The sequence below is a fragment of the Oreochromis aureus genome, linkage group 4, assembly GCF_013358895.1.
Source record: "Oreochromis aureus strain Israel breed Guangdong linkage group 4, ZZ_aureus, whole genome shotgun sequence".
Lineage (NCBI taxonomy): Eukaryota > Metazoa > Chordata > Actinopteri > Cichliformes > Cichlidae > Oreochromis > Oreochromis aureus.
This window is the reverse complement of record NC_052945.1, coordinates 28220046-28340660: the sequence shown is the minus strand read 5'-3', so window position 1 is coordinate 28340660 and position 120615 is coordinate 28220046. Positions and strand designations below refer to the sequence as shown.

Below are 120615 nucleotides of genomic sequence, written 5' to 3'. Positions count from 1 at the left end.
GATTAGCAAGTACTAGGGTCTTTGCGCTGCCTTCAGTGGTTTCAGCTCAAAAAGCAATCTGAGGTGATGACTTATCAGTCCACCTTGTAGCCCAAATACTTCCAAAAAACTGCCAACGTTCTAGGCTTAACCTTCTATGGCATGAATTTTAGTATTTCAGAGAAAAAAAATATGTCACTCTACTTTATGGGAGCTTGGGACTCCTTGTTTATAAATAAATCAATAAATTAGACCCCAGCCAGTCAGGCCACTTTTCTGAGGGCAATAATAGTGAAGGAGTGGTTCTAGATTCTGGTCCTTTGGACTGCTTGTTTTAAGTGTTTAGTAAATGGTAAATGGACTGATTCTTATATAGCGCTTTTCTACTCTCTCGGAGTACTCAAAGCGCTCTATACAACATGCCACATTCACCCAATCACACCCATTCTCACAAGCACTTTATCTATACTTAGTGCAATCTAACGACATTCACACACATTCATACTCCGATGGATGCATCGGAGAGCAACTTGGGGTTAGTATCTTGCCCAAGGATACTTGACATGCAGACTGGAGGCGCCAAGGATCGAACCACCAACCTTCCGATCAGTAGGTGAGTAAGGAAACACCTAAACCTGATAGTTTACGTGTTTCCTTACTCCAAAACACCTGATTCAAATTCAGTCGGTGCAGCACATAATACCCAGCTGGTCATTTGAATCAGGTGTGTTCAGGAAATTATAACAAGAACATTTTATGGGAGGAAAGAATTTTATTGAGCAGTTAGTTAGTTAAGATAACTCGTGTGTCGAGTATAGACACAGACACACAAAAACACACAGTTATTGGTAATTTGTTACTTTGGGGTGGTTTTGGCTCACATCCTAGGCCACGACCACCCCCAAGTAATTCATAAAATTCATACAAATCAATTACAGATTGGAAGGTTGGTGGTTCGATCCCTGGTTGCTCCAGTCTGTAGCCCAAAGTATCCTTGGGCAAGGTACTGAACCGAAGATGCTCCCAATGTGTTCGTCAGAGTGTGAATGTCAGATAGAAGCACTTTGCTCAAGTGCTCAAGTAGAGTAGAAAAGCACTATATAAATGGCAGTCCATTTATTTATCTGTTGCATTAAACACTTACATGAAAATCACTTTGATGTTTGTTAAATAAAAATAAAAAAATTTAAGCAATTAGTCGTTTTCTCATAAATTTGCTAAATGAGTATATACAAAAAAATGACATTTTGGCACAGTTACTGGCACCTGTTTTAGTAAATAAGTTAAATTAGAATCTGGCTATAAACAAATACAAATACTTCTTCAGATGTTCTTGAACGTGCACGTATTTTTTCAAATATGCATATTTAAATTTAAACATGCATAAAAATGATACTATTCTTAGCAGGAACTAGCACTCTGTCACATGCAGATTTGGCACCTCAAAGAATTGCTCCACCCCCAAGTCAAAGGTCAAACCCTGTGCTACTTATCATCCTACTGAACACTGTTTTGTGCAGATATAAGACAGTGTTTAAAGCAAATAAATGAAAACTGGACAGTGCAATCACTGAAAGTTTGGTTTGTTGCACGAGGACAACATCATGTCACAGAAGGTTAAGTCCTTAGAATATAAATGACTTTTATCTACTAGCTGCTCTCTTACTCACGAAGGGGTCACCACAGCAGGTAACTGCACATATTCATTTTCGGCAGATTGTTTTAAACACAAAATACTCTACCTGATGCAATTCCAGAGGGATTTGTGTCTCCCCCGGAGATGAAACTGGGGAGCTTTCACTTGTTAGGCTAAGCTGTAAATCCCTACACTAGGAGACTTTAAAAACTATGGGTGGTCTCATCATTTTTGCAAGCAGTTTATTTTGTGCGCTAGCTTTACTTTATATCATAAATGTTTAAAAACTAGAAGAAATGTTCCGTTTTTAATTCTCTGTTTCTTTCCTTGGTGGTAGTGTCATGTTGTACACAAGAAACACACGATGAAGAGCCCACAGTGTTGTTATTAGCTCTGTAGCTGCAGAGCTGGGTCTTTTTTAGTTTTTCACATACTTGGTTTTGAACCAAAGTATTGGACACATTTAAACTTTCACCTGATGGGACTTGATGTTAAACTTCACAAAACCCCAAAAAGGTAATAAAGTGATGATGATTCAAACCAACCAGTGTTATTGTAGCTATAGTTTTTTGGTCAGCCACTGACATTACAAGCATGATTAAAAAGTAGCGTTTTGATATTGTGGGGCTTTAGATCATCCATCCTTCCCATCAATCACCCCCTTTTTCTTCTAAGAATACTATTTTTCTCTTTTACCTGCTGAATTAATAAACAAGTCAGGATAACTGAATTTAAAAATTCCTGGGGGATAAATGGCATAACCTTTTCTTTTACTTTGAAGCCTGAACTGGACACCAAACAAGGGAAAATGTGTCTAAGGGTAGAAGCCACATGAGATTCAGCTCTGCTGAACCTTCACATATAATGGAGGTGAAACAAACAGAAATTGTGGACCTGGAGATGACATCACCAGCCTAGGATCTTTTGCCAGAGGCTGAATGTAGGGAAGATCTTTTTTCCAACACTTGGCAAGGGAGACTTGTACACTCCAATCCCCTTTTATTGCTGTTTACCCCTTTGCCAAGCTTTGTCGAAATCGCATAGTTTCACAAGATGAATGTGGAAGAGAAAAAAAGACCCTACAGTGTGGCTTTCTACAGTCACCACCCAGCTCTCCCTCAGGTTTCAGCTCTGCACTGTATCTGTGTGCGTCTAGTTGTCCTGAACCTAAATCTTTTAGTGTTGATTCTTCCCACCTATAAAAGGCTCTCGCATGGATGTGTGTTACGCTTTTAGTGCTGTTATCTTATTAAGCAGCCGGAGAGGTGAGGCAGCATCCTAACAGAAAGGATCAGGCGCTCTGACCCACAACCGAGCAACACTCAGCCACCCCACACTTTTTCTAAATATGTACACAAGTGCACAAGAGAGCGGCAGCGAGCCCAGAGGAGACTGCGCTGGCGCTCGCTGCTACACCCGCGAATCATAAATCCACCGTCGGACAGGCAGGCTGAGCTGAACGTTTCGACACTGTGGGTCAGGTGATTTATGGATCGATGTAACCTCTGGAGTTTAAAAATAACAAGAACAAACCTCGCCTGGGATGGAATACCTCTGCGCTGAACTGATACTGCTAAACCACTTTAAAGACATTTCATCCACTCACCAGGAAAGTGTGAGGTGGAAAATTGGATGAGTTATGTGATATATTATAAAAGACACCCAGCTCTTATATTTTAATAAAATGCTGAAATGGTGTCGGCAGGGAGCTTATGGACTGCTAACAGGGGAAAACAGAAGGTGTTTAATGAGAAGTCGTTAATGGAAACATTATTAAAGCATACCGTTAACAGCCTCATTCATCGCTCAGACTAAAACCATTTCCTCCTGACTTCTCTGTACATGCCGTTTAGATCGAGCGTCACTTACTCCCTAAAGGAACCTTCTCTAGCGACCTCCGCCAACTCCCACAAGCTCCTCACTATAAAAACCAGCACCTGCAGGACAGAGGAGAGCGCCAGTAACTCACACTGTGGCAGATCCCAGCTCGAGTCTTTCTGGGTGAAGGCCTTCCTGCGCGTCAAGGGTTTGCTCTGATGATAGAACCCGCCACTTCCTCACCGGGCCTCACGTTTAATGGAGTGCAAAGTTCCCTTTAATATTTCTACAGGTGTCAGGCACGAGAGGCGCAGAGGTCTTCTTTTAATGCAAAGCCTCGTAAAACTTTCCATAAAAGCTCCTTTTAGGAGGACAGAGCATATAAAATATAAGGCAAAGTAAGACTATAAGAGTTGACTTTTTGAAAATGCTTTAAAATCAAGGGTAAACTATTTGCCTTGATTTATAGAGTTTCTGCAGGAATTTGTACTCGGATGTTTATCATTTCATTTAAACCTTATTCTGGTGTTTTGAACACGCGCACGATCCTATGTGCGTTGCAAAAAGCGGATCCAGTATTGGAGTGAAGCTCTAACTTGTCATTCCACAATGCAACACAGTTTATCTTCATTCGTCGCCTAAAAATCAGCTGTCCTTTGATACCGCAGATCACAAACTCGGCGTAACAATGAGGTAATGCAGACAGATTGCCGTCCTTCTTCTAACACTAATTTGTGAGGCTCACACAAGAAGCTTTCACTGTGGTAGGTGTTGTTGGGCACTGCAGAACAATCTAACGCTGTTTCCCCAGCCACATACAGCTGTCATCATCGCCATTCATAGGGCCTAGATGAGCAGGAAAACACTAATCATGTCATCACTGTTCTGCACTGGAGCAAGAGCCCTATTTAGCGCGATAGCAGCGTGTAATTACACCGTCCTCTGGGGCTGTGGCATTGTGGTGGGCCTGGCCAATGCCAAGAAAAGCAGCGGAGGAGCTGATTAACTTGGACTTACATCTTGCATTCTTTTGCAGTGCCTTGCTGCACCGAGCTGCGTGCGCGCCACAAACAATCGCCACTAATGACGTTCATTTATGGCAAGTTTATATTCCCAAAATACCTCAAAGACCTCTGCACACACACAGCGTAAACACATAAATGGAAACATGGTGCCACGCATAAATTCTTATGTCTGCAATTTGCTAGTACATATTCCAAGACACAAACAAAGCACAGGCATGCTGTTATTGGCATATACACATTCACACATGCTGTAGCGCTTAAGGCCCAAAAACTTTGAACTTCTTTCAGCTGCTGCCGGATGCCAAAATAACTAATTCACACAAATATGTCAACAGTGCTAGGAACCTACAGCACTGCTTTAAGCATTTAGCTAACATTAGCATACTAACATGGTCAAAATGGCTCTCTTGGACAATACTCAAGTGTTGTGTTTATGCCAGTCACCATTATCACCAGTCAAATAACACTCATCACAAAATATATCTGAGGTTGAAGGTTATGCTATTCATTTTGCACTGTCTCCATTTGCTTACCACAAGCTGTCTTACAATGCTTGAATTTTGAGGATAGTGTTGTCTCAAATCAAGCATGGCCAGTTGTGCAGTTCCTGGAAATTATTACAGAATTCATCTGGGATTGCTGCATTTAAAGATGAAGATTCAACAAACATTTTCAAAACAATTCCACATCATGTGTGTCATCCAGGTAATCACGGTGCACTTTAACCATGCTATAAGAGACAATGTTGCATTTTTTTCCACTAGAGGGCATTATGCAACTTCCCCAATTAGCATCACTTATTTGGAAGATCAGCACAGAGCTGAGCAGAGAGTAAACAATTAAACAAATAACTACACATAGTAGATTTTAGGGAGATGTGTTTATGCTTTGTATGTCTGAAAGGAAAATAATATCAGGCAATATATCAGAAAATCACTTTTTCAAATCAACAGATATCGGTACCGGTATCTGTCTTAAAATTCCTCTATCAGTAGGGCTCTAGCAAAAGTACTTATCCACTGAAAATAGCAAGCATAGATATTAAAGTAGGGTAGCTGAGGTAGAATTTAAGGGTGAAAAAGTCATTATTAGTTATTAGTTACAATTCACCCTGAAAGCAACCTGAATCTGGATCAAATTTTATGTAATTCTTACGATAGAAGAGCAGAGGGATTTTAGGGATTTCCTCCTCAGGGTGGTGCTTTGTCTGGGCTTCATCAATGTCATCTTCTGAAAAAGATGAAAGTGCATAGAAAACATAACGTTTATTAAGATACTTCAGTCTAAACTGAGGCGGTTGAATCTGTACTTCCTTACTCTGTCTCTGTTACTCCTCTTTAGCGTCTCCACACACAGTTTAGGAGGAGGTGGCAGAGCTTTTGAAGACAGATTTTTATCACCATTTATTAGACTGCACCTCACACATTAAACCTAATGCTTAAAATATTGCTAGCCTAATATTAACAAGTGCATACCAGACGACCTCAGCACTGGTTCTGGTAATGCACGTCGACTTTTTATTACTTGCTTTGGTGTCAGTCCTCAGCAGGACTCTATCTCTGTAACACAGTCTGGGCAACAATTAGACTTGGTGACATTTACTTGGCCTTCAGCACTGACACACATATTCATTCACAAGGACACTTCCTTCGTATGGGTGACACTGGATAGGAACCACCACCCTTTGATGGTGGAAATACCTCTCAAGGATATCCTGGTACAAGCTGTTAGCATGGCATTTTGGAGCAGGCACACTACCACCTTTTCTATTTATTCAATATTTATTTATACACAGCGTTTCTAAACTGCATGCATACTGCAAATAGTGTAAGAACCGGAAAAACATAAATATACATTTTATAATAAAAGTAGGCACACGAGAAGAAGAATAAAACTATCTCTGAGCACACGCTCTGCACTCAATCACAGTTATGGATCGCAGTGTTTTACATGCATGGATTTGACTCCATAAACATCTGGGTTTTTTCACCGACAGCCGACGAATGTTTATCTCAGAACAGAGTCAAACCAGTGAGGTGATATGAGAAGTAGTTTATTTTGTGGTTTTGCAAAAACATAGCTGCGCGCTGCTACTACATCATGTGGAATTCTTTGTAAACAGAAGTAATCCAAGCGCATACCTGACTTTTCAACACATACAGTATCTGCTTAATGTCCCGCCACAAAAACATCAAATGCCTCGGCCCAATAGAGGCAACAAGCCAGCATACAAAAGGAAAAAGAATCCTCCCCAAAGAAAAAAAAAGAACTGATCAAATGATTTGACAATTTTCCAAAAATATTAACACTACAAATGCACGCACAAGCTGTTGGTTACAAAAGAAGTGTGTCCAAAAACATGAGCTGAGGACTTTTATGATGGATGTATCCCTGCACTCAACAAGCCATTCCACCTCTATCCTTCACCCTGAATCCAGCAGTGTGAGCAGCAAGGGCGTGAAGATTAAAAGCTTATCCAATTAGCCTTGTGCCTAGACCAGCTAAACCAATCAGACACATTTAAAGCTGAAAGCGCCGCCACACATCTGCAGAGCACAAAGAAAAGTAGGAATTTTAAACATAAAGAAAATTTTTTTCCTAAATGACATTAGAGAGGGGAAAGCTTTGAGACTTGAAGCGTGAACAATATTGTGAAAAGACCACACAGTGTGTCCTTAAGGCCCATCCATGCAGATATTGCTTGATAAAATTTCTAAGAAAAAATGTTTTTAAAAAATCCAACAAACTTGATTACCAAAGAAAGTGAACAATCCTTTCCACTGTGATTGTAAAGTTTGCACTCAAATAGCACCATAATGATGCAGAGGACTCAAAGTGGTCAATAAAACACCCTGCAATTGAAGAGAAACCACCACGTTGGACTGACTCTGACTAGCAGCACATATTACAATCATTTGACTGAAGTCATTCATAATTAAAGGATGTGCTCTGCCAAAATCTATGACATAATTATTCTGGGCCACCTCTGTGGTTTTCGCTCATGGGCTCTCCAACGTGCTTCAGAAAAACAGAAGTACCCCTTGGCCACATTCTCTGCTGAATACTGCCCTCTGCAGGACTGAAGCAACATGGCTCAAGAAGTGGGAACAAGTCCACTTTTGAAACGATGTTGGCATAAAGGAAGGCTGTTTTTTTGGTCATGCTACCCACTCGGATTAATGTCACATACAGAGAGCTCTAAAGGCATTCATGCGCCTTTCATGTTTGCCATAATTCACCCTGCACAGATGCCACCGCGGAGGTCAGCCGCAGAGGACAACTGAAGCCGCTTTGATTTAAGGTGTCATGGGTCATTATGTCTAAGAGAGAATTATGACACTTTTTTTCCTCATTTGTCATCGCGGCAAAGCTCAGGGTACGTAGACGTGAATGCGTCTCCACCCACACATCTGGGTGGTCTGCCCAGCTGAGTGTGACCCTAATAAAGAGTTCTGTGCCTCTAAACGGCGCCTGTTCTCCCGCGAACCTCGCTTTTGTTGAAGTGTCTGGGGGCAGTGATTCACGACACATTATGCAAAACAAAGAAACAAATAAAACCCTGTTTGCTCTTAAAAATGCACTGAAAAGATATCATCTGCCTTTTATGGCATGATATAAAATGAGTTTTACTGCCATCCCTAATGGAACGGGCCATGGTCATTTTCAAGGGCTCACCGCTCGTCTTGATAGTTGCAGCTGGAGGGAAATCCCATTTGATTATGCAAAAAAACCCCGCAAAATACATCTCTTAAGTTGTGTTCATATACTTGACTTACTTTGAAAGTGTGAAAAAACAATACATTGTAAATATAGTAAAGTGTTGCACTAGAGATACAAACATATCTACTACTTTACATTATGAGTACGTTTTTTAATACCACGTGTGCATATTTCTAAAACTAGTTTATTCAGATGTTGCGTCAAAAACAAACTTCACAATAACCACCTTACCTGTTTTATTTGCTGCATTTCCAGATCTGGAGTATTGTGCTACAGCATGGCATGAATATCCTTCTTTATTGTTATCTCATGCTGGTAATTTAATCTATCTTAATGTATTCATCCATTTTGACATTATTATTTATTAGCAGCGACTTGTAACTTTTTCTTCTTCTGCATTTAATGAAAATGAGTTTGAGGTATGCATCAATGGTGCTTTTGAGTGTAAAATTAGTCATAATAACATAAATAATGTTTTTGTTATCGTTATTGCTGTGGGATTGTGCAAACTCGTCACATCAAATCACCACTGCAGAAGCTTACTGTCAAATAAAGTTGTATAGATTAGTTTGGTAATGTAAGTCTTGATATAGTGTATCTGTATCATCAGAGAATGAATGATGACTATATGACTACATCAATTTACTACGCTAGGACAGCTACAGCTCCTCTCTGAGAATTGAATAAACGAGTGAAAGCTGAAATGTCTTCCTCAGAATTATTTATTTTGAATTTTTCTCTTTTAAAATATCACTTTCTTGTGATAAAATGGTTTCACTATGTCATTTTGTCATCTTTTGTGAATTCATGGATCTCCAGTTTCTCCTGTCCTCTCTCTTTACCAGTGTCTGCAGCCACCAAATTTGAAGAAGCAGAAGAAGAGACAATGGCACAGGATGCAGGGGTATGCAGGCTGTTGTAACAGAATGGTAATATATTTTATGTCACCCTCTTTTAAAGACAAGGGCATAGATAGCATAGCTAGCATTAGCCTTTGGGTTAACTACATTACCAAACTGCTAACCATGTGTGGCTAGTGTTACATAAACCTTGTTCTATCTTTCCTCGAAAGCTCAAACATTGACATGAACAGGTCCATAGATTTTTTACATATGAAACTCTGACTGTCTGACGGTCTTTTTGACACTATTGTACCTGAACTAGAAATTTTCATTCATGACTATAAGAAGCAATTCAATGAATGATAGAAAATTCCATGTGGCTTCCAAGTATTTTGTTCACAGGTTCCCTGTAACATTGTATCAGTGGAATCTCAAAGTTTTGTTGTTGAGTGTCAGTTCAGGACTCATTCAGTATATGAATGAGTCCTGGACAAGAAGAATGCACACATCAAACACTTTTCATCAGTGTTTGTAATGTGTCTCCACAGAGGCCCAGGCTGGTGCTTCATACTGATCATTTTTGTGCAGGTGTATAATATTACTTTTATTCACTAGCACTAGATTATCGAGGGCTTGACATAAAGTTAGCAAGGTTAGCCAATGATTCATGCTTTCATATCTTACTAAGACACATTGAAATTTACTGCCAGTAAGCAGCAGCATGTTTACTTATTTATCAGGAAATTAGTCTCATCAAGGTAATTTACAGCATTGAAAAGGTAAAACAAGATCCCATGACTGTAATACTGAATACATAAGCAAACTGAAAACTGTGCAGACTGTGATGCAACTGTGATGCTGTGTTAAGTTGATTTGTTCTATTTAAGCTAAAACTGACACAGTAAATGATCAGACTTCTGCAGTTGCACAGTTGAAGTTTAATGACTACAGTAGTTTGCCCAGACATTTAAATTAATATCTTTTTGGACATAACTGAATGTTATAATCTTCATGAAGGGCGGATCCATTGGTACACCTTGGTCCAGGTCTTCAAGGCTAACTCAGTGATATATTGGTTGAAAACTGGCTGGGCAGCCAGCTGTGACCGGTTGGGGTCGAGGGGAAGGAGACAGGACAGAAAACTCACTATGGAAGAGAGCAACAGATTAATTAATAACTACTGATTAAATGCAGAATGGTGTATACATGCAGTGAGTAAAAAAGGCGAATGAAAAAGAAACAGTTAGGGCAAAGGTCAAATAAGGTCAAGCTTTTATAAAAATGTCTTTTATCTTTTTAAACTTTGCTCAAAATTCTGCTGCCTTTGTTTGCACTGGTAACATTTAGGAAATGATACTGGTGTATGGGGATTCTATATATGATGAGTGAGCTAAATGCAGTTATGTTCTCTTAAAAGTAAATCCTGCCCAGAGAGCGAGTTTGCACTCTTGCTTTTTCTTCTTCTTCTCTTCTTCTTCCTGTTCTGAGTGCCTCTTGTTGTGGAGCGGATCCCCTGCTGCTCTCGTGAGGTCAAACATGACATCACCTTTCTGGTGATATCAGTGGTAGGACACGGCTTACGTAGAATGTAGCAGATTGCATTTTTGTGGCTGCAGGTGCACCATCAGAGTACCAGGTGGCTGTGTGTAGATATGCTGACTCAGCACAAATGGCCTCTTTCGCCCTCACAGACTTCAGAGCTCACCGTGCAAACGATATGGGCAGCCCTTTGTAACAGATGCTCATGCACTGTGGCAGTCCTACTGCTGTGAGCGCTGGCCTGTTGTCACCGTCATCAGTAACAGCATCATCTGTTAAATATTCATTTGTTATTATGTGTCTGTTTTGCTCTCTGCTTTGAAATGGAAATTGTTGCAAGACAAATTCAAAAAACCATCAGTAGAGGGCGCTACAGCACAAGCCCTGTGTGAGTCCTCTGGATAGATGGACTGGAAGGCTGTCTTTTTGTTTTGTTTTGTTTATTATTTCTGAAGAAATTGAATTTCTGAATTATTAAAAGAGATGATAGAAATTACAAAAATTATGTTTGTTTTGCTTTTGTGGTTTCTTCTGGGGCACTACAGGCAATTATAAACCCTTTACTGCAGCAAAGCATACGGTTGCCTGCTGTTCTACAGTTCCTGACAGATAGAAGCATCATTAACCAGCAGATTTCATTTAACCAAATCTAAGTGTTTTTTGCTGTTCATCTCTCGCTTATCTATTCAGTTTGCAGATACTTCCTGTCATATATGCCCCTCTTTCTTCTAGATGTCAACAATTATAACAGCTTCAAAACAAAACAAACGTTCTCCATCTATCCATACACATATATAAAAATATATATATAAATATTTTTCTTATTCTCAACAGGAATGGCGAGAAAAGTGTTTACTTTTAGGAGAGGACAGAGGATGGTGTCTGTTCTCACAGCAAACAGCTTGGGATTGACAGCTGATGCCACCACCTGAACTAGCAAGAGAATAATGAGGATCGGGAGGAAAGATAAAAACACACCAGGGGACTTTAATAAAAATACAGCTTTAATATTCATGATCTGAGCACAGTGCTGAGCGAAAGGAATAAAAGGCATTCCTGCCACAGTGCTAAATGTGAGCCAGTTTGGTTCTTTGCTGAATTCTTGCTGTTACTGATAACAGTCCTGATACAGTGAAAATAGGACTGGTGGTGGATGAAATAGGGCATGAATAGAAATAGCTCAGTAGCCTGGGCACCAGTCTCTGGAGGGAGTGCTGTGTTAGTTGCCTCATGTGTGCTGTTAAGCTGATGGCTGTCTATTCTCCATCCAGGTGCGTGTGTGGGAGATCCTGCCCAGGACTCACAGGCTCCTGGAGTCCATGAGAAAGCATAAGGCCTCTGCCAAATGCATTAAGATTAAAGGCATTGACAAGGAATGTGTTATTGCCAGCTCAGATGGGGCCTGCATAATCTGGGACCCGGTTGAAGCCAGAACTCGCCCACTCAACCCCTTCTGCTTTCTTTTTGCTGAAACACATTCATGTAAAGAAATTATTGAAATGATTTTAGTTCCTAATATTTGCCATTACCTTATTAAACTTTTTAGAAACTTTTGCAAAGCATCCTGTAAAAATACTTTTTTCCTCAGGGTGTGCTGTTTCCTCTCCGTGTCTGTCAGCTGGTCACAAATAATGGTGATCGGCACTGCCCCACTGTACCTCCCATTATTACTGAAAGAACCACAGAGGGGCTTCCACACCATAAGTCAAATGAAACAAAACTTTCACCGTGCTCCATTACGTTTGATGAAGTTCAGAAATGCTCAGAAACTACAAACTGGTGTGCTCGTGGCTCTGGTTGTATTTTATGGTGTCAGGGCAGCCCTAACAGGGCAGCGTGACATTGATAGGGCATTGTTCTATCAGTTAAGGCAGTGTTTGTTCCCACAGCATACAGCATATGTGACTCAGGCAACCAGATGGGCTCTGCTGCCTACTTCATCTTTAGGGATGACATTTTCTTCTTTGCAGTGAAAAGTGTCACGGAGGAAAACTGGCGCTTCGTTTAGAGGCATAACATTAGTTAACTACTGGGCCAAGACGCTGCAGAACTGATTATATATGCTGCAGCACTCTGAAAGAAAAACACTCTGCTGTGTATTTTATCCTTATAATCAGAACTTTGAGTTGGTACTACATTAATGTTTTAAAGGCTTGCGGCTTTATGTGAGAGCCTCCTCACATCAAAGACAATAAAGCATGGGCCGTGCATGCAGGAACATATCTATCTGCTTTATAGCATTTTTAATTCAATTCAATTTCAATGCAATGCTATTTATAAAGCACCAAATCGCAACAATAGTCACCTCGAGGCAGTTTATATTTTAAGGTAGAGACCCTACAATAATCCAAAGAAAACCCCAATGATTGGATGACCCCCTATGAGCAAGCACTTGGTGACAGTGGGAAGGAAAAACTCCATTTTAACTGGAAGAAACTTCCAGCAGAACCAGGCTCAGGGAGGGACGGCCATCTGCGACACCTGGTTGGGGGCGATGGAGATGAAGACAAAACAAAAGAGTAGACGAGAGCCAGAGATTAATGATAACTGATGCAAATGCAAAGTGGTATATAAATCAATTCAATTCAATAAAACTTTATTGTTCCTGAAGGTTGACCCTGAAGGAAACTGGGTGATTTCCCACTATGTGAATACATAGTGAGTGAGAAAAGATGAGTGAAGAAGAAATACATCTTGGGAAGTCCTCAGCAGCCTGCAATAAGGCTAGGCTGCTGGGGGCTGATATGACTCAGAATCATCTAGATATAAAGAAAAGTCGCCCCTCTTCACCCGTGTGTAGTCTTTTCAGGTCCTCTGTGAGAGGCCTGGATGCTTGAGGGTCCTGCCTGGTATCATTGCCCCTCCTAGGACTGCACTTCTAGGCAAGAATCTTGGATGCCATTCCTGGGATCTGCTAGAGCCACTCACCCTGAACAGACACCAGCAGCAAGAATGTCCTGGGTTTGAATCCACCATGAGGCGGGGTGTTTGTGTGGCTTTTGTATGTTCTCCCCGTGTCTGTTGATTCTAAATTTCTCGTAGGTGTGAATGTTTGTCTGTCTATGTTAGCGCTGCGACAGACTGGCGACCTGTCCAGGGGAGACGGGGGTTTGAGAATCTCTCTAAAAATAACATCAAATAACTGAAAGAGGAGGCTGAAACAGGAAGGAGGCAACTGCCAAACAGAGGTGATTACAGCTTTGCCACAGACAGCTCAGCATTATAATGATAGATGGTAGCCACTCAAAGGTGCCCAAGGCTCATTATTTCAGAAGTTAAAAAGTTGGATAGTGAATGAAGCAAATATTTTGGACCAAGACTTTTGGCAGACTTCCTTGTAGCTTCATTGGACTTAAAAAAAAAAATCCTGAGCAGATCTGTCTGTCTCAGATTTGCTGTGACTAAGAAAATATTAAAAAAAACAGTCTGTGCAGAAGCACGACTTCAATTTAAAGATGATTTAATTTCACGGAAGTTAGATTTGCTTGACTATATTTTGCATTGCCTCTGTGGCTTCACGTGAAAAGGTGGTGTTTTGGGGAAGTGATGCATGAGACACAGAGAGAGATTTCCTCTTTGAGTCAGATGCTGCTTGGAAAGTAGGCCTCCGGCTTTGCTTGGTTGGGTACAGGCCTTCAGACTCAGCGTGTAGTATTCAGACTGCAAGCCCTTCTGCTGTATGCGCTGACAGCTCTTTCAGGCTCTCAGCTTAGAGCACTTCATGATTTTTCTCTCTCTCTCTCTTCAAATTGAGCCTCCTGGTGGGATTGTTGTTTCCTACCGACAACAACAGCAGGTATTTCATATCATCATCAACGCCACTCTGAAGGGAAGAAGAGTAGGAGGCTCTTGGAGAAAACTTGGCTCAGTCTCACTCATCAGGTTGCATTAGGAGGCAGGAGGAGCTTTGGTCGTAACGCTTTTGCTCGCTGCTGCAATAAATCTGGAGTTTTTAGTGTTATTATAAATGACAGCCCAGTGTGATTAAACATATCTATGTGGTGAGCAAACGAGATAAGCTCTCCCATGCTTCACAGCCCAGTAATGATAGTAATAATCCAGAACACCGTAACCTGTGATAAAAGCTTCCAAGGCTTAGCTAATGAATTTCTGCTGGAGGCTGCTGGGGTCACTCGCGCACACATGCACGCACACACACGTTCATTCAAGATATGCACCCCTTCTTTTTTATTCAGAACTGGTAGAATTCAGGACATTAGACTAGCAGTTTCATTAGCAGTCATATCTCTGTGAAAGGCCAATAAACAAGAGTTTAATTTACTGCTCATTGGCCTCGGGGGAGAGAGCTGACTGCAGGGAGCTTTGACAGCGTTACCCACGTAAGTAATATCATCTTCGCAAAAAACGATTCATTGTATAACAGAAGCTGAGGTATGTTGGCAGTAAAACGTGGAATAATAAAGGAGATTCCATATAAAAGTTGCACTGATACAAATTTATCTTCAGCCAAAGGATCTGTGGAATGTGGAAATGTGAAATGGAAGATCTTACACTTGTGATGACTTTAGAATAGCATTATTGATTTCTTCATAAAACAGCCTCACGCTGCATCGGATTTTGTGCTGACGTCTAAATGGTTTTCTACTTCATTCCAGTATTTCCCTTTAGTAGGGTATTTAAAAGTAGAATGGGAGGCACTTCAGCAGAGCCAGTTCCCAGTTTGGATTCAGCAGACAAACACCCTCTCTACTTTTAAGATTAGACTTAAAACTTTCCTTATCGATAAAGCTTACAGTTACGGATGGATCGGTTGATCCTGAAGCCTTACTTAGCTATGCTGCAATAGGTCTGGGCTGCTGTCAGCTTTCCATGATGTTTATATGCCACTCCAGATTTAATTATTAGTTATTATTACTCTCTGGTTCTCTTCCACACTGTCATTTGTCTTGTCTTCCTCCCCTCACCCCCAACCAGTCACAGCAGATGGCCGCCCCTTCCTGAGCCTGGGCCTGTTGGAGGTTTCTTCCTGCTTAAAGGGAGTTTTTCCTTCCCACCGTCTTTACAATATAAAGTGACTTGAAGTGACTGTTTTTTGACTCGGTGGTACATAATTAAAAGCATTAAAATGAATTGTTCAGTTCAAAACTCTATCTGTCAGATATAAACTAAGATTTTATCATTAACACTCATATGATGCAAAATGTTTATGTAATTGTTAAACACATGGAAAAGTTCTTGAACATAAGCGCAAGGATAAAAAAGCCTTTTCAATTCAACCAAATTATCAAGTATAAAAAAATTATTCTCTGCGGGGTGGGCGGGTCATAGCAAGAGAAACTAGCGATGCTAAACTAGAAATCCTTTCTTTCATAACTGTTCAACATTCTTCCAACTCTTTCATACCAAATTCATCCACATCTTTATTTTTAATACACATGCTGACTATTTCGAATCTCCCCTAATTTCAACAGGAATCAAATAGGCTACTCCATGACCCTCCCTTTTGAGCCATTCCTTGTTGCAAAGATCCACTCATGGTTCAACTTATACTTTCAGGCAGATGGTCCCTCATTATCTTCAAGCATCCTGAGACAGGATGCATAACTCACTTGACTACAAGCTTCCCAGCGCTCAAGATAACCCCAGACCATAAAATTTCCACCCTCATGTTTCACAGCTGGTATGAGGTTGTTCCACCGAAAAGCTGTCTTCATTTTGTACCAAACATGTCTGTCTTTTATCTTTGACTTGTCTGTCCAGGCCACATTACTCCAAATGCTCTGCTGTGTACTCTTTAGAGCACCTCCCACTCTGTCTTAAGAGTAGAAGTGGGTGAGTTCATTAAGAATTGATAGTATCGATATCAATGTTGGTATTGATATTGGATCAATACTAGTGTGACAGGATCCATACTTTGTTTATATATACTGAACACCAAATTGTTTTTTCTTTGGAAATGAAAAAACGTACCTCAAACCACTGTGGACTATGAGAAATGTCTGAACCTTTTTGTGTTGACTGTCACATCATGTTATATGTTATTTATAGCCTGTAGCACATTTAAAGAACAGAAACTGACTGGAAGTGCCTTAGAGACGGACATATTTACATTCCAGGTCTGTTTTTCCAAAAAAATGTTTCAGGATCCATGAAAAGCTGAGAGCTGCGTTTTGTTGTATTAGCTATTGTGGACCACTCAACCACACGGTGATTGAGTGGTCATTGAAATGTGTTCATAATTTGCAAAATTGATAATGATTCATCTCAGAAATCATGACACACTGCTCTCCCCTGATTGAGCTGCTTTTATAGATTGAAAGTATCGGTGTTGGCAATACTGGCACTGAATTTACTTGGTATCAGATTGATACCAAAATTTGCAGTATCACACAGCACTACTTAAGATTGTGCTGGGGTTTCACTCTGACATTAAAAGTTTGGGCTTCTTGGAGACTTATATTTGGATCTAAATGCTTTTGGCCAACACATATATATATAAAAAAATACTTCATAAGGTAGTAGGTCCAACTCCAGCAACTCCAGTGCAACTGTATTAATCTTATAACGTCATTGGGGTGATTTTCTGTTTCAATTTGTTTTGACTTTAGAAGTGCATCACGTTCATAATATTTTATTTGTATATAGAATTTTAAATGGCCACAAATCAAGCTGTATACAGGGCTCTCTTAGGTCATCCATGTGTGGGGAAAGTGGGAGGGGGCAGCTACACAATCATAAGCCTTCTTATGAAGGCGAAGTTGGGTGCAGTGGGAGGGGAGCGCGCAGTGCTGCAACTGGACGGCGCAGCGGCTCGCATTGTCCCGGCCATGACGAGATGCTGCTTGTGACAGCGGTGTCGGGGTGATAATGAACGTCTTCAGTAAGTGTTGGGATGGACGAGGGAGGTTTTCAGTCAGAGCGCGGTGGAATAACAGTGTGCTGTTGTGTTTCTTGGCTCCTCCGCGATGGTGGCACCCCCGTGCGCTTTCCCCTCTGCTATCCGGACAAGGGACGCTGGCAGAGGAGTGACAGACCGGCATCGGAATTCCTACAATTATCAGTCTCAGAATAGCTCGGCACGGGAGTAGAGGTACTGTCATGGAGAAACAAAGCAGAGCCAACAAGGAGGAAATGCTGACATCGAAGGAGGAGAAGCGCAAAGAGAAGAAGCCGAAATCTGGGAAGCTTTTCCGCAAGAAATCGTTAAAGTCTGTGGGGAGTTTTATGAACAGAATTATCAAAACTTTGGGCACTTTCACCCACTTTGGAGACGCTGACGCGCAGGACGCGGAGGATGATGATGGAGGGTTTCGGAATGGCGCACCTTGCACCCTCAGCGCCAGCTCAGGAATAATCAGAGAGGATGTACAAGTAGTTCGGGATCGGGTGGTGAAAAACACTTCGAGCACGTCGTCTTCTCTGTGCACCGGCAGAGAGAAACTACTTTACCAATACGGAGACAAAATCCCAGGTGTGCTGGGGCTGAAAAACCACGGCAACACCTGTTTCATGAACGCCGTGGTCCAGTGTTTGAGCAACACCGATCTGCTCGCCGAGTACCTGGGACTGGAGAGATACAAGATGGACATGAGCCAAACCAGAATGAACGGGGTAGTGAAAAGCGACGAGACGAGGCTGGTCAGGGGAGAAGTCACGGAGCACTTGGCGTCACTTGTCAGAGCCCTGTGGACTCTGGAGTACACCCCTCAGCTGTCTGTGGATTTCAAGGTACCCCCCACCTCCCGTGTACCCCGAATTTAGTCTGCAGGTGCTTGTGAGTTCTCTAACGTGAAAGGCACACATAGGCACAAAATGACAGGTACTGGAAACAGTATTAAAAAGTGCACTGTAGCACCAGTTAGTTACTGCATTATTAGCTCCTTGGTAAGTACGGGTGTTCTGTTTAGACACACATAATCACATGTTATTCAGACAGTATGCCTTTAACACCACTATGATTATTCTCAGTGTCCTGTTCAGATGATTATCATTTTATATAATAGCACAGCACTGATTCCTCTGCCACGGTCAACAACAAGGGTGCAGTGCTTTGCCCTGACACTCCAGGGTTTCCCTGACAGGTGATAATGACACTGGTGCTCAGAGTTACAGCAGTCTGGGGGCACAAGGTGAGCAGGTGGCTGGCTCTCATGCTGTTGCTGGGTTTGCACATGAAGACTTGATGGATACTACCAACTAAAGCTTTAAAAAGGTTCACTCTGCTCGCATCATTTTATGAGCACTGGGTTAGAAGGGGTTAGGGGGAAATCATTTAGTTTTACCTGACTTGGTCACCTCTATATTACAGTATTTATTTATAGTAGGTGAAAAAGTTGTGATGCAAAGCTAGCACCAGAAAGACTCACACTTAAGAGACTTTCTTCCTTGAGGATCAGGGACAGTGAGCACTATCAGGAGACCCTCAGGCTTTTCCTACTCTACCCACGCTGAAGATAGGAGGGGAAATGCAACTGTACTTTATCTGCCTGAAGCTCTTCTTTGCTCTGGATTTTTCTGAGCCTTAGCTCAATGCAAGAAGTAGATAATATTGGAGCGGCGAACAAAGAGACTCACAGTGGATCTATTCTTGGAAATGCTAATTACTCTGTGAGGATGACTGCTGGAAGATCTTGACCCCTGCAGCACAGACACGTGCATGATTTTTTGTCACACTTCATTGTGGTTACAGAGAAGCTGAAGGTTTACCTGAAAGCCAGATAGCCAGATTATTGCAGCGTATAAGTGGAGTGTTGATCATCACGGAGGCTATTTTTTTTGTCTTGACTCTTCTGCTGTCCCATCTGTGCTCTCCGAAAAAGTCTCCCATCAAACATAATTCATGCTGCCAATAATTTTTCGGTCCCACACTTTCATTTCCTTCTGATCTCGGGAGACCCTGATATCACATTTTATTACTAAAACAATAAGAGGAGAGCAGGGAAACATCTTGCCAAGATTAAAAGAAAAAAAACCGCTAAACCCTCTTCTTTATATGTGATGAGATGTTTCCTGCTATAAACACACACACACACACACACACACACACTGGATTTCTTGGCTGTGGTTTGTGACCATAGGAGGTCCAGAGTTCGTGCTGTCTGGGCTTTCTGAAATTGCCTGTTGAGTAATACCACAGCTGCCTGAAGGGAGGCATTATAAAATGATCAGATAGCTCTGAGGCCTGTTTCTAAGAGGCTAAATTAGCTCCCAGTTGCAGGAACTCCAGACAGCACAAACCAATAATAAACAATTCTCCACAAAGGACTACGCTTTGCTTTAATAGCTCTATTAATCAGTTGGTTTTTTTAAAGTTGATTTTTTAAAGTTGCTGGTCTCTGAAAGTTGTGTCCTTTGTCAGAGGACGACTAACCATACTACCCATCTTCATATCAAATGGACTTTTATAAGAAAAGAAAAGGCTTGGAAAGGGTTCTCATTTTGAAAATGACCCTAGGTAGAATTTACAGTGCTGCACTTTATATTTTAAGTAATGATGCTGTTCGTGTTGTAAATGTCGAATCATCCTGGTTTGATCAGCAGATCTTTATGGTTAATGACTCAGCAGAGGTCTGTTCCAGTCCTGCTGTGGAGGAAAAACAAGCTCTGTGCTACATTCCAGTACCACCTGGCTTATAGGACAATACAGGTGTAGAAGGCAGGAGGCAGCTTTTATAAGCAATTGCAAAAAAAAAAAAAAAAAAAGATTAAGTACCTCTGGGTTGCTTTGTGATAACGCCAGCACTGCCAGTGTGTCCAGAGCTTCGGCTCTCACTGACGTGTCTCTCACATTGCGGCTGAGGTGCCGAGTTTCTTCAACCTGTGAGCAGATGTGTTGTTTTGATCTGTTCATCGTCGCCCCCCCAACGGGGTGGTGTGTTTGCACAGAGGGGCCTAGATAGGAACGGAGCCTGAAACTCAAACAATTACTCAACAGCCAGTTTACTGGTTTCCATAACATGAGAGCCCTGAGAAAGAAGGGAGTTTGGGAGTTAGGGTGAGCAGGCGCTGGACGGGAATCCTCCTCGCGGCGTGTATTGATAGGCTGGTTTGGGAAGCATATGCTGTGGTGAAAGTGGCTCTTTGTCACAGGTATGTGTGAGTAATTACCAGCTCCATGTTAAGGTTTGCACAATTATCTACGCTGCAGGGTGCAGAACATGACTCACAAAGAGATCTACATTAGACTGCAGTGATAGTGATAATGGTCATAGTGTTGTGAGGTTGTTGTTATTTTAACTGAATCAAAAATACACAAAAAATATTTTAATAAGTCATTTGATTACATTTAAGTTTTCCATGTAACTTTGTTACATAAGTACAAAATGTTTCTCTCTCTCTCTCTCTCTCTCTCTCTCTCTCTCTCTATCAATCTATCTATATCTATCTATCTATATATATATATATATATATATATATATATATATATATATATATATATATATATATATATATATATATATATATATATATATATATATATATATATATATATATATATATATATATATATATATATATATAGTTTATACCAAGCATATTTTTAATTGGTTAATGATTAATTATATGAATAAATACACCTTTGATTTTATATATTTCTGTTGCATATTATTGAAAATTATTGCTTCATAAATATTTGGAGGGCAAAAAACTATGGTTGAAACATTGGTTGAATGTTTAAATAGCTAAGTGTAAATGGATGAAATATAAAGCTGAACCAAAAAAAAAGTAAATAGTTAAGTGATGATGGATGAACTGCATAAATATTTAACATTGTCTAAATACAGTGGCTAGTTGTCATTATATCAGAGACACCAAAACAACAAAAAACAAAAACATGGCCTTTTCCACAGCCTTAATTATATCACTGACACAATTGCCACCTTCAGAGGGCTGATGGTAATTACTGTTATTACTTTGCCGTAATGACTAGCTGCACAAAAGCTTTAGGTTAGCGCAGGTCATGGTTCACAGTTAATGTCAAAGCATTTCTTCAAAACGAGCCTGAATGCCTCAGGCTTGTTCCCCAGCTGTAAACGACTGCTGTACTAGACTGACTTTCCCCTGATTGGTCTCATTCAGAAATATCTGTAATGTAAGGTATGATACTGCGATCCTAGGCTGGGCTGTTGGACAGAATGTAAAGTGTGTTTAGATCTTACAAGACACGTGTTTGAGACTGCAGAGGGTTTATTTTAAACACTGCTACATGCCTAAGACTTTTCATAGTAAGAGGTACACCATCTATACTGGTAAAAATAAGCCATCACTGCCAGCGTCACTTTACCCATTACCCAGTGTTCATGGTCTGACTCTGCAAATAGCTCTGATTAGAAGTCCTACCATAATAAAATATGTAGCTTCTGCACAATCTCATATTATGTTGATAGATCGTGCAGCAGCATCATAAATGCTACTTCAGGACCAACAAATCACATTTTTTTAGGCTATAGCTTTGTAGCTCTGATAAAAAAAAAGACCACACTTGGAAGAAATTTGCCTTCAGGACTTCCTGTTTTGCACAATTAACAGTGTGAAAGGTCTAATTAAAAAAAAAGTCACGATCGTTCCCTAAACCAAAATAAACCCCAACTGGCAATTGGTTTTGGGGTTCCTTTTTGTAGAATAAGACCACTAAGTCCAAAAATTATAATGTACTTAATGACAGTCCTGGAAGGGAATTAGTGTGATCCTCCAGTGGCAACATGAACATGGTGATATCACATACACAGTAGCTTCCAGGTCTTCAATTCAATTCAATTCAATTCAATTCAATTCAATTCACTTCACTTCACTTCACTTCACTTCACTTCACTTCAATTCAATTCAATTCAATTCAATTCAATTCAATTCAGCTTTATTTACATAGCATCAATTCACAACAGCAGTCGCCTCAAGGCTCCTTGTATTGTAGGGTAGAGACCCTACAACCACACAGAGAAATCCCCCTGTGAGCAAGCACTTGGTGACAGTGGGAAGGAAAAACTCCCTTTTCTTCCAGGAAGGAATGTCCGAAAGAACCAGGCTCAGGGGGCGGCAGCCATCTGTCGTGACCGGTTGGGGGTGAGATGAGGAAGACAAGACAAGCGACATAGTGTGGAAGAGAGCCAGAGATTAATAACAAGTAATAATTTCAGTGTGGTGTATGAACACATAGTGAGTGAGGCCTGCAATATTTCCAAAAACATACATAATTTCATATATATTTTCCTTAGATTATTAAAGTATTCTGAGTCTGTTCAGATGCTTCAGTTTTACTGTTTTATGACCTCACAAAACACTTGGCTCATGATTTGGGAGATTAATTTTAAAAGCTAAAAACTCTCAATAACGTTCTGACAGCATAGGCTTTGAAGCGAGTTGACACTGTTGTGTCAGCTGACGAGGACGCCTCCTAAATGAGGAGAGATTTAATGTCTCTGCTGACCTTGAGAACGCCTCGGTGTCCCCCCAGAAGAGGCTGAGGAGGTGGCCTGAGATGGGTCTTGGCTACTCTACTTCAGACTGCTGGTCCTGTGATCCAGACTCGGATGTGGGATAGCAAATGGAATAACAGTGGATGGATTGATATTATATATTTTTAGATTATATATAATCTATAAAGCTAATGTTATCTGAGCATTTTCACAGAAGGAGCTCAGGTGAACCAAAAACTGTTGAAAGTGTCAGTGTCCTCAAAGGGTTAACATAATGGAAATGTTGGTCAACAGAGGCATGGATTTCCAGTTGTTTCAGCTAAAAATAGCAGCTCTGTATTCATTAACTGTGATGTCTCTTCTGACTGCTGTATCTTGTAGCTATTGCGGTGACAAAACTCGTCACTTTTTGGCTTCCTCGAGATGCACGAGGCAAGGGAAACTTCACTTTCATGACAAGATCAGAAGACAAGATTAGAGAACCTTATTGCTCAGCCGAGTCTATGCCAGCATTTTTTATGTTTATGAATTTTTATGTTCACTTTTTGCTCCTGTCCACATTTCAGTAATTACTTTGAAGAAGCAGTCCCAGCTCCACATCTTTCCCTCTATCCTCCTATCAAACAGCTGCACACAGTCAGGCTGGACAGCTGCCCAGCACAACTGCACCTTTTATATTGCGAGCTGAAGCAAAATTCATTTATTTGCTTTTGCACAAGGACACTTCAGTGCTGGTTTAGCTGTTTTTTGTTTTGTTTTTTTAAATTCAGTATATCTACCCATTTATTAAAGAACTGAAATGGTAGCTCTCGACTCCCAATCCTCCAGCTTAGGCAGACACCCTACATCACGTTGGGGTGTAATAGCTTTAAGAGGCATATCACATATTAGTGTCAGTCTTTTGTTCCCTCTGCAATAATCTCTCATCACAGCCTCTGCTTCTCCGGGCTGCCAGCTGCAGTTCACGAAGCAAATTCTTCCCCTAACTGAGTTGTGTGCAATTCACACGTGAAGTGACATTAAACTGTACTTGAGTCGATGCAGTCTTCAACCTGCTTTTAAGCTAAATGTTATTCGCACCTCTTGTTTGATATGAAAATCTTGAAATTTTAGTTAAATTAGACAACAAGGTGGGTAGAGGATACATGCAGATTGGCTAAACTTTTACTAGAAAGCATGTTTTTTTTTAAGTATTACACAAAAGGCAGATTTTGCACATTCTTAAGTCAAAGCGTGGGCTGGGCAGAGACGAGGGAAGCGTGAAGTGTGTTAGTGCAAATTTGCAATTCTGGGATTCCTCTGATCAGCGTTCTGTGGAGAAGCCCAGGGTACATCTGCCCATTCAGGAGGCTCAGCTATACCAGCGAACACACTGGGGCTGTTAAAACCAGTAAACAAGCAGTCCAAGAGATTCGCATATTGTGGGAGTAACTTGTGTAGAAAGGATATCTTAACAAGGCACTTTTTTGGGTTCTCCTGACACTGCTTTAAATCTAACAGGCTGTCAAATTATAAAACTCAAATAACAACCAAAACAGAATGGGGGAGTATGTGAATGGAATAGATATTATTTTAATGAAGGTTTCTCGCTGAAGTCGATCCATCCGTAGAAAAAAATAAATAAAATAAGGGACTTAAATTGTGTCTGCTTTCTTTTCTCCAGGCTACAGTGTCCAAGTATGGATCACAGTTTCGTGGTAATTCCCAGCACGATGCCCTGGAATTTCTCTTATGGCTTCTGGATCGCGTCCACGAAGACGTCATTCTGGCCTCCCACAATAACAACAACAAGACCAAAGCTCCTGGAAAGGTAGGACTCAAGCAGTTAGCATGTATGCAGTTTACATAGATACTCTAATACATATGTACTCTTGGAAATGATCTTCATAAAGTCATAAAAGAGTATAATGAGCCATGTGAAATACGTCACATCTGGATCACATTCTCAGCTCTACAGACACATCAGTAATAATTTAATATAAATGATCTACTTGCTTAACTAATGCAGAAGTAATACATGACTAAACATGTGATTTAATGAATAATCTGTTCCTCCTCCTTTGGCTTGATATATGATACGAGTATTGTTATTTCATGAGCTTAAATAATATTTAAGGAGTCATGATTTTGTGTTAATCAAACTTAACGCACAGTTATATAATTAGCGTTATGAATCAGTGTGTATGTAGTGTAAGTTGCCTAAACGCTCCACTGTACATTTGGTCTTTGTTTATGCATCTATAGTATTCATGGCCTGCAGCAGTGTAGCTAATGAGAGAGCTAGCATCCATCATTCAGATCTCATGTGCTTCTCTTCCCCCCAGTGGCTCATATCTCCAAGTTTGTGTTGTTTATTATCAAGCCAGTGAGTCTAGCCTCACTGATAACGTCCTGATTGGCTTTGATAATTCCACAGATAACATCGCCATAGTCACATCTTCAGAGGTTAGCTTCAAAATTTGTCTTGCAAAGCAGCTTTTCATATCACCAGATGTAATGTGGCAGTCTGCACTTTGCAATATTGCCCTGCGTCTAATGCATTGCCTGTGGACAAAGGGAATACAAGTATGGCAATTTGGTGTTTGATTTGTTCTCAGCATGTCTTCTCCTGAAGGCACGCCTGCAGGCACGATGCATCCAGATACCCCTTGAAGAGAACTTTGAACTGCTCTGCCGTGAGACATTAAAGCAGAATTTTCATGCATTATTAAAAATATGTTTTTACTTCTGAAATAGACATACCTCTTTATTTGAAGTGTTATTGGGCTGATAACCAATTTATGAGAAGTGCTGTTGGTGAGTCATTGCAAATAAATCCACTCAATTCACTTCATCATCATGTGATTGTGAGATAGGGATAAAGAAGCCTGACACTCCCAAGGTTATATGTTAATTAGCTTTAGATATGAAATATACCTTTTTCTATGAGTTTCGTATAATTGAGTTATAATACATAAATGAACGGTAGTTATATAGTTTCTTTCTACTCAATTTGAGCACTCAAAGCACTTTGTATTGCAAGTCTCATTCACCCAGTCACACAGAGACACATTCAAATAGCACTTTTATCTGGGCTTAAGTGCTTTTTTATCTTTGATCACTCACACGTCAAAGATACTTTGACTGTAGATTTGAAATTGGTCATCTACTAATTTCCGATTCATAGATGACCCACACTGCCACCTGAGTCACAGCTGGCCCGTGTTGGGGAGTAAGTCACTATTTGTAACACAGCGAAACAGCCCAAAATATGTAATCATAATCAAAGTTTTTCTGGAAAAAAAGTGGTTTAAGTTAGTTACAAATGCAAATGTTAGAGATTATAGTCCAAATGTATTCTCTGTAAAAAGATTTTGAAGAATATGACTTTTGGTCTTTGCTTTTTTTTTGGTATGAACACGTCATCTGGACAAATTTCACCATTAGTACTACATTTGCTAACGAGTAGCTGTCTCTACCTCTAGTCAACTTTCACTTATTTTGGATCATCAGGTTAAATTTTGAGTGTTGTTTTTGAATGGTTTTCTTGTTTGAGTTTAACCTCCTAGGACCTGGTGTCCACATATGGGGACATCACATTTTGGGTTGTCTAGACCACAATAATAAATTTTGCTCTTTCAGTTGCTTTCAAATGAGCCATATTGCTCTAAGGGGCACAACTGTTGTTTCTCATTTTGTTTTTGTACTCAGGAAAAATGCTGTTGTGTTCAGACACCAAATAAAGAGTTTTGCACATCATTACTCAGTTGTAACTTTATAGTGTTCTATCGAACACTATAAAGCCCAAATAGCAAAGAGAAATTAAAAATGCATGCCATGAAAAAGTTCGGGCCTTAGGAGGTTAAACAGCCTTTTAACAACAAACAGCTGTCCAAGCAGTGGCAAAGAACATGTTTCAGTACAGGAAATGCATCAATATTGAAAGCTGAAAATGGCTCGTGTGTACAATTTAAAAGACTTTTACATAAAAGTGCAGTCAAGATCAGAATCCAGTTTAAAACCAAGTAGCAACCTTCGAATTCAAATGCCCTCTTTAGACTGGCTTCAAATTTTACAGCAGTAATAATCACAGTTACAGTTTGGTCTCTTTATGTCTAATCTCTTTGCAACTAGATTTGTCTTTTGTATGTTTTCTAGACAAATAATCAAAGAATATTCAAAGGTAACAACTTACAGTGCTTTGATGAAGTAATCACCAAAGTCATATCATTGATTTTTAACAGGGTAACTAGCATCTGTAGCCTATTATATTTCAAAGTGGCCTTCCAAGTACTTATTGGGATGTCTTTTGTTCTCAGAAAGGAGAAAAGTCCTTGTTTTCAGAAGGTGCACTGTCAGCATGTCATTAAAAGGCTAAAGCCACACTGTAAAGTATAGCATTTCTCCTGTCTTCTCTCTAGTGTAGCTGTGAGAATTTGGAGCACTGTTCACTTTGCCCTTTTGTGTGACCAGCTCGATGTATCACTTAAATTATTTTTTCTTCTATTTGTTTACATCACACAAAGACCCATCTGATGTCTCTTAACTGAAGCTTACCTCCTGCTGTAATCTCAGCTGGTTCCTCAGCTCAGGGTTATAGTGAAAGATGGGGTGAGGCTTTAGGCCAAAGGAGGGGGGGTCTGGACTGTATTTTTGAGTAAACTTGGGTGTGCAAGGGACATGAGAGGATCTTAGGACTGGAGAGCTGCTGATAAGGTATGTCACGCGCCTGCAGCACCCCCCGGGAACATTTTGTCACACGTTGCTGAGCACTGCTGGTGTGGTGTGTAGGATATAAAGGTTTAAAAAAGCATGTTGACTTTTTCCTTGATCCTGATATATGATGGTGTCAGCATCAGGATTCATTTGATCACAGGAGCTGGATGTTTACAGGGGTGTTCCTGCTCAACATGTACCTTTACATCCAGTTAGAGAAAAATTGCAACAGCATGTGAAGCTCATTTGTTTTTTCTTCATCCTTAAGTTCCTTTAATACTGTAACCAAAATGTTTTACCTTGTTGAATACAACAAATATCTGACTCTAAAATACCCTAATCAACTTTTTTTGATCAAGTGTCAACAAATCTTTTCTTAACATTTTGTCTGTTAAAATGACAAAGAAATAAGCAAATCATTAACAGTTGATATTATTACTTCTAGCAGCTTTGGCGATCCTGTAACTTTTAATATAATTATAAGTCATTTGGTGCTTCCAAAACTAATTTTCATCAACACTTGTGTTGCCTCTGTTTGGCCTCTGTACACCATTACAGTGGATTTTATATCAAACAATGCAGATGTGATTGAACTGCAGACTTTAAGCTTTAATTCTAGGGGATTAACAACAGGTTAGGAATTAGTGCCATTTTTAAACAGTCTCCCATTTCCAGAGCCTCAAAATTAATTGGAAAACTGACTAACAACCCATTTCATGGCCAGGTGGTGGTGATGCTTATTCCCTCATTATTTCATGGCAAAAGAACCTGAAGTTTGTTCAAAGTGTTGAATATGTGTTTTATAGATTTTCAGTGTCATTTTAAACCTGAGACCCAAAGAGATAAAGAGTTAAAAAGAATGAATGCATCGATCAGCTCAACAACACCAAAGTGCCTGAAAGACCACTGAGGACAACTAAATTGCATAATGCCAGAATTATCTCCATGGTTCAGAAAAACAACTTTATAACATTGAACTAAGTCAGGAAAACTTTAAAAGATGTGGGTCTATCATTAATAGGGGCTACAGTCTATAAGAGACAGAGGGTTTACGACAAGGTGCAAACTGCTGGTTGCACTCGAGAACAGAAAGGTCAGATTACACACAAAAGAGCCTGCATTGTTTTGTAAAACAAACAAAACTATTTGAACAGATGAAACCAAGATTAACTTATTAACTTATACCAGAATGGGAAGAGAAAAGTGCGGACAATGGAGAAACAACACATGGTGGGTAAAACACCACATCAACTGTGAAACATGGGGGAGGCAGTGTTATGGCACGAGCATGTGTGGCTGCCAGTGGAACCTGGTCTTAGTCTTTATTGATGATGTAACGGCTGAATGAATTGTGACGTGTACGGGGCTGTACTCTCGGCTCAGATGAGCCAAATGCTGCAAAGCTGATCAGACAGCTCTTCACGGTGCAAAGCGATGATGACCCAAAGCAAACTTCAGAAGCAACTCAAGAGCTTTTCAGTTACTGAAGACAAAACAGAAGTCATAGAGACCCACAAATAAACAGCAAATGAAGGTGGCTGCATCTCAGGGGAGGAGACATAGCAGCTAATGATGTCCATGGTGTCATGAGCTGACTGTGCGCAGCAGGCAGGATAGGACAGCTTAGGATAGGACACAGCTTTATTGCTGGTGTGCATGTGATACAAAATTAAACTAAACTAAACTGCTAATCCGGAACCTAAACATACGGAGAAACACACGAGGAAATACACAGCCATGAATGAGGGAGAACACGACACTGGCCTGAGGGAAATAGAAGCTTAAATACCGAGGGAATGACGAGAGAACAGAAAACACATGGGAGACACAGCTGAGACGAATTAGACACAGCGAGGCCAGGGAAGCAAAACTAAACACACTGAACAAGGGACGCAAGACTTTCACAATAAAACAGGAAACAAGGGAACACAAGACTGTCAAACGAGTTTGACACAGGAGTGGAGGAAAGGCAGACCGGGCGGGGAGCGAGGGAACATGAGAGACAGAGTGAGAGAGAGAGAGGAGACGAGAGAGAGACATGACAGGCTGGGAATCCATGGAATGACACACAAGGAAGGGAACATGGGCATAGAAGAGGGAAACAAGACACAGGGACTGGGTCAAAAGGACCCAGAACCATGACACATGGGTTCTAGAAATCAGGAAGTTATTGACTGCAAAGGATTTTTTTAATCCAAGTATTAAAAGCAATATGCATTTAAAATTATGTTAGTTTTTCCCAGTTAACTATAGATATCTCTGTTGCTTTCAAAAGCAAAATTAAAAAATAAAACATCTCTGCTAAGAGACGTCAGACTCTGGAACAAGCTCTTCTGACATGTTTTTATCAGTAATTATTTGAGAGCTGTATAGTGCTGTAGTAGTATATGCAGCATATGAATTTATATGTTTGGAGGTGAAGGAGAAAAATAGAGAGGCAGTAATCAGCACTATGGCCTCTGCGCTGAGGTGAAAACCTCTTGAGAGTTGTTTGTTCAGGCCTTCCGCTATCAGGCTTTTTGCAGAAATCAAGGTTGTCATGGATTTCAGTTTTACTGGTAAGAAAACATGTGGTCAGAAGCTTAGTATCACATAACGAAAGGGATATTCTAGTTATTCTATTTCCCATGAATCAGTCTACTCGTTGCCTTATCTTGTCTTTTGTCCTTTCATACCTCTTACATATTGTATCTCTGTAGGAGGTACAATATGTAGCAAAGCTGTGGTATGCAGTTTGATATCACTGTCCCTCCCACAGAGGAGCTTTGTGAGGGGCAGAAAGGGCCTCGCTGACTCTGAGAAGTGCAGCTGCAAGAAAGAGTGTAAATCACATTCCTTTAAAACTTTAAAGAGTCACTCAGGATCATGATTCTGTCTATGATTTTTGTGGGGGAGGTTTGCCTCACCTCACTGTTTAATGTTCTTCCCAGTCAGCTTTCTGTGGCTCTGGTGGCTGGCTGCGAGTCATCCAGGGTCACAGTCAGTTTACCAGTCCACGCACGTTCCTTCTCACAGCCAAGGAGTCTGCAAGCGCCGTCCTCTTCTGCTGCAAATCAAGGAGCCCGTGGGCTTTTTTTCTAATTGTTTTTAAGCATCTGTTCTTAGCTACCATTTAGCGAAGGAGAGCCAGAGCCAAAAGAAAAGAGAGGACGAGGGAACCCCCGCTATCCCTCTCTGACCCGCTTGTGCTGGTTTTGCTTTGTAGTCGGAGCGTTTCTGTATTTGTAATCAAAGGTGACATCCTCCCCACACACACAATCAGAGTTGAACTATGCACATACTAACATTCACCGTTGACTTTCCATGGCTTTGACTCAGGCACACACTTTCGCTCTTAGTTTGTTGATCATTTATCTCTTAGGAAACACAGTGCAAGTGTGAACTTCCCTCCCTCCCTACCTCTCTCTCTCTCTCTCTCTCTCTCTCTCTCTCTCTCTCTCTCTCGCTCTCTCTCCATGAATGTGTCTCTTTGTAAGTAGAAGGAAGAAAGAAACGCTTGTTGTGCAGCCTGTGAGGTGAGGCTGAGTTCTTTGCAACAGTGTGGCAAAGAAGTGACAGCCAGTGGATATGAAGTGAGAAATTGCTTCAATTCTACAAGACAAAAAAAATGTCTGCATAAACAGTTAAACGAGGCCTGACCGAACTGAACAATAATAAATAGTGAATGTGCAAACCTATCTACCCATTCATTTTCCTCAGCTTATCAAGTTCAGGGTCATGGGCCAGGCTGCCTTGTGCCTGTCATAGGTGAGAGGCAGGGCAATTTATACCTGCAGCCAGTTTAGGGTCACCCACCAATTAAAATGCATGTATTTGGACTGTAAGTGGAAACCAGAGTACCTGAAGAGAACCCACACAGAAAAGACCCAATGTTGTATTTAAACCCAGTACCCTCCTATGAGGTAACAATGCTATCCATCACATCACTGTTCCACCAATGTACACCGATCAGGCGTTTCATTATGACCACCAGCCTAATATTGTGTTGCTCCCTCTTTTGGTGCCAAAATAGCCGTGACCTGTCGAGTCATGGACTCCACTCGACCCGTGAACCTGTGCTGTGGTATCTGGCACTAAGAAGTTAGCAACAGATCCTTTAAGTCCTGTAAGATGTGAGGTGGAGCCTCCATGGATTGGACTTGTTTGTCCAGCACATCCCACAGATGCTCGATTGGATCGAGATCTGGGGAATTTTGAGGCCAAGTCAACTCCTCAAACTCATTGTTGTGTTCCTCAAACCATTTTTGTTTTGTGGCAGAGTGCATTATCCTGCTGAAAGTGGCAACAGCCATCAGGGAGCACTGTTTCCATGATGTATATGATCCGTAACAATGCTTAGGTAGGTGGCACGTGTCAAAGTAACATCCACATGGATGACAGGACCCAAGGTTTGCATGTAGAACATCGCCCAACCTATCACACTGCTTTCACCAGCTTGCCTTATTCCCATAATGCATCCTGGTGCCAGGTGTTCTCCAGGTAAATGAAACACAGCCCTGTGACATTAAATTAAAACTGTTATTCATCAAACCAGCCCAACCTTCATTGTTGATGCTTTCAGTCGTGGATAGTCCTGCAGCTATGCACCCCATGTACATCAAACTGTGATACACTTTGTATTCTGACACCTTTCTATCAGAAACAGAATGAACTTTTTCAGCAATTTGAGCTACAGTAGCTCGTCTGTTTGATCATAATGCAGGTGCCAGCCTTCGCTCGCCACGTGCATTAGTGAGCCTTGACCGCCCATTGTCCTGTTGCTGGTTCATCACTGACCACTCCACAGTTTAGCCCTTGTCAGACTCATTTAACTCTCCTTAAGCTTGCCCAATTTTCTTTCTCTTAACACGCCAACATTCAGGACACAATGTTCACTTGCTACCTCATATTTCCCACCTAGTAACAGGTGCCATGATGAAGAGAAAATTTGCATTATTCACATCACCTGTCAGTGGTCAGAATGTGATGCCTGATCAGTGTACAAACATTCCTTTTTCTGAAAAAGTGAGTTATGTACAACAACATGCATAACAGTTCAGGTTCTAAAGTAGCTGGCTGCAGTGCAAAACTATCAAATACCTATAATTTGATGTATTATGAAACAACTGAAATCCAATAATGAGCAAGAACTGAGTAAACATTTGCGTTTCAAAACGACAGCAACTGGTTCCCTCAGTTTTTAAAAGAAGAGGTGATGCAATGCAGTGGTAAACCTTCTCCTGTAGCAACTTTGTCGAATCGTGAGGCTGCCATCAAATTCATATTTCTCATTTGCAACATTTTACATGTTACCGACACCATTTTCTAATATTCTCTAACTAATATAGAGAGTGTGGCACCAAATCTCTGGAAATAATCTTAAATGATTATTGAACATGTTACAAATTTATTAAAACAATATATTTAATACACCTAAGTGTTAATCAGTAATGGCAGTGTTATAGAAGCAAACAGTAAATAGACGCACAAAGTCATGGCGTCACCTAAAACTGCAATGCTCCAGCTCCCTTGTGTTACAGTACATTTCAGCCAGTGGTCGGACATATTCAGCAGCTTCCAATTTGCGTGACTCATTTGTGTCTATAGACCCACAAAATCTTAGAAGTGACTGTGTTTCTTCCCTTTCTTCATAGATCAGGAAGCTTATGTCTGAATCAACATAAACTGGAACAGATCTGCTCTTCAATTCCAAACCAGCAGCTGCGCTTTTCTTTATTTTTATTTACTCACTAGAGCCGCATCTGCTGTCGCTAACTCTAAAATGCGTTTGTCCAGTTCTGAATCAAACCCTCCTGTGTTTTTTGTTCCTTGCTATACTGGTCAACTATAATGATAGCTCCTAGGAAAAGGCATTACCCTGATCTAAAAGGGGTGTGTGGCCAGTGGCAGCCAGGTGAATTTAAAGCTGCAAACACAAAAACAGGAGATTCTAAAGAGAGCTTAAAAAAACAGGCTCATCTAGTCATGACAGAATAAATGATCTGTACGGTGTTTTAAGCAAATTCTAGAACAGCGTTTTCTGGGCCATAATCAGTCAACAAGCCTGATACTCGGCTGATTTTTCAGTGCATTCCTAGTACTTCAGCTATTCATCCTCAGTGCTCATGAACTGAAATTAGACACATCCAGCCAGGAGCCGGGAAGTGGTCCCAAGTTTCAAACTTGGGTTGTTTTCAATTATTATAGCAGTACACGGTTAAACCCACAGCTAAGTAGTTGCCTGTGTGTGGTCAGTGCCGCTCTCCACTCTGGTAAAGTTAGGATGTGAATGGGTTTGTTGCGAATCCCGAGTGTTTTGTGCTGTGGGTGCGTGTGTGTATGCATTTCCTCTGTGCTCAGCCTTTGATACTGTCTGCCCTGCCAAGCAGAAATGCTTTCCTGTGGTTCAGAGCTACCCAGCTGGAAGAGCAGCTTGGAGGTTAGGGTGCAAATATGACCACTAAGTGTCTGAGCTCCTCACTCATCTTTGACCCACATCAGTGTTGATTGGCTTATGGTGCATTCCATGTCCAAGATCCAAGTCAGAACTCCCCCTTAAATCAGACTTCCAACTTGGAACCCCACCAACCCCATACCCAACTAATGTGCATGTAAACATTAGTAAAGGTTTAAATGTTGCAGTCTGTACTAAAGCTGTTGTGCATTTATGACTCGCTAAAGAAGCCATACACTTAGAACTGACTAGGCTCTATGCATAAGCGTGCTGCGGCACTGCAGCGTAACGCCAGTGATACATGAATGGCTCTAAACTGCTAAGTAGCAAAATAAATACATTTTTCCTTGCTACTCCAACTCACAGAACTCCAGTTCTGAGCATGTCATAGGAAGGAATAGCACGATCAGGGATTGATATCTGAAGAAGCACAGGAGCTGATCTAGCTGTAGTCGGTCTGTCAGTCTTAGAGGCTGGATTCTTGCAAAAAGAGTCACTTTTGTAGGCATGAGCTTGCTCACTGCAGCAGACACACAGCTAAACTCTAACTGTCTGACATCTCCAGACCAAACAATGTATCACTGGTGCTTTGAATAACAGTTTAAGGGCATTGCTATAAAAGCTGCTCTCATGCTATGCAGCCCAACCCAGAAAGACATTTTCTCATTAAGTTGTGGAGGGCTTTGAAATGAAAGGAAACATGGTTAGCATTTGCTTTTGTGTCATTGTGAGTTCTCGGAGAGGTTAGATGGGTTTAATTACGTTCAAACTAAAATATTTAAAGCTTTAAAAGTCATTGTTTGAACTCTAACAGATTGGTCTACAAACACGAGCCACGAGTGAAGCGCCTCATCTTACTTGAAGAGAAATCTCGCTAAATGAACACACTGATTCTTTATTTAATATAAAGAGATTGACTTGCACACAAATTATTCACAACCCTGCTGGGTCTGATTGGCGTACAGCACCCACCCCAACAATTTAAATGATTCAGATTTGCTGAGTGGAGGTTTTCCAGCGAGTGTGTCAATTCAATTGCCTGAAAGAGGCTGAGTGAAATGATTTAAACAGTTGTTGATAGAAATAATTTAAGGAGGGAGGTGTGCCTGTCACGCCAGGTCCACTTTTAATGTGTTATCTTGATTTAAATTGAAGCTGCCTGTAAAGATGAATGGAAAGCAGTAATTATCAATCCAGCCTCACCAAGATCTGCCACGTTGGAGAAAGAATGTCGATCCAGAAATAAAAATGTGATTGAGTTAAGCTCCATTACTTGTTTTATAACACAGTATATGCTGTTTTTGAAGGCCATGAAACGGGTACCAGAGTCTCCTGTGTAGCTCTGTTGATGCGCATGTCATTTTATCCTCATCTGTGTCACCGCAATCAGCAGCAGCAGCAGCAGCCGCCGAAGCAGGAGGGTAATAATAAACCTCATCAGCTCAGGAGGTCGACCTTCCTTCATTAGAACTAATTTATCCCTCAGCTTCTCCGGCTTAAAGTTGGAAGAAATCATCTTAAGAACCCTTTTCACCCAGAGGGTTTGTTCGTATGTTTTAAGATTTAACATCTGTCTGTTTTATGCTCATTTCCTGTTTTAGAGAGGAACGAAGCTGTGAGGCAGAGTGAGTGATGATTGGCTCCATTGGGTTCATGCTATAGACTGTAAACAAAAGATGGATGCAGAGACTGTGACGTCATCTGTTGGTTAGTGAGGCCAATCCTTAACTCTGGAGAAACTGACTTAAACTGCATGCTCGTATGATAGAGACTCATCAGTCGCACCATATCCTTGACCCATTTGGCCTTTTGGACTCTAACCGGGACAGTAATTTACAGCTGTGAGAGGAGGTGAAGCAAAAGGATGGATGAACATCACGTTGTCGTCAATGAGACTTGAAACTGGTGATTGACACCATAAACTCATTAGAAAAGACTTGACGTACCTATCTTCACCACTTAAACAAAAGTAACAGTGACATGTTTGTTGCTCATATTCAGATGAATAATATTATATTTTCTGGGATTTTTTAATATCTTGTAAAATTATTGACATTATCAAGTAAACCCTGTTCACCAAATGTGGATAAGCCTTTTCCTGTAACTCGCTCCACATGCACAAGATTGAGATCTGTTTAAGCTAGCATGCAGCTTTAACTGCAGGTTTATTCTTAAACAGAAGTGGGGGCCTTATCAGTGGACCGACTTTATCTGTATTTTCAATTGTTACATTTGCTTTAAGCGTCCTGTTAAAGGGTGTAACCACTTTTGCTTCCTGAGATATTCTCTTAGTCGGGTTTTAAACCTAATCAAATATATCACAACCACGCCAGCTTCTTCAGGCTAAACGGTGGCAACATGATTGTGTTTTGTCAGAGAGGGTAGAGTACAGGGAGGGAACTTCTGGAAACATTACACGTTTCATGTTTCCAAATCACTTCATTGCAAATGTCCATTAACAATCAACTTTAATCTCTCTTAAGTACACCGTGAATTATCAAGCACAACTTCACTGATATAGTGCTTTATGAGGTTTTTAGAAGACCACACTTTGACAAAAATATGAAGCCACCACTAGTAGACAGGGAGCAGGTTTCATTCCATTAAAAGGGAGTTTTTCCTTCCCACTCTTGCTCATAGGCAGTCACCAGGTTGCTGTGGTTTTCTCTGAGGTGTCTGTTTTTGTGATTTGGTGATTTATAAATAAAATGGTGAAACTGGACCCCAGGAAGATGCAGTGCATCAGCAAGAACATACTGGCACCTAACCTCCTTTAAAACCACAATGTAGATATTGCACCTTAGTGTTGTAAAATAAATAAATAAATAAATAAATAAATAGTATATTAATACGTTTTTGAAATACCTTCAAAGAGACATGAATCCATTTTTTTCCAATGACATAAACGTACATTACATTACATCCACTGGTGTACAGTAACATTTACCTTCATTGTATTGAACATAGTATTCATCAGTTTTCTTTCTCTCTGCAATAAACTAACTAAATAATTTCAAAGTGTGTGTTGGATCAGCGTTAGCTCCTGTGCACTGTATCTGTGTCTTTCCACATCTTAATGCAGACAGTCACTCAAAGACACATTATGCCCGTGAGTGTCTTAAGGCACTGGCACGCACATCTTTCAGGTCGTTACCTGGTTAAAAACAAGAAGTATAATTCCAGCAGGGCCTTTAAAGTCAGACAGAGAAATGCAGCAGCAGATACTAAAGTGTGGGATATTCCTTTTACAGGTGACCAACTGCTGAGAAGAAAAAGTGCTCAGCTCCTAAATACAAAGCTAAAAAAAAGGAAATAAAAAAAATGGAGAGAAACCAGGACTCATCATTTATCACTTTTTATTTAATCAAGCTCTACTTTTTGCAGCCCTTAGTCAATGCCCTTCGTTTTTGTGACTCACGCTGAGGTCAAATTATTGGGGCGAGGGCTGTTTTGTCAAAACTGATGTCCTATTCAGTGTTACGCATAACAGTCAGCTCATGACCTGCTTTAAAAATGACTCATTCGTATGACACTGAATGGTTAAAAACACAAACAAAGCAAAACAAACAGAAAGATAGAAACACTACCTAGTCTTTCACAGCGTGGTTAGTGGATATGCTGCACCACACTGTCACTCAGACACCGTGTTTACACCACACCAAGACTTTTTAGGCCACATGATTATAGCCTGCTTTCTGACCAGCTTTGCATCTTGGCTTCTTCTCGTGTCACCGTGTCTGTCTGATGCATCATTTTTTCCTTCTGTCGCTTTCATTTCTTTTGCTGAAAGCCCGTTCTCTACCATCTGGTGATGATGATAATCATGATGATGATGATGATGATGATGAAATCCATTTATAGCTCTGTGTTCTGTTGTCATGATGTTCTTAGACTAGCAGAGCAAGTACACAAAGCTCCCTCACAGTGGCTTTGCATTACTCACTTTCACGTGATGGTTGCAAAGATCAGACTTTGTGGCTACGGTAAAGAGTCAAAACCATCATATTTGATTTTACATGAAGTCTTTCAAAATCAGAAAGAATATCATGTATTTGCTGGTTTTATTCACACGTAGTTCATAGTTTTGTTTTTTTGGGAGAATTTCAGGAGCGCGACCACGTTCCCCCAGTTCTACAAGCTGTTCATTCTCATTTACGTGCCCCACCCTCCCTCCTCTTTTCAATTCTTTAACTTCTTCACTTCTCAAGATTCAAGATTCAAGAGCTTTATTGTCAATACAACAGTATACACAGCATACAGCTTACCGCAAGGCTGTTTCACCCCAAGCCCCCCATGGTGTATATAAAAGATATATCTCCAAGAGATATAAAACTAGGAATTACAAATAAATAACATGCTAAATTTCGGTAAAATTAAGGGATATAAAAGTTCTAATTACTAACTATACAATACTATACTATACAGTACTATACTACGAAACCGTCTGCCAGATGGGAGGAGGGAGAACAATGCATGTGAGGGGTGGAAAGTGTCCTTCACTATGCTGTTTGCACGTCGGATGATGTGCCTATTTAGTACATGAGGATCTGCCTGGGAGCAGTCGCCAGCCCCCTTCGAAGCCTTCTCCAAACTGCAGCTCAATTCATGTCCAAGCCATTTACCTTTAACTGCTAAAACACTGTTAAATCTAAAATGAAGACGTGGACCCAGCTAGTGAATTGCCTTTAAAGTAAATTCAAAACTTAACTTTGAACTGTGAGGTATCCAATGAGCAGCAGTTCTCTGGGTGAAAATACCTTTTTGATGAGGCCAGAGAATGGCCAGAGTGCTTTGAGCTGATTAAAAGGCAACAGTAGCTCAAATAATCAGAGATTGGACGAATCTCTGAACACACAACAAGCCAAATCCTGAACCATCAGACATGCTGCCTACAGCAGCGGAAGACCATGACGGGTGTTATTCCAGTCAACTAGCTACAAGAAACTGTTCACACACTCTTGATTTCTGTTGCAACATTCAGATGGTAGGGTCAGAATTTGGATTAAAGATAATGATAATAATGATAATGTCACAAAGTAATCATCTCAAACTCGCTTCCTGAACATGACGATGAGTTCGAACTCAAATGGCCTTCACAGTCACCTGATCCCACTCCAATAGAGCACCTTTGGGAAATTCTCAGCCAACAAGTCTGCAGTAGCTGTGTGATGCTGTCAGGTCAATATGAACCAAAATCTCTGAGGAATGTTTCCATCACCGTGTTGAATCTATGCCATGAAGAATTAGGGCAGCTCTGAAGGCGTCAGGGAGCTCAACCAAGTGCTAGCAAGGTGTACGTAATGAAGCATCTGGAGAGTGTGTCACATGTCCATATCTCACACAGGTTCATTCTCCCAACTCTGCACTGTTTGTGTGGCGAGTGGCAGCAGTGGATCTGTTATTGGTGATAGCTCAGGAAAATGATAGGATGATCTGACTGTGAAGAAAATTGCAAAATCCATTGACAGCACAACAGAAGAAGAAACATTAGAATCCATATCATCTGTCTATTCTGCCTTGGTCCAGAACTTTGAATCAGTACATACTGCTCTGTTAAGTAATTCATGTGGCATTGTGAGAGGAAACAGCGCTTTCTCTGCTGAAAAGTAATCAGTCCAGTGAATGCTGGGGGAATGCTATTGATTAGCAGTGCAGCACCGTGGCTGTAAAGCAGGGGGACGTTGATGTTCAGTGACTGGTTAGTGGAAACTGAAACCCCTCCCCCTCGGTGCAAAGAGTCGACAACTTGCTCTTATGTCGGGCGAATGCCTATTGTTGTGGCTCCAGCTCAAGTAGTAGAGAGGTTTGTCCTCCTGATGCACGATGATGCAAGCCCACCTTAGCTGGGAAAAAAGAAATGATCATCTATAAATCTGTCTGTATCTCTCAGGCTCACAGACCAGAGCAGCCATCAAATGCTTTATTTTATCTACTGATCAATTCATCCATCCGTAAAGAGATGTCATTGCCATGACAACATAAAAAGATGCAAACCATAGCTAATTAATTACTTGATTATAGAAGCATAGGAACAAATCTCTAACTAACAGCACTGAGTGGATGATTGAAGAAGTGGTGAAGATGGTGTGGTAGTAACTGAAATCCAAAAGGGTGTTTCAAGGAGGAGCATCTTATTGCAACTGAGCTCCAAGGTTTTCATGATCTGGTGCACTGGGTCCAGGTGTTGCTGTTTGCCACAAACCCTGCCTCTTCTCCATTACCTGCAAGACTAAGCTGCTACACAAACAGATGGCAGATGGGAGGACAGGTTGGTGATGGTCATTGACATGATAGATGAGAGAGAGTGGGAGAAAGAGAAAGATGCAGACAGGTGTCATTAGGTATCGGGATAACATCCTTAGACCCATTGTTAGACTGGACTAGCCTGCTCCATTATTTTTTGCACTTTGATTTTCGAGTTGCCTTTGAATTCAGCCTTCTGAAGTTGATAATTTTCATTTCCATCAAACAATGTGGCATCCTTTTGTTCCTTACACCTTATCCAGTCCTTATAGATATCCAGCATGATTTTTCCCCCATTGAGATCTGATGTTTTCAAAGTTTTTCTCTAACTTTTTTTAAGCAGTGTACATGTTTCTGTGGCTGTTGCCTAGCAGCACAGGCTGTCTTGATCATTTCTGATTTGTAGAAACTGTGGAAGATCAAAGTCAGTCAAAACTAGAGCAGACTGAAGCCATTATACTGTTAAGATGTGCAGCACATAGCCGTCATTCAGTTACAGCCATGAGGTCACTTAGAGTCCAAGCCCTCATGTCTGGACACTGAGCAAATAAATATGAGTGCACCCCACAACGAGCGATCGCCTGGGGAGGATGTAATGGGCCAAAAGGGTCAGAGAGAAAAGCTTCCAGAATCAGTTATTGAGACTATTTATAGAGAGATAACCGTGCAACAGCAGGTGGTGTTGAAAGAGACTGTCCATTATTTATCAACAGTCTTTTTGTCAGCTGAGTACACCACTGACTCACTACTTATATCAATAAATGCATGCATATGTGTGCCTTTACAGCTGCCCTATATCGCTGTCTATCCTTTTCTGACCCTCTCTGTTACGATCGCCATGGGGATGTAGGTGCTGTTGTGGCTTGTTCTCAATCACTTCCTCATAGTGCTTTCTCCAGCACATGTCCGTTCCTGTGCATTTCCAAAGTTTGTTTAAATTATTCACATCAGGGCCATTACTAAGAACACTCACCCCCTCCTATACGATCATCTCCCCCCATCAGGTTGAGATGGGTGGTCTGTTAGGATGGGAGGGGTGGCACATTTCCTGGGTTTTCACCACAGTGGAGTAAAAGCGCCTGAGTTCTTCAGTGGATCCACTCGCAGATGAATCACTCCCAGCAATGCTTTTTTGGGGGGTGAATTATTGAAAGCCTCTCCGATGGGACAGAGTGCACTGTTAATCTGTGTGATTTCAGGCTTTCGTGCTGAAGTACAGATGTCCAGCAGTCAACAGTCTTTAACAGAGATGTGGTAGTGTGCTAGTCATCGGCGTCTACATCCGCACTGCTGAAATGTATAGTGAGTAAATGTAGTGCTTTTGCCAAGGGTGCCTAAAACACTATAGGCAAACTGAAAGCAACTTCCAAAAGCAGCTTCTACAAGTGGTGTCACATTACATAAAGTTCTTCTTTCGGTATGACCCTTTGTATCACAGGTACATTATTATAGCACAGAAAACAATAAGAATGCAGAGCTTAGGTATTTCTGCTGAATATGAGCTCTGCATGACTGCCACTGTGAAGCTGCAAATTCAGACCATGAGCATAGCATAAACTCAGTATGTAGCGTGAGTTAACACATTATACACATTTCTTAAAATTGGCAGGGTGTCTGCTCAGCTTTTGGCGCGCTGGATGTAGAGTGGCTGCTGCTGCAGCTTTTTAAAGCTTTGCAGTATTTACTTCATTTATCATTAACTGACATGAAACATGACTTTTATATCATCACTTAGACATAGTGGACGTCACTTCAGATCTGCCTTAGGCCAGCGCTGTTAGCATGTTGTAAATGTTTGGCTTAAAGGGCATAGCAAATTGAGAAGATGTTTTTTTATTTTCCAAACCAACCATTTAATACACCATCACAATCCTAATGTACTTACATTAAGGCAATGACATATTTTTGTTTTCAGCATGAATAACTACCCAGAAACCTGACCTCTGCTTTTAAATCAGCTAGTGTTCTCTGATTTTTCTAGAAATTGACCCTTTCCAGGCGGCCGTCTGATGCCGAGCAGCCAACCGCACAACAATTTGCTTATCACGACTCGCTCTCAATCATTGTGGCCTCACTCTCTGTTCTTCTTTCAGCCGACTTAAAAAGTCACACTTTGTGAACTCTGGCCTCCTGCTGACAGTGCTGAGCTAGCGGCCAGCCTCCAGCCCACCACTCAGTTGCGTGCCGTATCTTTGTCATTTATCTAAATCCCAGAAATCAATTACAGCACTCCAAGGTGCCAGGGTGAGGGATTTGAGTTTTAATTTTCTCCTTGCTCCTCAGGCACTGGCACATGCCCCTCTCCTGGCATTGAGGCTTATTGAATTAAGCAGAGGTAGACAATTCTCAGGCTTTACATATCTCGGATATTGGCAGCTGCACATTTTTGTGTTTACATTTCCCAATGTTGCTTTTGTAGATGTGACTGGCCTTGGTTTTTATTTCAATTTCATTTTGGGGTCTTTTCTCTGCTTAGCAACTTACTTTGTTCTTGACAGGCTTCTTCTTCTGACTGACTCTATAAGTCAGAGGGGCCAGTTCTTTGGAGTTCCCCTTACCAGATCAATTTAATACTGGATTAGCATGCCAAAATAAAAAAAAATACTTTAAAGTATCCATAACAGAGTCCATATGCACTCTGAGACTCTCCTTTTCCTTTTGGTCCAGCTAAATTAACAGTCTTCACAATCAAAATGCATCAGAATTCACCAATTCAAACAGATCTGGATTGAAAACACTGAGCCAAACTGAAAAAACAAAACAACTATCACTGACCTCAAGTTTGATGCGGGACACAAACTCCATCCTTCTGGGTGAAAGTCTCATGTGTGGCCCACTTATCCACCGTGACCCTGTGTTTGTTTCATCCTACTTCTTCTTAGGGACAAACCATGTTATTGTATTTGTCCACACAGTTACAAGGCTACAATATCACAGACATGTGACTGGTCAGTTGCAACAAGAAGGGTGGGGTGATACCACCCTTCTTGTGTTACCAGGTAAATCTATGTAGACCCAGTGTGTAACAGCAGCCTGACAGCCACAGGGATGCAGTAACGTTAGAAGCACTGTTAGGTCAGCACTAGCCCCACGAGGGAACCTGCTGTTAAAAGGTAGCCCAGATTGAAATGACTTCAATCTGACTTCAATTCTTAATAATGTTGTTTCAAATAAAAAGAAACTATAGCTACACATATTTTCTCTATTGAAGACCACAGTTTAATACTAACAGTAATGTTAATGGTGGAACATTAATGCCTGACATGTCACGGTCCGGGGTCTGGTGACCCAGTGCTCTGTGAGTTAGTGGTTTCTCGTGGTTTAGTGTGTTGTATTTCTGGCTCCTTTAGTTATTCCTTAGTATTTATGGTGATTTCTAGTTTTTGGGTGTCTGTCTCCCCTGTGTTGCTTGTGTCACAATTTTGTCAAGTTATGTTTTCATGTCTGTGCTTCTCATTGTTTTTGTGCCTGTCTCATGTTTCCTGTTTTACTTTGACGGTCTCATGTGCTATGTTAGTGTTTTCAGTTTTGCTTCCTCCCGGTCTTGTTGTACGTGATTACTCCCAGCTGTGCTCTTCTGCTGTCTCATTCCCTCATTGTTCCTCTGTGTATTTAAGCCCTTTGTCTTCCTCTGTTTTTTGGTGGATTGTCTGCTTATCATCCATCACTAACATCCCATGTCTCAGGTATTTGTGTGTTTCCTAGTGTTCCTGGTTTTCATGTATTTAGTTTTCCCAGTTTCGGTTTTTGTGATTAGTTTCTCATTTGTCAGTTTTTTTATGTTTGGTTCATCTTCTGATTTTCGGCATCAATAAAAGGCACGCCTTTTGTTATAATCCAGTTACATTTCCACATTTCGTTCATCTGTTTTTGGGTCCACTACTTTCCACTCCGCACGGTCTGACATGACATGACATTAACATAGCTGTTGCTGTTAGCTGGCTAGCTAGCAGGGGTACCTTCTGTGCTGATGATGTGCCCTCCTCCTGCAGGGCGAAGATTAGCCAGCTGTCCTCAGTTCACAACCAAGTTGAGCATTAAATGCGTGAATTGTTCCACACTTTACTTTCCAGCGAGGTTAGACCCAGTCTTGGGGTCATTACTCTAAAAAGTAATGCATTACACATTATGCATAACATGTCATAAAAAAGCAGTGCAGTTTTTATCATACTTACTCACCGGAGAAAGTAATTTGTTATGCTATTCATTACTTTAATTTTACATTACACTGTAAATTGATAGCTATATAAACCTTAGGCTACAGTTCTACACACCAACATAAATCTCTGTCCCAGTGAGAACACACATGTGGTCGTTCTTATATTTCTTTAGGTATAAACACAAAACCAACCCAAAAGAGACTTTAAAGTAGTAATTCTACTGTACATGTACAAATGAAAGCCATACTGCTGCTAGCCTGACTCCTTATCACTGCTGCAGTCTTCTTCCTGTTAAAAGGGAGTTTTTCCTTCCCACTGTCATCAAGTGCTCGGGTCATCAGATTGTTGGGTTTTTCTCTGTATTATTGTAGAGTCTTTAAATTACAATATAAAGCGGCTGTGTAAATAAAATAAAATTAAACTGGACTGGTAAAACAGTTTTCCCCTGGATGAGCGTTTGCTTGTCACAAATGTCGTAATAAGACACAAGCCAAATAAAAATATTTGTAAAGAGTAGGGAACATTTGTGTTTTTGCTTCAAATACTGAAAGGTAAGTGTCAGAAAAGTAGTGATATTTTATATCTTGTTCTCTTTTTTTCTCTCTTTTCCTTCGTGGCTCTATAAATAGCTGGGTGGAGTTTTTCTCTCTCTGTTGCCTGTCTGTTTAGTTACAGTTTTATCAGGTTGAAAGATGGCACATTTTTCTGACAACCAATTTCAAAGATAGCATCTCAATTTCAGACTTGTGCATGCCATCCCTTGAGATGGCCCCCCTGTTCTGCTGGGGTCATTTCCCAACCTGTAAAACAATTTCTTAAACCAGCAGCAGTTGCAGCTTCCTCTGTGGGAACTGATATCTGACCACGATCATTTAGATAACTCGTCAGAACCCCATATCAGCAGGCATATAAGCTGCCCCCACTTTCTCACTGTGTTTAAATGTCCACGCCGTCAACAGCTACTGTTAGCACACATCTAACACCTTGCAGTCTACTGACACGGCAGAGCGGGGCATGGGTTTCCAGAGAGGTGATAAGACCAACTGTGTCTGAACTCTGTGGCCTCGGTGTTGCTTTTTATCTCTACATAAAGATAGCAGTGGAATCCATTAGCAAGCATGTGGAAGAAAAAGAGGGAGTAAAGTGCTGCGCTTGATGTCAGCTCATCTGACTCGGAATGCAAATGCACGACAGGCTGCACTCTCGAGCTCTCACTGCATGTTGTACATAAAGCGGTAACTGGAAGATCAGCCGTGGTGAACCTCCGCTTTTGGTTAATCCTCCCGTGACAGGAAGATATGAAAGCTCCTCGACTCCATGAAAAGTGAGGAGGTAGAGGTTTGTCATTGTGCTCCTCTTAAAGCACAGTGCAGCAGGGCGGTCAGGTTTCAGGCTGGGGCTTGGTCTCTGTGAGCTCAAATGCTTTCAGAAGAATAGAGTCAGCATTTGGAAATGGTGGCAAACTGCAAAAGAATCTTCCGTTACTCTGCGTGCACCTCACGGACAAACAAACGCACACACCCTCCACCTCCCTCTCCCCTTTAGAAATTCAAAACCCCCTTTTTTAACTTTGTTTGTGAGGGACGTCATGGTCGAGCTGCCAGCCTGGGGACAGCGGCAGCCAGTACGGGACCAGTAGCTAGAAACCTGAGGAATAGTAAACAGAGCGAGAGTGTGGGTCAACAGAGAAGGCTCAGAGAGTGCATTTCCATTTGGCTCTGCCAGCCCAGCGTAAAAAGCACCGAGATGATATGATGACTTAATGCAGTCTCAAGTACCTGACTTTTTACACCAGGCTATTGTGGGACTGATAGCGTGCGAGCAGAGGAATGCTAGCAGCAGGTCTGTATGCCACATTGTGGCCTTTTAAAGCAGAACCACTTAAAGAATGTTTTCCAGCTTTTATTTTCCCCTGCCTGAAAAAGTGTGAATGAGTCAATACAGCACAGAAATATCACTGTGTGACTACGTGGTCATAACGTTCAGCACTTTTAAATTTTAGTTAAAGTGTGTCATTATTAACCCTTTAACGCCTGAACCATCAAATAATTGCCAGAAAATTTCATCTTCTGAGTTTTTATTGAACCTGCTGACAAATTAAAAAAAATGATTTGCATATTTTCTTTTTTTTAATGTATTGTGTCATTTATTGAGGTTTTTCATGGAGGGATTACACTGATGATGCAGAAGTCTCTTTCTGTGTATCGAATATGATGCACTAGGCATTAAAGCACAACAAACAGTACTACTGTGTTCTTCTCAGCCCGCTGCATAACTTTGGTTTATGCACACAGCCAAACAGATCTATACATTTTAGCAGGATTATGAAGTGAAAGGCACATTATTCAAATGTTTATTGCTTATGGTTTGTAATTAGGAAAACATGAATTCATCTGCAAACTGATGCAGAAGGTTGTTCACATAGTTGTGTCGTCAGCATTGCTTGTGATCCTCCCAGCGTGTTTCATCCCACACATTTAGTGTGACCTTGCAATTCTTTGGCTGTTCACTCCTCTTTTTTTAACTTTTCTACTTTTATCTACATCCAAGGCCAGCTTCCTCCCATTTGTAAGAATTTGATAAAATAAAAACAAAGGCTTCTTGAAGGGTTATATTTAGGACGGAGCGCTCTTTTAAAGGTTTTTTAAAATGCGAAGTAAAAACGTGCAAATGCCTTTGTTCAGTGACCGAGATGGACATCGATTAACACCTAATCGTCTGTTTAACATTTGTACATGTACAGTATATTTTCTTTCTTATTATGTCTTTTCTTTCTCTTCCTCTAACGCTGCTCTGTTTCCTCCTTCATTTCCACCTCATCCACTTCCTCCTTACCTCAAGCCTCGTCTCCTAAACTGAAGTCAGGGCTCTAGCACACAAAAACGTGCGTAAACATGCTGATTTATTCCTGGTATTTTTACAGTTACTCAGGAAATTAGACATGCAACCATCCTGTCTTCGGGCATCTGACACAAAGCTAGCTAAAAAAAACAGCTGGTTATTAGCTAACAAAAAAAAATCACACTTTCCTTCAAAAAAGTTGATTACACTCTCACATCGTATGAGAGTTTATTTGTTAAGCGTCCAGATCCAACAATGTTGGATCCACTTCAAAGAAAGTTTCAATAGCTGGTAAGCTTCACTAGCTCTTTGACTGTTATCAGACTACTTTCACAAGGTTTTACAGCTTCTTCCAGAGTAGATAGATATGGACACATAACAGCCGGCGTCCAATATGGATGGATGGCAACTGAGGTTGTTTGTCCTACATCATCCCCCATAGGTAGGATTATATACTTGAATTAGGAAGGGGTAAAAAAAACAGAATTCAGTGGGTGGTTGTCTGCAATCTACTGACATCTACTGGTAATATTTTACTCAATTTACCTTTAAAGTACACATTTGCTGTCTCATTAACAATGCCTAACAACCTTTGCAGTATATATATATAATAAATGTGAGAATGGGATAGACTTCCTGTGTTTATGTGTGGCCTCCTTTGTGCCGCAGGGCCCTGTTGGAGCTGAGGAAGTGCCGTCTCCTGATCCATCCCAGTCACAGCAGCCCAGAGTCCAGCACAGCTTTGTCCAGGAACATTTCCAGGCACAATACAAGTGAGTTTCTAAGGATAAAATTTGATTCAAATTAAGTCTACATTAAGAACAAATCATCAGTTTGTCACATCTTGCTGGCTTACTATCATTACGTGAAGAGTTAATGGTACAAGTGACTGCTGAAACCTTCCCTGAGTCATTAATGGACTGTATTTTAAAGATGCGGGTAAGTTCCTTGAAGTGGCATCTTAATGTGTGTCACACAGGGAGACCAAGAACAAAGCAGTGGGGGCACACAAGAACACAATATAGAAAATTAGTGGAGAAAAAAACCTGTGTTTATGTCTCCAAAAGTTGATTCTGTTCATCTGGACGTAGTGTTTTGTGGGAGAAACGTTTCGTCAATCATCCAAGTGACTTCTTCAGTCTCAGCTGACTGCAGGTTTCCCCAAACCTTATAAACAGTACATTTGCATAATGACTGAAACCAGCCCACTGAAGGAACAATGGGCTGTGAGGTCAGTTCCTTAATCTTAATTATGGAAATTCTCATGACCATTGATCACCAACCACTGATCAAAGCCCACTGATCAATGGCCATGAGTACCATTCACAGAGAGTTGGGGAATGGCTGCAATCACAGCATTGTAAGATGGTGACAGATGTACCCTTAGGCCCCCTCCTTGATTCAGAGATGGTCTTTCCCTTTTAACGTAAATGGCCTCCTTGACTCCGCGCTCAAACCAGCGTTCCTCCTTGTCCAGGATGTGTACATCCTCATCATTGAAAGAGTGTCCACTGGCCTGTAGGTGTAAATAGACTGCAGAGTCCTGGCCTGACGAGGTGGCTCTTCTGTGTTGTGCCATCCGCTTCACCAGAGGTTGTTTGGTTTCCCCGATGTATAAATCCTGGCAATCCTCCTGGCACTTAACAGCGTACACTATGTTACTCTGTGTGTGTCGGGGGACCCGATCCTTGGGGTGGACCAATTTTTGGCGCAGCGTGTTTTGGGGTTTAAAAGCCACAGAGACCCGGTGTTTAGAAAAAATGCGTCTCAACTGCTTCGATACTCCTGACACATATGGGATCACTACAGGTTTTCGCTTCGTTTATATAGATTAACACTACAGGTGTTTATATAGATGTATTACATAAAAGCAACAATTTAAACATCATTTTGCATTAAAAACCTGTTTTTCACCTTTCAGACTTAGTAAAGCATATAGACTATTTAAGTGAAAATCACAATACTACCTACAGTAAGTTACAGAACAGGAATCAACTCATCCCTAAGTACTAAAAAAAGGTTCCCTTGTGCATTAAAAGGAGTCTACCCCAGTAGAAAGAATTGGGGTTTAAAGGATTTTTGCAGAAGTTCAGCAGCTGCATCCATCTTTTATATGCAGACTATGGTTGTAACTTGGTCTAACAGTTACCAGACACAGAAGGCCTGTCAAACTGTGTTTCTCCCATTGAATGACTGTAGCAAGACAAAAGTGACTTTGTAAAAAAAATTCTTCTGAACCAAAAACTATTTGCCAGCAGACATTTCTTTCTGTTTGGCTGAAATCAGCACATACCATATCAAGCATCTTGTGAGTTTTGTTTGCACAAAGGTCTACTGCCATGTTGTCAAGTGGTCTAAATGTCAGGTTGCTCTGCAAGAGAAAGGTCACGACTTAAATAGCTCCTGCGGACACGTCTGTCTCATGGCACTCCTGTGTTTCGTCCAGACTCACACTGTGTAGATAAATGACATAAATATTACTGTATAATACCAGTGAAGAGAGGGGGTCAAATCACACAATCCACTTACAGGCTTACAGTACACGGTGTTCAGGGTTCACCGGTCAGATTGCAGAGTAATTGCTAAATACGGTCGATTTAATGGAGATGTCATTATAGCCCTCAGAGACACACATGCCAGGTTAGAAGGACTTTAAATCTTCACCCACACAAACACACACGCACAGCACTAATTACCAGGCAGACAGAGGTAGTTATTCTGAAAAGGCCCAATGAAAAGCTGGCCTGCTTCTCTAACCTCTGAGCCTCTTAGAAAAACAGAATCTTTTAAGTACAAGTACTTATTTGGAGTGCTTTCCTTTTTGTGCTGAAACAATTAGGGATGTCACAATGGTCGAGTATTTTCTCTGTTGTAATGCTTTGTGAATATTTTTCAATCAAAGACTTTTCTTCCTGTTTTTTTGGAAGGTGGGTTTTAAGGGGAAAAAATGGGGAAAGCACTTAGCACACTGTCTTATTAACATTTCGGTGCAGCTGGATGTCCTCATGTCTCCCACAGATCAGTCATCCTGGAGATAAAGAGGCGGTTAGCTCGCGATGTAAATGTCTGTCAGCTGTAGCCTCCTGAGAGTGGAGCAGGTCGACTTTATCTCAATAGAATTTTTAATCTTATCCTCTAGAAACTACGTTTATGCCGCAGTTTAGCTTTCAAGGCTTTACCTCGTTGGTTAGTTGAGTCAGGTTACAGTTTACTTCTATTAGAACTAACATCTAAGCAGTTGTGCAGCAGCTGCTGATGATTTCAAATCTCATCTTTTTATAAACAAAACTTTTTCATAAAAGTGCAGGCTTTCCAGGCTGAACTGCCTCTGATGCGTACTCTCGGTCGCCTGTACCTTCTTCCATCTGCTAATTCTTTGGAAAATTGGCAGCTCTGTGTGACTGCCAGTATTACATCTGTCAGAGCGCATCGCCTAATTGCCACCCTCACTCTCAAATGTTTCAGCTGTGACACACTGGGTGGGTCTACATAGGAAGCAGCAGCCGTAGCAGCCCGGCAGGCAAGATTTGTTCTTCTCTCCCACTCAAATAGTGTCCTAGCCAGCGAGAGTGGGTGAGACGGTACAGCGAGAGTACGCAGTATACAACAGGAGTGAGTGCATCGCTCTGCGGTAGCACTTAGATGTCAAAAGATTGAAAATGTTATCACCTCAAAATAATTGCACCAATTTGAAAAGCGGGGTAATTGCTCTTATTGAAAATTAGAACCACCGTTTGAGGTTTACTGCAGTAAAAAGATGCGGCCCACAGAAGGAGCTCAGATCTGAAGCTGGTTTTTTTTTCAGCACTTCTTATGTCCACCTTTATTTTTGATGCTGCTGTTGCGCAAATTTCTGAAGAAATGTTCTGCCCTTCTTCTGAGTCTCTTTTTTTCCTCCTGCTCGTCTTTGATGGAGAGGATGTGCTGCCTCACCTTTCCTTTTTCTGAAACACCCCAAAGGTTTTTATTGGATTAAAGGCAGGTGAAATGCTTGGTCAAGTGATAGTTTTTTGGGTTTTATTTTTTTACATTTTCCTTCTTTAGAAACTCTTGTGTGATTCTGGCAGGGCTCTGTGGATCCTTTTTATGCTGGAATATTCATCTTCTGCCAAGCTTTAGGAGACCGGGAGTCATCTTGTCAGCCAGCATTCAGGCATTCTCAGTGCCACCTATAAATGTTGTCTCCCTTTTGCACTCGTCCAGGTCCATATCATCACGCTCCAACCTCTGCGCTATGTATTGGCCAGGCCCACAAAAAACATACTGGACCCCTTCTGAGCTGAAGCATTTAGCCTGCTCCCGGTGTTCCTTCGGCTTCTGTTCGAGCTCTTCAAGTTGTGGAAACCAAGGTTATGTTATGCAGTTTTCTGGTATAACTGAGCGAGCTGTCACAAAACTCTGATTCCTACAGACAAGCCCACCGCCGGGTCTGAATCGTCTGTTTTTAAGAGGTAGATGATGAAAGCAGTGCACTGTCAGTGGCATCACGGCAGACAGACAGCCATTGTGGTTGTATTTAGTGCTGCTTTACCTGCTTTTGTACATCCTTAATACTGCTGCAGCTGCGCTTTTAGTTTTACCAAGGACTTTCTTGGATCTTGGTGTAGATCAGAGGTGTCACACATAAGGCCCGAGGGCCAGAATAAGCTCAATAAAGACTCCAATCTGGCCCTGGGGACGACTTTGAAAAATGTGAAGGAGTCCAAAAATTGATGCACTGCTCTACTTTTACCATATTAAGATGTATCAGAGATTAAATGTGTAGGTAAACGTCTTTACACTGCAGGAAAACAGAGTTTACTGGTCCGGCCCACTTGATATCAAACTGGGCTGTAAAGGTAAAGCAAATATTTGATCATGTAAGACTTTCTTATTTATGGGGACAGACTGGAGTGGTAAATGGCAGCTACATAAAAGCAGCACTTGACTTAAGCATATCTGATACCCTGAGGCAAAATTGGAAATCTGGCATGTTTTAAAAGTGGTATGAGTGTATCCATGTATCTGTATACATTCTGGATTATTTAAGCGACAGTTCCAGCTGGAAAATTACTTGCGTAGTTTAGGTTTGGTGTTATTTGGCGAGGTGTAGGTGGGGCAGATTTTATTATGTTGCATATGTTAATCACATACTCTGTAGCTTGGGAAAGCTTGGATATGAGTATCATTATTTCATTATTTATTTATCATCATTAAATATATCTGCTGTATATTTTAGACTGAGACCAAATGCATATAAGATAACGACGTTGTTTAACTCTAAATACGTTTTTATTCCACGTAAATTTGTAAAGAGATTGTATCTGTGTTTGGACATGGGTAATTTGGTGATAGATGTATTTATTGATGACCCTCTGCTTTGTTTGTGTATTTTTTTTAACCTCAGCAGGGGGTCTAATGAGAACGAATAAGGTATAATATATACCGGTGTACTCTGACTTCAGGTCCTTTATTTATAATATAATCTTTACTTGTTTTTGATTGCTTAAAAGTGCTACTGCACATGCATGTATTCATTTCCACTGTATACTGTGTATACTACAGGCTGAGTTTTCCTTAGCAAAACCTTTACACAGATACTCCAGCATATACATTACACTGTCAGTCTATTTTACCAATGCAAGAGTTGCAGACAAGCGTCCAAACACTGAGTTTTTAATTGCTTATGAATCTATTGCACTGCTGGAATTTGACTTGGAACAAAAATGTCCCGACTCCTGTCTCTCTCTCTTTTCCCTTCCAAGGAACTGAGTCCTGGGGCTCCATCACTGCCCGTGTAGCACTTTGCAATGCAGTGTCCAATGCAATACAACATCTAGAGTTGACAGACCGGAGAATTATCCTTGTAATAGCCCAGTTTGTCACTATGCAATCATCACGGCCATTATACATGTTCAAACAAGTTAAATCACCGTCCAAGCGAGCAGCGCCAACAATTATTAGATCTTTATTTATGTTATGTGTCATCACATTCTGGAGCTGATCAAAAGGCTCGTTTTGTGATGACTTTAGTTTCATTTCTACTTCTGTTCACTCACTGATGCATAAAATTTTAGGCCCTCTAAAATGAACCCAGCTCAGTATTTTATATTATCGCATCTTTACATGAAGTTTAATATAATCCTTACTAATCTTATACTGGGCCTTTGTACAGTGCCTAAAGGAAGCCATTTAACTCTCTTCCTTCTTGGTTTATTGGCTGTGCCAAAAAAGCAGAAGGTGGATGAGGCTGCTGCACTCACAGCCAGAGCTGCGCGCTTGACATGACAATATCAGGGAAATCTGCTCGCAGTGACGTCCCACTAAGCCAGAAGTAGAAAAAACTATAAGGCTCCAAGTGTTTAGCCGTAGCTAAACCATAGCTACAGGCATAGCATTATGAGCACTGACATGTGAAGTGAATAACACTGATTATCTCTTCATCATAGCTCCTGTTAGTAGGTGGGAGATATTAGGGAGCAAGTGAACATTTTGTCCTCAAAGTTGATGCAGGAAAAATGGGCACGTGTAAGGATTTGAGCGAGTTTGACATGGACCAAACCATGAGGGTTAGACGACTGGGTCAGAGCATCTTATGGGGTGTTCCCAGTCTGCAGTGGTCAGTAGCTATAAAAAATTGTCCAAGGAAGGAACAGTGGTGAACCAGCAACAGGGTTGTGGGCAAAGTGAAGGCTGGCTGGTGTGGTCTGATCCTACAGATGAGCTACTGTAGCTGAAATTGCAGTAAAGTTAATGCTGGTTCTGATAGAAAGGTGTCAGAGCAAAACAGTTTGTTGTGTATGGGGCTGCAGAGCTGCAGACCAGTCAAGGTCTTCACCAACACAATATTATGCAGCTGGTCATAATGGTATGTCTGATCGGTGTACACTGTAAACTTTGGCCATGTTGCTTATGAGCATCTGACATTATAACAGCATGTATATGACAGAAAATGTAAATAATAGGTCCACGTAAAGTAAAGCCTAAATTAGATCAAAGATTGTAATCTTTTACTATATGTGGGTGAGTTACTGTAGCTGTAGTTAGTAAAAAATGACTTTCCAGCAGTGCGCACCGCATGAAGGCTGAATGACAGTCAGTCAAGTGTTTCAAATTACAGATATGGTGCAGTTTCAGTGGAAGTGTGGAGCTCGTCTTACTGTGGCGCCAGTTTTTCCGAGGGATCTCGCTTACTCTCTCATTCTGGTATTATTATGTCTCAATTGTACTTTTAATTAGAGAATTATGAGACACAAATTAAGGTTCATGCCTTTTCAATTTCAGAACATTAACGTGGTCAATAAACTGCTCTCCAGCTCCCAGCAGAGGATAGCGGCGAGGCTCAGTGAGAAGAATGAGGTGCCAACGCGTTTCATTTCAACCCAAGTTGTTTTCTTTCTAATTGCTTAGTGAAGAAAATGAAGTGGAAGCAGATAAGTAAATTAAGTGTTATTCAGGAAGGTTCAAAGCTCTGTGCTGTAGGAAAGCATCAAGCCAAGAGTCTCTTCAGCATGGCTGCATCCCAGACGCAGGGATACATACCTCTCAACCTTTCCACGCTTCCTCCATTAGAGCATCAACAGAATATCACCTCTTCCTTTGCTGCTTTTCTCTTTCTAAGTGTTTCAGAGCAGCGCCGGGCGCATCTATGTTTTAGCTAAGGCTGAGTGTGATTTGTATGCATGCAGTGCGGTTGCCCTCACTGTTTCCTGGCGAGAATAAGACATCCGTAGGGCAGCCATTCGACTCTGCCAAAATGGAGAGATCCACTAAGAGCCCATGTCAGCTGGGCTTGTTTGAAAAGAGCTTTGTTCACCAGCCCCCCACACCTCCCTTTACTCCCTCACTGGGTCTGTCAGGTGCCTTTCTGTAAGGAAAACACATTTGATCAGTTTATCTATGTCTTTCTCATGGAGTGTGCCAAGGTCGGAAAAGGTTCACAGGTCGTTAGCGTGACCTCAGTTCAGTCAAGACATGATGTGAACTTCAGATCTCAAAGCTTACATATTGCTGTGCGTGAGCTGTAATTCCCACAAATCTCTTAGTTAATGTTCTGCCTGGTGCTTTCCACACTATTTCAACAGATTTATTTCTGTTGTTTTGATATTAAAGCAATAAAAATGAAAAGATAAATTAGAGTAATGACTGATCAACGCTATAGTTCCACTGAAACATGCTGTGCACGCTACCGGTGTGGTGTGAGGTTCCTGTGCCGGCGGGAAAGGAAGACCCTCGGGAATATGTTTACAGCTGAACAGATGTTCCCAGCAGAGCCATCCGTCACACTTAAGCAGTTACACAGTCATACCAAACACCTGCAAAGTACAACCACACGTTTTTATGTTAACACAGTCAAACGGTGCTCTAGAGAAACTTTTTAGTAATTTTTACACCAAATAATTTTTCTAGCTAGTCTGGAAATTAAACTTTTGAGCTAACAGCAGTTAGCCAAAGGGGAAGCTCAACTGTAACTGTTGCTTTTATTTAGCTATTGAATTGAGCACAGGAGTGCAGTTTATGGAAGTTACAAATTCTGATGGTCATTATCATTTATATTTATAAATATATATTTTTATACATACAGTATGTTTGATTTATCTTATAAGGAGCAAATAATATGATGTGATGATGTATTATTGCTTAATCAGCCAATCACATGGCAGCAGCTCAGTGCATTTAGGCATGCAGACGTGGACAAGAAGACCTGCTGAAGTTTAAACTTGGCATCAGCATGGGGAAGAAAGATGATTTGAGTGGTTTTGAACATGGTTGTTGTATTTCAGAGAAAAGTCAGAGAAAAGTCTGACTGCTTCAAGCTGATAGGAATGCAACAGAAACTCAAATAATTAATTATGACTAAGTTATGCAAAAGAGCATCTCTGAATGTGCAGGACACTGAACCTCAAAGTGCTGAACCTGATGCCTACAGCAGTAGAGGACTACTTCTGTTAGCTAAGAACAGGAAACCCGGGGCTACAGCTCGCATGGGCTCACCAATATTAGACAATATAGGATTGGAAAAATCCTGGTCCGAGTCTTGATTTCTGTTGCAGGATTTGGATAACAGGGTAGGATTTGATGTAAGTATATTGTAAACAATATGAAAGAATGGATCCACCCTCTCTTATATCAACAGCTCAGGCTGTTGCTGGTCGTGTAATGGTGTTGGAAATTTTTGGCACACTTTAGGCCACTTAGTACCAACTGAATATTCTTTAAATAGCTCAGCTTACCTGAGTATTGGTGCACACTATGTCCATCCCTTTATGACCACAGTGTACTGTTCGTCTGTTAGTTGTTTCCCATCGGATAAAACAGTTTGTCACAAACTTCAAATCAAAATGGTTTTAATTGTGTGATGGTATCAAGTCAATATCATGGCTCAAAATCTCTGAGGAATGTTTCCAGCATCTGGTGGAATTTTAACACAGTTCTGAAGGAATCTGGTGTACATACTGACCAAAACCACAGCCTGAATTTCAGCACACAGATCAAATGCTCCAGGTGGTACAGATGCGTCATTGTGTGAATATATTGTTTTATTCATTTCATCTGTGAACCATATAAACAGGCTCAGTCTTCTATTGGTAACTTTAGAAGTGTGTGTATGAGTACGCCTGTTTTTGAATCTGTACTGCTTTTTTTCAAATTTATTGAACATTCACATAATTAGGTCTGTTTACAGAGAGTTGAGGTTTACAAAATCACTTCCAGCAATCCTGCTTTTAAATTCTGTGGGCTCCCTGACTCATTGTTGAGACAATTAGCTCACCGGAATAAGCTATTTCTTCCAATGACATTAAGAGGGATTAACTGAAAGAAGTGAAGCCATCCACAAAAGAGACTGAATCAGAAATCGCTATTGCAGTCACTCCCTCCTTTCTGTGCATCCAGACGTAAAGGAAGAAAGACCATCACTTAGGAAATTCACCTACCTCCTTTGCTCGGGCCTCCTTTAATGGCATCACATGAGCAGCGAAAGTGACGCAACAGCGTGGAAACCGCTTTTGCTGTTTTGCGTTTATAGCGCCAATCACCCCAGGGGGGCTGCTTCGACTACCTCTAACCCCCACCCCCATCCCTCGACTCCCTCTCTCCTTCCCACCAGTTACATCACTCATCTTTTCCTTTCTCACAATCAGATCAAGGCGTCTGAATGGAGCACTGTGAACACTTTTACTGTGGTGTTCACTTGTGTAACAAGATTAAGCCATCTCCTTTCCTGCCAGACTTAATCAGGAGGACTTTGAGATTAATTGGAAGCCCGTGTCGAGTCAGTGCAGCTGTTTTTTCAAGACTAATGTGACTGTGTTCTTTCGTCCCCGCAGATCTTCACTGACATGCCCACACTGCCTGAAACAGAGCAACACCTTTGACCCTTTCCTCTGCATCTCATTACCGATTCCTCTTCGCCAGACGAGGTGAGCAGTGCTGTTATTTTCAAAAAAGACTTCTGTCTATTTTCTGTTTTTTCTTGTCAGAACGACGAGTAGAAACTCATTCACAATAGTGATGTGGACCTCTGATCATTACACTGTTCAATTTGACAAATAGGTATCTTACAATACGTGATATATATTAATATTCATATGTTTTCAAGTATTCAATTTGATTGATTCAAATTGTTATGTTCATTCTTCATCTCCATATTTTTCTTTTTAGGGCTCTGCCAGAGTAGCTTTGCATGATTTGCAATTTTGTGGAGCTCTGTAATTCTTCCTGTGTCTGAAACAAGCTAGCTTATCTCCATTCAAGCTAACTTTCTTCAGATTGGCTACACCTCACAGAAGCTTTGAACATCATATGTGCAGGGCTTCTATCCTCACAGGTGGATGATTGTTCCTGAGATGGTCATTTAAAGGATATTCACTCTAGAAAAGTTCTCATAATGGTCTTATTAATAAATTACATTGTAAATAATTGTGCACTTGTGCATTGGACTAGGGTCACTACTGTTGTCACTTCTGGACCCTACAGAGGTTTCAAAGGCGGTCCAACTCCTCCAGGTTGGCACATCAATAAGTGCCGTTGCCAGAAAGTTTGCTATATTTCCCTGCACAGTCTCAAGAGCAGCTACTCTGGGAGAGCTGGACAGGGCCATAGAAGGCCCGTAACCCAGCAGCTGAATCGATATCTGCTCTTTGTGCAAGGAGGAATAGAATGAACACTGCCAGAGCCACAGAATGACCTCTAGCAGGACACTGATGTTGATGTCTCTGACCAAACAATCAGAGAACTAACTGAATAAGGCACAGGATCCAATAGGAACCAACATCCCCAAGGGGGCCTCGTGCTCACTGCCCAGAACCGTTTTGCCGAGCCAGATTTGCATTTGCCATAGAATACCAGATTTGGCGGATGCACTACTGGCACCCTGTGCTTTTCATAGATGAGAGCAGGTTCACCCTGAGCACATGTGATGCACATGAAAGGGTCTGGAGAAGCCATGGAGAATGTTATGCTGTCTATAACACTGTTCAGCATGACCAGTTAGGTGGTGGGTCAGTGATGGTATATCCATGGAAGGACTCACAGACCAGCTAAGCAACAGCACCCTGACTGCCATTAGTTATCAGGATGAAATTCTTGACACTACCCTGGTGCAGTGGGTCCAGGATTCCTCCTGGTGCACGAAAATCCCCAGCCTCATTCATCCAAGCAGTTCCTGGAGGATGAAGGAATTGATACCATTGACTGGCCCCACGCTCAACTGACCTAAATCCAATAGAAGACCTCTGGGACATTATGTTTTGGTCCATCCGACGCCACCAGGTTGCACCTCAGACTGTTCAGGAAGTCAGTGACATCCTAATCCGAATCTTGGACCACACCATCCGTCGTCTCATTAGGAACACTCCTTGATGTTGTCAGGCATGCCTACAAGCATGTGGGAGCCAAAAAAACTAGTGAGCGCCGTTATGAGTTGTTGCAATTAAATTTCACCAAAATGAACGAGTCTGCTGCATCGTCACTTTGATTTTCAAGGTATCTTTGAATTCAGCCCACTGTAAGACTGTAGGTTGATCATTTTCATCTCTATCAAACGATGTGGCATCCTGTAGTTCTTAGCACACTACCCAGTCCATATCAGCGTGATTATTTTTCCTGTTGAGATCTAATGATTTTTGAACGTGTTCCTCTTTTTTTTGAGCTGTGAATATTTTGTTATAAAGTCACAGAAGACTTTGACTAATAGCAATATTGGTAATTTTATATAGATATTGCAAAAAACTGCTATTTTTGTGACCACATCGAGAACCTGATATTGTGACAGCCCTCATCCAGTCTCGTTCATATCAAAATGCTCCAACAGTAGGAAAACTGTCTGATAATGAGCATTTAGAGCAGTCTAAATGCTGAGCTTTTGGCTCACAGGGATTATTTTTGCATACATAGAGCTCATTATTTGAAACTTTGTCCATGTTTAATATGTGAATCCACTACTGTAACAGTACATACTGTATGTGACAGAAAATAAGGAAAAGCATGATAGGTGCTCTTGAAACTTCAGGCAATAAAACACAAAACAAATAGGGATACAATTAGAAAATAGGATGTACAACACCCAGCTTTGTTCATGCATTACATACAGTAGGAACACAGGTCATTGTGGAGCTGAAGGGCCTGGTATCAGAAAGGAAAAGCTAGTGGGAAACCTTCTCCGCATTAAAACAATGTGTTATTCAAATTTACATGAAAACAACCACTTCTCCTCCACGTTAGATTAACGAGGCCCTGAGCCTGTTCAGGAAATCCTGACATTTTCAGGGAGGGGTAACCCATTCCTCCTTTTTTCAGCCAGTGCCTCTCTATTTATGCTTCAGGCTTTTTTCCCCTTCTTATCAAAAACGCAGATATGCACATGTACATATCTACAGATATGCACATGTACATATCTACAGATAGGTGACCAAGACTTTCAAGTTAAGAGACTTTCACAAAGTTTTTGCTGACATGGATTAAGATGGGTTGCTGCAAAAACAGAGCTGTGGGAGGGGTCTCTTACAGGATGAAATGATATGAATCATATACTTTGGCCATAATCACTCAGGTCAACCCAGGTGAACACTTGCAGATGTCTGAACCAGCGTGTTAGACAGTACTCTCTACCATCGTCATCAATAAACCAGTGAGGGAATATCTTTTGGAAGAATGGTGTCTATCCCTCCAGTAAAGACTTTGGAGAACCAGTGCCAGGGAACACTAAAGCTGTTTTGGCAAAACACAGTGATCCAGCACTTAACCTTTTATTTTATTTTATCACCTGTCTTTAGCAATTTGACAAAAATCTGGCTCTTAGGCACTTACAACACACTCCAAATGCTTGCTTTTGATCTTTACTGTAATGTTGATAGTTTTCTAAAAACGACATGGAATATTTTGTCTCCCACAACTTGCCTGTTCTCATGTCCTGTCCTGTGGAGGTGGACTGTTAGTAGTTTAGATAGTGAAGCTCTTGCTTAGACAGCTGGTGTGAGTTGTAATAAGGTAGGTGATCTACGCAGCCTGGAGTGTTTCCCAGTATCCACAGGAAACAGCACGAAGTGTTTCTAAACCCGAGAGCACAGTTAAGAATTTGGGGAAATAGGCTTACTGCTGGTAAAACTATGTGTGTGTTTGCGTGGGTGGGTGTGTGTGTTCGGTACAAAACGAGAGCTAGGAGCCAGTTAGCTTAGCTTAGCATGAAGACTTGGGTACAAGAAACGGCATTTTAAAATGTAAAATTAGCAATTCAGAGTTTTACAGGGAGGAGTTGGAAGGGTGTTACGTGGCAGACTTTTTCTTAGGCCATGTCCACACTAATATGTTTTCGTTTGTGTCATGTGACCAATTATACTAAGATGGCGCAGGGCAGCAGTTGTTTTGTTTGCTTTCAATTGATTGAAATTTTGACAGCCCTATTAAAGATTATTATCAGTTTGTACATGCTCCAGATAGCTTTTCTTCAAATTCTTTTATTCTCACTCACTTTTGCAACTTTGTTGTTTTGTGTTACTCGCAGCAACAACTCCACCTCATTGTTAGTCCATTTATAAAACTCGGTGCTTTTCCTCAACATTTTGATCGACGTTTCAAAGAGCTGGAAAGTAAATAAATGGCAGACAGAAATGACGCAGGTCGAATCGTCTTACGTTTCATGCATGCGCCATACAGTAACCTAAGTGTTGAACAACTGTTTGTAAATGACTGAAAACGATAGTGTGGACGCAGAGTGTTTTTAGACGAAAAAGCCATTTTCAAATTTATCCGGATTAGTGTAAACTTTGCCTAATAGTGGCTTAAAACAAACAAGCTATAAGGCGCTAATTTAATTTAAGCTTTAATGATGTGTGAAAGTTGGATTTTGTTAAAGAGCCGGGCTAGTTGTGTTCTTTCATGCTAGCTAAAACCTAGAGGTGGGTGGATTGATCCAAATATCCAAACAGTATCAATTACAGCGCTGGTATTGGTATCAGATCAATACTAGGTTGATAGGATCAACTTTGTTTCTTTCCTTCAGTTTGTAGCCCACTGAATTCTGTTAAATAAATTATTTTGGGGGAAATAAAACATATACCTGAAATATGCACAATGAATAATGTCCAAGCCTTTTGTCTGTTTTATTTATAGCCTTAAACATCAGAAGTCGACCCAGGTCTCCAAAAATCCCACTTTCAAAATACACGAAAAGCTTAAAACTGTGTTTTGTTGTTACTAATTATATGGAAAGTAAAAATCACAGTGATTTAGCGGTCATTAAAATGTGTTCAGAATGTGCAGATTGATGATGATTCATCTCGTAAATCGTGACACACTGCTCTCCCCTACACAAGCTGCCTTTATAGGTTAAAAGTATCAGGATCTGTATTTGGTATCAGATTGATACCAAGCTTCAAAAGCCAAGCATTAACCTGGCTACATAATGAAAGGACAGAAATGGGAGTTTTATCAATCTTTCCATTTCACCTTCAGCAAGAAAATAAATATATATGCATATATGTGCATTTCCCAAACTGCAGAATAAACTGGTTTAACATGAAGACGTGTGTCTGATTGACAGCGTTTGTTGAGACCTGAAAATAAACATCACATCCTGTGAGTGTAGAGGTGTGCTGATTCATCACTAAACATTTGCCTTTTATTATCCATTCTTTTAAATAGTTCCTAGAAGTTCAGCCTACCTCCCGTCTAATTTAGGAAAATGTTTTTTAAGAGCTGATTTCTCATGGTGCGCCAGGTTGACAGTGCTGCGTTTCCAACCTTTCTTTTTGGTGTGCAGTAAATAGGTTGAGAGAAAAAATACATCAGAAGGAATAAACAGGGGAGAAAACAGATGGATTGTCTTTTAAAGAATTCATTATATATTTCCCTGTGTGAAGAAGTTCAGCACAATCACACCCAGATCATGTCTGTAACCATAAACACATACTGTTTGTCACCAAACCAACATTTCCTCGGCTTGACGATCCAAACTCATCCATTGGCAGTCTTGTCCTCGTTTGCTATTGTTTACACTATATTTAAGAGTAGATCTCATGGATTTTTTTCTTTAATATATCTAAACTTAAACTCATCTGGTAAAAAATTATAAAATATAATTTTAATGAAAAACTTGGAAAACTCAAAAGCACGGATTTCAGAATGGTGCCAGTGACTAGAACATCTTTGGGGAGTGACCTCTAAGGCCTGCAGGCAGAGCGTCACACATGAATCTGGTAAATTATTATCCAAAGAGCTAAAACAGATCATTCTACTATAATAAAAATCATCTACATATAGCAAAGTTTTATATTAATGTCTGTTTGTCCAGGACTGGCTGCCCATTGTCAGATTTTAACAAACAGAATCAAAAAATTTGACCACAGGTAACTTTTAGAGCTGCATCTACAATCAGAAAGAGATTGCACAAATCTGACATACTTGAAGGCGTGCTGGGGGGAAAAATCCTTTGATATCCGAAAAGGGCATCAGTTTAAAAACTAAAGCATACTAACACCACAGAAGTCCACCAAGGAATTGCTTTGAAAGAAGAAATGTAGTTATGAAACTAGACTTGAATCCCCAGGAAATATTGAAAGGCCTTTGAAACATTCAAGAAAACCTAGAAACTAAATGAACTTAACATGTAAAAGTGGTGAAGATTTTCAGTCAGCTGATTTCAGAGGAGGCAGACAGTTATGCAACAGTTAGTAGTTATTTCTGCTAAAGAGGACGATACCATGCCAGCTGGTGTCTTGGAAGCCAGAACCTTCTTACTGTGGGGCAGCAGTGCTAACCGCTGTGCCACCACGCTGTGCTCAGTTCAATTCAGTCTTATTCATATAGTGCCAAATCACAACAGTGCCCCGAGGCACTTTATATTGTAAGGTAAAGACCCGACGACGGTGGAGAGAAAACCCCAACAAACAGAGCAAGCAGAACAAAAGAAGAAACCTCCATCATGATGAGTATTAATGATGAAATTAAAACTGTTAGTGAAGAGCACATTTCAATCCCCAGTACAGCGGTCATTAATAGCAATTAGGTTGTTTTGTTCATAATGGCATGAAATGTCTTTAGCATAAATTACTTCCTTTGACTGTGGTTTGTTTGAATTCTCCAATTTCCTGTCCAAATCAGCAGAGCAGGAGTAAAAGCACCAGCTCACTAGTTTCAAATAGATAAAACAACACTGTTTTTACCTTACAAGAGCCAGAAAAGTCCGGTTGTTGAAACTTTAACTTGATGCTAGCATCAAGTTAGTTATTGAGCCAGCTTCAAAGTGCTGCTAGTTTATGCATCACTTGATTGCTTATTGCCACAATATATTTGATATGCTTGGGAAACAAAAGGCCAGCAGGACCCTTAGAGCTCTCAAAAACATAAAGTCAGTGAACCCAGAACATAATGAAGTCCAGTTCAAAATGAATAATTCAAATAACTTGAGCGTGTTGTGACAGATAAACTGTATCAGAACAATTCTGGAGGCGGACAAACTTTTAAAGGTGGAAATTACTTGTGACCGTATACAGTTAGGTCCATAGGTTTTTGGACTATGAGACATTTTTGAAATTTTGCCTCTGTACAAAACTACACTGGCTGTTAAGTCAAACAACTGAAATGTCACTGGAGTGTAGACTTTTAGCTTTAATTCAAGTTGTTTAATAAAAGTATTGTATCAACGGTTTAGGAATTACAGATTTTTTTTATACATAATGGTCTGATTTCAGAGGCTCAAAGTATCTGGGCAGAGGACTGACAGGCAGATTGGTGAAGCTGTTATCTCACTGTGCACTAAGCAAATTGGAGATCTGCAGTACTGAACTTGTATTTGGTATCAAAGCTATTGCACACATGGGCATCCTCAGGGTCTCCCCAGAATGCACAACATCCATTCTTTCAAATTATAATTTCCATGATGTTTTTTTTATTTCACTGCTTATTCATAGGTACACAGCTTTTAATTAGATTCCGTTTTTAAAATGTATTAATTTTTTAATTAATTCAAGTTAAAATCTTAGCATCTTCAGCTCAGCCTTCTGTCATTTTGTCCGTGCCACCGTCTCCAGACCGTACGTCACAGCAGCTCTCACTACCATCTTGTAAACCTCTCCTTTCACTCTTGCTGCTATCCATCTGTCACAGATCACCACTTGTCTCTGACGTCCATCCATCCATGCGTTCTCTTTTCATGGTTAAAATATAATGACTTAAATGTTATTTTATAGATTAGATGTGCATCTAAAAAATGCTGATAGCAGAAGTGGAGTATAAACCTCAGTAGAAAGCTATTGGACATATTAAAAAATCCACCTAGAGTCTAGAAACTTTCTAGTATTAGACCAACTTGTGTTCAATTTAATTGTTTTAACAGTTTTTTTCTTTCTTACAATTTCTTTAAATCTCCAGGATCATTTTTCTTATCTGTATCGTGAATATTTTGCTGTATTTCTTTTGCTTTAATCTTTTTTTCTGATTAAAGAAAAATCTGTCATCAGCCTTTCATTCTTAGACATAATTTCTCTTGCCCACAGACTTCAGGCCATAGACTCAAACAGGTCCCTTACTGAGTTTTTGTACCTCCTCAGTGAGCTGTTATTCAGAGAAGCCATTATGTCCCAGCACCGTATGTCAAAGCTGCCTCTGTAGAGGTCAGAGCCGAGCGCTCCCCGTTTTTAAAAATGCAATAGAGATTCCATTATTTCGCACACATAAAACTGAGTCCTAATGATCTATTATTAATGTTAAAATGTATTGATTTATTCATGAAAGTCTTCTTTTGTCCCTTCTTGGCCGTAGAGGAGGCTGCAGTAGAAATGGCACAGAAATCAAAATAGAAGCCGCCCCGTTGCCCGCCGTCGCTGATTGTGTGTCTTTGTCTGCGGCAGGCCCTTGTGTGTGGTTCTGGTGTTCAGCACCAAAGGACAGCGCTATCTGCGAGTCGGGCTGGCTGTGCCGCTGTTTGGCTCTGTGGCCTTCCTGAGGAGGTTGGTGGCTGACGAGGGGAAAATTTCTCCCGACCAGGTAGAGTAAAGCAGGGTGTGATTGTAGTTTTCTTACTCCGCCTTTGGCTTGAATTTCCTCTTGGCTACAACACATGAAGTAAATAATAGTAAAGTCACTTCCTTCACCACGTTAAAGGATCTACATCAAGGAACCAACTGGTGTTTGCGTGCATATCTGTTGGTCTCCAGGTGATCCTGACAGAGGTTTACTCCACTGGTTTCCAACGCTCCTTCTTTGATGAAGACGACCTGACTAGCATAGCTGAAAACGATGTCATCTATGCCTTTCAGGCTCCCCCACTCTACATCAGAGGCGGCTCTGCACGGATCTCAGGTATGACTGAAGCAAGTCCGTTTTTAATCTAGATTTAAACATATAGCATGCTATTTTCAGTCACAACAAAGCACTCACACTGTCTTTGAGTATTAGAACTAATTTGTGGTACAGCATGGATATATTTATACACATTAATGTGCAAGTACACACAAGTCTGTAAGCAAACAAGCTCATTTTATGAATTTACTTTGCTTAATGAAACCGTTAGGGAATGCACCTTCCTGTAGGGGGTCCTCAGGGAGCACATTAACAGCTATATAACTTTACAAAGAGTGCAGTGAATTACATCCCCCGTGCAGGCCTCCCTTGTGCTATCAGATTTATGTCTTCATTTCATCTATTTCTCAGCTAGCAATGTAAAATGTGTTCTCAGAAGTCCTTTAGTGCACAGTATCCCCTTGTTTCTTTGATTTGTGTTGGAAACAAATAGGTTCTGCACGGTCGTCCACTCTCACAGGGCTGTAAGTTCCAGTCGTGTCAACACTGAAGGACTCCTTGAAAAAAATGTGACTTTTAGTGCTTTAATTTATGTCGGTCAGTGACCGTACAGAGCAGTGCTGCCTAAAACGAGGTCCATGTGACAGTCTGTCTGGTCTCCAGACTAAATCTCTTGGTTCTCACTGGCTGAGTCAACATCGACGTTCAGCACTTTTCCGCCCACACGAGACTGTCCCATCATTCACTGAGAAATGTTTGCCCCGTGAAAATAGATGTAAGATATTATTATGTTTTAAGGAAATTGCAAGATATGTGTTTGTTTGCTGCCAGACTTACACAATGTCTGCACAGGCTGTGAAGAGTACTGTGTTAGCAGAGCAGCTTAGGCCCTCCGTCTGTGCTTGCACAGGATGTAGTCAGGCACCTGTAGTGCCAGTAAACACACAGTCTCAGTAGAAGTCACGTTGATTAAAATAGGTTTTTTCCATTTGCACGGGCTGCTGGAATATGAAAGAAAATTGATATTTTGCTTATTTTTCTAAAATGCTAATATTTTTTTTCAATTATGGTGTCACTCTGTCACAGTAAAATCTGTTTTTAAATGATGCATCCATCTGATAATGGCCCTTTGGTATAATAAAGTTATTTGAGTAAAGCTCCTCTGCTAAACATTGTCTCGCATTATATTATGTAATGTCTCGGCCTCTGTTTAGCCAGCTTTTCTAAGAGGGAAAAAAACTGGCAAAACCCAGTGTAATGGGCTACCAGATGAGAAGCTTTTATTTGCTCTGTTACTCAAAGCTGAAATATAAAAATACTTTACTCTAAAAGGGGTCAATGATACGAAACAGCAAGCAGCGGGCAGATAGAGGATGTTGTACGCAGTGTGCAGGAAAATTAAGTGTTAGGCTAAAATCAAACTCTAGCTCTCCCATCTTACCTGCTCTTCAGTGGTTGCCTACTAACTCAGTGATGATGAAGGACTGCCTTCATCCATCTTTGCATTCAGAGTTTCACACAATGACTGCCTATCATTCAACCTGATTGGTGCAAACGGATATTATACAAGGCTACTATCACTAGCTTGTTAGCATGTTAGCTTTAGTAGACAACACAATACATAGACACTTTGCTAGTTCTTGCTAGTATAAAAGGCGGGATGAATCTGTGCTTTTATGCTGTTTATGCCAAATTCTGACCCTGCAGCAAAAATCAAGACTTGGCTAATTTTTCCAATCTTCTGTTGTCTAATTTTGGTGAGCCTTTAAGAATCGTAGCCTCAGATTCCTGCTCTTAGCTGACAGGAGGAACACTCAGTGTGGTCTTCTGCTGCTGCAGCTGACCTGCTGCATGCTGTTCTGCACACTTTCTTCTTCTTCTCCTTGCTGTTACCAAATAGGTATTTTCCCCCAGATAAATGATGCTCGCTGGATATATTTGTATTAACAAGCAGTTGAACAAGTGTATCTAATAAAGTGGCTGGTGAGTGTGAAGGTCTTTAGCATAACCTCGTGTTATGAGTTGTTTGAAGTGTTTAATCTACAGATTTTCATTAAATATCCTACATATATAGGTACACTCCTCTATGTTTAAATTACTTATGTGCACAATTCATAAGTAAAGATACTTTGCTCAATTAAATTTTTATCTGATTTCATTTTAGTCCAGGAAGACAAATGTTTTCGGTCTTATTATTAATGCAATAAAAATGAAATTAAATCATGAGCAAAGTATGAGCTATTTTTATTTTTGTGCTATTTTAGTGCTATAGTGTTATATTCAAATAAACAATACTTTATTGCTTTTATCTTTTTAATGATTTCAGTGATTTCTAATACTTTTACACAATCTGGCACAGTCTGCAATCATTAACAGGTCTGATCCATGAGCGACGTTTATTTAACTATTCATAAATGGTAAAAGGAAAACAAAACTAATTTTGTTGTTTAACTATATGATATGATAACCAACACTCACCAGGGGTCTGATTGAAGACTCAGCCCAAACATTTTTCCGCTCAGTGGTCATGAACGTTGCATGGACCAGTGTGGATTTTACCCTGACGCGTTTACTTTAAGTAGCTGAACAGATCTAATACAGCTGGTGTGCAGTTAAACCCCCCAAAAAATGTAACCCTGTTTTATAATCCTCAGTTGCACTGATGCAGTTGCACTGATGTGTGGTCCCTGTTACTCCTGTTTTTTGATTGACTAATATTTACTTTTTCATGTAGTCAATATCATGGTAACAGCTACTCAAAGTCATAAGTTAGCGTTATATCCAGCAGATGTGAAGTGCTGTTAGAGACAGCATGAGGTGCTCACTAAAGAGCTGTGATGAATGAAAAAATTGTGTGCTGTGGATTAAACCAAAGTCAAACCCATGATGATGTGACCTTTCCACTCAGCACTCCCACCATCGCTGCTGCAGTCTTAAAATTAATCTCTTGCATCATATTCCCGCACGATGCTTATCACCTGCCCTGTATACTAAATTCGTCATTGCATCCTATGATTCACATCTTCATGCTGGACGACAGAATTATGACCATCTTTTATTAATTAGGATTTATTTATTGGAATACTTTGTTTAATTCATTTCAGTCTCACTTAAATTGATGTCTTAATGTTGAGATTCTTTAATGTTACTGGTAAACAACTAGGTTGGATTTACATTAAAAATGTAATCTTGACACATTTAAGTGAAGAGGAGTCTTTCCTGTTTGGGATCTGATGGTGCTCTGACAAGAAATAATGAGCACAATATCATTGTCAGGAAGATTATTGCCAGGGGTTAGACTTGAATAAAGGAGCGCCTGCCAGAGAATACTTGGAAACAGATATTTGGCTTCCGCGGTTATATATCCATCTCACACGTTTTTCTTTTTGTTACAAACATAGAACAGTTTCTGCCTTTTTTCATTTATTGCCAAGTTTCAGTAAGATGACATCATCTCCCATACTGTAGTCTGTTTGAACATTTTCTTTACCGTTTACTGTCTCATTATTTTACAGCAAAGACTGATTTAACATCATCATGTGAGCTTTCTTAATCTGCACATCCTAAAAACTTAGAGGATCTAGTATGAAATCTGCCAAGGTATCAGTTTTTTAACAATTCCTGCTTTCAAAACATGTAGACTTTCAGATCTAGTCATGACAGCAGCATGTAGTGTTTTACAGAGGAGCTGATGAACACACCACCCCCCACCGTATTTTCTTGGTCCACAGTGTACCTTATTTTGATTTTCTGATGCTTGTCTTGTATTCCTTTATATTAGCCAACATCCTTGTGCATCTTGCTGCACTCTACATGGACATCTTCACCTTTCTGCACTCTTTCTGAATAATTGGCAAAAAGTATTACTTCTGTAGTTATAAACAGAATGTTTTATGTTAGCTGACAATGACGAGTGCTGGAGAATTAGAATTGGAATTTTTCCTTTAAAAAACGTACCAATACCACACTCTCAAAACACCTTATTAGACATAAAAATGTATATTTGGAACATTGTACATGAAGTACCCAAAGTAAAGTAATTATTTTCTAGAACAAGTGTTATATGGATTGATTTTAATGATGCAGATGTTAAAGGCTGAGCTTATTTTAAGTACTTTATATTCTGTTAACTCTACATTAATGCATGCAGAGCTACCCACTGTGACAATCACTTTGATTGAATCAGCAACCAAATGTAGCTTCTTATTCTATTATACATTTGTAGTCCTGTGAGGAGTGTGTATCTCTAAATAAGCTGCTTTTAATGAGCTCAGAAAAAAAGAAAGTTATTTTAAAATATCTTATTAGTAAAAAAGCACTTGAGCACTGTGACATGGTTAGCTGTAAATTTCTACAGGTGGATGAAGGATGTTAATGAAAAATAAAGGTGGTTTATTGGCAAAACAGCAACTTTACATTTTGTCAAGTGATTTCTTAGAGATGCAAATATAGAAGAACTTTTGTGCTCTGAACCTGTTCGACTTACCTGTTCTATTAAAACTTACAAGGCAGGATTGACATTTTCTGTCCAACTAGCCAACCGTAGCCACAATATGGCAGCAGTTCACAGGATTTTGCAAACAGGTAATAAAAAAAAGTTGACATTACAGAAGACTACCGGTTTAAGATGAGATTGCTTTTACTTTGGTTTTAATTCATGTCTGTTTTAAATATTATTGGACAAGCACTGCCTGCCTTGCTTGCCCAGTCAGAATGCCAACGAACCATGCAGGCTATAAATAGGAGGTAGGTTTGCAAAGCTAAGTGTGTCCAGTGTTGGATGGTTTTGGGGGGGTTGAGTCAGTTCAATATAAGGCTAACGCAAGGTTAATTTTATCTCAGGATGTTAGCGCTTGAGCCAACTTGTTCACAGCATTCCCAGAGTATGATTTATTTGGTGTCCCTATATCAGTAGGGCATTACCATCCAAAACGTCACAATACTATGCTGCATTGATTTCTTTTCCTCAACCACTCGACAGTTGTACCACATGTTTGTTGGTATTAGTGGTTTTGACTAAAATTCAATTTAATATTCAGTTTTATTGATCAGCGCCAAATCAAAATAGTTGCCTCAAGGTGCAAAGGTAAAGATCCTACAATTAACAGTGACAGAAATCTTTGATCAGTTTAATGAACAGTAAAAAACTTTGTAGATCCCTTTTCTGTCAATAGCTACTCCAATAATATACTTGAAATTAAGCTAAACTAAATACATTAGTAAGCTTTACTACTAATGTATTTAGTTTAAACTTTGCTTGAATGTCACACTTAAACTTATCCCCTGTTTACTGTGGAGAGCGAGCAGGAATAACAAAGCAGTCAATCGTAATTATTTGCCTTATGGTGGTTATGACTAACAACAGTCACCCAGAAGCACTAACCTAACTGTGGACCTACAGTCTTGTTGAACAAACAGTTTAGGTCAAATCAAATATTTGGCGGTATTATTAGCTTTCCCAATAATGAATGGAGCATTCGTTATGAGTAACATCTGTTCAGCCAAGCCACTGCCTTTCACTGCTTTGTTTATATGATTGAATCTGTTAAATGTGACAATAAATCACTGTGGAAGATAAGGTTACGCCTAAATGACATCAGTTCACTGAGACACACAACAGCACCAAGCAGGTCTGAAATCAAGCTTTGACAGCTTTCACAGACAGTCTTCCTCCTTATGCATCATATTTCCAGTGCTTAAATTTTTTGTCATTAATACATACTTCTTATGTAATATTTTACTACAACTTCAAAGCTGTAAATGTGCATCTGTTACCTGACTGAAGCTCACGTCTGACTGCCTTTCTTGTTCAAAGATATGACTGTGCAGACTGCTAATGGAAGGGAGGGATAGCTGTTGCTGTGGGTAGAGTATATCCCATTAGGCGTAGAGGTGTTTAATTATGGGTTCTCACATAGTCTGGCTGTGTTTAGTGAGGCTCAACCTCTTCATCTGTTTGACAGTGAAAGAAGCCTGAGAGTGCAGAGGAAGGAAGAGTTTGCCGGCCTCCTGCGGTTTCTTAGAATTAGTTAGAGGCTTTTTGAGGATAAAAGGTCAGGATCAACAGGTTTGTGGTTTAGTGTGGTGCACATTTGTGTGTTATAAATGTCTCATGGTTGCACTGTAATTGCCTTTTTATAGTATGCCTGTGGCAATAGACATGTTCAGGTTACATGAATGAAAACACAGTAAAATAGATACACACTGAACCGTTATTCATCCTGGAAACAAGGTTTAAAAAATGATGAGAGCAGCAACAGAAGCTTTAAAAAATGCCTAGAAACAGTTCAGTTTTTGACAGCTTAAAATAAAAAAACAGATTTAATAACAAATGACAGGTAGGTCTCCTCCCAAGCACCCCTGTATAAATCTTAGTGGGACGGGCCAGAATATGGCTTATGAATTTCACTGCTGTTTCACTGACATGTTTCATGGGGGATCTAAAAGGAGATTTTTACCCATAAATCATTCCCCTGAGGTCGCCCCTCATGTAAATGGAAAGCTCCTAGTGAGCAAGTTTTATCGCCTGCTTGCTTGATTAGGGCAACATTAGGAAATCAAAAGCTGTGCATATTTATTGCGCTCAATCGCAAGGTCAAGACACTGCAATCAAAAGTTTAATGTTTCAGTTGTGGTGGTTCATAATGTAGACCGACTCATTTTGAAGAGACCTGCTGTCTCTCCTTCGTACAGTGCACAGCTTAATGCCCTCACCATCCAACTGTATGTGTGTGTGCTGTCCAGTCTTCTTCCCCTCCCCTCCAACCAGTCAATGGCGGTGGCTTCCCCTGCCTGTGCCTGGTTCTCCTGGAGGTTTCTTCCTGTCAAAAGGGAGTTTTTCCTTCCCATTGACACCAAGTGTTTGCTCATAGTGGGTCATCTGATAGTCGAGGTATTCTCTGCATTAATGTAGGCTTTTTACCTTACAAAATAAAGTGCCTTCAGGTGACTGCTGTTGAGATTTGGCCTTATGTGAATAAAACTGAATCAAACTGAAATGACTTGAATGTGTAAGAGGAGGCACGTTTCAGTACAGGCTTGCTGCCTTACAACAGTCTCAGTAACATGACATTTGCTTTGTCATTGAGGAATCATGTGTTAGGTGTAAACAGCATTGTTTAATGAAACATTGTTGTATGGGAACACAGCCGCTGTGGTCAATCAATACCGTCTGCAAGTCATTTCACATGTGATTTATTGCCGTGAACTTCTGAATCACCTACTTATGTGCCAAGCCTGAAGGTTGTCAGCTGTGTGATGGGAAAGCAGCTCCACTGACGTCACATTAAGCAGGAATCTTATAATCTCCGCTTTTCCCTCATTCGGTCACACTCCTCTGTGTGTTGGTACAGACACGAGGGGACCGAGCGAGAAGTGGCGCTTCTTGGCACCCCACCAGGACAGGATGTGGAACAGAAGCTGTATCAGATAATACCTCCTGCTGAGAGTGCAGGCAGCCATTGGTCCATCTGTTCTCCCCTCTGAATCACTGTTCCCCAAATAGAAAGTTGCTGTCTCACTACTTTATATATCTCAATTCTCCTCCTTACTCCCCGGTAGAGGTGTTAAGTTTCATGAACACATTCTCGGCACATGAAATCAGTTCGGCTTCCTTTCAAGAGCAACATGTGAAATATTTGGTGCTGTAAATGCAAAGTTGTTAAAAGCTGACTCATTTTAGTGCCTCTTTCCTCTTTTGAGCACGCTCTGCTTCTCAGACTTGTGTTCTCCATCCTCTTCCAGGGTACCATCACAGCCTACCATCATCCCCATACGCCACAGGTCCTGAGGGTCAGAGGTTACCCCCATCTGGGACATTATCATCAGAGTTCCTCAACCAAGGTGCTCCCATCAAGATTCTGCTGCTGGTGTGCAACGCTGCAGGAGCCGGCCAGCAGGCGGTTAGGTAATTACATCAATAGGCTGCTCACTGTAACTTCCTCTCTCACAGCAATTGTTCTGTAATAGCTTAGACATCATACCTAAGCACAGCAGACCTGTCAAACGCTCGCTGTGTGGGAGTGTGCCTGGGGTCCCAGTAAGAGTGATACTCTCCATGGGAAGAGTTTGGAAGATGACTTCCTTAAGTATCACAGTTCATCTACTTCATCTCTCAACTTTAACTTTATTCGCTCCACAACATTTCCTCCTTGCCAGGTCATACATAGCTTAGTCATGGCCACTGTAGTCTAAAAACGCTGATATTTCCATCTCCAGTCATTTAGGACGATCACATGAAATCAAGAAGGTCCTGAGGTCGAACCCACTAGTGAGACTGGGCCTTTATGTGTGGCGTTTGCACCCTCTCCTTATGTCTATGTGGGTTCTCCAGCTTCCTCCCAGTGACGTGCATGTTAGGGTACCAGGCCTAAATCAGTTGTAGGTGTGAATATGAATGTAAGTGGTTGTGTATGGATGTATAGACGGATGGATGGCAGAAGTAAGACCCCAGGAAAAAACAGAGGAAGAAATGAGATGGTGGTGGGTTGCAAAGCAGCTTGCAGATGCAGGAGCAGTCTAAGCAGCTTTAATTTCATACATTGTCATAGTTTTAACAAGTGAATACATATAAGAGCATTAGTCCATTGGTGTCCTGCCATCAAGTAGTGGACAACTTAATGTTGTGAGGTTACACTTTAAGCTGAACATTCATCCGTCCTGTTTTATCCGAGGTACTAGAAAAATGGAATTCTAAGCTCATGGAAGTGTCTTGTGTTGGATGTTACATTTGCCAGTGTCGTCAGTAGGGATGGGTATCGTTTAGGTTTTATCCGATACCGGTGCCAAACCGGTACTTTTGAAACGGTGCCGGTGCTTAAACGGTGCTCAAACCGGTGCTTAAAGAATGGAGAACACAAAATTGGTCCAAAAACCTCTCATGTTCAGCTGGTTTTTTGTAAAAAGATAACAATGTTAGCCTTTTTTGCAGCTATAGGGCATATATGGTATCACTCTTGGCTGGAAGCAGTGCTTAAACAATGGAAAAAACACAAACTTTGTCCAAAAACCTCTCATGTTTAACTGTTTTCCACTTTTTCTTTGGTCATTTTAGCCTTTTTGGCCAGGGTGAAGGGAGTATCTGCCATCAAACAAGAAGACAGCCGCATGTAACTACTACGGTGTTCGCTAGTTCACCTTACACGCATTAATGTAATAACGTGGTTAGCCTACTCAACGTAAATTACACACGAACAACATGAAGCTACTCACGCAGAGGAGAACGGCTGCTGCTGCCATCATCATCCGTCATCATTTCTGCTACGCTGACAGGGCTAGGGGCCAGGACTCTCCTCTTCGGGTTTTTGGGGGATGTTGCTAACTCTGGTCCGATAACAGGCACCACACCCGCAGTAGATGTGCACGGTGTGAGGTCTCGCAGCAAGCTTTCAAACACGGCGCATTTCTCGGCTTTAAAAAAAACCCGCTATGCGTCGCCAGGTGTTTCATCAGATTTGAGGTGTTACGTCCTTTGACAGTATCACAGTATCAGCTTAAAGCACTTGTTGCAGGCTGCTGAGTTTGCATTTTTTGCTGTGAAGTACAGCCAGACTTTTGACCGCTTCGCCTTGGGCATTTTTAACCTGTAGCTCTGCTCTAAAAGAACGTATGTACCTGGCCCCGCCTACTATCCTCGGAAACGTAAAATGATTGGCTAGAATTGACTCAGGAAAAAAAAAGCACCGAAATAAAGCACCGAAATGTGCGCTGCTTTTCGGTCTGGTTACTACCGTTTATGTCAGAACCGGTGCCATCATGGCACCGGACACCGGTACCCATCCCTAGTCGTCAGTTTGTCCATACTATAAAATGCAGGCCTATACTTTAGAATTTAAAATGTTTCCTTTCTTTATTTTACTTATAGTTTTTATATATTTAGAAATAATGAATCCAGGAAGTAGCCACTTTTGTCCTTTAAACCTAATCAACTTCAACGAACTCGTGTTTTATACATAGCCTTCCTCGAGGGAACCACTTCAAGGTCAGATTATCTCCCTGTCACAGAAAAGGCTCACATTTCACTCTGTGACTCAGTGAGATGAGTTTCAAATCAAACGACTGAGGACTCTGACATCTGGCGCTATACACAGAGATCCATCAGACACTGTGACAGAGTCCAGAGAGATCAATATAGGTGAGCTCGCCAACGCGGCTGAGAGAAAGTCCGCTCAAATCTATAAGGGTCGGCCTCTTCGTTTCTCCTTCAAACGCCTCTCTGCCATTGCTCAACCCACCCACCTATCTCGTTCTCATCAGATGACAGCAGGAGGACTGTGCAGCGCCAAGAAAATGACATTGGAGTCACATAGTTGTTTCACTCTTTTTAGTCGAGCATCACAGACACATTTCTGAGCACCAGTGTGAAAACTTGGAACTGTGATGGGATATTTTTATGTGTGGAAACCCAAATGTGTTACTTCTATTAGCAATTTGGTTCTTTTGCATTTTGCTTGTAGATGCCAATTCTCACACCTGTCGACACAAGTATAAAATATAGACCTAAAGTATGACCCCAACTCTCACATTTCTTTCATGAAACTTCCAACATATTGTGTGAAAGAAATAATACACAGGGACCTCTGAAGGTAAGGCTATCTGTCACAAAGCATAGAGCAAGACATTTACATTTCATACTGCTGGCAAAAACAGAAAAGCAGCTTTCAGTGAAAGAGTCCACATCATAAAGGCCTGCAGACAGCACGTCAGGAGAGGGGCATGCTTGTTGTAGATGATGGCATATAGTGTGCTGGCATAATCTTAACCCACTGACCAATGCCTACTTGTCTGATCTGCCTCCTTGTGACTTTCCTTTCTCACCCAAAATAAAATTCAAACTAAAGTGTGACTGTTTCGAAAAAGTGAAGGTAATTCAGCACACATGGCTCAGGCACAAGTTCAATGGTAGTCCTGCAAAGCCATCTAAAATTAGCTGGTGTTTTGGAAGCAGTGCAAGTAAATTTGGACACATTTGAACGAGGCACTGTTTTTGATTTTTTTAGGTGTGGAGTCGAGTGGAGAACTTTGCAGATTATTTTAAGAAATCCATTCATCTATTTTCCTAACTGCTTATCCAATTCAGGGGTTGCAGGAGGCTACAGCCTCACCCAGCTTTCACTGGACACAATATGTTAAAATCTTTAGCATCGATGTCTTTAGCATCAATGTCTACTGTTTTGCATCAGTGTCTGCAAAAATGTGTAAACGAAAAAAAAACAGTGTCTTTAAACATGCAGCAGAGCTTTTCTTTCATTCATTACAATTCTGATGTGTATCTGCTTCTTATTTTGTCTCTTTATGGACGTGCATGCTAATAAATCTAATACATACAATAGCGGATTGACCTCAATTAAATGAGTATTATAATAAATGCGTCATGTGATCTATCATGTCACAGGGTCTTTTCCATTTCTTATCTCCCTTCTGTAGATGGGCTGTAATGAGAATTCTGCTCTAATACTGATAATGATAATAAATAATTATTTACATTACAATAGGATAAGAAGGCAGTGAGTCAGTAAGAGGTAATATGGGATGGCTGAGTGGTGGTGTTGCCATTTTGAATTCATCATCTTTTAGCTCCCGTGACACTAATTTCCTCTGTGCTGGTTTTAGGTTCGGGCCTCCATTCCTCATGAGGGAGGACCGGTCTATTTCCTGGGATCAGCTGCAGCAGAGCATCCTCAGCAAGCTTTATTACCTGATGATCAACGGAGCTCAGGCACAGGTAATACAAAGATAGATTTATTTTTTTTTTTAAATGATTGAAGGAAATTTTGTTTTGTTTTTTCTTCTCCTCGTGTCCTAATGAGATATCCATGCCAGGGTAGGAATTCACAGACTCACATAAAGAAATTCTGGCACAACAGATGCTTGAACTCATGTCCTCTGGTTAAACCCAACTGCTAGAGATGTTCAATTCAGTCAAGGAACCAAAAAAAAACGAACACTGATTATTAGACACACTAATTAGGCACAACTAAAGCTATAGTAAAGCCCCATAAAGACTAAACTAAAACTACAGTACAGCCCTGTGCAATAAATCAGTAATAATTATAATAATAAAAATATTAATAATACAGAAAAGATATTGTACTGTACCCCCGCATTATGACACCTATGATGCTTTTAAAGCTTATATTTAATGGCAGTGTGCGTAGGCGGGTGTGTTTCAAGCACCAGCTAGAGTTCCTGCAGACCCGGCTGGCGCACCTGTTCCAGGCCAGGTTTATTGGCTCGAGACAGAGCAAAGCATGCCCACACAGTGAACACAGTGACACTGTGTTTCACAGCCGCGAGATCTCAGAGCTCAGAGCTGGAGGCAGCAGAGACGAGCTGGTGTCCTCTCGCTGCGCCTACCAGCACACCAAAGTAGAGTCAGGTGTACTGGTATGACAAATGCTGGTTTGTGTCATAAAAAAAGAAAAAAGAAAGATTCTTCGCCCTCAAAAAACATGAAGCAATCATTTTGGGTAAAATGCAACTGAAATATATCAAATAAAATGTTTATTTGCTGTATTTGAATATTTAATCATTAAATGGAAATATGCTTGGTATGAACTGAATGTATGCCAGTCAGGTGAATTTGACCAGATTCCATTAAAATAAGCCTTTTATGCTGTACTTATGTAACAAATTTATATGTAATCCAGTTATTTTAAGTCAATGTAAATATTTATTTGAGTTTAGCACCCTAAAGGGATGCATGAGCGTAGCTGTTCTCTCGTCTAGGCTGTTTGTTTCCCTCTTTCTGTGTGCTGATGAATGAATAGATTGCTTCCTCTGTCTCAGAGCCTCATTTATTAGTCGTTTATATAGTCATGTTTGAGCTGGGAGCATTACTTTTGTCCACTCATGCATTACAGTGTAGCATTATTGTTTGCCAATCACATTTACTGCTCCTGCTCAGTCTCAATCACCCTGTGTTATCTTTTCTATGAGCAAATGTTGGGATTTCTTAGGAGGTGAATGTGGATTCTTTACTAATACACACTGAGCTGTTTATGGGATGTGATTAGGTCAAAAATTTCAAGGCTGAAAAGAAAAAGAAAAGCATGATGGGCTTCTTACCTTGTGTCCAAGTCTGGAGTGGACACAAGTGGGACAAATTAATGGGAGACCACTGCCACAAAAATGCATGCAAAGGAAAATTCTCTGAATGATATGCTAACAGTAATTTCAGTAATGATCAGCATTCTACCAGGTACAGCAAAAAGATAGCAGGTTATAAATGAGCAGACCTGATGGAGGAATGGGAGGAAGAGAGCAACGTAATAAATAAAAATAATACACAAAAATTGGAATAACATGGAATTTTAGATCAACTCGAGGTCGATCTAAAACAGACCTTCTACTCCGTTCACACTCAAAGCACTTTCTTTCTACAAGCCTCGTTTTCTCATTCAAACAGCACTTTTTTTGTAATCTTTGAACCTTCACATGGACGATGGACGCATCAACTTAAGATTCAGTATCCAAAAGTAGTTTGACTTTTGGATGCTGTGTCCCTGTGTAGGACACGGGGATCAGTCCAGACCATGTGACTGGAAGCAGCCCCAAAAAGAAGGAGAATCAGTGTGTTCTTAATATAAAGGCAAACTCATCAAATTTCTTCTATAGGTTAAAAAAGCTCAGGTTTCTTGCCAATTTGACTCAGAGGAGAGCTACGTTGTTACAAACTGTTACAGTTTGTTATAACTGATCTGCACCATGAAAAAAAGACAACACACTTCAGGTGTGTCTGAGTCTCAGTATCTGTTGTGTTGCACTGTATTTGCACTGCTGAGAAACAACACGCACGAAGATCTTTTCATTGTGTAAAAAGAAATAAAGCAAACTTGCCTGTTTGTATTTTGCCTTGTATCGGGATCCTCGTTCCCCTGAGGCTCCGCATTCAGTTCGCTTCTGCTCCCTTTCATCAAAACACTGGTGTTAATGAGGACCTGAAATAGGTGGTGCTCAGCTCTGTACTCAGCAGCAAAGAGTTACAGGACAGAACCAAATCATTGCACGCCTCGTTCACAGCATTGAGCGTCCACCTGTGCCAATCATGCACTCGTTCTGATGATACCTTCCCCTCCAAATATGCAAACTGTCAAAACCACATCAGACACAAAATAAGCTGTGATTTTTCTTCCAGTGTTAAACTCAGCACAAAAAAGCTTAGTAAATTTACAGTTGTGTGATATATTTATATAATCTCCCAAAAGTTTGTGACAGCCTTACATCACCAAGTCCAATACAAGACGTCAGATGCAGTGGAGACATGTTCTCTGGAGTGATAAATAATACTCCTCCGTCTGCCAATCTGATTAGTAAGTCAATTAGATCATTTCATTCTACCAACTTTGTGGGAACAGTTTGACGATGGCCCCTTCCTGTTCCAACATGACTGCGCAACAATGCACAAAGCAAGGTACATAAAGATGGATGAGCAAGAAGAACTTGACTGGCCTGCACAGAGTCCTGACCTCAACTCGAAAGAACACCTTTGGGATGAATTAGAGCGGAGACTGCAAGTCTCTTATCATCAGTCTGACCTCAATTTCCCATAAACAGAAGAAGTGAAGCTGTTGTAGCTGCAAAGTGTGAAACGACATGACATTAAACCCTATGGATTAAGAACCGGATGTCACTCTCAGGTTACATGTTGCTAGTTACCCTCAGCAACAAGGACAAGAACAATCACTCTTTTCAGGTATTGTTATCTCAGGATGCATTTACAAAATTGTCTGCGCATTTATCAGTTGTATTGTGCACACAAGGACAAAGATAACTGCATAGCTCTCAACTCACCTTTGTAAATAATTTTGCTAACAAGACACCCCCAAACAAAGAGTCTATGATTGCACTGAACACATTCCTGTGCTTGAGCATATCACTGTGTGCATAAGCCTGTTGCTAACCGTGCAGCCAAACTGATTTTCAATCAGTGCCTCTCCCCGCGTGGTGCAGGTGCCATGCAGCTGCAATAAACAGCCATACAGAGCACAAGAAAGGCGCAGACTTGCTCGCCGCTCTTTCAGAAGCGCCAGGAGAGAGATGGAAGAGAAGAGTCAGGTGCAGCGTTTTCTGTAACTCTGTTGGAGATCTGCAGTCTCCTTTGTGCCCCATGCTGTCAGCCGTTTAATTAAAACCAGGCTCGTAGAGTATAATCAGTTCGCTGGAAGCCTACCTTTGCCAAGGAGGGAGCAGTGCTCAGAGCAGATGTTTGCTCTAAATCTTTCAACTCAGCAGAATATGTAGTTTTCTTGCGTCGATGAATTATGCTCACAAGTGGATATTTTCCGCTTTTGTCTAATTTTAGCTTTAGCAAAGACAAAAAAAGCACGTCCTCTGCTACTGACATCACTTAACGACGTAGCGTTGAGACACGTGCCCTTCTAAGTAGACCCATATGACCGTTTGCATCAGAAAATGTCAGGTAGAGGTAAAGAGAGAGAGGATGACAGCTCAGAATGAAACTCAAAGACTCAAACTTGAAATGTGGTACATGATCTTCCATGTAAATGACTGATGCACCCCACGTACAGCCTTTCTATCCAGGATTCAGGAAAACATGTAACTGTCCGTTTCATTGCTTTAAATATATTAAAAGTTTTTAAAAACGCCTAAAGTTGGAATCTTTTCATGTTCCCATCAGTTGTTGATTGGATATCAAAACTAACAATAACCTGGTATTGTTTGTCCTGACGTCTGTTGTCTAATTCTGTAGAGCCCATGTGAATCATAGCCTCAGTTTCCTGTTCTTAGGTGACAGGAGTGGCACCCGGTGTGGTCTTCTGCTGCTGGTGGTGCTTCTTCTGTGCTCTTCTGCACACCTTGATTGTAACGAGTGGATATTTGAGTTTCTGTTGTCTTCCCATCTGCTTCAAAGTTACTTTACCTTTCTTCTTTGAGCTTCAGCAGGTGTCTTCATTTGCTGTTGAAAATTGGCTTCAAATGTATATTCAGATACCTTTAATATCCTTATCACATTATATTTCTCAGAATGACTATATTTATGTTTCACTGTGGTTACCTCCCACCTAAGGGGCAGGACATAACATGAAAATCTACTTCTCTAAGACCAAAGCAAACGCAGAAACGACTTCTATGTGAAAAAAACATTGTATTTATTATTCTTCAGATTCACAACTTCAGAAATACAAAATCGTCAGGGTGAGCTAAAGTGAAAACAGCAAACTAACAGAACTATGCATCAACACAAACTCAGATGACCTGCCTGAAAGTAACAAACCAAAAACATGGGCTTACATTCTTAGTCTATTATAACAAGAGAACACAGTTACAGAATAGCAGCAGCAGTTCACTCCTACTTACTCCTTCTATCCTCCTAGGCACGCAGCAAGTCTCAATCGCTGAGCTGACTGGTTGAATGAAAGGGAATCAAACGATCCTCTCTCGACAGTGGCCCTTATGTAAGGCGTGGTCCTCAGGCTAGTGTTGCCACACCTGTTGCAGCCCGGCGCCTGCACAGTCTAATTAACATGCTTGCTCCTCAGAGAATGCAAATCTTCTATGGCTACGACACTGACCTAAGAATCTCTCAGCTCATTTTTATCTCATATTTACTGTCTGACACACAACCAATGGCCTGTTAGCTCCGCCTCATTTTTGGCGTTGCCTTCACAGATTCATCTTGAAGCTGGGAGGAAGATAAGCACACACAGAACAGTTACCAGACCAATATGCTACTTTTGTCACTTGTCAAGCTTATGCTCTGACACAGTTACGAAATAAAGTGACAGTCTACCAATCAAAAGGTAAAGTAATCTTTGGAAGCATCCTTTATAGACAGAAGGAAACAAAAGCAAACTTCTAACAGTAGAGTTTGATCTATTTTTTTAAAGGTCTTAAAGAAGCGCTTGATGCTATATTGTGCTTAAAGACTGGGGCTCAAAGCTGCATGTCCTAGGGAAATAAAGCTCTAGTTTCACTCCTCGCCCACTAATGATGCTTATGGAACGTGGGAATACGGGAAAAACAGCACTGATCTCGCATTGCAGTGCTGTTCAGACTCTTTGTATTTTCACAGCTCTACATCATGTAGAGACATCTCAAGCTTGACAGCTCTGTCACGACTCCTTATGGATGCTAAGCCATCTCTGGAGAATTGCAACTCAAGACAGAGTTCAGACTGAATTATCTCATGTCTGCGAGGAGAGGTAATGTTGTTGAAGGAGTCAAAAAAAAACATGCCTTTAAAATATAAGTGCATGTATCTTATTGTAGAGGACGTTTTCTCTGCTTCTTGACGTGAGAATCTCGAGTTGGAAGAACTCATTGGGTGGTCGCTCTGCATGTACACACAAGCCTTGCAGTGGAACTCACAACAAGCCCGGCAAGGCTGTAATAAAAAGTCATTTTGGTTTTAAACTTGTCATCTAGCATTCCAAATAAACAGGCAGGAATGGTTTTGAATTCTTTGGAAAGGCCGCCCAAAGCACCTAGACACCACACGGAAGTTTGAAGCCTTCACTGACCACAGACAGTGAAGATAGCTTTATTATAAACTACTATGTATGTGTGTGTGTGTGTGCCCTCAAAATGCTACTTTCTAACGATAAGTGCTAACTGCTGCATTTCAGCAGCTAGCTGACATTCTGGATAGTACTGCGTGTGCATTTGTGAGGCAGTAATTCAAAAGTAATATTTAACTTTCCCCAGGGGTGCGTGTGCACCGGTGGGCTCAGCACGTCAATATTCTCCAGGAATGTTCTGTCTGCTCCGCTGTGCTCCTGGTCATCAGAAAGATCCTGCCGGCCTGAGCTTTTCCTCTCAGCCTCGTGTGGGAGTTTGTGTTTGAGGCCAGCCAGCAACAGATTTCCCCAGAACAAAAGGAAATCAATTTCATTTTTCCATTCCTTCGTTCCTAAAGCACCTCTGATCTAAGGCAGATCTCAGGGTAATATACTTGGGCTTCAGAGGACAAGAAACACTCTTTTTATTTTTTTTCTCCTGAACTCATGTTTTCCAGCGTGGTTGGTTGAGTCGAATATGAGAAAAGTCTGAGTCTGTTTGTGGTTTGGATTTAAGAAAAAGACACTTAATTGCTATGCTCCGTGCTGATTCAAGCCATGAGCTAAAAATGTCAGGTGCAGGTCTCAGCCTATATTTCACGATGGCCCATTTTTGTTTTTGTATCTCCCGAGCCCATACGCAGCACATTTCTCCAACTTAAATATAACACAAAAAAACAGGCCATTGTTTTTTATCCAAACTAATTTCCATTTCAGCATTTTTAAATAGTTTGGAACAGCTGTCCAAGAACCATTTTTAGCATGCAAGCGCCAGCAACTAATCACCATCTGAAAGGTATCAAGGCGGGAAGTTCCACTCAGGGTTTTTTTTTATTTATTTATTTTTTAACAAATTGCCTGTAAAGACTGATTTACATCATTAGCCTTTAATGTTCCCTTATTTAAAGAGGCACCATTCCTTCCCTAAGAAATTCTGGCTATGTTTTGGTGAGCCGCGGGGAAGGATGTACCTAATGGGATGGTGAAGTGGGTGATGTCTGAAGTAATTATTTGCCAAGATGAAGCACTGACTGATCGCGTGATAGGAAAACAGAAGCTGTTGTACATTCTGCACTCATGTGTCGGTGTGCAAAAAAAAGAAGATTACAAAGAGGCAAATCAGTACTGAAGGCTCGGGTATCTTGTTTGTGACCAGGCAACCAGATGATGGCCTCCAAAAATCCCACTTCCCTAACCCCACCGTGTGGTAAAACAGACACAAAAACAGACATCTCACCCAGTTTTTAGACATGCAATCATTTCGATAGTTTGCCAGCTGCACTGAGTCCTTCTCTGTCTCTGTTCTCTTACACTGCTACTTCTGCACCTCCCTTTTTCCTCCTTTTCTTTTTTGTCTGACTTGTGATGTCTGTGGGTGGGAGGCTAGGTGGTTAAGTTTAACCTTCCAGATAGTTTTTAGTGTTAAAGCTTGCAACAGTAAAGTGGTTTTTGATAAATAACAGGCTTTTATGTGACTAAATGAAGTTTTCACAAACCTGTTTTTTTTTTTCTTCGCAAATAATCCCAGCTGATTTTTTTAGAAAGCCCTTAAGATAGCTGTCGACTGTCTTTCACGTATTAGGTTCATAAAATGATTTCATCCCACATTTTTTGGTCTGCGCTCGGCAAACTGAGCCATCATTGTGCCTGATCAGTACACAAAACCCTGACTGGATGAATAATAACCCTCAACTCCAAGCAGCAGAGCTTCGGTCGTTGTTGTGGTAACATGCAGACAACAAGTCTGCAGCGATAACAGCAGCTCTTTGAGGCCGGTTGTACTTTGTGCTTGATTCTGAATATAAGAGAAGAGAATACTGCCCAATGCTTTAACTTCAACAAGTGATTTTAAATAATGTGATAAATCATATAAAAAGCAATAAGCAGTGTATGCAGGAAGTGTAAAAGAACTAATAAACTAGCAGCTATTGTCAACATCAGTGCGGTTATTAGAAAAAAGGGGCAGAAATCCAAAAGCTGAAAGGGTCGACCCTCTGTTAGCCACAGGTATTTATGCTAAACAGCTAATCAGTGAGTTTGTGTATTTGAATGTGAAGAATTAACCATCCATGTAGCCACACAGCACTAACATGAGTGAAAATGTGAGCTTTAACTTGTTTACCTGACACTGCATAGAAATAAAAGCACATTACATTTTTAAATGGTGCATGTGAGAATGTCTTTAGGAGCAAACTAACACTGACTTTCACATGCAGAAGCATTTATCTAATAATACTGCTGAGATCCAGAAAGTATAAAACACTTACAGTATCTATAGAGAGGCGCTGAGAGATGTTTAAGACATTCAGGAGGTGCTGCTGTATGATAAAGTATCCTGATGCTGTCCGTGTGTTTAACGTGTGTTTTATACTCCTCTTTCAGAACACCAGAGTGCTGTTCAACATCCGTGTGGTGGGGGGATCCGTGTTTTACAGCTACCTGTCACCTCAGGACGGGCAGCCTCTCTACCACCCTGCTGTCGACAGGTCAGGATGCCAAAAATACTCGAATCTTATACGTTAGCGTATATCAGGGCATAACAAGTCCCGATGTTATGTGTTGGTTCTTCCAATTATCACTTATTCACTCATAATGACTTTTTCTTATTTTGGGGTGCTAATTGCAGTTCCTGTTGAAACTTGAACCTTCCTCTGCAGCTCTGGGGAGCCCCCACAGCTGCAGCAACTTTTATGCCAAACAAAAATTTGAAAGCGTGCATGAAGCGAAAGGTCACAGAACATATTCCCTGAGCTCTTTACTTTTTTTGATGTCTGAATAGACAGTGTGAAAAGTATTTTTATATAATTAGATTTTTTTTTTCCAAATTTATCACTTCTCAAAAATTAAACTCTCCCTTTCGCTAAAGAATACAGAGGCTATTCTGTACCACTTCAAATTGTGGTCAGATGCATCCTGTTATCTTTTATGGCCCTTGAGGTGTCTACTTAAACTTGATTAGAGTCCACCAGTGGAAAATTGCAGGGATTGGCTGTATAGTGTACGGAAATTGACTCCACACATCAGGAAAAAGATCAAGTTGTGAACATCCAAGAATAACTCTGTATGCTCCCGTGATAAAACTAAGGCGAGGCGTAGATCAGCAGAAGGGTCTAAATCCACATCTAAAGCTTTGCGGTTTCCCAGGAGTACAGTGGCCTCAATCACTGTCAAATACAAGGAGACTGAGATCAGAGGCTTCTAGGAGCTTTACCAAAATGTGTAACCCAGCTAAGAGAGGTGATCAAGAACAAGACTTCAGATGTCCTCTGTAGAACTGGAAAAACCTGCTGAAAGGACCACCATCCCAGCAGCAATCCATCAGAGTAGCTATACAACTGAACTGTTTGGGACTGAACTCTTTGCACTATGTCTTTTAAAATCAGGGTGCTTCCTATCATCTAGAAAATGCTAATAGTGCAGAAGAGGTGGTGGTAGCATTGAGGACTGCTTCTGAACATCAAGGATAGGAAGGACAGTCAGAACTGTGAGATAATTATTAGTTTTGCTTAGCTAGCCAACTGGTAAGGGTTTATACCAGATAAGTGAAGTCCCGTCTTCCTCCCATCAACCAGTCAGTCCAGATGGCCCCGCCCCTCCCTGACCCTGGTTCTGCCTGAGGTTTCTTCCTGTTAAAAGGGAGTTTTTCCTTCCCGCTGTCGCCAAGTTCTTGTTCATAGGGGTCATCTGATTGTTGGGGTTTCCTCTCCATTATTATAAGGTCTTTACCTTACAGTGTAAAGCACATTGAGGTGACTGTTGTTGTAAATTGAAGCTATATAAATAAAACTGAATGCGACGCTTCTCGTTTGAGTCAGCAAACTATAAGGCTGATATTGTCGTGGTCCTGGGTCGGTGACCCAGTGTTTTGTGTTTTTGGGTTACTTTTTAATTATGGTTTTCTGTTTTGTATTATATTTACTGTTCCTGGTTTCTTGGTTTCTGCTCTGTTTCTGGTCCCCGCGTGTTGTATGCTTAATCTTAGTAGTCTGTCTTTATGTCTTCCCTGTGTTCCACGTCTAGTTACTTTTGTCTCTGTGCTTCATGTTCCCAGAGTCTGTCATGTTTCCACGTCTCAGTGTCTAGTCTACGTCTTTGTGAACTGTCTTGTGCTTCCTGTTTTACTTTGATAGTCCGTGTCCTATGTCCCTCTGTCTCGTTATATCAGATTAGCCCAGTTGTGCTTCCCTCCTGTTTTCCATTCCCTCGTTACTCCCTTGTGTATTTAAGCCCCGTGTTTTCCTCTGACCGTTGTCGTGTCATATCCTCATCGTGCTGTTTTCTCCCTTTGTGTTTCTGGCTTAATTCTAGTTCTCAGTTCCTGGTTTGTTTTCCTAGTCTGTGTTTCTTATTTTCAAGTTTCCAGTTTAATTTCTAGTTTTCATGTTTGAATTTTGTTTGTTTGGTTGGTTGGTTGGTTGGTTGGTTGGTTGGCTGGTTGGTTGGTTGGTTTTTTGTGAGTTTATTTTTTATGGAAAGTCTTCCCAGCAATAAAAGCTGACACTTTAAGTTTTCATTCTGTGTATGGGTTTGGGTCCTTCATCCTGTCTGCCGCAGCACACACCTTGACAGATATATTCATATTTTATTGGTCTAAAGGATTATTAGATCATTGTAAATATCTCCTGAGTTGTGGAATGACTGGTATTATGTTTGAAATCCAACAAACTCACCTCAATAACCTGTTTCAATAAGCTAACTCAGATTAGGTCTAATATGATCAGTTTGAATGGATTTGAATTCCTCTCTGATCTAACCAGAAGGTTTCTTGAAAATAAAAGCTACAAGCAGCATGCTGACATGCTACACACCACCATGTGTGTGGTAAAAATAAGTTTAGCATTCTCCGATTGATGCTGTCCTGAAGGCAAAGTTGGCTTTTCTTTCATCTTTTTTTATGTATATCACATTTACTGGAAAGATTGGCTTTGATTTTCACAGCAGTGACTGAAATGTGCAGACATTTCCTCTTTCTTTACAGGCGCATGTCTGATGGCTTTCAGTTGCAGAAGTGAATTGCTGTTTCAAAGGACCATTTTGGCAAGGTCTTTAAAGGACTTCCATTTGTGTGGCTGCGAAGAACAGTTCATTCACTCACTGAATGGTGCTGATGGGGGCAAATGCTTTTGAAATCTTTTGAAATGCAAATGCAAAAGCAGCACACTGTATCCGAGAATCTCATGTAATGATAGCGTTTGAGCTCTAATGATTCAGAAATATGTTCTGTCCCCAAGTCAGCCCACATCAAGTAGCACAAGAGTGTGCTAGCGCAAGTGCTTCACTACACTTTGTTCACTTCTTTTGGCCTCTGTTAACTGTTTGTGTTTGTGTGTAATGTCACACAGGTTACTGCTTACACAGAGATTGCCTTGTTAGCACCTTTTTGGTCATGTTAGCATTAAAGTATGGATGTAAATATTGGATGGCAATAAAATTGGTTCTGAGTGAAACCTCTGAACTACTATCAGATGAACTGGCACCACCTACTGACTTCAGTCATCCCCTGAGTCTTATTTTAGTGGGTGTCTCTTCAACTATTGATTGTTGCCATAATTAGCTAGATGGTGTCAATTATAGGTATTGCACTTGCTAACTATCAGCGTGTTTTAGCATCCCGATGTAAAACTTTAGCTCAAAGACTTTTGTATCTATGTACAGACAACAGAATGCTCTTCTTAAAATAATAATGTGCATAGTCTCACACATATCACAACTGCCATAAAAACGAATGACAGCTGCTGGTAGATTCCTGCTCTATCTATTAATTTTCTTTTGAAACTTTAGACTTAATTTTGTTCTACAGCTTCCACAGCACCTCAGAAATGCTCAAAGCTGACTCTTAATGGAGACATTCAAAGGTTCTGTCTTAATGGAATGAGAGCAGTCTAACAGCACAAGCTGAAATCAACATCAGCTAGTTCAGATATGTTCAGATGTATCACACATCTCGATCAGATAAACATTCAGTCCTATGTTTGATTTTATGTGTAGTCAAATCTCTAAAATTCAAAGTGTTCATCTCTCTCGGAGTCGATACATCAACCGCTTATGCCCCGTCTAAAAACAACAACGGTGCTGACACCTAGTGGTTTAGAAGCATCAGTGCATATGAATTTAAACAATCCGGTAAATTGATACATGTGTCATAACTTGAAACTGCAGCAAATGTTAGAAAAGCCTGATGGAAATAAAACAGATGGAGTAGTCCTGCTGACAGGATCGATGTCACGTTGTACCGATGCCTCACAGCTACCTTTGATCCCGATGTCTTTTAGAGCTTTGAAGCTGTGCGGCTCAGGAGGCCCTCCACATGTGAAGCTCATTATCGAGTGGGAACACAGAATCAAAGACTGGTCAGTACATTGTGCATCCAGTTGTTTCAGTATTACTTCAGTATTCGCACCGGCCTTAACTAACTCTTTGTGCCCGCAGCCTCTTCGGTAACATTAAGGAGGAGGTGGTGAAGGATGCGGAGAGCGTGAGGAATCAGCAACAGCAGCATGTACAGCAGTACAGCTGCACCTTGGATGAGTGCTTCCAGCTCTACACCAAAGAGGAACAGGTAGACTGTGTGCAACAATACAGCACAGAAGTGTTGCTGCTTATGCTCTTTTAGTTCAGCGGCCTAAACTGTGTAACTGATTTCTGTTATTTAAAAAAAAGTGGTAAACTTGTGCACAAAGATAAAAGAAAATATTAATATATTAATATAATACAATATTAATGCTGATAGGTCAATCAATGAATAAATTTCCATCTAATCTATGTTTCTTACTGATACCCATCAGGGAAAGACAAACATTTTAGACACAATTAAAACACTTTAACATTTGAAGCTAACAATAGGATAGAAGTCAGCAAGTTGCTTTTTATGTGTCAAGATTCAACTAAAAGTTTGGCCCAAGTTCAGACCAGAATGAGGAATTTAAAAAAAACAATCAAGTTTTATTAAAAACTGATAGCTTGGCCGGCAAAGGCAACAAATCCAAAGTGACAAAACCAATCCAAAATAAACAGACGGCACTTGCAGGGGAGAGGAGAAAACCCATATAAGCAAACCAGGAAGTACAACAGACAATCTGATGAAGAGGAAGAAGAAGGCAGAACTATTTATACTCAGAGGGCTGACCAATAAAGTGGAGACAGGTGGGGAACAAGGCTCAGCTGAAGAAAAACAAGATAGTCAACAGACAGGAAGTAAAATCCAGAAACAAGATGCCAGAGGAAATGAGTTAACAGCATATAAACAGGAAATGAACGAGCCACTATAACTGAAAGGAGGAGGCGCTGAAACTGCAATGACAGATGGAGGAACAGATGGGGAAACACTGAAGGAACTAAAAATAAATAACAAACTCAGAATAGGAACCGAGGCTGAATAAAAACCAAGGATTCAAAACCAACGCCGAACCGCCAGCAGAGGTTCCAATCTCCACAAGCACAAAACAATAACAAGAGACAAGAGCTCGATTAGAACAAGAGCTAATGCTCAAAGTGCTGGAACCATAACCGTGGACCCTACAGAGGTCACGCAGGTAGTCCAACTCCTCCAGGATGGCATAATACCTGCCACTGCCAGAAGATTACAGGAAGCAGGCAGTTACTCTAGGAGAGCTGGACAGACAGGGAGTAAGAGGATGAGCACTGCCAGAGTGACAAAATGACCTCCAGCACGACACTAATGTCAATGTCTCTTCGTGACTGGCACTGGCCATAGAATTGGTACGTCCCTGTGCAGACCTGGGACAAGATCCCCGTCTATAGTCTCATTAGGAGCGTGACCCAACGCCGTCAGGCAGCCATACAAGCTTGTACTGAGTAACATTTTGAGTTGCTGCAATGAAATTTTGCCAAAACGGACTATTCATCAGTTCTTCACTTTGTGGTGTTTTTGATCATTTTCATTTCCATCACACCACATGACATATTTTTTACAGGGAGTGCAGAATTATTAGGCAAATGAGTATTTTGTCCACATCATCCTCTTCATGCATGTTGTCTTACTCCAAGCTGTATAGGCTTGAAAGCCTACTACCAATTAAGCATATTAGGTGATGTGCATCTCTGTAATGAGAAGGGGTGTGGTCTAATGACATCAACACCCTATATCAGGTGTGCATAATTATTAGGCAACTTCCTTTCCTTTGGCAAAATGGGTCAAAAGAAGGACTTGACAGGCTCAGAAAAGTCAAAAATAGTGAGATATCTTGCAGAGGGATGCAGCAGTCTTAAAATTGCAAAGCTTCTGAAGCGTGATCATCGAACAATCAAGCGTTTCATTCAAAATAGTCAACAGGGTCGCAAGAAGCGTGTGGAAAAACCAAGGCGCAAAATAACTGCCCATGAACTGAGAAAAGTCAAGCGTGCAGCTGCCAAGATGCCACTTGCCACCAGTTTGGCCATATTTCAGAGCTGCAACATCACTGGAGTGCCCAAAAGCACAAGGTGTGCAATACTCAGAGACATGGCCAAGGTAAGAAAGGCTGAAAGACGACCACCACTGAACAAGACACACAAGCTGAAACGTCAAGACTGGGCCAAGAAATATCTCAAGACTGATTTTCTAAGGTTTTATGGACTGATGAAATGAGAGTGAGTCTTGATGGGCCAGATGGATGGGCCCGTGGCTGGATTGGTAAAGGGCAGAGAGCTCCAGTCCGACTCAGACGCCAGCAAGGTGGAGGTGGAGTACTGGTTTGGGCTGGTATCATCAAAGATGAGCTTGTGGGGCCTTTTCGGGTTGAGGATGGAGTCAAGCTCAACTCCCAGTCCTACTGCCAGTTTCTGGAAGACACCTTCTTCAAGCAGTGGTACAGGAAGAAGTCTGCATCCTTCAAGAAAAACATGATTCTCATGCAGGACAATGCTCCATCACACGCGTCCAAGTACTCCACAGCGTGGCTGGCAAGAAAGGGTATAAAAGAAGAAAAACTAATGACATGGCCTCCTTGTTCACCTGATCTGAACCCCATTGAGAACCTGTGGTCCATCATCAAATGTGAGATTTACAAGGAGGGAAACAGTACACCTCTCTGAACAGTGTCTGGGAGGCTGTGGTTGCTGCTGCACGCAATGTTGATGGTGAACAGATCAAAACACTGACAGAATCCATGGATGGCAGGCTTTTGAGTGTCCTTGCAAAGAAAGGTGGCTATATTGGTCGCTGATTTGTTTTTGTTTTGTTTTGAATGTCAGAAATGTATATTTGTGAATGTGGAGATGTTATATTGGTTTCACTGGTAAAAATAAATAATTGAAATGGGTATATATTTGTTTTTGTTAAGTTGCCTAATAATTATGCACAGTAATAGTCACCTGCACACACAGATATCCCCCTAAAATAGCTAAAACTAAAAACAAACTAAAACTACTTCCAAAAACATTCAGCTTTGATATTAATGAGTTTTTTGGGTTCATTGAGAACATGGTTGTTGTTCAATAATAAAATTATTCCTCAAAAATACAACTTGCCTAATAATTCTGCATTCCCTGTATATCCTAACACACATTTCAGTCCATATCAGTATAGACATCCATTAAGTTTGTTTTTTCCAGTTGAGATCTGATGTGTTTTCAAAGGTTTCCTTTCATTTTTTGAGCAGTGTGGAACTGGTTCCACATGTTTTAAATTCTCTTGTGAATTTGTTATTGTGTTTGTATTGGTATTAAATCAGGAAGTAATCAGGTAGTTCAAAAATAGACAGTTGTTGTTGCTTTTAGATATGCCAGCGTACAACACATTGACGTTGACTGAAACAGGGGAAAAACATGTTTGTTTTTGAAAGGTTATGTTTGTCTATCGTCTATCGGTCGGTGGTAAAGAGGTAAAAACAAGCAGGCGAAATATTTTTATCGACTGCAACATGTCAAATGTCTGTTCATGCTCTCCTCTGTGGGCAGTAACTGACAGTGTTAGACAGCTTTTAAGTGGGTTGTTCCCATCATGTGGCGTGTCAGAATCATATGACTGTCCATGTGCTTCAGTGCAGCGTTCAGCCAGACACTCCAGAGACAACACTTGTTGCCTCTTTTCCCAATAAAACATCCAAAAGGCACTGAAGACAGTTTTTTTTTCCTCTGTGTTTTTTGCATGGAGATGTAGATGAATGTAATTTATGATTACATTTTATTAGAATAATTAAGAGTAGACGTAGATTAGGAAGTAGTTGAATCCATTTTTTAGTCTGTGTGACTTTGCTACAGTTGCATTTTGTCACCAGCTGGTGGAGCTGCAGGCTCGAGGGAGACGCTGTTCAATCTATGCCGGAAAATGTTCCTCTGATTGAGCCAACTTATCAATATTTCACTGTATAAATAAATTCCTTTTTACAAATTGCAGGTGTTGATTCCTTTCTAAACCTGATAAAAACAAGATAAAAGCATTATATCATAATTATCTTTTTTTCCCCCTGCAGTCCAGAAAGCAAGTGCAAACATTTACAAAGGTACAGAAGGCAAGTGGAGGATGTGTTTTTTCTGAGATTCTCCGTATGTCTGAGGTGGTTTTCATCTCACAGATTATTTTTTAAGCCATCAGATGGTTGTTGTGTGCCAGCGAAAAGTGCAGCTGTGCTTTACTTGCGATGCCTGTGACATTAACAAAGCAATAAACAAAGAAAAGAAAAGCAAGAATCTTCAGCACTTCTTTGTAAAGTTTGAGTGCATGACCTTGCTGAATGCAACAGCTCATCACTTCACAGTATTCAGTATGGTAAACATAGGGAAGCGAGAAAAGTGTGCACAAGTAGTAACCATGGCAACAGATTCTAAATGTACGTCTTGGTCGAAGTCGAGCTGAGTGCTCCACGAGCAAAGGAAGAAAGAATTTCCAGGTTTTCGCTGCACCAGTGTGTGAGTTATAAGAATGTAATAAGACAGGATGGGAAAAGTGATTTGCAAACATATGACGCAGAAGAGGGATTTTTGAGAGACTGTCAAATATTTAAATGCCAGTTTTGTCTCTGCTTCCCTTCCTCTCTGTTTTTCCAATCAGCTGGCGCCTGATGATGCCTGGAAGTGCCCCCATTGTAAGCAGCTGCAGCAGGGCATGGTGAAGATGAGCCTGTGGACCCTGCCAGACATCCTCATTCTCCATCTGAAGCGCTTCAGGCAGGTGGGTGAGCGAAGGAACAAGCTCACCACATTCGTGCATTTCCCCCTGGTGGGCCTGGACATGACGCCGCACGTGGTGCATCGCAGCCACGGCGCCCATCAGCACCCTCCGCAGCCGGGCTGGAAGCAGAGCAGACGGCCTGACCTGGCTCCTCCTGACTATCTGTATGATCTGTATGCTGTGTGCAACCACCACGGAGGCATGCACGGTGGACATTACACAGGTCTGAGTAACTTCTAAGAAATGTACTTAGAATTTTGTACTTTATTTGTACAGTAACAAAGTGCCTCACAGTTTTGATAAAAACACGTTAAAACTAAGTGACCATGTTTATAGATGTAAATCCATTTCTGCATATGAACTCCTGTACACGTATTAGGAGAAGCAGAGGCCACAGATCACAGCAAAGGGATTAAAGATGATTTAAGAAAAGCTGACCTTCTTTTAAAAACAAATCACACGTTCAGTCGACCTCTTAGGATGAGGGAAGCTGTTTAGTTTAGCTACAACCCTAAAAGCGTGATCACCTCTGGTTTTAAAATAAGAGGGTTAGGAGACCTTGATCAGAGCTGCAGTTGTAAGGTCTCTATAGCTCTACTTTATATACAGGATCCTGACCATGTAGGGCTTTATCCATCCATCCATTTTTTTCCACTTTATCCTATTAGAGCTGGAGCCTATCCCAGCTGCCACTGGGCAAGAGGTGGGGATTCTGGATAGGTCACTAATTTGTCACAGGGCAGACAACCATTCACATCTATGGGCAATTTGGAATCGCCAATTAAGCTAATTTCGCTAAGTGCATGTAAAGTGCATGCATTGGGAGGAAAGCCAGATGGTGGATTTGAACTCAGGGCCTTCTTACTTCTTACACCACACCACCGTGGGGATTTTTTAGGTTGTGCGAAGTCTTGTTAGCAGTCTAGCCGCTGCCTAGCCGCTGCCTTCTGGACCAGTTGAAGATAGGCTGGGGAGATCAGAGATTCATGTAAAACCTGAGTTTTATCTCAGGAAGCAAGACTGGATGAGCTTTGGGATGTGAGATTCAAAATTCATTTGTTTGTTGCAAGGTTCTTACCACATGTTCTTACACAGCTTTCTTAAGAATTTCAAAAATGAATAGAGGTTTGGAAATGGGCCTGTAATTGTCGGTGGGATCTCTAGAGTGTGGGGGGTGGTTAAGCAGAGGGATGACAGTGGCTGTTTTAAAATAACCTGGCATGCGCTCAGATGATAGTGACAGTAGGAGATAAAGTCAGTTTAAAAATCAGTAAAAAAGAACATTCCAGAAACTGGTCTTTCTCTGCACCAGCTCCAGGTTTTAATGCTGTGACTAATTGGTGTATTTGCTCACTTTGACTTTGATGCCAGGAACACATTTTTAAAAAGTCTTGATAGGAACATGCACACCAGACCCCTCACCCAAACTGTGTTTCTACAGAGTCATGATGCTGTAACGCAGGCACTATCTGTTGAAAGAAGCAAGGCGTTTCCCTGAGTTATAATGATACCGTTCATTAGGCTACATCGTTCAGTATAAAGTGGGCCTTCACACGTTAGCCTGTGAAATGTGCATGGCTTTTGAACCATGAGCTGAAAGGAAGCTGCATGGTCCTTCTTCCATTTCACTCAGAGGATGTGTCATGACTTCCAAAAAGAATTTCAAATTTAGATTTTTAAAACCATAGAGCACTTTTCCACTTAACCTCAGTCTGTATTAAATTACCTCAGGTCCAGAGAAGGCTGCAGCATTTTCTCCCTTAAAAGTGAGGATACATTTATGATGACAGAAGTTTTTAGAGTGAACAGGAAAGCTGGGAGAGAGAGCGGGAGAAGACAAGCAGCAAAAGCCCTGGGATAGATAGAACTCAGGCTTCTGCAGTAGCCTTATGATATATGGGTCGCCTGCTCAAGCTAGACGATGAAATAAAATGATTTCAAGGCCAAGACCGATTTCTCCCACACAGCCCTCGTGGAGTTGCAATATGCAGATGACGGCACTAACATCGCCCACACAGAAAAAGATCTTCAGTGCATGCTAAATGGCTCTGTCTGGGCAAACTTGCACATCGGCGTGACTCTAAACAAAAATAAAAAAAAGACACCATGGATCTCAATTAACCTCAGGAAGTGTTCCGTAAAATAAAAATTGACATTTTAAGCCCTGAAAATGATCTTCTTGGAGAAGCAGAAACAAACAGCATGACCACCACCATCATTAGACGCCAGCTGACATGCTGATTGATGTAAGTCTGATTCATGCCACCCTAAACAGGTCCTCTGCCCACAACTAAATGACTGCAAGTAAGCAATAAAATAAAAAAATAGAAACTCAAAGGATTTAACTGATTTGGTAAAACAGAATTACATCAAGTGTGAGAAGAAACAGTTTAATTGACTTGCGCTCATCTCAGACAAGCTGCCAGACATGAGCTGCAGTGATGAAGGAAGTTCAATTACAGTAAAAAAAATCTCCTACCAGTTCCAGAACTTCCAGTTTCAGCCATCCCAAGTCTCAGAAAGGATCCATACAAGAGCCCAATCTGTTTAAAAGCCCAGTGAGGACACCCTGTGGCAAAGACATAGAAAACCATTCATATTATCAGCTGTGTTGGTCATTAGCAACAGCATGGGTATTAACAGAAAGCTGAACAGACAATTAAGGATCCAATTACCCATGCATTGTGTATTTTCCTGTGTATGTTTATGAGCAAACTCCCACCGACACACCCGTCTGTGTGCCACTTTTTTCACTCATTAATTAGTCAAATAAAGAAACAACTGCAGGGACATCCTTTCGCCAGAACCTAGCAGAAATCGAAGAGTTTGTTGATACCACAACTACAAGTGAGAGTGAGAGTTAGCACAGCACAATGCAAAATTGGCTGTTTTCTGAAAACTGTGGCTGTTCGTACGGATACAAACATTTGCATACAGAGACTTCTATGTTTTAATTGTAATGTCTACCATAGGTCGTTAAATTTTCAAATTCTTTGCAATTTTATTTTTGAGGAAAAACTGATTTTCCTACATCATAAAACTATCTCTCTATGCATTCTTCCAGAATCCCCCATGACATTTATACGGCTGAAAGAAATGATGCCACACTGACATGCGCTGCAGCTCCTGGGTACATCAGTAACGTGTAAAGTTGGTGTCTCTGCTTTTTCCATTGTAATTTCAGCCTATTGCAGGAACTCTGTTGACGGCCAGTGGTACAGTTATGATGACAGCAGCGCTGAGCCAGTTCCAGAGGCGGAGGTGTGCACACGTGGAGCCTACATCCTCTTCTACCAGAGGAGAAACACTATCCCCCCCTGGTCTGCCAGCTCCTCAGTCACAGGTCAGTCCTTTCACATGCTGCACAGTGCCTTGTTATTATTAGTTGGCTGGAATCTGCTACAGCTCATTCATATAATATAAAACTAATGGAGGCAACATGAGAGTGTCATTGCACCTCACACCCTCATTATCTGGTAAAAACTATTTTTAGCCCCATCAGTGTGCATTTTCACTGCTACATCTTGTGTTGTAGCTAATAGCCAACAAAGGATGACCTGCTGCCAGTCTCTATTTACATGAGTCACAGAGACACTCTTTTTCATAGTTTCTACCTAATGTCTGTTTTTCCTAATGGATGAAAATAGATACTACCCCACGATCACAGATCTGTTCCCATCTCGATGCAGGATTGCTTCTTCTAATGGAGCTGTAGTTGGTCTTCTTCTCTTAACGTGCATCTTATTATTGGACTGGAGTGCAACAAAACAAACTATTTTCATTCCTCTGTTTAGGTTCCACCAGCTCCTCCGCCTCTGACCACTGGCTGGTCCGGCTGACAGGGGGCAGTAAGAGGGGCAGTGTGGTGTCAGGAGGACCTGTGCCAGGATCTCTGGGAGCCATACAAGCCCCCGAGTCTCCTGAGTTACCAGTGTTTAGAGATGAACCTCCCAAAACAGTGGAAACATGTAGGTATCTGGACTAATCTGTGTAGTTTGTATATGTTGTATAAAACACAAGAAGGCAAAAAAACCTTTAAGAGTAAAAGATGAGGTGCATTCTATAGTTTACAGTGCTACATTGTTACCAAACTTTTGAACTTGTATTCAAATGCACCCAGTCTCAATTATAAGGTATTGAAAGCTTGGTTAACTCCTTTCTCATCTTAACAAAAGGAGAAAACAATCTCTCGTCTCCAGTTAATATTTTATTGTTGTTCTTGCTGATGATCTTGATGACATCCTTTGACAGTTTTTTGGTCTTTTTTGCCCACGGCGGTGGAGAGGTTGGAATGGATGAAATGTATTCTGTGTGCTTTATACACACCAATCTAACACAACCACAATCTCCGAGAGTCAGACTCTGGTTTGGTTGTCGAATACTTATTTCACTCAGTGACATGCAAATCAATAGATAACTTTTATGTGATGTGTTTTTCTGCATTTTTCTTTGATATTCTGTCTCTCTCCATCAAAATGAAACTACTATGAAAGTTAGAGATTGTTCATTTTTGTGTAACTCAGGAGACCTACAAATAAGTTTTTCCCCAACTTTAAATAAGGACTATTTTGAATTTGTGAATCATGCAAAGGCACTCTAGTAGAAACAAATGAAAAGTATGAAGCTGGAAATGAGCACACTAAGTCCATTTTTCCAGATTTTTACAAATATATCATCCTAAACTCTCCTCCTCCTTGGAAGCGTATGCATTTTTTGCATTCTGGTATAACAATAATCCATCCACGTCATGTCAATTTCTTTTTTTAAACTGTGTCTCATGCTTTTTCCTATAGATGGGTCAGAAACCAATCAGTTTGTCAGAGGGTACCAAGGCAGGAGTGTAAGCATGAGATCACCAACTAAGCCCAAGGACACCCTGAACAAAGTTCTCCCACTGCGGTGGTCCTTTGGTTCCAGAGACCGTATCAAGCACTCTGCCCAGACTCAATCTGGAGAGCTGGTGGAGTATCTCGAGTCTGGCCGACGCCCAAGATGTACCAAAGACCCCATCATCACGCTGGTGGCTACCCCACCACAAAGGAATGCCCATGGAAGAGTCTTTGAAGCAGGACAGGACTGCAGTTCACCGAGCGGCAGCAGCCTCAGCTGTACAGACAGAGTCAGCTCTGAAAGTTGTTACTCCCCCAAAATACCAGAGGGACAGAGCAGAACTTTTGCAGAGAGAAACATCGGCCATGGAGGCGGTAATGGCAGCAAAGATGTCAAAGCTCGAGATGATGATTCTCTGAGGAGGAGATCATCTAAGAGAGCGAGGCCAGACCAGGGCAGGACCCTGGAGTTCCAGCTACAGAGAGGGGCCATTCTCGGCGGTCAGCTCAGCCACAGTGCACCCCCGAGCAGAGATTCTACACTGAGAAGATCCAAGGTCCAGATAGGGGCAACTCCCAGGGCACAAAAAGACTTGTTACACATGGTCCTTCAGCCTGAGGACAGGAGGGTGCAAAGAGGACATGAAGGTCGGAGCCAAGAAAGTCTCTTCTCTTTTTTTAAGCCCGGTTTCTTGAAGAAAGACATTCCAAGGTCACCAGTCAAGGGGCAAGAGAAGCGCCTGAAAGACCATGAAGATCTGGGAAGGCTGGCGAGTAGCAATTTAGCCAAGCTGTCCCTCTCCAACGGGACTCTGACTGCTGCGGCACTGGAAGAGAGGAAAGGCGCCGGTGGGCCCAGCTGCGATGGCCATAACTGCAAAGTCCAGCTGGTCAACGGAAAGGCTGGAAGTCATGACCCTGTCGACATCAAACGCGCTCACAGCTCCAGCAACATCCAGACGAAACTAGATTTGACATTTCGCAGGTGCGCCTCCCTGCAGAGGAACGGAGAAGTCACGATCCCTCCAGCTCACCGCGTCCTGCTGGTGGACAAGCCGGGCTACGCCACTCTGCAGCGGACGCGATACAGTACCACCTCACTGGGTAGGCACGGAGCTTTCCCTGAGGCCTGCTTTAAAGGTCACATTTCACTCTGAAGTTAATTATTATGTTATGTGGAATTGTGAGTAAAATCCTTTCAGTTTGTCTGGTCTAAAAAAACAAAAAGCACAAATTAGAACTAATGTCAGCAGCATGGTTGATGTTTTTCTTCTTATGTCAGCTTGGTTTTAAAATGAGAAACTGCATTTGGTGAACAAAGAAGTGATGACAGTGGAAGCGGATTGGCCAAACATTCCTGCTGCTTTAATGCACTAATTGAAACTGCTGAATGAATTCCAATTGACAGATTAGGTGTAAACTATTAAATTCCAGCAAATGCAGCCACACTTGTCAAAATTTCAGTTGAAGTCAGCTTTTTGTTTGTTACCAATGCTATTGATTTCCTGTTTGACAGGTGACCAAATACTAATCGTTTCCTTTTATTTTCCATTATAAGTGCCTCTGTGAGAGCCTTGAATGACTGCTGAACACCCGAGCTCTCTACTGATTCCTCCACAGCTGGAGGCGTCGCCGAATCAAAGTACATCTTCTCTCTCCCCTTCATAGTACTGTTCTAAGTTCTCACCTGTGTGTGTCTTAAATGAAATCTATGCAGAGATGAATTACTGAGGGAAAATACTGCTGTAATGTGATTTGTTTCCTGCACTTTTTGTGTTGTTTTTACACTGCTGTCTGCTGTTACTACACTACATGTTTGAGTTTATGATCAATTTTTTTGAAAGTGGAGGTTGATATGGTGAATTTGGATAGTTTTAGTCCATTGTGGAGTGTGGCATATACTGATTAACTAAAGAACAGTTTACAGTTAATGGGCTGGATGGGATGGATGATGTGTAAGATTGTTCTAAAGCGCTGCAAAAACTATACTAACACAGCACTGTTAACTGGCTGAATTATCAGTTAAATATTATATTTTGTTGCACTTTCTTTTTTTGTACACTTTTCCATATCTGTCCAAAGTGACCAGAGCTCATTTGGAACAATTGCATTGTTGGCAAAACCAACAGATACAGATGAGGACAGAATTATTAGCCTCCCCTTTTTCCAAAGTGCTGATACACAGAGCAGGCAATTTTTAACACAGCTTTTCCAAACATCCTAGTCTTATTTTGGATGCTTACATTTTACTTATCGGGGTCAAAATTATTAGCCCAGTCGATGTAAAAAGTTGAATGTGAATCCTTTTGCTGGATAACAACCTGCCCGTTCTTCTTTGGTGAATCTCTCAAGCTCCTACAGATTCGATGGCCTTCTGGCATGGAGCTTGGTCTTCAGTTCATCCCACGGATTTTAAGTAGGATCCAATTTAGGGTTTTGTGTAGGCCAGTCAATAATATTCACTTTGGTCTTCTCAGTCGAGTTCTTCCCCAGGAGCGATGTGTGTTTTGGGTCATTGCTGTGTTGCAAGATAAAGTTGTTTCCACATTAATGAGATTCCCAGTTCAAGATGCACTGGAGCATCCCCACAGCCTAATAATCCCACCACCGTGTTTCACTGTGGGGACGGTGTTCTCTGGTTGTAGGCCTCTAATGTAAGCAGTGTCTCTGTGGCCGAAGAGCTCTAGTTTCATCTCATCTGACCAAAGGACACGCTTCCAGAATGCTTAATATTTCTCCAAGTTGTAAGTAACATACTTTCATCTGTCTCTTCTGCAGAAGTTTTTCTTGCTCTGCAACCTCCCAATCCACTCCTGTACATGGTTCGAGTGATAGTCTTCTTTGAGACTACAATTCCCTACTTGACTAAGTCATTCAATGGTGTCTTGGCAGTTGTTGGCAAATTTTCTTTCCAGAGTCTTAGAGATCTTTGGCTTCCTACCTCTGCCAGGCTCGTTCTGTACTCTGTGACTCTCTTTTAATTTCTTGATGATACTTCTCACTCCACTTGTTGACACCTGGAAATGCTGTGACAACTTTGTATATCCTTGCTTTGGGATTATCAAGATTGCTCTGTTACAAAAGCAACAGGGAAAATTAGAAATTTCATACAGGTGATAATAATTTTGTTCTCATCTGTACTTCGACTGGTGGAGAGTATGTAAGGGGACTTTCATGACTAAAGGTTTGGTATGGGGGGGTGTTGGAGCTGTGAAAGCCCGTTCTTCTCAAACTTGCATTTTCCAGTGGTTGGTTTGCTCTGTGGAGGGACTCTAAATAAAACATCATGAGGAAATTTTAAGAAAGCACAGAAAACATGTTTTTACCACCTCAGTGGCTTGCACAGCAATAAAGGAGAGGGCTTTTTTATCTTTTTATTTTTTATTTTATCTCCACATCTGCTGCTCCGGTGTGTGGGAGAGTGAGTGTGTACTGTATGTCTTTTTCACTCAAGTTGGATTGAAATTTTACTGATTTAAAAAAAAGAAAGAAAGAAGAAACATTGAGTCGGGGCACTTTCTTGGAGGCAGTTTTCTTGATAATGGGATTCAAACTGTGCGCACGTGCACGAGGCTGTTCTTTCATTGAAGACTTGAAGATAGGCAGAGTGTTAATGGCAATCATGCTTCAAAGCATTCCCTGAAAATTGTATAAAGTAGCCACCAGAAGCAGGAGCTCTTTCTGAATATTTAGTGTCTGTTTAATTCAGAGTAATCACCATTTCTGGAGCTGCACCGTGATAGCGTTCTCTGATGGAGCAGAAGGATGAGCAAACCAGAAATAACATTTTTTTTCCTCTATTCCAATTCAATGATAAGTTTTTGATTTACAATAAACTGTTTTCAGTGTTTTAAATTTGTCACTGATGCTTTTCAGAGTCCCTGTTAGTTGCACACACTGTATCTGTCCTCGCTGTTTTATGTTCTGTCATTTGACGTCACTGTTTAAAATCACTATTTACCAAATTAAGTGATCATACGTGAAGGATGTGTCTGAGACATTATTTGGGAACAATGGCTAGATTCTATTTTATTAACTTTTTTAAAAGTCTACATTTTGTACCTGATGTGTAATTATGTAATTTAAGTACCAGATTTAAACTGTATGCTTCAGATTACCACAAAAGGTCAGAATAATAGGTTTGGTAGGTTTGAATGTGACACAACACACGCAAGTTCTTGAATCGGACTGTCTGTAACATCTGCGTAACGTACTGAGAGTTTTATGGGTTGCAAATTAAACACAGCTTTTCTCACAAATGATGTCAGTGTGGCAGAATTATTTGTGGCGCCTGTGGTGCATTTTTCTCAACATTGCTTAAAATAAAAGAAAAACAACTGAGTTTTTTCTTTTATTTAAAAATAAGGGAATACATGGCTTCTCTTAATTCATACATAATAATCTTTTTTTAAGAAAAAGCTCAACTGAAAGTGTGAATTGTAAAATGTTTAAATTAAAAATAAAAAAAAATGTTCATGCATACAAAACAGTGTATAGATAATAGCCAAGATTTATTTTCTGGAGACCAGTTTATTAGTTACACCTGTTCAACTGCTTGTTAACACAAATATGTAATCAGCCAATCACATGGCAGCAACTCAATACATTTAAGTATGTAGACATGCTCAAGGCTACCTGCTGGAGTTCAAACTAACAGAATTAGGAAGTGAAATTAAGTGCTTTGTTGTTGCTGCCACCCAAACTGGTCTGAATATTCCAGAAACTGGTAATCTACTGAGATTTTCCCACACAACCAGTCCCTCAGGTTTACAAACAATGGTCTGAAAAATAGAAAATATCCAGTAAGTGGCAGTTCTCTGGGTTAAAGAATGGCCCGACTGCTTTGAGTTTATAGGAAGACAACATTAACTCAAATAACCACTCATTACAACTAAGGTATGCAGAAGAGCATCTCTGAATGCACAACATATCAAATATCAGGTGGGCTACAGCAGCAGAAGACCACACCGAGTGCTACTTCTATCACCTGCAAAGAGGAAACAGTTTGCACACGCTCACCAAAATTAGACAGCAGAAGACTAGAAAACTGTTCCCTCCACTGATGAGTGTCAAGTTCTGCGCCGACATTCAGACGATAGGGTCAGAATTTGACACAAAAAAAAAATTTATTGACACACTTCAGACACCTTGGAACCAACTCGGCATCATTTAAACACCACAGCCTATCTGAGTATTATTGCTTCCACCAGGATGATACACCATGTCACAAAGCTCAGATCATCTCACACTGGTTTCTTGAACATGACAATGAGTTTGCCTCCATAGTCATCACATCTCAAACCAATAGGGCATCTTTGGGATGTGGTGGAATGGGCGAGTCACATCATGGATGTGCAGCCAACAAATAGTAACTGTGTGATGATGTCATGTCAATATTATAGTTTAATATTAGTTAGTTAGTTAGTTAGTTAGGTCCTCCTGCGCCATTCGGCGCATTGGGCGTCAAATGTCCGCCAACGTACTCGGTCAGCTGCAGCTGCTCCGCCCTCATCCCATGCGGTGTCTGTGGTGCGTAAATCATCGATGAAAGTCCTCCACCGTGTTGTACGGGGGCGGCCTGGTTTCCATCTTGCATGGGGTGGTTTCCGCATGATGGCGATCTTGGGCAGTCGGTGTGGGGTTTGGCGTAGAACGTGACCTCCAAAGCGCACATGCCGCTCAGTCACAATGTCCTGGAGGGGACATGTGGCAGTCCGACGGTGTACTTCTTCATTGGTGACATGGTCCCGGTAAGAGACCCCCAGGTTCCCTCTTAGCCATCGCTGTTGGGCCACATTGAATCTTTTGGCGATTCTGGCTGATGTTTTCCACGTCTCACAAGCACAGATCGCGGTAGGTATAACGATGGAGTTGAGCAGACGAATCTTCATCACCAGATCGATTTTTGGGGTCGACCAGATCGGCCGGAGTCCATGAAATACCACACCTGCTTTTGCAAGCCGAAAGTGTCATGGTCCTGGGTCATTTTGACCCAGTGTTCTTAGTTTTCCTGTGGTTTTATATTTTGTTCTTTATGTTCTTAGGATGGTTTGGTACTTGGATTCCCCCTGTGTCCATGCTTATATTGTGGTGTTTGTTCTGGTACTGTGTTCCCATCCTTTGTGTTCTGTGTTCTCCTCATCCCCTCGTGTATTCATTCTTGTTCTCTGCCTCCTCTCTCTCCGCCTCTCTCTGTGCTCATCTCTGTGTTGTGTTTAAGGTCCACATCTTGGTGTCAGTATTTTCAGTTTCGTGTCCTCCCCGCTCTGTCATGAGTGATTGTCCTCAGCTGTGTTCCCCGTGTGTTCCCACTTCCCTCATTACCTTCTGTGTATTTATGTCAGAGTATCCCTTTGTTCCGTGTTGCGTCGTCCCTCTAGGTTGTGTGCATTCCCTCGTGTCTTCCCAGTGCCTCAGCTTTAGTTTCTCCCAGTATAGTTGTGTATGACCTTTTGTGCCACTCTGCAATAAAGCAGCTTTTGAGTTTAATTCTTGCGTGGTGAGTTTTGCGTTTGGGTCCTTCTCCTGCCTGCACACAGCCACCTCATGACAGAAAGATTGTAAAAGCAGACTGGAGCAGTGGGTGGGCATCACTGGTTCAGCTCTGTATTGGTTTAGGTCCGACCTCTCTGAAAGGAGTTTCAGTATGATAATGTAATGGATGATTTTACCTGTACTTCCACTGCCTTCCCCTGTGGGGTACCTCAGGGTTCCATTCTTGATCCTCTACTGTTCTCTTTGTATTTGCAGCCACTTTGTGCTATTTTTGTAAAGCACTGTGTTTCATTTCATTTATATGCTGATGGCTGTCAAGTCTATTTCCTTTTAAAACATAGTTGTTCTGTTCAGCCTCTCCGTAAATGTCTCAAAGACATCAGGGGGTGAATTTTCTTAATTTTAATGAAAAAAAGACTGAGGTCACAGTTCTTAAATTCAGTGGCTCCAGCTGTTTCTCTGCCTTTGACTTTTTCTCTTTGACGCCGCATGAAAAATCCAGCATCACCAATTTAGGTGTGAAAATGGTCCCCAGCCTAAAAATTGACTCACATGTCACTGCCGTGGTTATGTCCTTCCACTTGAGGCGGCAGTCAAAAACTAAGCTCATCCTGTCTAGATGGCACCGATCCACACATTTATCACCTCTCGCCTGAATTATTATAATTCTCTTTTTAGTGGAATTCACAAGGCCTCCCTCTCACATCTACCGCTTTGTACAAAATGCTGCTGCACAATTTTTAACTGGTGAAAGCAAACAAGAGCACATAACCCTGGTTTTAGCATCCCTTCACTGGCTTCCCGTTCAATTTTGAATCCATTTTAAAATGATTTAATTTGTTTTTAAGGCTCTTAATGATCTTGCCCCTTCTTATTTGTCTGAGCTGCTTCACCCTTACATGCCATCACGTGCTCTTAGATCAGCTTTTGATTGCCCCAGAGACATTTTATAAAACCAGAGGAGACAAAGCCTTTGCAGTTTTGACTCCTAAAATGTGGAATGAGCTGCCCCCAGGAGCAGGCAGGCTATATCCTTTGCTGTTTTTAAAACCTTTTCTCTTTGGCTTTTATCTCAGTGTGAGTTGTCATCTGTCCAAAACCTTTACCCTTTGTATGTACCTGTGCTATTTTTTAATGTTCTTTAACACCTATGTATTAACTTATAGCTGATTTGTTGTTTTATTGATTTATTATGATTGTTCTCTTATTTTTTATTCTTTTTTGTACAGCTCTTTGTTCAGCTGTAATGTTGTTTTAAAGTGCTTTAGAAATAAAGTGGAAGGTTGGACATTTTAACCCCGTCACAGTCAAACATGAAAAGTGGAAATGGCGGTTTAGCATTCATACAGGTGTGCTTCCTCTTAATGAACGAACCAATCAAGCAACGATAGAGTACAAGTACTCTGAGGACTCTGATGAACGCTTGTTCTCACACTGAAGTGACACCGAAGTACCAAAAGATTAGCGGGGAACTTTTGAGCACAGCTGTGCCTCGATGCCGTGTGCTGTGGGGGAGTAAGAATGGAGTGAATATGTCCAAGTGTGAGCCATATTTCAAAGCTTGTAGGGAAGTGCCATTAAGTGCTTCACACCACATTTTATACACTGATACAACACAGCACTGGGTGAACTATTTGCATTACTACAAGGTTGCCTCATCTCACCACAGCTGTTACCAGCAGCATTTTGTTTCTGCCTACGCCTTCTTTTTCTTCAGTTCCCAGGTTATAGAAGTTTCTTGCACACTGACAGAGCCTCACTGGATTAGGTGTTGCAAAGATTCACAAGATGCTCAAGATATTCTCTGAAAGAGCCTAAAAATCTAAAAATGTCTAAAACTATATCAGGACATCTCTACCCTGAAGGAGTCTGTGCTAGAAGAAGAAATCGTTGCATCAGTTCCATTGAGTTTTAACTGGGAGATGTATATTTTCAGGGTGTTTTTCAAACTGACCAGCATTAGAATAAAATGAAATGGAGTCTAACTTGTTGGCAGTTCCTCCTTTTACTAAAGAAGCCCAAACAGGAGAAGAAAAATAAGCTGTTTCATCTATTTAAACAGGAACATTGTTGTATGTTAGTAGATCAGCACTTGTATAAATACGCTGTGACAAATTCCTGTCAAAACTACAGCATGATTTTGCAGAGAACAGGTTCAAATCTTGCTCTGTGCCAAGCTGACTGAGGCTATAGAGAGAAAAAAGGATTGTCATTGCTAACTGTAGTTCAGAATAATGGCAATTTTTGTTCTGCTATTTAGTTCTCAAAAGTTTTTGTATGATATATGAATATATTTGCAAAAGCTCCACCTCTTTTGGGCACACACATGGATGGATCTGTGGTCCCTGCCCCCACTGCTGGCACTAATCGAGTGTAATTCTGCGGGAAACACTATCATTGTTTTTAGGAGCAAATTATTAAAGACAGTCTGTTAATATGTCTGTACATCTAAAACTTATAAATGAATTAACAATTCTTTATTTCTAGAAATTGTTTGTTTTGCAGCATATTTGGGACATTTGCACCATTAGCTTGTACTCATCTTGAGATATGATGAATAACAGGTCATTTTTTTCTGTCAAATATTGCAATTTTGCAACATAATTTACTGCAGAAGTTACCCTATTACTGTAAAAATCCAAGTGCCCCTATATACACACTCTAGAAATTACAGTATTACTGTAAAAAACTCAAAGCATCAGTAGAGGATCCTCCTGTAAAAAACACATTCTACACATGCTACATTCACACACATTCATCCAGTTCTTTATTCTGTGCCATTCAGCAGTTTCTAGCTAACAGTGCATGGAAACTCACTGCAGTGAATGCATCAGGGCCAATCTGGGGTTCAGTAAGGACATTTCGACATGCAGACAGGAGAAATCAGGGTTTAACTTTTTATCCCGTAAAGACAACATTTGACTACTTCTCCTGTAAGATGTGGTTTGACTGTCATTAGTTTAGTTTTGTGCCTGATTCTAAATTGGCCATAGGTGTGAATGTGAGTGCGAATGATTGTCTGTTCCTCTGTGGCAGACTGGCGGCCTGCCAAGTGTGTAGTCTGCCTCTCGGCCTATGGTAGGTGGGATAGGATCCAATCCCCTGCAACCCTAATAAGAATCACAGAAGTTGAATTTTGGCCCCCTCTTCTTTACAATATTGCTTCAGTTCATTGAGATTTGCAGTCATTCATGTATGCACAGCTCTTATAAGTTCCCACCCCAGCATTTCCGCAATGACCTTAAACCCCAGCTAGCTTTAAGGTCCTGTTTTGGAAAAGGCCTTTAACATTTAACCTGCGAACTGAGTCCTGTAGAGTCTGAGACGTAGCTCTTGGGGTTTTGGCTGTTATTCCAGGCACTACACGGTCTGACCTTGGAGTATATTTGCTGGGACATCCACTCCTGGGAAGACTGCCAACTATCTTGAATCATTTGTGAATAATCATTCTCACTGCTGAATGATGGACTTCAAATGGTTTCAACGTGACTTTATAACCCTTCCTCGATTGATGTGCAGCTGATGTCTTTCCTTGTTGGTATTGCATTAACACTGACCTAATTGTTCCAGACCTGCAAACTGACAAAACTTCTCCTTTTATAGAGGTGCGCACACTTTCGGATGATCAATTAATCAGGTGTATTTGTTTAGCAGCACCTGGCTCTTTCTCCATTTTCAGAGGTTTTACAGCTTTTCCAGTTTTCCTGCTGTCATCACACACCTGTTCCTGAGCCCTCGTCAAAGCCACTACTTATGGAGCTGCTGAGGTTCAGTCTTCACTGTATTGTTGAATAGCTCACAGCTAGAGTGACTCTGGCTTCCATGCTTGTTGTGTGGCTCTGTAATCTGTTTGGAAGACTTTCTGTTGTCTTCTGTGTGCAGACACCTGCGGAGAAACCCCTCGGAAAGAGCAGGGGGCAAACTGAGCCTGGGAAAGCTCCTGTGGAGAGACTTAGCGAGGAGACTCACGCGCACTCAGGAAGCCAGATCATCACTACTGTGGACTTTGTGTTGGACTATTGTTGCACCGTTCCCTTGTAAATAAACTCACTGTGTTATTGAAGAGAGACTGTGTCTGTCTTATCACGATTTTGACATTCAGCTTTGTGAGCATGAAGGTAGCGTGAAGGGGTTATCCCAGGTGTGACAGAGCCAGAAGCCAAGTACACCCCAAAAAGGTCGCCAGTCAAACCTTTTACGCTCACATTCACACCTAGAGCCAATTTAGAATCAACAATTAACGAATTAGGAAAGTCAGGAGCCTCTGTGCACTCTGCATATTCGGCATTTGTTCAGCATACCCTGGAAAACAGTGAGGGTTAGAGACTGCAAGACAAGGGGATCATGGGCTGAATCTCAAATGAGGAGGTCTGTGTTTCTTATTAACTTTCCTATTCATGCCATGACCAAAGAGCATTTAAAAAGACATTAGCTTATTTTGCAAATGTATGCAGCAACATGCTTTAAATGTTCTCACAGCATCTGCTTCATTAGCAGGACTTGCTGTGCAAATAAGTTCCTATTAACATACACAGACTAATATAATGCCCAGTGTTCTCCAACAAGGCTAACATTTTTTCTCTGTCTTTCTAAGTTACCAAAGTAAGGGAGGCTCTGCTTGTTATAATTATACAATTATATGCTCTTCTGCAGCAGGAGGGCCAGATGCCCAACACGACACTGAATAGAACTGCTGATCAAATGTAAATAAAAACAGCTTTCACTGTTTGACATTTCCACAAGACCTTTCAGGAAAATGGTTGCTAACAGAGAAGAGGTGTGCTGGAGCAATATTAATCATCATATTCAGCCTCTGGCGCTTTCTTTGATGTCAGCAGGAAAACAGGCCAGGGTTTGGTGTGTTACTGCAATGTTCACTCTTGTTATCAAAAGATTGTAGCCTGATGCACACTCAAGCACTCTGGTAGAACCCAGTAAACTCTGCGAAAAACACGGCTGTATGCCTGAACATGGCCGAGACAAGCCAACTGTTCTTTTTTAATGATTCCAGTAACACTTCACTAACAAGTGTAGAACACGGACTTCAAAGTACATGTTGTTTGTTGTAATTCCTCAAGCGCACTTCTCACGAATGCACCGCTTTTCCTGTTATTCTCTGCAATGCAGTTATCCAGAGGAAAATGGGACCGATAGATGAGGACTTCTTTTCTCCTCAAATCTGGCTCTGTTTCACTAGCAAGTACATGATTTCAGAGGACACAGGTCTTTGTCACCAGATTTGAATCACCCTGAGTGTGGTGGTGCCTGACTGACAAACTGTTTGAATTGCCTCTGCAGACACTCTACATTAACATAGGTTAGCATGGGGTATTATACCTCAGCATCACGATGGGTTTCCTCATGTGTTTAATAAGACTTGATGGATGTTCAGAAGCACAGCGCTTGAATAAATCATGACTTTCTATGGTATTCTCAATGGGTCAATCAGAAAAGGCACCACTTATCGTTTATTTATGTATTCTTGGTTTTTTCTGCCATAAGCATCATATTGCAGCCAGCAAAGTATATTTTATGTAAATACTTTACACAGTTGTCGGTAGCTTCATTTCCATTGTTGTATAATCATTTTTTATATGGTGATTATAGTTTGTATAAATAGTCTGAAGCAACTCGAGCTTTTAAATAAAACAAGTGACAAGAAGCCCAAAACAATTTTGGATTTTTAGAGAAAGAAAATTTCAGATTTAATTACATAAAGAAAGTCTGGGCAGAGCAAAGCCAAATAAACAAAACTAATTATCAACATAAGGTAACACCAAAACAAACTATAATACAAAGAAGAAAAATTTACATAAGTACAACTTCTTCTAAATGATTCAATAATATTTGTGATTTAAACCCTTAAAGCTTGAAATGCAAAATAATTGCCATAAAACTCTAGTTAATGAACCATCTGACAAATTAGTTAAGAATTAATTCAGTTTTAATTTCCATATTTGACTTTGAATTTGTATCATGTTTGCTACATCTGGCTTTTTTTGTAACGATTGCTTAAAAATGTATTTTGCAATTTATTTCGATTTTTAATGGGGGTAAAATCACAGTGAATGATGCAGACGCCTCAAAAACCTGTATGTATCAAATATGATACACATATTAGAAACACCTCGTGTGGTGAGCTCATTTTGCTTTTTTGATCCACATCCTGCTGAAAAGTCACCCAGGACAAGGTGAGTACTACTAATATTAAACATATGCCTGCAAATAATCATAAAGTCTGCACAGTTCTGATCAGGTGTGACGACCAGTCCCCCCTCTGCTTCTTCGCCTTTAATAAACTGTCATTTAAACAATACTCCCAAAATATCAAACTCAATAAACCCAATGAAGAAAACAAGTTAGCTTTTGTTTTCTTTAGCTTTTTAATGTCAATCCTCCATAAACTAATAAAAATATAGATAAAAAAGAGTGGTACCAATGTTCTCATCAGACTCACAGAAACAAGTGCTTCATTCTTATTTACATATTTACTTCATTTAATTATGCATTAATTCCTATTTGAAAGCCTTGAAATGAAACATACCAAACCGAATATACTTTCCCAAATGTTAAATTATTCCTGAAAAGTTTTTCATTAAATTTGTAATTTATTCTAAGCATTTTTTTTATCAGCACATCTTAAAGAACCAGCTTTAAATAGACTTTGAGCCGGTGTGCTGCGCTCAGAGTCTCATGCTCACCTGTTGCTGCAATATTGGAGTGAAAATGACTTCCAAACGAATTCCTGCTCCAGGCCAGTGTGTTACATGAAAGCTGGAACAATACAGCTCTAATACTGAATGAGTCATATAGTGATGGCTTTTCATAACCCTGACATTTTCACACCTTCACAAGGCATTGCTTTCATTATAGTTGGGTTCGTTCGTTGAATTTTTTATTATTTTTTGGCATTTTTCCGGTTTTAAACCCTTGAAATGAAACCTACCAATAGAAGTTTTTCTTAAAATGTCACTTAGAGCAAACAATATTACACAAGCTGATTTCAAAAGACTAGGTTTACTATATAGACTTACAGCCAGATCCTGCACACTTATTGTTATAACGCTGCATTAAAACCAGATGATATCCAGTCCTGTGTCAGTGTGTCACATCAAATGGACGTGGAATAATACAGCTCTGAAAGTTCACCTGCCAGGGGGACAATCAGGGTGCCAAAAAACTTGTCTTTTATTCGTCTTTTTGCAATCCACATGTCATTTGTTAGGCTAAATAGCATGGCATTACATCAATTTACTAATAGCTACAAAGACACAGTTGTGCTCTGATACAGCCAGCATAATAAAGCGGGGTGCATCAAAAGGCTGTGTGAGGCCAGGAGGTGGACAAAACTCATCATAGCGAGGGTAATTGCTGCCATTGCTGAGGCAGAAATTTTTTGGGGGGGTTACTCTCCTGTGGCTATAGCTGCTTTCGGAAATTTATAAAATTGCATCATTGTAAATCAAAAAGGAGGTGGGCACACGCAGGAGCCCCTAAGTAATGTTCCAGCATCTACTTCCATCACACGATCATGTGTTCTCAGCATCGAAATCATCCCATCTGCCGCATTTGCACTGACAGGTTAGTACCACTTCTGACACATTTATAGAAATATATGCGGGCTGTGTGCATTTTAGCCACTCTCCTCCATCTCTTTGGCTTGAAGGTGATGACTAATGCCACTGGCAAGATAGCGAGTGAGCAACAACGTGCATATTGTGCCTGGTTTACAATGGGTTCACAGGCAGGTTATATCGAGTGAAACCTGAAATTACAATTAGCTAGACAATCGAAATCTATGGAAACAAAGTAGTCCTGCATGAACCCTTCAGCATGGAATGCACTGTGATTCATTTCATCCACATTAAACCCTTTATCCTGTACTGAAGATGACTTGTATTTGTCCAAAATTAAATAACGACCAGTCACCAAGGAAGTGAAAATAAAAGTTGATTATTTTCTGAAGGCACTTCTAGTCAGTGAAAGTGGGTGTGAGGATACATGCACAACCCTCCCACATTGTGTTCATGAACAATCCATTGTGCAGCATAGCAATGGCTCTGTTTGGCTCAATGCCATTTTCATACTTGCTGAGCTAAAAATACACCTATAGATGGAAAACATGAAATTACAGGCCTCTGGAAGAGGACAGAGCTGTCTGATTTTTTTCTCTGTCATTTTGAATTTCCTACTGTTTCTTTTCAACCTCAATGGGATTATTTTCCACCACTTTGCATTTCTGTGTTGTTTGGTTTTTGTCCCTTTGTCACCAATCTCTTTATACTAACACTACGTTTACAGTGTTAACGTCGACATTTAATGGAGTCTGAGTGAATGCAGAGCAGGACGTGAGCTTCACACAGGTTGGCACAGCAAGAGTTACAAGTATTCGCAGTTCTGTCTGAATCCTCCATTCACAGGAGTTAGAGTAGAGAAAATAACATATTTTTGCAAAAACATCACGCTGCCCTCTGCAGCCCCTGCAGATACTTTCATTCTGGGTCAGCCTGACCTTGAGCCCCTGCTGGAGTGGACCCGGTGCTCTCTCTCTATCCATATTGCTCTTTAAGCATCCTTTCATCTAGTTGGCTGTTGAGAATTTGTTTGCTGATAAGTCCCTTCCTGAAATCACTCCCTCCTTCAACCCATGCTCCTTAGCCTTAGAGATTCACTCACCCTCACGTTACCCTATGCAGTAAAAACACTACTTTGATTTGTGTGTGCTTTCCCGTTCACCGGATCTGTGTGACAAAAGTCTTGCAATCAAAATCTGAAGTTCAATCTAAAGCTTGATAATCCGTGAATTCATTTAGGGCCCCTCCAGTGTTATTACGCAGGTTTATGTAATTAAGTCCCTCTGGAGACTTTAACTGAAATTTAAATTCAAAATGCCCCCACCGTGTTCGCTTGCAACATGGCGAAATAAACGCAGAGCTGAACTCAGGAGGTGAGACACACAGGAGCAGAAAAACACTCATTAGCGGTGCCACACAGTTTTGTCATCAGGGCTATAACCACAGTCAAAGGTAATCTGTCAGTAGCGTTGACAGTAAATAGGCTAACTGCCTTGAGATTTCATTATGAAGTGTGTGTGTCTCATAATTAAGGAATTACCATTTAAATGAGATGTAATGACAGCTTTATCCCACTCCACTGGGGTTTTTTTTAAAGATAATGAATGCAGCTACCAATACCTGGAACACTGTCATGACCAGTTTGTTAGGTACACCTGTTCACCTTCCTCTTTGACACAAATACCTAATCAGCCAATCACATTGCAGCAACTCATTGAAGTTAGGAATGTGAAGATGGTCTGCTGGAGCTCAAACTGAGCATCAGAATGAGAAAGAAAGGTGTTCAAGTGACTTTGAGCGTGGCATTTGTGAACGCACAATGGGTCAAGCTCTGATAGATTGCAGGGGAAACAGGAAACAGAGGCTACAGTTTAGGCATGCTCACCAAAAATGTTTCCTGTTCTGATGAGTCTCCATTTCTGCTATGACATTCAGATGGCCGGGTCACAATTTGGTTTAAACAGTATGAAAGGAAGAATCCATCCTGCCCTGTATCAAAGGTTCAGGCTGCTCCTTAAGTTTTAGTGGTTTGGGAGAGAACTCCTCAGCCCGCCTGAGTATTGTTGCTGATCATGTCGATACCTTTATGACCACGGTGTGACCATCATCTGATGGCTGTTTCCAGGAAAATAACACACAATGTCAAAAAAGCTCAGATCATCGCAAACCGGTTTCTTGAACTTGTACTGAACTCAAATAGCCTCCGCAGTCACCGGATTCCAGTCCAGCACCTTTGGGATGGTTAGAATGGGATATTCACATCATGTTGAGATGGACCAAAACCTCTGAGGAATGAATTTAGCTCTGAAGACAAAAGAGGGTACTAGGAAGGTGTACCTAATAAACCTAGTATATATTACCATAATCATTTACTCTTTTACTTTTTTATTATTACTTTATTACTTTGTTTCCTATGCCATCGAGGATCAAAACAATAAGGATGTTTTGTTACAGTTTCTGTTCATTTCAGCTGCAGTTTGACTGAAAAAATCTAATCAAAACTGACATTTATCTTCGGATGTTTCACTACTGATATTTAGATGATGTTTCAAACCATTGAAGTGAGAAACTGAAACTGAAATCCACATTTCACTCACCCTTATATTTAGAGAATCGCAAGATCTGTTTAAAAGAAAAAAAGCTGCAATCAAGATGTCCCATCTGGCCTTACGGCGCAAAATGCGAGCCTTTGAAGACAAAAATCCATCACACACTGACAAATTCACACACACATTTTATTACTGATTAGAGTAAAACAAACCCACCCACTGGGTGAGACAAGAGCTTTCACGGTAAGCATAGTAAACACAGTTTTCCAGTAGCAGGTAAGAGTTAACAGTTACAGTAAGACAGGCTGCACACGGCAACAGCCAATTCAGAGTGAGTCTCCAAAGCCATCGTGGAGACAAATGCCTCCAAAAAAAAGTCACACAGTCACCAAGGTACAGCAGAATGACATTTGGAGATGCATGAATGATGACATTCAAGCACACACAAAGAGAAGATCAGTATTAAGTCTGCAAATCCTTTGTCTTTGCCAGCGAAGGCGTGCAGTCTGTCCTCGGTGATTGCTCATCCTCCAAGTGTTACTAGAGGGGTTTTTTGCATACTGTCTCATTAGTGCATAATCTGCCCTCAGCCGTGTGTGCTATTCTTTAATGGTGTAGCTGGCTTGACCTTTAAAATGCGTTAAATGTGCTCACATGCTTTTTTTCTCCACCACAACATTGATAAACTTACAGTGCACAACACAAAACAGTGACAAATCTGCACTTTTCTGCTACCACGACGTAGTAATTTAAGACACATTAAGTATAACGCAGCTGTGTGATGAAGTTGGCCTTACATCAAACCTTTACAGAGATGCCATACTGATAAATCAAGCATAGTTTACACAAAGTGAGATTTTTTTAAAAATGGCATATGTCAGCTGCAAGTTGCCTATTGTTCCTTTTTTCATTCTCATTCTTTAAAAATATGCCGACTACAGTCGATACATTTATTCCTCACAACAAACATAAACACGTCTCCAAACTTCACCGGTAATATCACCACTTGGCGCATTAACGCAGTGTGTGTGGGATAGAAATTCCTTCTCTTGTGATGTGTTGATGTAAACAGTGGGTGCTTTCCGAGGAGGGAGGGAAAAAAGAGAGACGTCTGTACTGGCAGATGGCTCGTTGCTGGGGGTGGTAGTTAGCACTGGTCACGGGTGGCCAGATAGCTGTCAATCTCAGTGCACAGCCACGGTGACGGGCAGCATGTTTTGGAGCAGTTCCCGCGACGACTGCGAGCGGGATGGATGAGAGCTCTCTGGCGCCACCCTCAAACTCAAGCCTTCAGCCTGAGCAGGGGCGACTCGGAAGCCTCTGTGGGGTGGCCGAATAGCTACAATGAACTGCCTCTTGAAAGTTTCGCTCAACACAATGTAGATGAAAGGGTTGATGCAGCTATTGGCATAGCCCAGGCTGATGGCAATGTTGTAGACATACAGGAAAGCAAAGCTGGGCCGCTGTACTCCGAGGTGGGCCAGCTGGAGGATATAATAAGGTGCCCAGCATAAGAAGAAGGCCAGGCAAATGGCCACTGCCATGCGGGTCACCTTTCTTGTACGCACCCTGAGGCTGCGCTGGGGTAGTGGAGCAACTGTGGCTGACATATTTTGGAGAATCTTGAAGAAGACACTGCAGATGACCACTAAAGGGAGAGCAAAGCCCAAGAAGAACTGGTACAGGGTGAACCAGTATGTATCTGTGGCCGGGTTTGGGAGCAGGAGGGCGCAGCCGACCGAGCCGTCCTTGAGACGCATGAGTCCAGTGTACATCCAGACCGGAGTGATGGAGACCAGAGAAAACACCCACACCAGCGCCACTGCCGCCCCTGCCACGAAGGGGGTTCGAACGTGTTTGAAGCGGATGGGGTGGACTGTTGCCAAGTAGCGGTCCAGTGTCATGACAGTCAGGATGTACGTGCTGACGATCTGGCTGTTGGAATCAAGCGCCGTGATGACGGTGCACATGGTGCCACCGAAGCACCAGGAGCCATTGCCCACGAGCTGGTGAATGAGAAAAGGCATGCCAAGGAGAAAGAGGAGGTCTGCGATGGACAAGCTGAAGATAAATATGTCTGGCACTGATGGATGACAGCAGAACTTGGTCTTTTTCACAATGGTGTAAATGAGAATGCAGTTCCCAGTGATCCCAAAGAAACAAATAACACCAAAGATGCTGGGCATGAGCACATTGTTGTACTGCTCATGATCTGGTAGAAGGGAAAAAAAACATAATGTTCTCCATCAGCTTTCTTTCCTTATAACTTTTTTTTCATTCATTTGTTTTCAAAGTCTCAATAACCACTTTTTACATGAAAATGAACAACATAATATTCAATCTATGATGATAAATCTGCATGCATGTGCCCAATTCAACAGAAAAACGAGAAGAAGAAAATTCTACCTTTTTCCAGATTGTCAGGTGAGCTGAGGTATGAAGAAGATGAATTCATAATGTAGTCCTCCATCCAACCTCGAAGAATAATACGAATATACTCTAAAATAACTTATATATCAGTTTAAGGCAAAGAAGACAGGTGAGCTTGAGAAAAAATGCATATTTTAAATATACATATACATACAAAAATACAGCTTACACTGTTGCTTTATGGCTTTGATAGCAGAGGTTCAGCCGCGCGCGCATGTTTTTGTTGTCCAAGACACTTCAGCAGGGCACGCGACAAATAAAATGCGCGCGCTCGCTTCAGCTCTGAGTCTGATATTTGGCAACAGCGAGATAAAGTACTCCGCAACTCGGAGACGCTCAAAAATCATCATTCTTATTTCTAATTTTGTGTCGTCACCCACTGAACAGCTGTGAGCTATACTCTCCGCCGCCAGTGTGAGTAATACTGGAAGTCATTCTTGAGTGAATACCTAATGGGCGATTTCCTCGCTTCATTCCACCTTATTTTCTTTTAAAAAGCGTTAGCCGTCCGACCACATAGCTTTATCATTCACAATGCCGTTATGATGGAGGTCACACGATAGGTTATCAGTTATAAACAGTCTAATTAATTGTCTAACTGAACGGTGTCACTCTCCATATTGTTTGCTGTGTAATATTTGGAAAAGATACGCACATTTCTTATCTCAACTGTGCGGTATTAACATGTGACTAAGTATTTCTGGTAGCAACCCTTACGTGGTTAAAGACAGAAAGAACCGATTTTTGTTTATTCCCACTAGGTGGCAGCATTGTCAAAGCCTGCTGTCACAGGCCAGGACTAAAAGCAGATGTGCAAGAAATGAAAACAGGAAAACAGAAGACCAAATATTCCAGCAATTAGCTAAGTAAAGCTTTATGAGATGGCCTTTATGAGAAGCCATATGGATCCTTGAATATATATTGAGAAAGTTGCATTCCTGCGTTCTCTAATGTGTCCCTTTCTCTTGTTTTTGTATATATAAATATTGAGTGTATATATTTCTCCTTTTAGCTATTGGGGCACAGTTGGTTTGGAGCACCCACAATTTCGTTGTACATGGACAATGACAATAAAGGGCTATTCTATTCTGTTCTATTCTATTCTATTCTATAGTAGTAGAATAGTCCAACTGTGTTTTGTCTAATTAATTACACTGCGGCTAAAATGGATGAATCTGTGTCCTTCATTTCCCATTTCAGACTAAATCAGATGGACATAAATGCATCTAAGTGAGAAATGTGTTATGTATGTGACTATAGTTAACAGTCATAGTAGTTAATTGTAGTTTGTAGGATAATGATAGATATGGGTGACAGTTTTGTGGCCGACTGCAGACAAGGGAATGAACTAGGGTGTGGCGTTGGTAAATGTTTAGTTTACAATGAACTGGTCATGTTCACTTCTCTCCCTTTACATATTTGGCGGTCCTTTTGTCTTGTCAGCTATGGTGTTGACATTCGGTTAGGGGGTTTAAAGTAAACTAGAAGATGACCAACCTACAAAGTTAAGTCAGGACACACAGCTGAAAAACTCAATAAGAGTCTGTGAATGAATTAATGCATAGCCATCCTGCAGCTTGCCTGTGACTGAAAGAGAGACTCAAGACCTGTGCTTTAGAAAAGGATCGGGGCCTAAATGAGACAACATCACAAGTTTTCAGGGCCATAAAGGTTATTCACTCATTGGAGCAGGTTATTTTCAAGATAACAGATCAACACTTACAAATCCAAAGCCTACTGACCAGTCAGGTCTCTCTGAAAACACTGTAGTTATTCCCAGAAGAGCCCACAGATCAATGAGTTGTCAATGAGATGGTCTCAAATTTCTAGCTTTCTATTAGGATCAATAATAAGGGACTTTATCGCTTGTTTTATTTTTTTGCTTCCTCCAAGCCCTTTATAGCCATTTCAACTCTACATGAGAGTCCTAATGTATTGCAGGCTCGTTGACCTTACATGCCTTCTATTCACCACAATTATGATTTTTTGGCATCTCACGACCATTAGACACCACAGGATTTTAGCTGAAAGAATACGGATAAACATATTGTCCACACGACATGATGATGATGATGATAAATCTTTATCCG

General features: G+C 41.0%; 2 protein-coding genes across 3 annotated transcripts; one reads left to right on the top strand and one right to left on the bottom strand.

The window, feature by feature from the left end:
* Positions 1 to 17277: 17277 nt before the first annotated feature.
* usp43b (ubiquitin specific peptidase 43b) lies at positions 17278 to 103736 on the top strand. The gene is made up of 16 exons (XM_039611242.1): positions 17278 to 18248; positions 24597 to 24743; positions 47975 to 48078; positions 57613 to 57705; positions 65632 to 65767; positions 65938 to 66082; positions 73766 to 73928; positions 77633 to 77744; positions 85921 to 86024; positions 89811 to 89888; positions 89968 to 90097; positions 94529 to 94871; positions 97833 to 97991; positions 98443 to 98616; positions 99442 to 100581; positions 101036 to 103736. The coding sequence occupies exons 1-16, from the start codon at positions 17619 to 17621 to the stop codon at positions 101044 to 101046; spliced, it is 3669 nt and encodes a 1222-aa protein (XP_039467176.1). The 5' UTR covers positions 17278 to 17618; the 3' UTR covers positions 101047 to 103736.
* Positions 103737 to 116284: 12548 nt separating this feature from the next.
* On the bottom strand, positions 116285 to 119127 carry mchr1b (melanin-concentrating hormone receptor 1b). Of its 2 annotated transcripts, XM_039611448.1 has the most exons (3): positions 118695 to 119127; positions 118502 to 118603; positions 116285 to 118307 (listed from the first exon to the last, which is right to left on the bottom strand). In XM_039611448.1, exons 2-3 carry the CDS (start codon positions 118563 to 118565, stop codon positions 117280 to 117282), a joined length of 1092 nt encoding a protein of 363 aa, XP_039467382.1. In that variant the 5' UTR covers positions 118566 to 118603; positions 118695 to 119127; the 3' UTR covers positions 116285 to 117279. The 2 variants fall into 2 exon arrangements, with proteins under 2 accessions (XP_039467382.1, XP_031604490.2); XM_031748630.2 differs by having other exon boundaries at positions 118502 to 119127.
* Positions 119128 to 120615: the final 1488 nt, after the last annotated feature.

Excerpts from the sequence above, each read along its gene's own strand:
- usp43b (XM_039611242.1), top strand. The coding sequence starts at position 17,619 with ATGGAGAAACAAAGCAGAGCCAACAAGGAGGAAATGCTGACATCGAAG. Across the intron at positions 73,929-77,632 it reads GCCGGCCAGCAGGCGGTTAG|GTTCGGGCCTCCATTCCTCA; the intron begins GTAATTACATCA and ends TGCTGGTTTTAG. Across the intron at positions 98,617-99,441 it reads TCCCAAAACAGTGGAAACAT|ATGGGTCAGAAACCAATCAG; the intron begins GTAGGTATCTGG and ends TTTTTCCTATAG.
- mchr1b (XM_031748630.2), bottom strand. The coding sequence starts at position 118,565 with ATGGAGGACTACATTATGAATTCATCTTCTTCATACCTCAGCTCACCT. Across the intron at positions 118,308-118,501 it reads ACCTGACAATCTGGAAAAAG|ATCATGAGCAGTACAACAAT; the intron begins GTAGAATTTTCT and ends CCCTTCTACCAG.